We start from the raw sequence: 121,896 nt of genomic DNA on the forward strand, positions 1-121,896 counted from the left end.
ATCGATGGAAATCCTAAAACGATTATCAGTTATTTAAACAATAATTTAAAATACGATGCTAAAACTACAGATATTCAGTTGAATAAATCAAATGTGCTTGAAGTATTAAATTTGGTGTACACCGCTTTCAAATGTGAGTATGCATCTATCGTTAGAGATTTACTCAACTTTTTTTTTGAATACATATCATTATGCGAAACATATTTTGAAAAGGACTCCAATGGACAATTCAGAAATACAAGTTCAACAAACGCAGTCGATTGTTCACATAAGAAAATAATTACTGAATTTATTAAATTTAAAAAAAATATCGGGGAAATGATTTTCAATCTATTTAGTTTTATAGAGTTGTCTCAACATCTCAAATTAAGTGAACAAACGTTTTTAAAGTCATTGATATCCATTAATTTGTTTTTATGTCACCACCAACATTCAACAAATGAGTCTATGGAATTTTTACTCTCTACAATTAGTATGAACGATACGTATCAAAACGATTATCTGACAGACCGTATTATTATATTAAGAAAAATAATTGTTCAGATAAAAGACTTGGTCGACCTCTTTTGGTGTAAAAATTGCTTTGTTGGCTATGATTATTTCAACGATTCGAAAAATAATACTAGCAATATACCGACCACAATACAATATAACGAACTCTCTTTAAAAATGAATCGGTATAACGACGTTGGTTTTCAAAACGACTTATATTATGATATTGAAATGTATGATCCAAAGTATTTGTTAGTCAAAAATCTATTTGAAATAGATGAAGATTTCTTTAAAAACTATTTAAAGAATTATTACGATGACACGTATAATAGCTATGATATCAATGTTATATTTAAATATCAAGATAAACTCCTAAATAAATCAGTTAACTCATTTTTATCTAAAAGCGAATTTATAACATCACAACAAGTTAAACTTACTATACCAGAAACATTTCTGTCAGATTCTTATAGGATAATGGTCGAAAAAAAAAATTCAGTGTTTTCAGACTCGGGTGAAATGGATTTATCTGAAAAAAAAGGTCCACTGACAACGGTTAGTAAATCTTTTTTTTCAACTTTATCTCATTTAGACAAACTTGATATATCTAAAAAAATATTGAAACTAATACATAGTAATATGTCAGTTGATACATTAGAGCCTCAAGAGGAGAAAAGTATGCTTTCGATGACAGAGTTTGTCATAGACTTTGTAAGCTCCGCTCATTTTAAATCATTCCTTCAGACTATCGAACTATTCAAACAAGAAACGAATACAAACGATGATTATAAATTACTGATGTTGGATGCACAAACAAAGTTAGAAAAACAGATAGATGGTGATCGAGGGATGGACTCGAAGTTGTGTAAGGAAACGGCTGTTTTGCGTAAAATCCTGGTTTCCATCAGTTTGCTAGTAAACGTCGTGGAGAAAAATGACGTGTGCATCAAAGACGGCGATAGCACCGCCAAAGAACAATGTTTCCAGGATTATTTGAGATTGCATTTGAACAATGTATTCCAGTATATCAGTAAATTAATTGAAAGCACGACCAATATGATGTTACACCGGAAGTTGTGGCCAATATTATTTCATTTGGAAAACATGGGGTGGATTTACCACGGCGTGAATGACGACGAAGCTTACACACAATACGTTACGATCCATCAATATTTATTGATGACTTTGAGCTCTATAGAGTGCTTCGAATTGAGCAATTGCAAATCACCGAAATACGAGTACAACCAAACAATCTATAACGAATTGGTGACTGATTTTGAATATATTCCCAATGAACCTGCCACTCTGCAAAATGTTGTCATAAGGTTGAGGACAAAAATAGCTTTTAGTATATTCAAATATGATGGTGTCAACTACAATTCTATCAATTATATCCATAATAGAATGTTCAACAATACTCGTATGTTCAGTGACATTCCAGGGATATATTCGAAAAATTATCAGTTTTATTGGTATGGGCACAAAAAAAATATTTATAATATAATACAGGCTGTCACGCAAAACGTGATCGATTATCATGACATTTCCAGATATCGATTGATTTTAATACAATGGCTCATATCTACAGTCTACATAAGTATGGCATCTTCTTTGAAAATATGCCGCTCACTAGACGAAAAAATAATTAATGAAATAACACCACTGTTATCAGATATAAGTAAAATACTCAAGGCTCCAGAAGCTGTAAAAAAAGATTTTAAAGAGACCTATATTAGATATTTAAATGTTTTGAAAATAAATGAAACAGCCGATGTTGAAGTGAATGAGTTCAAAAATATTATCCAAAAAAAGTTCGAGTTATTTGATTTTGATGCTATAGACACTGAATCAACAGAAAAAGATATTTGTGACAAATTACCAAATAACTTTAAAATTACAAACGCGATTTTTAGGAGGATTAATTTATTATAACTCTGATAGTGTTATAATAAGTTGTAATTTGTATTATTATTTTATAAAAATTCAACAATTTGAATATTTTTTATACCTATCATATTGTATATATTTTTACAATTTACTGTTTAATACTATTACATCAATTCGTTAATGGCTTTTTTCTATTCTTACTGTATTTTTTTCAGAACTGCATCAAGTTTGTTTTAAGAAATAAAAATATTATGTTATTATTCAATGCTTTTTTTAAAATATAATGATGTTTTAATTATTAACTATTAACTGTTTTTTTTTACTAAATTAATGGTTATGAAATAGAAACAAAATCAATATAAGTCCGTAGTCTGTAACTATAGTTATTATTTTAAGTCTATAAGTTCACTTTTTATTTTTGAAAAGTTTATGGGTAAATTTATAGTTGACACTTGATTTTGCATTTATTATTTACTCATTAAAGCGATATCAGACACAATAATTATTGCAGATGACATAATATTTAAAATTTGATTTTGTGTTAAAAGAACACAACATAACCTCAATATGCTCATGGTATTTCAAAACTTTAATTCAACTCCCCCCCCCCCACACCAGCGTTGTGCAAAGATAACTAAATATTTATCTAGATACAGATAAAATATTGTTAATTGCTAAATCATCTAGATAAATATAAAAGATATCACTTTATTGATCTAGTTAAAAAAAAAATAACAGTTTTAATTTTAATAACATGAACTACATTTCTATAATGAGTAATAACTACAATTATTTAACCTTTTTTTAATTGATCTTATTTTTAAGCTCAGAAACTATGGCCATGAATCCTTGTGTAAGGTATTAGAGTATACCATCTGGTTTTATATAATCTGTGATATTATGAAGAATATTGATAGTAATTTATTACTGAATAATGGAATATGTATTATTTGTAAATTATTTTCAAAATTTTAAAATTAATATATTCATACTTGCAGTTGGTCAGTGGTCAGAACATATCAGATATTATATATTAGTACTTAGTATTTAGTATTTTTCATTTAGGTATAAAACATTCTTTAGTATTTTACTATAGTCTATAAATTCTAAAAATTGGGCGGTGATCATACTCGGTGAATCACACTCTACAATATTATTATATGACTTTTATGAAAATTGTTTTTGAAAAAAACCACTTACGAAAACGTGCTCCGACACCTGCTGAGTATGTATACAGTGTTATGTAATATTTTATACCTAGTATTATACCTAGTACCTATATAAATAATATATATTTACACCACGGACACTCCCTCTCCACGATGACGATCGCAATAGGTAAACTGCTCGAAAACGTTTAACAATACAATTATTATTAAATCGGCCTGTCATCGCTATAATAATAATATTATTAAACGCATAGAGTACCTATAAAATGACCGCTAAAAACATAATACGATCGTGTCGCGGTTCGGAGCCTCTTTGTAATCCGAGAACGCAATCGTAACACGACGATCGTCGAACAATAATAATTATTATTATTATGTTATTTATAATAATATGCTTTCCTAGTACCTACCTACTGTATAAATGTATAATATTACAAACCCGCAAACATAATTTTGGGTTAGTACAATAAAATAATATGATACTTCGACAGCGCCTAAATAAAAGGTAGGTATGAGAAAAAAATCATCTCATAGGGTTCCTCCACAATCGTTTTTCTACATACACCGCGGTAGCAGTAAATAACCTATGAGCGGATCGAATTCGGGACGTTTTTTTTACTACGCGTTTCTATAATATATTATATGTATAGGTGGTAGCTCCTTTTATTTTAATTGTGCACACGATTATAATATGATACCATTTATTACACCACAATCGTGTATACCACCGGGATATCGTCAAATAACTGAAGGGTGACACAGAAATATCAAAGAGCTAAATATCTACTAAATTTATTTCGTATCATTCGTAAAAGGTATTTTACTTATATTATTAAAACTATTGTATAACTATGCTTAAGGGCCATAATTTTTGTAAGGCCATATAACAGGTGGATCATACCCCCGGATATTCATACCCACCGGGTGTATGATTTTCCCAGGTTATTAGTACCCGCGGTAAACATTTTCTAGAATATTAAATATTAATTACTATTAAAGGGGTACTAAAATCCTATGAAAATTTAATCCCCGGTAATAAATTCCTAGTAAATTCTTACTCCCATAAGGCCATAACAATACTTCTCAGAATTTTTATGCTGGAGGGTACGAAAATCCTAGGAAAATGTTGACAGTAATAATATTTAGATCAATGGTTTTAACGTTTTTTGAGTCTGATTGGAGCGATGAATGTATTGATTAATGATTTTACAATGTGTGTTTTTATATTTATTTATTTATTTTTTTGTCCGTCATCGCATTTTCTTGCAGTAAAAGTGCTTCAATTTTCTTCAAGAGCAAATTTTCTGGTATTAAAATGAATCTAGTTGGTGCATTCGGGAGGTTAAAATTTGAAATTCCCAATAATTTTCAAAAGCAACAGGAAAAACAAACAAAAAATTAAGAAAAAGCGGGGATTTTTACTCAAAACCAGTTTTCGAAAACATCGATTTTGGTTTTTAGTGTAACTCTAATGACTGTAGTATACATGATATTTTCACTGAACATTGGTGTTAACATTTTCTATACACCATACAATTTAAAAAATATTTTGACATCAACTATTGCGTTCAACTATTTATAGGCATATGACATTTTCGATTATTATTGGTTTTTTTTAAAACTAATGTCGATAAAAAATGTTTTCATAAGTCAAAAAGCTTGTAAATTTAATACAAGGTTCCCCATAAGTTGTTATTTATGCAAATTAAAAAAAAAATTTGAGCGTAAATACACAATAATTTTTATGAGCGTTTAAGCTTAATTTTTTTCAAAATTCGTAAAAATCAGGAAAATTAGCCAATTATATTTAGTTAGAAATTCATAAGAAATTTTCTTTTTATATCTAAGATTTAAAAATGTAATACCTACAAGATTCCTAATAAGTTTGTCTACCTTTATCAAAATAAAATTTTTACCCGAAATTGAAATTATATTTTTATGAGCGTTTGAAGTTGAAATTTTTACAACATTGGATGTTCACTCGATTTCTCTTGTAGTGATTTTCTATTTTGTTGTAATACAAAAAAAAATGTCTTCAGATACTAAAAATTTTCACCATTTGTTTATTTTATTAATTCGTATACTTGATAAATTTTTCAAAATATTTTGACTCGTTTTAAGCTGTTGACGTACATTTTCAATTTTCATTTTTTTTCATTTTTTTTTTCTATAAATGTCAATAAAATTTTATTGGTTGAGTCAAAAAGCATGAAAATGTAATACAAGACCTTGATCAATTGTTACAAAAACAGTTGAAAAATATTAAAAATACATAGGCATGATTTTTTTTATAAGCATTTAAAGTAAAAATGTTGACAATATTTATCAAATAAAAATTGAAAATGATTTTTTAGTAAAAATGTATAAAATGTTCAATAACAGGGGTCGGAATTTTCGATTAAACAAGTCATCAATAAATCTACTTAATCATCCGAAATCATACGAAATACGAATTCTTTACCCCGAAGAGCACTAAGCAAATAGCTGACCTGTAGTAAGCGGGTGCAGGGATAGCGTGTAGGTAGGTATATAAATCATAATATTATTATTATTATTCAATTATTTTTATAGGTACGCTGCAGCTGCTTGCAGCTGAATGGGATACTTTGTAGTATGGTGTTATTATAATATGAGAAAGGTGAGTCGGGATGGTTTTTGACGGTTCGGTTGGACGTAACTCGACATATTATTTGCAGACATTATTGACATTTTTACAATGCACATAATGGTGTTATAAGTACAGGTATGTGCTTGAATACCTTCACTTCGGGTATAACAATACGTACATTATCGCGGAAAGGTACATACCAGTGTTTCCCAACCGTTTTACCAACACGGACCATTTCGACAATATTTTATAGGTCGCGAACCACCATCAATTGAAAACTAGAAATGAAAACTAGGAAGACTATTTTTTTTGCGTATTAACAATAATTGTTTTAAGAAATTATTTAGAAAAAATGGCTTTGGTTAAAATTAAGCCACCTTTTTTATTTAATTTGGCCACTGGCTAATTGTTATGGACGGGAATCCATGGAAACGATATGTATTTACCTTTAGACCGTGCAATGTAGCAGAAGTACCGGAATTAGGAGTTTCATAATTATATTTTACAATATATTTTATTATTTCAAAAATTGTATGTAAATAACAATACGTGCATCCAACACACGGGTGTCCCTAAATTGCCTATCCAAAACGCCGTAAAACATTTTTTACATAAGCACTGAGACAAGGAGTATGAAAATCGATACATTGAAATTTTAATTTAATAATTTTAGAAAAAGTTGTTAAAATGTATAAATGTATTTTATGAAGCCCAAATAACAGCTTCTTAACATATTTTTAATATAATGCTTAGGTTTATGTAGTACGTGTCGTATACTGGCATCATATAACATTATAATTAATGATTTTCAATTGGTATGGAACAATTAGTTGTATAATCCAACTCCCCCCCCCCCCCAAAAAAAAAAACAAGAATAAATATACAATACTGTGCTGTGTAAGTAGATGTATCTCGGTTTTATAGTGCACTTCAGTTCACAGGAAAATTGATGTCGGTGTACCTCGCTTTGTTTACTAGTTCGACCGATAACCGCATCAGCTTGTGTCAGATTTTATGTAGTAATTGGTATATTTTTGAGGGTAGTTCAAAATACTCTTTAAAACTTTTCTAATATCTCTAAAAACAATCTCTGAAATTTTAATTAAAATCGGACGAATAGTTTTTGAGCATATAAGCCATAGATTTTACTAAAAGATCCTTCCGCGTGTGAAAATGTTGAAGCCAATTGGATAAGTAGTTACTGAGATTATAGAGATAAGAGAGTACTAACAAGGTACGCACAATCATTATTAAATATATTTAAAAAATAAAAAGAATAAGATAAACAACTATGATACACGATCATTTAGTACAATAATGGCCTACGGAGGGTGAGATTTTTACATTTTTGTCTCTCAGCGGGCCTTCACTTTTAAGCATCGTTTCGCTTCGAGGGCAAACGAATAATTTACTTAAAAACGGAAAAAATATTTACATTTTTTTACTCAAACAAATCGAATACAAATCGTAATGATATCCGAAAGCAGTATACACGCTGTACGAGTCTTCATTGCCCAATCGGATATTAATCGCGTCCGTTGCGACGACGACACAATTCAATTATTGTATGGTCGTGTGGCAATATTAAACCAAAGATTACGATAATGCACGTTGCGACTGTGCACGAAAACCGTTATAGGCATAGGTGCAGTGTATTGTAGTTGTGCGGTGCTGAATTAATGCACAACAACGATGTGTGGAAACATGTTTCGGATAATATTATAATATATCATATCCTATTATATTGCATGTCGTTGTGTTATTATTTTAATAGAATGTTATTCAACTCTGGTACAGTAACAATAATAATAGTAACAATATCATTGCAAATTGTAATTCGTAATATTATTATAATATCTTTATTGCTATTATTGCGCTATAATGAATAACGATTACTATAGTATAATCGACACTGTGCTCAGATCGTTGTCGACGATTGTATTATTATTGTATTACACGCACGTGTGTCAATAATAGTAATAACAAAAATATCATGGTCCATTGATCTGAATAAATTAATAATAATAATAAATAATAATAATAATTATTTCACACCAAATTACAAATTTTAGATAGATAATACGAGTACAGGCGACGATAAGATAAAATAAATTAAGCTTTGGTTTTCTTTTTAAAAGCAAATATTGTGCTAAACAGAGAGAGTCCGTTAAAATAAAATCATTTTTAAAATTTAAGAAAATGTAAATGAGAATAAACTTGTGCACGAGTAACAACAAATAGAAATAATAATAATTTTAGGAAAATTATTAGCACCTAATAAGGGCTGCGGGGAAAAACGATATAAGTCAATATTCCTAAAATTTTCAGTATTGCAATTTTAAAGTTTCAGAACTCAAAAGCTCAAGAAATAAAGAACGAAATATTTCAAAAAAATGTATTGTAGTTATACAACTAAATTTACATATAACGAATAAAAAAAATATTAAATTTACTTTTTAAATTTTAGAAAAAAAAAAAATTTAAAAAAAATATTGACATTTATCTTTTCTTCCTGTTATGCATCTTCATTTTCGTCGATTGGTATATTATCTGCATACTCTACATCTACGTCATCTCTATCTGTTCCATGTGACTTGAGTGCAGCATAGAATTGTTGTGCATCCGAGTTGGTTAAAAATTGCCTTAGGTGTAATAGGTCATTAAGTTTTGCTTTTTTTTTATTGGTAGGGACCATCATATAAAGGACGAAGAGTAGTATTTATTTTATTTTTTCGATTCCTTTTATTAGTGGCGCGAGTGATGACAGCTGATAAGTAAGGCAAATGATATGTGGACTTATGGTTTATAAATCGATGTTTACTTTCCTCAATAAGTAGCACTCGAATGGGTCTCGTTGGAATCGGGTTTTTCGTTGGGTATAAATCTGAGAAATAATTTGTCCACGTCTTGAACTCGACTTAAATGGCACAGTCAATAACGTCAAAACATGTTGATTTTTGACGGCTCTGTAGAAAGATATTCCTCCAGTCATCAAGTAGTTCGGTATATAAGATTATTATTATTTTTTGACTTTTATCGTTCTTCCCCGCAACCCTTCGGGTATTTAAAACATAATAGTTTTACTTGGTGGATACAGTTACATCTTACATATACAAGCAGTACAATACAGCTGAATTATTGACATGCATACTATGATAATATTAAGAGTATGTCCTCGCACTATTTATTTTCTCTCTTTGACCCAAGTGAAAATTTGCGTTCAGCTGAACCAATCGCATGTTGTTAGGTTTATTATAACAGTTAAATTATTACAATATTTAAACTTATCTGTGATAATTATATGAGCATTTTAAAACTATAATATTTTACATAAGTTACATAACGTGATTAAAAATTGAAATAAAGTAAACAACCAACACAAACACAGATAATTGTTATTAACTTTGAGTTTGGTAATAGGACATTTCAGTCGAATATTGAAATTAACAAAACGAGACTGATTCTGTTGAAGGTATAGACTAGCTATGTTAAATGTGGATAAAACGAATAGAGCGCTGACATCCATAAGCAACTATTAATTTACCGAACCTAACTCCTTTTGCTTCAACCTCCAACAAACATGAATGCTTTAACCAAAACATGTACCTATTATTATTTAAAGTACCAAATAATAAGTACAAAATTAAAAACATAACAAATAAAAAGCTATAATAATACATTAATTTATTAAAATTTAAATAAATACCTACTTTTACGGATATTTTAGAACGAAAAGCAAAAATATCTATATAACTAAACGTTGAATGATTAACGAGAATAAAAATTATATTTTTTTAAGGTCAAAATCAAAATCTTAAAATGTTAAAAATTAATTTTATACGTCTTTTGGCAACAAAAAAAAAACCGTCAGCAGACGATGTTACTTTTCATTTCATCTGTTGCCAATTGCGCATTGTCACCATTGCAATGACACAGTTCGTCACGCGACGCCTAACAGTGTCCCTTTGTGAATGTCATTTTAATGTATACATTAGTGTTTAGCTTTATATTTCTGACGGCTACGTCTGGTCGAGTGTACTCGAGAGGAAAAAATTCGAAACGAAACAAACAATGTCAAACGATTTGAGTAACACGTCAAGTACTCGACCGAGACACTAAATAATAATAATATACGTGTAATATTATTTAACCATGAATAAATACAACCAGCAGCATTTAGTATATATATGAATATGACTACATAATGTGATAACCGTGTACACATGTCTGCGACTCTGAGAGGTATTGGGCTGTGTTTTGATAGTAAGTTAGCATAAAGAATGGTTAAGTATAGGCTTGGAATTGATTAATACTTTATTGTAAACCATTGACTTAAAGAAAAGCAAAAAATAAAAATATTTGACAACTATCAATCACATAATATAATCTCTATATATAAAGGAAAGTTACTTTAGCAATAATCAACGCATAGCCGAACCTATTTGAGTTATCAAATTGAAATATTGAGTATGTAATCCATAATATATAATCCATAATAATGAATATTAATCATATTCTAATGTCGAGTTTCACTGAGGAAGGATTTTTCAAAATTTTGATTTGGGAGGGTTGAAAATTTGAAATCGGTAATAATTAATATTTTACGTACATATATTGTACATCTATATATATATATATTAGTACATTTCCTAACAATATGGCTGTCAGCTGAGTGCCACCAATAGCCGCTCATCGGCATGTACACTGCTCACTAACATTATTGCCATTTGGTACATAAGTATAGGATATAGACAATATACCATACAGCGATCAAGATACGCGTATACCTCAATAGTTATCTTAATTGATCAGGGTATCACCGATAATTTGCTAAACTTCCAACAAAACAATATATTGAAATCTTATTGTATATTATGTTATATGCACAATAGATTTTTTTTCGAATTTTTTTTGAAATTATTTTTTTTTTATTCAAATTTTTTTTAAATTTTTTAAATTTTTTTAAAATTATTTTTTTTTTTCAAAATTTTTCGTTGCGTTGTGTCGACAACAATATTATAATTATTCGTCCATTTTATTTTGTTCGCTTCATGTGACCTGTGTGCCGTGTATTATAACTTGTATTATAGTTATTAATATAAGCTTATACAAATATGGATTCAACTGATTTAAGTTCAAAATGGGACCATTTAAAAAAATATTTTAAAGAAACCTCAGATCAGTGTTTCCCAACCTTTTTACCACCACGGACCACTTTAACAATATTTTGTAGGTCGCGGACCACCATCAATTGAAAACTAGAAATGAAAACTAGGAAGACCTTTTTTTTTGCTCATTAACAAGAATACACGAAATTTATTGAAATTTTTTTATTATTTTACTGTACTATTATATATAATTATTAAACTTTACTAATAATTTACTTAGTGTGATTTTTGTGGCTGCATTTCTTTGACCAGTTTTTCAATAATAAAATATTTTTCGCTGTTTAAAAAAAAAAAATAATTTTTAATAGAAAACTAAGAAAGGTACAGCGGACCACCTATGACTGACCCACGGACCACCTTTTGAGAAACACTGCCTTAGATAGTGCTAATGGCAACAGGCAACAGTAATAAAAACATTACATTTCAAATTTCAATGCCTGCTATGTATTAGTAAAGTAAAAATGATCTCTACCTTGACAAATTCTAATTCAAATTTAAGAAGCCATATCAAAGTGAGTAGATTTATAATTATTATTTAGTTAATAATTTTATAGAGAACCTACTAAAAAGTAAAGTACGTATAGTATACTTAATAGATAAAAATAATAATAATTTATTTTTTAACAATTGTAGCATATTCATCCTAGTCAATTGTCAGAGTTTAATATGAGTGGGAAAAAAGGCCTAATATTGATAATAACCAAACAAACAAACAGTTAAAACTAGATGAAAGGGGAAAAATATCAAAAAAATTAAGTCAAACAGAATTTTACAGAGCTAATATCGAACTAATTGTGACCACAGTATCGCCCTTTTCCTTAACCTATATGGTACACAGTATACACAAAATAATGTTCTATCTTATCTTAAAAATTAAATTTGTATGATACATGTGTAGATTTTACAGTAGTAAAATATAGTCAAACAAATAAACAGAAAATTAAAAAGTTAAGGTTCATTTCAAAATCAATAATACATCATTGATTAGTTCTCTTAATACAATAAATGTATTTGAACAAAACTGGGCATTAACGAATAAAAAAGTTAAAGTTAAGTGACACGAGTTAATTTTATTAAAAGTAATTTTAACATAACGAGTTAAATTTTTGCAATTATATGCAGTTAAATTGTAATTAATTTTTATTGTAGTACCTATTGCTTTATTTGCATAATACTTTGATTTGTTCATATTGTGTTTTGTAAGTTCGTAGTCCAATACAATGCGTTAAAAATAATGTTCCCATGGTCGTGTTTTGTTGATTATCGTAAAAAAATTACTAAAAAGAATTATGGCTCCAAAAGTCTGTCATATATAAGGTTATTATTATATATTATTATTCTTTCAACTTCATATTGCTTTATTACATAATACATTTATTTTATATTATAGTTTTATACTATACCTAGTAAGAAGTCTGATTCCCCTACAAATACAACTTCAAATAAATTCCCATTGACAAAGTCACTATCTCACCCAAACACATTAATTTCAAATCTCTGTACAACAACACAGAATATTACCAGACAACCCAGTTTGATGTTTAAAATATAGACATTGGTGTTTTGTTTCTTAAGTAATCAACTAATCAGAAATTTCCTTAATATAAATTAAAAGTATTTGTTACATTTGTACATTAACTTCCAACGAAATTCGATATTTTACGTCGCCGTGGATTGTAAATATCCACTACAGAAAAAGTGATTTAGAAATGAATTAGTCATCATTTGTAATTTAACTTGTTCAAGATGTTCATCTAATTTTTCCGAGTTACACTTTAATGAGTTAAACAAATAACTTAACTATCCCAGCCTTGTATTTTATAATATTATAATATAATAATAAAATGCTCATTTCAAAATAACAAAAATTATTTTAAGAAACTGTATTATAACACTAGTCTAAATCATCACGATCAAGAGTTGTTGTGAGAATACATATTGTACACACAGCTTACTGCCAGTGTTGAAATATTAATGTGTAGGAAAATTAGACAATTGAACACTGAACACATGATATTATGTGTGCATAATAATGACTAAACATTACCCGTTACTAGCACAATATTAATTATAAGTTTCATCGTTAATTTATTAACACCCAGGTCATTATTAGATAATATAGATATTAGTATAGACATTAGACATTAATGGGTAACTTTCGTATCAATCGAATACTATATCGTATTTTCTTGTATTTTTAAATTAAAAATCCGTTATTATATTCATATCATTATACTTAATAAACGATCTCATTTATTGCATTTTTAAATTTTCTTATGATTAGAGTTTGAGATATTAAACTATTATATCATATGCATGCCAAACCAATGACACCTGCAGTGGATGGACCAGAGGGTCGCCAATGGCCAACTCTTAACCGCCCTTGGCGCCACCACTGTATATAATATACATATATTTATTTATAATATTACAACTACCGTTTCGGGGCCACCAAATCGATGTTCATTATTTATTAGGATAACGCGTTATTGCTATACAGGCAATTTGAATTGTTTGTCCGCTTGTTTTATATTCTGAACGGATCGAGGAAGCGATCGGTCTTACAATGACGGCGTTAGTGTGTGTCAATACATTTCATGGTAGCTATAGACCGTGTTCCGAATGTTTAATTACATAACATTAGGTTGGTCTGCACTCCTCTGCAGCACACGTAAATCAGATTAGTAAATCACCATACAATATTAAGAGTTGCATTTTAGTCCACTCGCGGTAGTCAAAACTCAGAAGTAGGTACCTATGTATTCGCATTCCGCGGTTGAGTGAAAATCGGTGAAACATACCGCGGCGTTTATCGTAAAAATACAATAATTATTTAATGAATCCGCCTTGTTATCAGCTTGTAATTGATAAAGGGAGCGTGTATTTAAAATCACTGCTGTACATTGCTACTTATTAGTTCATCGATAAATTAATACCCAGTTACGTTAATTCAGGTAGGTAGGTATAACTTTGGCGGTCGTCAGATGATCCGTTAAACATAAGACTCTTTATATTAATTTGAAAACTATTTTTTGAAAACATTTTTTACACATAGTTATTAATTTTAAGTCTTTAAAAAACAAAATTTTTCTAGAATATAATAAATATTTTTACTATTTTTTATCGTTATCGTTTTTAAATTTGTTCACTTTTTTTATAACAACGAGCATTTTTAATTTCTTTATATAAAACTGAATATTTTTTTTATTTTTTCAATGTATACAAATTTAATTTTGGATGAGTAATTTGAAGATTATATGAGTAGGTTATAAGTTATGACTCTATAAGTATTTCAAGTATAGTGGAGTGTCCACTATTCCACTCATCTAAACTTTAAACATTTAGGTATTTCTTATCAAATACTAGTCCTAACTTTTCATCGATTGAAATGTTAATATAATGTTCTATTTTAGTATTTTTAATTTAAAAATGTATGCTGTCATTCAAAATGTAAGAAAACATTAAAAAATATCATTTTTTTTTGCAATGATTTATGTGACATATTATGTGAAAGAAATATTGAAAAATAGGTTAATATCTTCTAAAAAAATGGGTTTCCTAAATTAAATGGATCACCCTAGTGTACTAGACGATACAAATATGTAGATAATGGGTATTTAAATGTTTTTCAGCAAAAAAATTTTCAATGACTATATTATAATAGGTGAGTTTTTATCAACAGCAGCATTTTCTAACAAAACTTTTATAATATTTTTTATCATATGTATATAATATTTTATGTATATTATTATTAAGATATTATTCGACGGTTGTATTAAAAAAAATTTGAAACAATTTTTGGTTCGTTTTAAACCAGAAAAAATCGTGTCATGGGTAATATTAAATTGAATACGATGTGAAAGGTATAATTAAAAAAATAAATATATATTTTCTTGAAATGTCATTACTGCATTTAGGAGGGGGTAATTTTTTTAATTTTCTTTACTCTAATCCTCATAGTTCCATTTACTTATTATAGTTATTTCCAGGGCGGTGCATTAAATACATTGGTATGTTTTTTTGCTCTGGCTTATTTATAATTCAAACGCGAAATCATATTTTGCATATTTTAGCATATTTCATGGGTTAAGGCATATAATTGCGTGTTTTTATGATTTCATCGTATTAATGTTTATTTTTATTTTTTCGGTCTATCTGGTCTGAAATCTAAATTGATCTAATCAACCAGTATCTCACAAAACCGATAGTAAAATCAAAATCATGATTAATCTACCTACAAATCCGTTATCCGTCTAACCATTGTTAATCTTTTAAAATTTAGATAAATAGATCGATACTTACAATACAATGCCCAACTTTGCTTAGATGACAGCACTCGATGACCTACGATCGTACATGCAAAATCAATGTCAGGTAACTGCAGCACAATATCATTTATGTCACGTTGTAGGTAATTTTAATAAGGTATTAAAAAGCAGTAAAAAAAATTATTATTTTTAATACGTGTTGTACGTTATTGACGCAGAACGTCTGCGATTGATCAATGACGATTGTCATCCATATTCGCAATAATTATTTGTGTGGACGGCGTGCGGATTATTATAATAATTGATAAATAATACTTCCGGAACCGTATACGACATGATATTATTATGTATTATATTAGCAGACGTCTGGTTCGTTATTTTGGGAAAGGAGAGGATGAGATCTCAATATATCAAAAGTAACATATCACATAACCACTGCCAAATGTCAAATAAAATAAGAATTTAGAACTGAAAGTTAAATTTACAAAGATTTATACAATTTATCATTTAAAGTTCCCAAGTCGATCCTGGATTTTATGTCTAAAATTTGAAATATATTTAACCGTACCGAACAAAGATAACAAACTGAGTCCTCGAATGTAATCATCATACTTAATAGGTAGTGTAATACAATAAAATTTGTATTATATGTATATTGATATTATTATTATTGCATCTTATACATCCAACAATATTTTACTAGGTCTGTCATTGGACAAAAGTTTGATTGATCCAGTAATTTAAGAGGAGAAAGCATCAATACATTGCACCGAACTGTGAGATAGAATTGCTACGTTTCCTCGGCCAAATAAATAAAAATACGTCGGTGTCAATTGTCCTTTAAGTAAAAAATACAAAAGTCCTATCAGTGGATAATGCGGATATCATTATGTGTAGGGTCAAAACTTCTTATATTAATGACATTAATATCTATAATATTCTGTTCACTAACCGATTGTAGTATAGGGGTACAGAGAGGACGTCAAACTCAGCGGAAGTGATTCGCAAAAAGTTCCGGTAACGTCGTCGATACCACGAGAAAAAAGAGGTAAGTACAGGAAGAAAGGCCAGGTTAATAATTAGTATTACGTATTTCACAAAAAAATATTATATGTAAGTGCTTCTACTCGGACATTACACTATTACAGAGTTTGATTGAAGATTTATATCGCATGGGTGTAAAATTTAAATATTTAATTGACACGACTCAAAAATTAGAGGATTCTCTATTCTTTCTTAAATTATTTTAATGGACAAAATTAGTAGGCAGTTTAAGTTATATAAACTGTTATATTATTATGAGTTTGTTTTTATGTTATACAACTCATCTTATAATCGTAATTATTTATGTATTTTTCTAATATTATATACAAACAAGCAGTCACGTCATTAACTCACAACTTAAAACGTCGAAGTGTTATTTTTGATCGACTTTCATCTGCATAAAAACAAAGTCTATTATAAAATAAATAATTATTATTTTTTTAGTTGCACAAGTATATAATATTTATCAGGTACAAATGTGCAATATATACAGGCATTTATGCAGTCGCAAATAGTGCCATAATAGGTTAAAATCTATGTAGGTAAATTACTTAATTACCTACCACATATTATAACATAGACCATAATAATTCGTTTACATAGAAGTTACAACTTCCGAGTTTTAAATAGATAAGGTACATATTAAAGCATAATATTATGAGTTATATATTAGTTATTGATTTAAAATAATTTGAATTTACTTGTGTGACTTAATAGCTTAAAAATTGTGTGTATACTATATAGTACTTTCTTTTCATCGTAATATGTGCATCGAGTATACGATACATGAATAAAAATATAATATTATGTACCTACCAATTTATAATTTATATAGGTACATATTTTACATATTATTAACATTCATTTTTAGTTAACATAATGAATTTATTTTTATGACTAAAATAATTATAGCATTAAGTAGCAATATATTTGGTCTACGATATTGATCATAATTTCGATTCACCTTACTGTGAGAAAAAAAATTAAAATTACCATAACTGAAAATTATACACACGAAATACCACACGATATAATATATTTATTTAATATAATAATGTGTGACATACCTATATTTAACAATTGTATAGGTACATCTATACCTAATGTTTATTATAATGGCACAAACTACAAAACACCTATTCAGTAATAATGATAGTTATGATTAATAACAACAATAATAATAATACTAGTAATAATATAATATAATATAATAAATTATGATTTGATCTTAAATGCACGCCACGCTCTGGATATACGTACGTGCTGTATACTTTATAATAACTTTATATTATATCGTTCAATGTCACTTTCCACTTTAACGAATACATATTTTTACTAGAATCTAGTTAGTATTACTATACTATATATTATGTGTACTATTCGTCAATATATTCGTGAATCGTGAATTCTTTTCACTAAATACATTCCCCACGTGTCTGTCGAGGTTGATATATTATTGTGCACTGCAGTATTTTATTCACATAGTAATTATTATAATACGCCAATACGTAAATATTAAGCACACACAATAATATATACTTATATTATATTATATATTATGTGTATTACACATTAATGGTGGAGTGTATACGTACCAATGTCATTCCTTTCACGATTTTATTTTTTTCATATCTTTTTCGAACAGTTTAATTTCAACTCGGCCAAACAATACTCCATATATAGTCACCGAAATAATAATTGGTCCTAATAAGAATCAATTCATACATTTCCACAATCTCATAGAACTAATAATTCCCAAACCGTGTACCTATATGTCTGTATAAACAGATATTCACTAATTGTTAATCGACTTCAACAAATAGTTAGTCGAACTTGACTCAGTGAAAAATAATATATAATTAATGGTATTATCGGATATAGGTATACTAAAACTCAAGAGTCGATATTCTTATGTTTTAAAATTAAAAAAAAAAACAATGACAATGAAGATGAACTACTGAGAGATCGGAATCGATGCAAAACAATTGAAGTTATATTCCAAAATGCGTATGAACTTGTAATTCTTATGATATAATACTATGGACTCAGATAACGAATGAAATTAATATTCTTTCAAGCGTTTCGCTAATTACACACTTTCGGAAGAAAAAAAATAATAAAATGCGGATCACGGCGTTCGAACATCGTGATATAATTTCATCTATCCGGTGATATCACTGTCAGATAGATAAACCTGCAGCTCAAAATATATTTCACTGAAAATAAAAATGATAAGAATCGAATTTGCCTTAAATAAACGGTCTGCGAGTGCAGAGAGAAACCGTAAACTAATTCGATTCACTACGAGACTAGATGAAAACTTCAACAGCGACAGTGACATTATATAGTATTAAACTGTACCATTTCCGGTTATATAACAACAAAACAATAAAATAATTAAACAATTATCTCAATAAATATAGTGAGTATGGGCTCCTAGTAGTATATGTAGGCAGAACAAAATGTATTTTATATTAAATTTATTATTATTGATACCTCCCCGAATCCTCCATATCCAAATTATACTCACAAAAACAAACATGAAATATCAACGATATCGGACACATCACTCAGGCTTTTTTTTATGTTTTAATTTTAAATCAAGTTAAACGCACAATAAAATTTTTAATTGTTTTTAAATTTTAAAATGCTCATTTATTGAGCCATTATGAGAAAAATACTTTTAAACACTTACCTTTGCTATGTTATTTTGACGTAATTATTTTAAATTCATAGAATATGCCAAAACATTGTCGGGTCGATAAGTGTATTAATAAAGCATCGTATCTTAAAATACATCATTGTGCGGTAAAAACAGTCCCAAAGAGAAAAGATATTGTTGATACATATATATACATACATGTGGGGAGCAATTTATTATGTTGATCTAACCTTTAGTCTAAATTCAAAATCAATAAGAACAAATTTTGAAATCTTAAGCTCGATTTGGTGGCCAATGCTTGTGGGGAAATCATAAAATAACAGTTTTGCAAATCAGAGCAGATTTTATTCTCATCTATAATACAACTCCGATAAGCTTTTAATTTTTATCAATAAAACTAAACATTCAATGTTTTTTCTCTAAGTCTTGTTTCACATGTGAGTCACTCACTTTGAGGACTATTGGCTTTAACTATTAAATAACAATTACGGCAACAACACTTATGTGAAATATTCTTTGCAGAGAGATGAGAAATGCTTAAATGAACATATAAAAATTATTAGTAAATTTTTTTCTGAGAAATTCCCTTCATCTATATAAATTACGTCCGACGATCAGGTAATAATGAAATATAATATTAAATATATAGTATTGAACTAATGTCACATTGAACATATTATGATAATAGAAAAAAAATTGGAAACATTATTAGAACGATGTTTCTTACGTTGTACTCACTATTAGTAATTAGTATCGTATATTATATTATTATATGTGCACCTATAACGGGCTATGTTTCATACTGCCGCAATACTATTGTTTCATAGACGTATTTAAAATTGCGCCTAAAAAACAACAACAACAACAATGAAAATAGAATATAATTACGAGAAACCGTAAAACAACAATATAGCACCAAACAGTATATTATGGCCATCATCATGCAACTCGGAACAATCAAACTGAAACACAAAACGTATAATTATAAACAAAAATTGACGATAAACACCATTGTGGTCGATAATAATTTTTTTTTAACCGTGTTACGTATTGCCAGCAACTATATAATACTCGCTGTGTGTACGCGGAATAATGATATACACATTGCAGATTTCCATACGTAAAACAGAACACCAAGTGGGGATAAGGGAAAACGACAGTTTTTTTTGTTGCGAACAACCATTTTGCCGGGAAGAGGAACGATTGTAGCGTAGGCCGTGGGTAACTCATTACAATTTATTATTTATTTACCTATTATTTATGCAGCCATGTTTTGCCATATTTTTTATAAGATTATAATTATTATAACCTTTATGACTATGACTTTGAACATTTTTATCACACATTTTATTCATTTGTATACCATTTATCATAACTTATTTAACAATACATAATACTAATTATTTTTTTTCTTCACACTTAAATATTCAGTTTAAAGAAATTCGAACATGCTGAATTGTTCCATAGCCAATCATATGATTTGACAACGTTCCGCTCAAATGAATTATCAATAGTATTGATTTTTTTGTTTAAACGGTGAGTTCTTTGTACATTTTAAATGATCTCAATCGTTCGATGAATAGCGTTTTCAATCGTTCGCATTATAAATAATTCGTTTCTGCGTTTCCCCTTTGAACCATAAACACGCTGTACGATAGCGTTCTATAGTCTGCAAATTGCTACTTCCGGTTGTCAATCACCATCACGTCTAAGGATTGTATACAATATGATGATAGTGGTAGTACTATTCACTACAAAACTAGTGTAATATTTTTGGTCTTTTGAACGTCGAGTGCAAGCGTCAAAGTCTTGCGATGAGATCTTAATAATTTTCTTTAAATATAAATTTCAGTTAGTATACGCGTGACGAACAGCGATTAAGCCATTCGACATTAAAATTGTCAGCTCTAATGAGTACACCGTTTGAAGATTTATTTCAAAAAATCCGTTGAACTGTTAATACTTTTGACTGGCCACAGAATTCTCGTTCTGTCTTGATAATCTCATAACTTGTAATAGCTACAAGGACATATTATACCACCTATCAATCAATAATAACACGTTTACTAAATATTCTGAGTATAAGTATTTATCGTGTTATATTAACGTCGTATAATATGGTCTTTACCTGTACTGAAAGTATGTGTGAAATTTGCGGTAAACGTATTATAATATTTAATTGAGAAAACATTACTGAAATTCGTCACATCACACATATGTAATGCAATGGTAACTGTAACTTATAAGTGAAAAAACACGTGTTCCCGGGTCGACTGATGTTAATACGGTAGAAAATTACCAGTTCTGTACAAAATTATTTCTTTGAACGCAAAATAAACACTTAGTATTATAATATAGTTGTGTTATCATTAATTGTCAATAATTTTACACGTTAATATACGTCGTTCATATGTGCACTTATAATACGATACCTATGAGATATGATATTGATTTTATTAAATTACAATTTTTAACGATATTCTCAGTGTTAATTTTTTTTTAATTACATGGAGTTTTTTTAACTGATTGAATTTATACGGACATATAGTGCTTATATAAGTGTGCAATTATTATGTATTCAAATCTGTAGAGTGTAGTGGAAAATATAAATGATCGGTTTCACACCAATTTATATATATTATTTTTAAGGTTTAGTTACCTATGATTAGTATGTTGAATTCTTTACGCCTATACCAACATACGTATGTTTGATTAAAATGTAATTGTTAGATAAAAAAAGAGTAGGTAACCTCTTCTCTTTATATGATTGAACATCACACTTGGATACTAAAAACATAATGCACAATTTTAAATTTTAAATTAAGACGTACTAAAATTAATTAAAAATATTATTATATACATATAAGAGGCTATACCAATAACGTTTTGTGTTCGATCAATAATGCATATTAATTAAACGCATCTTACAGCCAATATCGGTGAGTGTGAGTGTGTGCGCGTGTGGAAGATAATAAATCTAATTTATGAAACAAATAATGATAATTAAAGATCACAAAAAATATGACATACGCATAATATATTAAAAACTTTTCCATTAAACCATGTTATTATTGCACACACACCGATAGCCACCCAACGAACTTTTTTTTTGTCAATGTATAAAAATTTAAACCCGCATAATATTATCTTAAGTATATCAGCGCCTTTTTTTGGTGTGCAGATATTTTTACATACATATTATAGTTGCACTTATGGGGAAGTACTAAGTAGTGTCTCGTGTGCGATACGATAGTAATATTAGTATAATAATTTATAACGGTGTCGAGGATAGAAAACGTGTTTATCGTGAGGACGCGTATCCGTGAACTCTTCGGCAGCGTTTGTCCATACTTTGATCCCGAGATAAAAATGTAAATAATAATATTGTCGAATAAAATCGGAAGGACAAGTTATAGGACACGGAGAGTACGACCAATGATGGTCGTAATATAACAGCGGTACCCATGTATATCACATAGACACAAGCTAGACATTTATATTTTGTAGCCGTTGTGGGTCATGATCGATTTTTTAGAATAATTATAATATTATTGTATAGGTAATATAGCATAATTTACACTTTATGCTAGGTAATTAGTAGATAATTTATACGAGTTTACTACTTGCAGGTTCGTTCGAAATCTAGCGACCATCAACGAAAGTCCGATATTTACAACACGTCTACACATCGTCCAGTACGTCCTATATTCGGAATCGAAATCCATATAAACATCTGCCTACACAGTGGATACGCTGAAAATGATATAACAATAGCTTCAGTGCAGGAATATTATCGTATATAAATTACATATTATAAAAATTCGTGAAACGAAATCACAATAATATTAAATATATTCTTAATATGAAAAGTAAAATAACTTTGCCTTGTGCAATGGTGTCTCAAATTTTCAAAACTAAAACTACCCCGATTTGGTCTTAAGTAAGTATTGATACTGTTGAAAATTCGTAAATATATTTTGTCAAATAATTGTTGGAACATAATAGCCGAGTATAATCCAAGATCATTAAGGTTGGCTGTCAAACAGAAACAGATAAGATAAATTATAAGTCAAGTTATTTATACTTAACTGATACTTTCAAGTTTCATGCTATATACTTATACATACTTAACAATTTTCACGAGCACTATTATCTAACTACAAATTTATAATACTGCTAAACCACTAATTTTCATTATGTGGGAAATTGACAACATTTACGAAATGTTTAAAAAAAAAACAGAAATTTTACAAATAATGTACAAATATGTAATGTCTATGTGACAATATATAACTTGCAAAATAATGGCATGAATTTATGAAAAATTGTAGTTGGTGTTCGGATGGTCCAACTTTGCATGAATGTGAAATTCGTAGTAGTCATTTATATATGGTGATATTTATATCATTACTCATCCGGATTATTATGAAAATATATGTTTTCTGTATTTCTAACTAATAATAAGCCACATAATCGTATTGAAATTGTTAAAAAAAAATCAAAATAATGTCTACCGAAGTCAAATGTATATAAATTCGTAAGACGCCCGAGGTCGATATAAAATCATTGAAAATAAATCGCGGAAAAATTCATCCTGAAGTAATAGTACCTATATACAATATTATGGTGTTCATGTAACGCGTCGTGACAGTCAGTGCGCCGTTCCCCTGCATAATATTATTATGAATACAATATAAAGGCAGACGGTAAAAATACTGCAATATTCGTATTAATATATACTACGGTTTCCGTTGTTGAGAATAATAAAATGTGATTTTTTTTTTTTATCACACCGTGTAGAACCACCAAATCTTGTACCGGAATCGCGTCGCCTTTCTATACATATGACGTCCAACTATTACGATATTATGCATCGACTATAATATGTACGTATTACCTGTATAGGTATATATTACTCCACTCGAGAGGCGATTGTTTTGCGCCGACTACCGTTTCTAATAAAATTATGTATACATAAATGCGTATAATCGACCGGTGCTGCAGTGATTGCGTCACCCAGCATATTTTTTAATTTGCTTTAATTCGCGCGCATACGAATATATTGATTGTTTACACGGTTTATAATAAATAGGTATATAATAACTATCATAATTATTAATTATCATTTGTAGACGTAAAAAGAAGCACGAGTTACAGTCCGCAGTTGTACTGCTGTACAGTGTTACAACACTGCAATAAAATGTAATTTGAAATGTGTTACCATACCGTCCACAATATATATGTTATGCATCAAAGTGTCTGTGTAGCTATCTGCTGCAGACATGGAAATATAAATAGAACCGAAACTGAAATCGGAAACGATATTTTTGACGTACAGGTGTTTTTGGGGTATCCTGATTCTTTTTAGCTTCAGTGGCTTTTAAAAAACAAAACTATTTGTTATTTCGATTACGCCTTCTCATTAGTTATAATATAACTGATCAACAGTTATAAATTATAATACGAACATTTTATTTATAAGGCCGCCAGAGCTGGTGCTTTTTTAGTACAATAACATATCTTACAGGAATAACACGATACACGAGTACAACATAATATATAATACAGGGTCGTGAAAATCCCAGCTGTTATAATAAAAAAATAAGCAATTTTTTCTAAGCTCTTAAAGGACGTATACTAGAATCATGATGGAAACAAATATAAACATTCCAATCAGCTACTGTTGAGTCGCTTTCATAATATTCTTCCTACAAGTGACAACGGTTTACTAATGTAATGAGCCACAACTTCATTCAGCAAACATCAACATTTTTACCAGCTCATATAAAAATATAAAAAGGTAAATACTGTTACTATCAACACCCCCAAAAGTGACACCCTGACACAAAGCCAGAAACAATATTGTTATTGTGATATTTCATATAACATCAACATTTTATACATAAGACTATAGATATCTGGTATGTGTTTTAGTACTGAAGTCGACGATGAATTCGGTCGAATACAATACAGTATAATATAATATCAATTAACTCGGTGCATTTATCTATTATATGTATATTAATTTAGCCGAAACAGAATAATATTAATAGTCTTAAATAATCACAGTTTTAACGAAATTGTCGATAACGTAGTCTTGAAAACTCTGCTGTTTTTGTTTTTTCGTTAACAGTGAAACATGTTTCCAATTTTGTTTTTTTTTTGTTTGCACAGTTTTAGGTTTAACGATGTCACGCACATAGTTTTTATACGATGTACGGTATAAGTGCAAGTAGTCAAATAGATCTGCATAATATAACAATTAACAATGCCTATATAACATTATGGTATACGCAACATAGATATACGTAATAATCTTGTAAATAATTATTTAAAAATGTAAACGAATGTAAGTTTCGTACCGTTTTCAAACTCACGGTTATAACAGTCCAGTAGACAAGGAGTCGAAAATCTAATTGGTTTATGAAAAATGATAATAAAAATTAATAACAATAATAAGTAGGTAACAACAACATAATATTATAATAATTATTGTTATTACTATGTACAAACGACTAACTCTATAAAGAGACGATGTCATCGGCCTTGGCCGGTTCCTTCGGGCGTCCATATTGCGCGCATCCCGATAAATATTATGTTGGTATATAGCCGTATAGGTATTAAATAATTGTTTTTAAATTTTGTAAACCGTGGTTTGGGACATCTTATTCGCCATTATTCGTATTAAACTTTTTTATCAACCGCGTTGGTCGTTTTGATTTTGTCCGCACGCATTTATTGTGTATAATTTTGAAATTATTTAACATATCACAGTACTATTATAGTAATATTAAACACGGCGCTTAAATAAATTATTCTCGATCCGTCTCTGAATTCAACATTTGTTACCTTCTGCTCTCTGTACATTCAAACGAAATGATAAATTTTTTATTTTATAACAAGTCGTTTTTACGGCACCCGATGTTATAATACATGTACGACTTTCGAACATTTTATTATATACGTCATATTATGTATGGTACCGTAACTCTTTGTTTATTGCTGTAGAAACGGAAATCAACAAATAAGCACAATAAAATGTGTATAATTTCGTGTCCATCGGCACTATTGTTTCAAATTTATAAGTAATTCGCAATATAAAATAATTATTATGATTTTGCCGGTATTAACATGAGATGTTTTATAAAAAAATATTGTCTAATTACCGATGTATATTTGTAATTTAAGTTTTAAACCAATAGTGCCGATGGACACAAAATTAAACACATTTTGTATACCTACGTGTTTTACATATTAATAAATAATACATAGTTTTTTTATGTAAATTAGCAATAAATAATTATTAGAAAATATAGTTGAACTTTCAAACAAAATGTTTTATTTTTATTGACTTTACAGTTTAAATAGGATTTCAACTAAATGTCTAGGCGAATAGTGAAATCATATAGAAATTGAATTCTTTGACCATATGCTTAAGACATATATACCATATAATAAGAACAACATTTTTGTTTGAGTTTGTATTCATGAGAAATTTTGAAAAGTTATTATATTATCTATTAAGGATGTACTTACTTATAGTTTAGGTTAAAGGGGTTTAATAGCCACATGCATTTTGCTCCTCCCAATAAGTATAGAAGTGTTAGGTTGATTACAAACCTAACCACCCAACGAAGATATAACACAGGTAAACGCAATACACATACATATATATTATATATGAATTCCGAGAACCCTAGAGGCTCGTGTCTAATAAGATTTACAGTGAAATTATAAATCGGAGTGCTTTTCCCCACATTTCCTATCTATTATTGTGGCAGCCCTATACAGTAGGTACCTACTATGGTAGCTACACACAATTATCTGACAATTCTGTTGAACATTAACTGATGATAAACATTAAACGGGATGATTAGGCGTATAAGAAGCTCACCCAGTGGGGTGTCCCAGTAAGTATCCTTAGATCTCAGTACAAACATTTTAATATCCCAGAAACAACGAGTTTAAATTTTATTTTCAATATTTTGAAAATATTATTTTCTTTACAATTTGCTGTAAAATGGGAGTATTTCATTTGAAAAACAAAAGTTTGTATCACCATTCACCACAGAATATATTGCGGATATGGTACAAAAATCTAAGTGTTTAAATTTATGGTTTTGAGTATACCGGAAAATTCCAAAAATCAGAATTTAAATAGACGAATAATTGCAGGAAAAATGGACAAAAAGGAGCGGGCGTGATTAGGAAATCAACCTGTATCTATATGTACTCACATAATAATATAATTACAATAATACATCAATAATCCATTAAATGATAATATGATACATAGTTTTACAAACTAATAACAACAATGGTGATTATGAATGCATATTATAAATATTATTACAAAACTCTGAATCGTACCTAAAATATTTTAACGGCTAGTGTTGGAATAGCCCCCCTCTTAAACTCTCCACCTATGTAAGTCTTACAGCACACAACTGCAGGTGGCAGCGTATAGGTACCAATAAATATTATTGTGCGATATTCGCATGTAACAACAACGGCATTGTATATAATACATTAATACACAGTACGTGCTATAGTAAGTAGGTATACCTATATAGATAATATATATAATACGTATATCGTTATTGTGACACTGCGTCGTGTGGAGGGAACGACCGGGCGCCGCCGGGAGAAAGGGAGAGAGGATCCTCGACCGACCTGGTCCGTCCGTTGTCTTCTAGTACTTCCAGACCAGCAGCCGTCCAGTTCGGAGTCACCGCATCCACTACGAGCTCGCAGGTAAATACAAAATCAAAAATAAACCAACTATGACGAGAAATATCTCTTACGCGCCTCTCCGTTTTACCATTTTCGTTCTTGCGCGATCGCCGAAAAATTGTAACATAACTACTATATTTCGACGGTATTAATAACATCAATGCGATCGCGATAAATTTAGGTTCACTGACCGTCGTCAAGTATACAGGCACATGGTATATAGAGTTCTGTGTTATTTTAATACCGTCCTTCGGATTTGAGATTGGACTGTGCGAATAAAATTTAGGTCGTTCGACGTGGGCGCAAGATAGGACGAAGTAAAAAAAAAAATTATATTATTATTATATATATATATATATATTATTATGTATATGGATGGTGTGAGTTTGAAAACGAGGTGGAGGCCGCCGTCTATCGCCGTCGTGTGTCTGTGTTATGAATTGAACGTTGCCGACTTACAAAGGTAAAAGTGTGTGTGGAGAAAGAAAAACGCGCCCCGAAGGTCGTTTACGTTCGTGGATAACACTATAACAATTTTCGAGATGTACCGCGTGCAAAAGTATTTTTAGTTTTTACACAAACCACAATAATCTTTCAGAAGATTTCTAAGGAAAAGGCTTTCACGTGTCAATTCATACATAATATTATGTACATAGGGTCGACATATATAAGTTATAAGCGCAAGTCATCACAACGAGTACAGAGGCTAAAACGAAAAAGTTACCGTCGTTGAGGGGAATTTTGAGGTGCGACTTATACGGTTGCACAATATACTACATCATTATGTGTGTATAGGTATAATTGTATAAAGTCATAGAGTTTGTTTTTATGGCATTGTTAGATATTAATTATCGTCTCGGTTCATATAAAACGTGAGGCTAGAGAGATGAAAATAATATTATGTATTACGTGAAATTATGTCCTTTATTCGAACTTTTATAAGAGTGTGTGTATCGCATATGATATACATTACGATGTCATTAGTTACGAATCCCGAACTTAATTATTTATAAAAACATTTTTGTGACAATAGCGCAACTTTTTGTTTTGGACATCGGTACAGAATAATTTATTATTATACCTATATGTGACCCTCCCGACTTCCTGACACGCTTAGCAGGTGTACTGAGTTTTATCAGTTCTTCTAAGCAATTCGTATTCAAATATTTGTATTCTTTGTAGTTTTTAAGTGGACAAAACGCGAGTTTGGTAATTTCGTAGGTCACCGAGGTTTTGTTTCATAATATATAATACCTACAGTATCGTGTGCGCGTTCATATTATTTACAAGCCTAAATTAAACAGGTCGAGCGATTAGAATTATTAAAGTCAGGAAAAAATAATCATCATAATATTATTTTAACAACACGAATTGTGCGGGATTATGTAACAGCTACAGGTATAACGATGCTATTTCGGATGGGGAGGGGAAGGGGGAGATTGATCTCACGGTCTAGTCCGGCGGCTCTAGAAAACTGACGAAATGATTAGGTTTATCAACGTTAGATGTCGACAGTGGCATGGGAGGAGTTATAACTTATAATAGAGTACATTACATTAAACTTTTTTCACGTGGAAACTGCCTTGAGATCCCACACTCACAAGTCTCATAGAAAGTGACTAAACTGTGCGCCGTGTGCATCATATATCTAAATAATATATTAAATAATATATATAATACATAGCGAAAATAAGTATGAGGTACAGTAAGATCTCTAAGTACCGAACACTCTCGGTCGCTAATATTTTTCAAAGGGTTCAGTTTGTAGAAAGTTTGTAATTTGTTTCCAACCAAATGCCTATACTATTCGGAGATATAAATAGGGTTTCACTATACATGTTAAATTATAATATCCTTCTTAATATACTGATACACTATCATAAGATAATATTTATTACATACGAACCTACTTGTACACGGTATTATATGCAAATAATATACATCGAACGCTCAGAGTTGTATTATTATCGGAAGGAAAGTGGCTTTCGTTCGGTTTTTGTGGTTGTTGCTGTCGCTGTTGTCATTATTTCTGAACGCGCAGGTAATGGCGGAGTTTTCGACACGGTGGCGTTAAACAAACCGCAAGCACAACAGTGTATATGATATACCAAAATAATATCATCGGAGATAACAAGTGATGGAGGTAAAAAGATGTTGTGAAACTTCGGGTGACATATTGTGTTTGACGACCGAGCGGGATGTCCGCGATTCGATGTGATTGATTGGCGAGAACCGTTGATTTCGTGCGCTTATCTCGGGTGTTGGGATGCGACGGAAAAAATTGCGAAAATCTGATTGGGAAATTACGCAGACAGGCTGCGGTAATTATTGTCATTGGCTCTCATTAAATACGCATATTCATCCATCGGGATGAGCTCGAGAAATTCGATTAACTTACAAACCGTGTGCTATAAATTATATAGATACGATTGGTATCGATTATCGTTAGAGTAGTGGTTTTTGAACGATTCGAAAAACGACAAACAGATATAATATTATTGTTATGACACAGAAACGCCGAATCGATCGTTACCGCACACACGAATTTGTGGATCTAGGACATAACATCCTCGGACGAAAATCCTCCATTTTTGTTCACGGGGGCATATAGGCAGACAAGATCTCCCCTGAGTAGGACAAAACCTCCCTTACTTGTGCTTTGGTACAAGCGGCTTACGACATGTTGAAACGTTTCTCGGGACAACGAAATCGATCGTTTCCATGTTGCAGCGCCCTTATTAGTCTTCCTGGTACTTCCCCGTCCGACTGTTGGCGAATCGGCTGAAATGTTTACGAATATCGATACAATCATTTCACCCTGCCAGCAGGCTGTAGTGACGACGATGGCGACAATCGCTGGTCATTGACGATCGTACAATCTATTACAACACCGGACCGCTTTTTTACTCTCCACTATTACTATTATTATCGTTATTATCGCATAGACAATATTATTGCGTCACACGACGACGAATTACGCGCGTGTCCGTTTTCGGCGTTCCGACGCGTCCGGTGCCGCCGCCGCCGCCCACCGGTATACGGCCCGGAACAACCGGTTTACGTGTGCGGTTATGCAATCTTTCCAGAGTTCACCGTCGCTTTCGTTTCGACGTATTTTTTACCGCCCATAAATCGAATGTGTAATAAAACCACGTAGGTAGGTAGGTACGCATGCGTATTTGCTTTTCCTGCACTCGTCCCCAACGCGAATGTGCCGGTGGAAAAAAAAAACATTTCTGGACGTGATCCGGTGAAAGATTGTACTCCGCGTACAATAATTTATTATTATTATTACATTAGGTACTTTCCGATTGTTCGTCTACCGTCGACTATCCCGATTTGTGCATCGGAAAATCCAATACATACGCGATATAATTATAAAGTAATATGTACGATATATATCATATATGTTTGGTAAAGTTTGTTGGTAGTCGGATACTATTTTTGAAAGCAAATCGGTTAGTTGGAGTGAAGATTTACTAACCTCCGTAAAAGTCTTTGAAATGGCTAAATATGAATAAAAAACACTTGTTTGGAATTAAAATATGTAGTCTCCTACATTCTTACGTCTCCCCCTCCCAAACACCATATGAGATCACAAATCTAAAATTTACTTCGTATAGAAAAACAGTTGGCTACGCGTCACACCTGTAATACGCATAATACATATTATAGACTTCTAAGTTCGGGAGATGTGGAGATGGAGTCCAGTCATTTTTCGACAGCGAATTAAGGTATGGGGACAGAGCCACTCTTACATAATAATAAACGTTATTAAATATTTTTCGTGTTGGTGTAAGTCAAACATATTATTGGTAGGTATTTTTAAATTTGTATAGCAAAAACAAAGTTAACCATGTACCTACCTACCTATTTATACACAGTTACCCAAAGAAATGTGAGTGGGCTCTGGGGGCTCCAGTCCCACCAAGCCCCCCATGTTTTTCCAAAACTCAATACTTGTACCTATTTGTCGTATTATATTGTTATGTACATATATGGAGCGTTTCCGGTTTTTTTCTTTTCATTCGCTTTGGGCGCACCGACAAGAACGTTTTATCGGTATGTACCTACATAATATTATTATTGTTACATTATTGTCGTCTCGGGTCTGGTGAAAGTACGCTGACGGTGATGTAACGATTATATTTTTTCAACTACAATAATGGTACCCGCTGTGTGACACGTAACCCGCAACGACCGCCATCCGAAGTCTTGGAGGAGGTTTTCCGTTTCGCGCTTTCCAATATACGGTTGGAGATTTTCCGCCGTCGATTGTCGACGATCGCCTCTTTTGTCAATCACGCCGTCCCGGAAACGAACGACTCGACCTCGCCACGATACAACACGGAACAGTGTAAATAATGTTAAAATATAAGACACGTCAAGAATACTCATTAGCTAGTTAACTGCACCTAGTTGGTTAATTTTCTGACTAACTGAAAAATCAACTAGTTTGAATGACTTAATTTTTTTTTCAGTCGATTTAAAAAAGTTGTGTTAAACTAACTTAACTTAACTTAGTTTAGTTTTTTCATCCATCTTCGGGTAAACGTAAACGCAGCATAATAGTTTAATACTTGTTACCTACTTTATTGCATTATATCGAGGGCTATGGCATTATTGTCGGCCGAAAGACTAAATTATTGAAAACGACCGTGAAATATACTATTGTGACCCGTGGACTACAAATTTACGTTTAAATGATATCATAATATTGTTGGACGAAAAGGACGATTGCACAGCTAATCGCGACCGCGGTTTATTGTAGAGCGACAATAAACACAGGAAGGCGACGAAGGTCTCACATCTCGAATTCTGTGACAGGTCGTCAGACGGGCAACGAATGCGCAATGTCACGTTCGTTAACGAAACAAATTGAGTAGGTACCTTTTTATGTGTAGTATGCCATTGTAGACCATAGTCTACGAGGGTGCGTATAGTAAATATTATGTTATACGAAATGGATCTTTAAATTGTCGGTATAGAAGACGAGAGTTACCTAATGGAGAGAAAAAAAATCGCCTATATTATGGGGTTCAGAGTAAAATACAGAAAACATACAACAGTCAAATCAAAATGTCTTCCAAATCGTCCGGGTTATTGGATGTACCTTCTAGATTTTCAATTGCACGATCCTAATCGGAATATTTTGATGAAAACGCCGATATAGTCAGGCGCATGGTTATAGAAATTTTGGTTTTTTTTATACAAACGACAGACACGCTGTCACACACACACACACACACACACACCTCGCGTATTATACATAACATAATATTATTAGCACCGTTCCATGCTGACATACACACGTATTGCTGTGTATAAAATATAATACATATTATACGTGTTCGGAATTCACCCATATATTTTGTTCTACGATGTATCGTTAATGAAAGTTGACTTTTTTTTCAAAAGAGATCGGTTACGACCGACTCTTAATAACCGTTATATATTACGATTTATATCCGCGAAATAACACGTCACCTATATATATAATATGTGTATATTATGCACACGACGACGTTGTCGGAGATAATATTATTATTACCGCAGCCGTTGATCGCGTTTTTACCGTCGTCGTAAACGAATAAAACGATTACGCGGTCACCGGTGCAGCTGTGGTCGAAACCGGTAGTGCGTGTTGCGCAACCGCGATGGGTTAATCCTTCCGGACCAGGAAGCGAATCGCGGCGTCGACTGTCTACAGATATACGCATGCGTTGAATTCTGTGCATAATGGTGTGTAGACGGGTATGCGCTGCACACTCGCACATTATAATATACACGAGCATATATGTCTATTATATTATAGCGACTCGGACCAGAGCCAACGCGACGTACTGGACGTACGTTAAAATGATATGATTACGTCCGTCGTGTTTTGAATTCGGTTTGGCACAACGTCTCGTCATCGCGCGCCCGTAGCGAGAAGTCTTGTGCGCAAAACTCTTTTACAGCTCAACAGCCAAGTATGAATACACCGAAAAGTCCGTTGGGGTGCGCGATTTGCGATGGACCTGCGTCTATTAGTGATGCGTGCGAGTGTGTTTTCGAAGCGAAAAAAAAAAAAGTTCGATGATTTGGGTGTATAATATTATTGTGACCGGCAACACACGTCGTTTGAAAATCCTATTCGGTAGTTATGGAGCGGTATGATACTGGGTGGTCTGGTGACAGAGTGTTATAATATTCTATTTGAATGCTACAAAAATCGTCACCAGTAGACCCGCTTGAACGAGTAATAACCATTTCCATATAATATTATGTAATATAATATATGGTAGCTGCTACTACCAGCTATATTTTTCTCGTATAATATTATGCGTTGCGGAGTTTACATAATTTATTGTAATTCGCGTTTACTCAGTCCTCGGTGGAATAATATACGAGTACTCTATAACAGTAGATATATAAGTTGTATAGTTGCTAGTTAGCGAACATATGTTTTAGGTGGGAACTTGAAATTCTAATTATTAGAATACAAATGGGCCACGAATTACACTACATTATAGGTACATACCTACGTATTACACATTACACCGCTCCGTAAACATAATAAATTGAGCGTTTTCAATAGGTACAATTATTTCCGTTTGCATTGAGATCGGTGTTTAGAATATTATTTCAAGCAATACAATTTCAAATAGTTTAGTTGTAATGTCAATAAATACTTTTCTAAATGCATTTTGTACATTTTCTTCTATTCATTTTGTTCTAATATTTTAATATTTCAATAATTAATGAGTTTTTTTTGTAATTGCTGATATTTTTAATTCATTTTAGGTCTATAATAATAGACACCTATCAGGACGAGCGCCGCGGCCATTTCCGATAAGTACAGTCTTTCGGACGCAGGATAAACCCACAAACATATCGCGATGGGTGTGGGCTACGATAGCGACGATAACACCGTAGAAGAGTGTCCCCTGGCTGACGGCCTGCGACTGGTGGCCAAACAGGAATTGAGGGAGGATGACATCATCAGGACACACTCACTGAGAGCAATGCGAAACTGGATCAGGAAACACCCGGACATCGTCAACTGCCGCACAGGTAACAATGGCAACTGAACACAGCGTGAGGGGAAAATTAATATTTTTGGGGGCCGCTTAAGGAATAATTTATGCAAATTTTGGGGAGCTATGTGTTCGTCAAAAAATATAGATAAAATCATAAAACTAAATAAAAATGAAAACCTCGATTGATTCACTATCAACAATCATAATTTAAAAATAAATTTCCCTTGACATTGTTTTAATTAGAATTTCAGCAAACGCAACCAGAGGTATTAGTTTATACATAATAAGTTATTAATTATTGTATAAAGATATTATTAGTAGCAATGTATAAAGGGTATTTGAAAAAACACCTTAATGGATTGCCGTTATTAATTGCTTTGTTTTTGTCGTATTCCAGACGCACCATTCCTGTTGAGATTTTTAAGAACTAAGAAATTCAGCGTTCCCATGGCTCAAGACATGCTGGAACGGTACCTAGTCATCAGACAATTGTACCCACAGTGGTTCTCCAAACTGGACGTCGACGATCCGGTCATATCCGACATACTGGACAGCGGGTGAGTGACCCAAAGATCTTATAAATATTACTTTACTTAGGACACAATAAATAACTTTAATTTGAAATTTAAAAAAGACATGGTAAAATAATTAATACATTTTTCTAAAGACATGAATTATTTGTGTATCTAATTGTTTTTGAAAATTAAAAATTATAACAAAAAAAAAGAAATTGAACTTAAAGATATCATACAGGAACAACTTCAATGCAATAAGGATGTAATGCATTGACATAAATTAAACGCATATCATGTTTTATTATCGACAGATACCTAGTTCCGTTGCCAGGCCGAGATGAATTCGGTAGGTGCGTAATGTTCTCGTGCGCCGGACGTTTCGACCCGTACAAGTACACATCAGCGGACATGGCCCGTGTGCATGCTCTAATCGGCGAGAGCCTTATGGACGACCCCGAAAATCAGATCAAAGGTCGGTACATAAAATATGAGCATTATATATCCGCGAGGATGCCACCGCCGGCCTTTTGTAATAATTAATAATAAGCTATTAATACAAATAATTTTCTCTTACAGGGTACAGTTATGTCAACGACGAGTCCGGATTGCTGATGGGACACATGACGCTGTGGTCGTTCTCCGACTTAAAACGCATCATACGGTGTTTGCAAGTACGGAGTTTTTTTATTTTTTACATTGCCCAATAAAAGCGGTGAATAAGACTTACCTGACTCGTCTAACTCGTATCTCTTTTTTTTGTTCATGCAGAGTTCGACGCCGATGAGACACAAGTCCACGTACTTCATAAACGTTCCAAATTTCGCGGACAAGTTTTTCACGGCCACAGTTTCGTTTTTAAACTCCAAGCTCAAGAGCCGAGTTAAGGTACACCTACCTTTGTTTATTACGAATATGCCTATGCGTATATTCGATATTAATTGAAATCTGCAATCGATAGAATTATTAATAAGGGCAGTTAACACGGGGTGGATGGATGGATGAGGGGTTCAACCCCATCCTTTGCAATATGAAAAATGTATAAACTATATATTATGTATTTACAAAATAACGCGAAACCAAGAAAAATATAACTACCTTTCGTTATAAATTATTATAGGTATATTGAGTATATAGAAAACTAAAATGTAGTTAGAAAAATTAAAAAAATATGTATATTATTGTCCATGTTTCTTTTGTAATAAACTCAATGTAACCACCATGTTACTTTCCCCCAACCCACAGTATTAAGTTCCTGTTGGCGGGACTTTTATTAATCGTGCGTTTGTTGCGTTATTTTCAGTTCTTCAGCGGTCAAAAAGACATACAGAAGTTCATCGATCCCAAATACCTACCGAAGGAGTACGGCGGTGAAATACCTTTGGCGACGATGATAGGTGTGTAACGTTTTCCACAAACGAATCTACATAAAGACGATAGAAGAGTTTTAGATTTTTATTATCTCGATTTAATATATTTTACTCGGCATTTTAATTTATAATGTGTCTGTTAAATCCATTCAGATCACAGTTCGATTAAAAGTACAATAATGATAGTACTATATACTGTATAATTGTACGTCGATAACTTTCATGCAATCACTGATGCGTTTTGTAATTTTTTTATCACAGTCGAGCTGAAAAAGAAACTCCGCGCCAAACGTGAAATGTTAATGGCTCTTGACGACATGAAAATCAACGTCAACGGAAAAGGAAAAATAATTAGCGAATTCGACGATATGCAAAAAGAACTAACCGGATCATTCAGAAAATTGGAGGTCGATTGATGCGTATTTTTATTAATTTTAATTTTGTATTGTTACCATAATATTATTATTGTATATCCATTACCACCCTTCGTGAAGATTTTATTTGTTTTATAATGTTTAGTATTATTTTTTTCTCTTAATAAAGAACCATTATAGGTATCAACAAATTTCATAAAATTTTATTGTCTTAATTTTGCTGTTAAATTACACATGTTGTCACTAGTAGTAATAAAAAAAAATGTACATAAACAAAAATATATAGTAATTTAAATATTATAATACACTTAACAAAAATATTATGTTTTAAAGTATGATATATAATCGATATCACAAGTTCAAACGATTAACGCGTTTTGGTCATGGTGTAAACAAAAATAATGCTTATGTTTTTTTTTATTATTATTATACACTTACACCATGGTATTGGTCAGTCGCTACTAGTAAAACAAAAACTAGAAGTAAAACAAAGACGATGTTAAACACTGGCAAACATGAAAATATTATACAAAAAAAAAAATATAATAATAATAATAATAATAATAATAATAATATAAACTTATCAAAACAATACTTTTAACTCTCGTATCATTTTAGGGGATTCAAAGTTGAATAAATTAAAACACGCACCAGATAGGTTCTTCCATCAGGGGGGTGGGAGGGGGGAAGAAATTATATTGCGTTCGTAAAATAATATTGTATTTTTAGTCGTCGGTCTCTTCAACTAACATCTGGGTATCTTTTCCCGTGTCTGTTGTGGCCGGTTCTAATTCTCTATGTCTCCTCTGTATTTGTGGCGACGCTTTCTGTATAATACTGGACGGTGCTAGTATGGCTGAAGCAGGCTCTTGTACTAGACCCTTGGTCTTGGTAACATCCAGAGGCACCTCGTATATACCACTACCGGCGTCAGATTCCATGTTGCCGAGAGCATCGTACATCGGGTTGCTGAAGTCACGGTTTTTGCCACTTATGTCTGTCATATTGTACTCCACGTCCAATGGCTCCTGTTAACACATAACAGCAACGTTAAAATCGAAAGACAATTTTACCTCATCTCTGTTTTATTATTTACCCCTCCTCCTGGACCGTTGTTGAATGCGTTGGGACCGAACTCGACATTCGTCCCTTGTCTGAATGACACGCTCTGAGAGTTGGTCAAGCTACCAAGTACTGCTCCTTTACCACTGTAACGAACAAATTAACATAAATAATTGTTTATGGAAATTATTCATAAAAATAATACATACAATGGTCTCTTGCGAATGAAAATAAAAATCGCACCAGCGACTAATAGTAACAATAGCCCAGTCAATGGAATGATAAGCATGGAACTGAAAATACCCTGTCGCCTGATCCGTTTAGAAGTGATGTCACATACGCGACCGCTAAAGTCAGGTTGACACAAGCAATTGAGTTCGCCATCCGGTGAATCTTCTGTGCAAACACCACCGTTTTGACAGCGACAAATTCGCGGTGCTGGTTTCGGCGGTTCTTCGGCTGTAATTGATAAAGCATAAGTTTATTTTTCAATCTACCGTGTATTTCACATTCGTGTAAATATATAAGTTTATAACATATAAAATTATAATTACCGGCGTCGCAAATTTTTTCGCTGACACCTTGCTGTACATGAGTATGGTCTGGGCATGCGCAATATACACCCGCGGGTACTAATAAACAAAGATGAGAACATCCGGCCGATTGACACATATTCGGCATTGTATAATTATATCTTTGCCGATGGTAAACTATAGCAAATTAATAATTTTATAGAGTAATTTGTTTAAAGAAAAAATCATGATTTTTGAGAGTAACTAACCTTTGACACCAGTCGGATTCACCAAGTCCTTAGCAATGGTGACTGGAACACCACGACCGAACTTATCTTGCTTAATTAATTCACCGGTTTCCCTAGATAACCAGTAGAGTTGATTTTCGAACAGATCCAGCGATATAGGGTGATGCAGATGTTCTGTACACAAAACGATAAATATAATAAATAACTAAGAAATTCCTTAACGAGTTACGAGTTTACGACAATATCGACAGTCGACAACTCACCTCCACGTATAACTACAACTCTGTTCGTTTGGTCGTATTTAATTGACTCGATGACATTGAGCTTGGTATCCACCCAATACAAAGAATGGTCCATAGCTGTATCGACGGTCAATCCTGTGGGGTAGTGCAGTCTAGTCGTTACTAATGACATTTTTCTAGATCCATCCATCCAAGACGTTTCAATTTTTGGGGTTTCACCAACGTCCGCCCAGAACATTTTACCCATATCGGGATCCAAAACCAGAGAGGAAGGAGTGTCCAATTCTAAAGAAGGCAAACAGGTGTTTAATAACACAATGCAACCAAATTTTATTTACATAGCTTTATTTGTTGATATATATATATATATACATACCACTGCTAACAACCGATCTTCTGTATCTTCCGTCTTGTTTGGCGACCATTATTCGACCTGCTGGCTTATCCTCTTTCGATAGGTCGACTTCAGCCCAATAGAGATTGTCACCCATCCAGTCTATGGCGACTGCCACAGGCTTAAACGGTCCTTTGATATCCAGATCTTGTGGGTATCCCACTTTGACTTGTCCGCTCTTGGCGTCCACCATGTATGAACGTTTTATCGACTGGTCGTACGAATCAGCCCAATAAAGTATTTCGGATTTCGGATCAAAATCAATAGCTCGTATACGTTTTTCGTTGCTGAGGATCGACAAGTGTTTTCTCTCATTTGATTCGTATCCACGTAATTCAGGACCATTGGTATATACTATGGTCAACTTTGGATCAACAGCCTTACATACACCGCTAAATAAATCGCTCAACACAAAACCCTCGCGACATGAACAAATAAACGAGCCGTTTATATTAGTACAGTCTTGGGAACAATGGTGAAGTCCCAACTTACATTCGTCCAAATCTACAACATATTTGAGAAATTTGTATAACATTTATATATTTAAAGATTTTTTACGATACATTATTGTCATTTGACCTTACCTTCGCATTGTTTGCTGTTCTCTCCGATCTGGTACCCAGCATAACAAGCACAGCTGAATCCTTTTCCTGAAGTCACGTTCAAACAGTAGTGTTCACAACCACCTTTTGTGGATTCTAAGCACGTACCAGAATAGTCTGAAACAACAAAACGCCAAAGGTGTCACAAAACCAGGTAAAACAATCTTATTGCATGTATTGACTTACGGCATCCTTTTTCGTCGGACAGATCTTCGCAGTCGTACTGGAGATTGCATAGTTTTGACTTGTTGACACATTCGCGATTAGCACACGTGAATTCTGTGTAATGATCACACTGTCTGATATTGTGCATCATACCACAAACGCTCAGGTCGTTTTCGTCAGAACCGTCTCCACAATTGTCCACGCCGTCACAACGCTGGTACATAGGGATGCAGTGTTTGTTGTCGCAAGAGAAACGGTTGTCAAGTGTACAACTCATGTTGGCTGTAATAAATAGTTAACATTACAATCGATAAGTACTTATGAACTAATTATATTTTGTTATTATAAAGTCAAACACCACTCACAGCAGAGTTCAGATGCTTCGTCAGAGCCATCGCCGCAGTCGTCTTCGCCATCACAGATTTCGGAGTTGAAAACGCACAGCTTGGTGGTCTTGCACTCAAACTTAGACTTAGGACAGTACCGGCCTTCGGGGTACCTGGGAGGGCAACCAATTTCATCACTGAAGTCCCGACAGTCTCTATCACCGTCGCACCGGAAGTACGACGCTATGCAATGGCCACTCTTGCACTGGAACGTGCCATTCTTGCACTGGAACCCACCGCAGTTGAGTTCATCCGAGTTATCACCGCAATCGTCATCGTGGTCACACCTCCACTGGCCTGGTATGCATTTGCCGTTGGAACACTGGAACTCAGACTCCGAACACTGGCGGTACAGTCCTTTGCACAGGTCTTCCGACTCGTCCGAGTTGTCACCACAGTCGTTCTCGAAGTCACACAACCACCTCTTAGGTATGCACCTGTTGTTCTTGCACTGATAGTCCGTGGCTGCTTGGCACTTCGGACAGTTCTCCGGCAGCTCATCCGAACCGTCGCGGCAATCATCCTTACCGTCGCAGAACAACCATTTTGGTATGCAGCGGTAATTGGTCTTTCCCGGACACCTCTGCCATCCAGTCGTGCAGTTCCGTTGTCGACACATGTAGGCCGGTTCATCAGAGTCATCGCCACAATCGTTGTCGAAATCACAAACCCACAACTTCGGTATACACCGACCATTCTTACACGAGAATTCTGACTTCGGGTCACACTGTCTATTATCTACAACGTACGAAATTCAAAATTAAAATTCGAAGATCATTTAATATTGTGCTGCACATGTGTCATTGAAATTGTTTGATACAATACTTAAATTGATAAGTATTTGTCAACTCCGAGAAGTTTTGCAACTATAAAATGATTTAATGAGTTGAACAGATTTTATTGAAGGCAATCTTAGTATTTTTTGCATAGCTCAAAATCCTTTTTTAAATTTATTTTAGTGGCAACCTAAACATTTAGATTTGTTACAACCAGAAGCAAAATACTTTTTTATGCATCATCATTATTATATGTTACATCAAAAAAAAATTTTATATTAAAACATTTTAAGTTAAACATTCAAAGTTAAGGTATAAAGAGTAAAATATGGCAAAAGATATGCGGAAGAAGTTGTGGTCCACTACTCCAAATATTTAAACTTTAAAATTTAAGTGATTTTAAATTAAAACAGTTTGTTCAAAATTGTATATTAATAGGTTTAAGTTTTTAGAAAAATTTTCTATTTCCATTTTGAAATTAAAAACCAAAGAAATCACAAAGATAAAGAAAATGGGAAAACAAATTACGAAGTGTGAAAAGTAATATGCAACTTGATATTTTCTAAACTGTATGGAAATTCTATATAAATCATAGATATGTTTTTAATTATGTTATAGTAACAACTTTCAAACAATTTTATTCATAAAGGCGAGTTCTAATTTAACTATTACTCATCTAACGTAAAAAAATCGAACAAGTAAAATTTAATCATATGGTTAAAAAATGTACGAACGAGCTTAAATAGATAATATAATTATATTATGCATCAGTTTCTACTTTTTAGGAGCCACCTATTTACTGTAACTCGAAACAGGTGAGAAAATTATATTATACTTCAGTTGCTAGGTACTGTAAGGCAAATTTAGTCAGAAAAACACCTTACCCAAGATTCATAACGATTCTTTAAAGAAAAATTTTACCCAGCCTAAAAACATATTTATGTAAATATTAGATTTTTCACGATAACGTAGTACTTATTTAAAATTTAAGATTTATAAATGCATCAAACTATATTTTTAACACAGACATTTAGTTGTAAAACGCCAATGGTACAAAATATATTGTAAAAATCTGTATGATTGAATTAACTTTCAAAAGCACTTACGGCACATCGCAGGGTCTTCGTCACTACCGTCTTTACAGTCCGGCTCGCCATCGCACTTCCACGAATCCAATATGCATCTTCCGTTTGAACGGCATTTGAACTCGATGCTCGGGCACGGTAATTCGCAGTTTTTCTCGTCAGAACCGTCCCCGCAGTCGTCGACGCCATCACAAATCGTGGCTGACGGCGTACAGTTCCGGTTGGCGCACTGGAAAGCTCCACCTCTGCAATATCTCGTGGGGCACTGGCTTTGGATCTCGTCCGTTCCGTCGGCGCAGTCTCTCTCACCGTCGCACCTGAAACGTGATTTATATAAATATTAGTTTTGATTTTCAGCACAAACACTGTATAAACGAGGAAAACCTCTCTCTGTTCAAACGTACTTCCAAAACCACGGGATACACTTTTGGTCGTTCTCCTTACATTCGTGCTGGCCCACAGTGCAGTTGGATATGCATGTCTTGTTGTCGTGTGGATTCAGGTAAAACTGGTTAGGACAAGCGCACGTGAACGCCACCGGACTCTTGGCATCTAGATAACCGTCGGGAGACGTATCAACTCCGGGAACGGGTCGCAAGAGGCACAAATGTGAACAACCACCGTTGTCGCCGCCACACGGATTGGCAAACGGAATTTGCCTCAAATTGTGATAGACGTGTAAATCGTATGGCCGATGTGTGGTATTCCTGAGTACTCGGTAATTGTGCCCTGGAAAAACGAGTTTTCAATATTATGTTAGTTACGATATCAAATACATTGACTCCACTAATGTTGTTAAGAATACTTTGAAAATATACGCAATGATCAAATACAATCTAGACAGGCCAAGTAAAATGTACCTAATACTAAAATATTGTTAAGAAATATTTGAAGTAATTTTCAGAGTTAATTATAGGCTTTAAGTATCTTTTAATAGATACACTAAAACAGGATGAGCATAGGTTATTAGTATATTTCCCACCTGTAAACTTATTCGACTTGACGATCGCTTTCAAGTTCCAATCTGTCCAGAACAACTCGTCGTCGAACAATGTGAGTGCAAATACGTGTGGCACGCGTTCACCTGAGAGTACAATGTGTTTGTGTCTGCCTTCCAGATCAGCTGAAGCTATGTAGTCTAAATGAGCGTCAGCCCAATAAATGCGCTCTGTGAAGTAATCGATGGTTAAGGCGTTCGGCCAAGCGATGTCGTTTTCGTGTGTCAATATTTGAGTAAAATTGCTCCCATCCATGCCGATTTTTCCAATATAAGCCTGCAAATACAATGCGAATATTTAAAATATTTATAAGTTCATCCAACAAATGCTTGACCAGAAAAACTATACGCATTGATTCATTCCTTCCCATTATACAAAATATAAATTTACAACTGTTTTAAACATATAATAAATAATAAATGTACAAAATATTTTGTTTTTTAAAAATTCAAAGTCTTGTGTTAAAAATAAATATTATATAAGAACTTTATTATGAAATTATGAAAATCGTTAAGGAAATTAGCAAAAGCAGTTTAACGAAAAACCCAGTGTAATATTTAAATATACTGAATATCATGTGAAGAAAAACGTAATGTTTATAGCGTACCTGAAGATGCCAACTTGTGAAGTACAAGTAACCGGTTCCTGGGTGCACAGCTATTGCTCTTGGGTCTTGAATGCCGGCCTTGAGCGTTCTTCTGTTGGTGCCGTTCAGCTCGGCCACCTCTAGATGTTTGCTGTGTCGGTCCAACCAGTACAGCTTCCTACCGACCCAGTCCACGGCGATACCTTCCAGACCATGACTGTCATGCCTGATGATTTTCTCGCGTTCCGTGCTCCCCACTTTAGTCCGGTAAATGGTTTTCGCGCTCACGTCGCAGAAGTACAATTTTTCTTCCGCATAATCGAAATCCAACGCAACCACGTTCAGTAAGTCCTGATGGTTAAGCGAGTACTCGGACGCGTCCAGCGACATGTTCCGCACGTAATATTTGTTGGTGAATATCAGCCAAGGTTTGTTCCTGTCACGTCGCTTACATGTCCGTTCGTCGGACGTCCGGTCGTAATAGGTTTCGTCGCATTTACAGTAAAATGATCCTGGAGTGTTTAGACAATACTGTGAACATGCTCCAGGCACTTCCACACACTCGTTAATATCATCACACGCTTTACCATCTTCCATGAGTCTAAAGAAAAACAAACACATCATACACTGAAAATCTGTTTGTATGCGTCAGTTATGAAGCATTACTAAGGAAAAATAGCAAGCAAAAGATAAGTATTTCGGTCAGTTAGCTGTGTATGCTTCATAACAGTCTTAAATTTAACTATAAAAAAAGAAATAATCCGAATGTGTGGCCCGGGTTTTTGTACTTATTTAGTTGTGTGCCGATTAATATTTACCATTTTAGGCTGCTTATAATATTATACAATCGTTAACTATTTATTAATGAGTTAAAAATTAAAAAATTCAAATTTATATTAAAAAAAACAATGACAACAATTTAAATGATAATGGCAAAATAATATTTTTAACATACGATGCTACAGTCTGTGTTAAATAGGGGAAGAAAAATGAAGTTAATATGTCATAAATCATAGTATATATTATTCATTTTTATATTTTGAAATAATATGTAGGTACACTCCCTTAATAAAAAAAGGTGGGCTTTGCGAGTACACGTAGATGAAGTGAAAATTCTTTATAGGGGTTACAAAAAGAGAAACCGTCACAACACACACATTTGTATGGTTTGTTTTGTATATAAAAAAAGATACAAAAAGATGGTTTGCCCGACCGGAGTGTAACAGTCACATTTTTTTTTATTCATTCTGTAAAGAGTTTCACTTTGAACGGCCGCAATTCGTTTGTACGATCAAAAAATATGGGCCACAATAAAAATTATGTGCCCTAAAAATGGTGGACAGGAATTATAGGCAACTAGTAGATGTTCATCGGAAATGGGTACATGGATAAAAATGGTAAAGTATGGTAAATTAGACTGACTTGTATCCCTCATTGCATTCGCATGTGAACCCGGTAGGGGTGTCGACACACCGATGGGCGCACTGGTTGAGCTCGACCTTAGCGCACTCGTCCACATTGCAGTGGGCCGGCTCATCACTGTCGTCCGCGCAGTCTGACACCTTGTTGCATACCAACGTGGCGTTGATACACTGCCCGCTGGTACATCGGAAGTGGTCAGCGCCACACGCAGCCGCCGTTCCGTTCCGGCCACCCGCCGGACATCCGTATTCGTCCGAGTTGTCGCCGCAGTCGTCCTCACCATCACACCGATACGTGTTCCGGATACACTTGAAGTTTTGGCAAGAGAACTCGCGAGGTGAGCAAGTCTTGTACTGCGCATGGCAGTCCTTGCCTTCGTCCGTGCCGTCGCCGCAGTCGTTGTCGTGGTCGCACACCCAGCCACGGTTGATGCACCGCCCGTTGCCGCAAGTGAATTGATCCGCGCTGCAGTTTGCTACCGTAGTGCAGTTGAGCACCGCTGCGTTCTCGTCCGCCCCGTCAACGCAGTCAGGATCGCCGTCGCACAGCCACTTTTTCGGTATGCACTGTGCCCTGTTCCACGCCTTGTTCGCCAGACACGTGAACTCGGTCGACTCATCACATTTACGGTTATCTGCGAGGAAACAAAACAAAAGAGTTAATAACGTGTGGAGACTTCATCTCTCTCTCTCAAACACTATAAGTGCGTTTACCAAAAACCACAGTTTTCGACAATATAATTTTATTCAGTAGGTACGAGACGAAGTTTTTAGATTTTTGTCATTTTTAAGTATACTTTTAAAGAACAGTCAAGTTGAACATATTTTGATTTTTCAAGACTTTTAATGAGTTGAGGACTATCCAGTGACGATTGAACATTTTTAATTATTTTTTGTAAACATTTGATAGTAAAAAACACTACAAAACATCGACCAAACAATATTGCACAATTGATCGCTAAACCAATGGAAATGAGAACCTGCGATTATTTTGAAACACTTAAAGTAGTTTTAACCTATATGGAGGATAGGAGCTATGACCTAACACCGAATAACTCGAAGGGATCTAACTAGGTTGCGCGATATTGTACATCAAAGCCGTACATAGGAATTATCTGTTCATATATAAATATCCGTCATGTAAGGGCAACCAAAAACCACAAAATTAAACAAACAAAAATCCGTTACCTTTAAAAAAGAATTTATGTAATAAAATAAATGTATATGTTTCAATAAAAAGCAACTATAATATTTCTTAATTGTATTCTTGGATTTGAACTCATAATATTCTTTAATTTTATTATTATAATTAATGGTGGTAGTAACATCACTTTCAATATTTGGTACTGTATGGCATTTATACTAATGTGACAATATTAGACCATATTATTATAAGTTTGATTAAATATATGTTTATGCATATATAATCAACAGCTATGGTAGGTAACAAACTACAAATAAAATATTTAGAGTAGGAAACAAGTCAATGTTGTTCTGAGAAATTTACAACAATGAAAATTTAAAAAATTTGCCACCCAGGTCGAAAACCACCTGCCCCGCCATCATCCTAAATACAGACCATTGCTATATACTATGAGTCTATGAATATGCCATAAGTAAACTCACTGCACTGGTGTCTTATGTCCTCGTCGGAATTGTCCAAACAATCATTATCGCCATCGCAGATGTAAATCCTCGGTATGCAATTGCCGTTGTCACACGTGAATAAATCGCCGAAACACGTACGGCCCTCCGACTTACAGTACTCTGGTGGTTCATCCGACCCGTCTCCGCAGTCGTCGTCGCCGTCGCAATACCACGTGGCCGGTATGCACCTGTGGTTGGGACACCGGAAGCTGTTCGTTGGGCAGGTCCTCTGAGAGCAATGCACAGAGTCCTCGTCACTGTTATCGCCACAGTCGTTGTCACCATCGCACAGCCAGTACGGTTCCACACATATGTTCGTCTTCTCGCACTTCAGATGGTTGGCCGGGCACGTTATGTTCTTTGGGCACCGGTCGTGGGTTTCATCCGAAGTCGCGTTGTCCTTGCAGTCATTCACGCCATTGCACACCTGAAAATTGAAAACAATTTTACATTTCCATCTATGCGTGGTTCAAAAATGTTCAATTAAAAGAAACTATAATATAGTGATATACAAAAATCTACAGCTCTAGCTCGATTTTATCGATTTATCGTTGCTATATATAAAGTAAAAGTCATATAAAAGTTTCAAAAATCAATAAGACTAAAAACAACAAACCAAGAATATAAGGAAATACAGACAAATATCTTACGGTCGTAAAATGTGTAAATAATATATACATTTAGAACTACAATTAGTGCCTACATAGAATGTTTGATCAACAGTCTCATCAACCAAATTAAACATAGATACTCTATCATGATATTGCACGACATAAAAAGTGTTGTAATTTATTTTCAAGATTACTTATGTTAATGTAACTTTTAATTAATATATCAACCTATTTAATTACCGAGGAATGGGCAAGTAATGTTCATTTTCATTTTATTAGAAAAAATAAAATGTATAAATAAACATGATATTAACATCCAGTATTAATTTAAATAATATATTTTACTTACTTGTGACATGGCAATACATCTGAAGTTTGCACAAGTAAATTCTCCGTCCGCACATGGTGGATAAACACACCCAACTTCGTCAGATCCATCTTTACAGTCATTTTCATGGTCACATTTCCAAGTTTTAAATATACACCGACCATTGGCACATCGGAACTCGTTAGTACTACATGAATGGTATGCTATAAGAATACAAACAGGTGGTTTTATTAAAACTCCGATTTGTTTTCCAACTAAATCACCTCATGACAGGCACGCCCGGAGGGGGGGGGCAGGTGGTGGCAAATGCACCACCTGAGAATTTTAATAATTTGGATTTTTCAAATAAATAATAAAATATAAAAATTCCTTCTCTGTAAATTTTTAATTTATGCCCATGAATATTCCCAATATAGTAAATATTAAATACTTATTAGCTATTCAGGCATCTGACTATTCTGAGATACCACCGTCTGCCGCATTTTAGTACTGTGTACAGTCACATCTAACCACGCGTCTATTATTAATACATTTATTTTGGTCATTAATAATATTATTATGAATTTCGTTATCTGACATCTATTCTGTGGTACACTATTATTTATATATATATATATGCGTGTATGTGTGTGTTATACATCTAAAATTCTATCTAATTTTTATATTTTATAAGAAGTAATAAATAAAATGAGTTATGTTTTAAATATATTTTGTTATACACATTATTGATGATAAATAATATATGTCATGTAATAAGTGTTAGGGGGTGTGAGGGGCAAAGCCCCCCACATCTTATATTGATATTAAAAATATTTTGCACCTAGTGAGCTACATCTCTGAGGGCGTGCCTGCCTCATGACTAGTGTAATACAGTAACTAAGTCATAGCTATAGATTCGCCATTAATAATACTATTAAATAACATTTAAAACACTGCTAGAATTTTAGAAAATCATGTCTATAATTATATACACTTTAACACTTACCGCAGTATTTAACGTCTTCGTCACTATTATCGCCGCAATCGTCGTCGCCGTCGCAAGACCACATCCGTGATATACATTTGCCGTTACGGCAATGGAACTTGTTACTCTCACAAGTGATGTTCTTGTTTACGCACATACGTCCTTCATTTACAAGTTTCGAATTATCATCACACTTGCATTCAGCTGTAGAATTGGGTCCAGGATGACAGCTCTGGGTGCATCCACCGTTGCTAATCGAGCAAGGATTTACCGAACACTTTTGTCTATCTTTTGAGTAAATAGCTATATCCCTGGGCGAATCATCTAGCCTTTTGATTATCTCTATCATGTTGGCACCGGTGTGCTTTTCTGCTCTATATACACCTCTCAGCTGAAGATCTGTCCAGTATATATAATTCCCGTGGACAGTCAAAGCAAACGGATAGATAGTAGCGGTTATCAATACTTCACGATTACCGCCATCTAGAGTAGATCTTTCTATTTTTTCCCTCACGGCATCTGACCAGTACAACATTTGATCATCGAAATCAATCGTCAAACCACTGGGCTGTGACAAGTCTTTGTCGATAATAGCTTTCTTCAGAGAACCTGCCATTGTAGTTCTAAAGATCTTTCCAGCAGTACCGAAACGTCCCCAATCGGTGAAATATAAAGTTCTAATATATAAAAAAATGCATTTTAGTAAATAAAAACGAAATATTTGATAATTATAAACTTTTCTACTAACCCATTGCATGGGTCGACCACGATTGCTCTGGGCCTTTCAACTCTAGCAATCATTACTACTTCTGAGCCGTCTATATTCATGGCATAAATTGAATTGTTTGATGAGTCTGTCCAGTATATCTTTTTCTGAGTCCAATCGTATGAAATTCCTTCTGGATTTATTCGACGCCCCAATATCATCTTTATTTGACTGTTACTGGGCGAATTACTAGATACAGAAGATATCTGAGACATTGGTCGTATTTGAGTGAAGAATAACTTGTTGTCTGCATAATCGAAGTCCAGACCAACCACATTCGATAGATTGCCCTGGATAAATAACGGTTATAAATAGTCAATTTAAATTATAACTGTAACTGTGAACCAACTGAAATACGTACTACTGGTTTGAATGGCAGTGTGGTCGACAAAGGGTCCAAACTTGCCGATCGAATTTCAGTCCTTGTGGCAAACACTAAGTATTCGGATACAGTGTCACATTTAGTGCCCGTGCCAGCTGCTATAACTCCAGTGGCACAGTCGCAGCGGAACAAGAACTTATTTATCGAGTAAGAGGGTGGAAACGAAAAACACAATTGATCGCACCCCCCATTACCGAATCGTGAACAAGAGTTGGACTCATCCGGAGGTTGGGTGTTCACGTCAAATATAGCAATATCACGCAATCTAGGGAGTCCAGTTCTAATCGGAGTGGGCATGGAATTGTTTCCTGGCAGTTTTGAAGCCTTAAATATAGTCTTCAAATTTCTATCGACCCAATACATATCACTCAAATGTATAGCGATTCCCATCGGATTTGGAATATTTCGACGCACAACCTGGAAAAATAATTTTGAAAATAATATTGATACTGTAAATAACATGTTTAATGAGCATGACTAGGGTATGAAAAAGGTTTTCGAGACTCACTTGTCTTTCACCTCCACTAGACGATACTTTCTGAATTAAATCTAATCTGGCATCCACCCAGTATACGTCGTGAGTGACCATATCGACAGTTAAATCTCTAGGCTGACTTATTCCTGTTGTCACGATAGGCATCCAATTAGATCCATCCAAATACGCTTTGCCGATTTTCGGATATTGACCATAATCGATCCAATACAACAATCGTTTAATCGGATTTACCGCCAGCTCTTTCGGAGCGTCTGTTGTCGTCTTAACGAGCACTTTACGCATGGAACCGTCCAGCCAGCACACCTCGACATAATTTTCGTGTGGGAACACATTAGTGAAATACATGTTTCCAGCAATCCAATCGATCGTCAAGCCCCGTATACCGTTGGAACCAATGCCGTCTTTGATTATATGCTGAAGTTCAGTACCATTTGGCCGTATTCTGTATATACCGTTCCATATACCTCGGTTGAACTCCACCCAGTATATCCAGTTTTGAGAAACGTGAACGTCCACGTGTAAGATATGATGTCCTATAAAATATTTTTGTTCAAGTCAATTTAAACAAGTCTATGAGGAAACCCAACATGAAAAATAAGTTGTTTTAGTATTAAAGTACGTTAAATTTTAAGATGTATGGTACTGACGTCACTTTTCAATTTACATTATTTAATGAGTTATGACCAGATGAAAAAGAACTGTGTAACGTAGATGGAGGGAAACCATAAACACATGATGTACGTAACTCCTAAAGTTAGATTTTCAATTTTTTATTTATAATCTGATATTTATTTTTGTGCTGAAAACGAACGTTCAGCCAGAATTTTTTCAGCAAGTTTAAAAAATAAAATATACAACGGCAATTTTTGAGATAATATAATTTCGGGATTGCATTAGTCATGTCGTAGACTAACTAAAGTAGAGAACGAATACACAAAAGTACTTAAGTGTAAGCACGATTAAACACTAAATATTAACTAACTACTATATTAAAATATTATTACTGCCTCAAAATTAGAACAAAAATACTCATCAGATGATAAATGTAAGATACAATTTTAAGGTAGATAAATAGACCATTGTATGAAGGCATGAAGCGAACAACTTTTGGTTAAGACATGATGCTGTGTCTGGTCAATTAAATAATACATTTATTTCCATTGTACTGAAATGTACTAAAAAAGTTTTTTTTTTCATCTGATTTTTAATAAAACACCTTTTACAATAATCTAGCACAAACATTTTTTTAAAGAAGTTTTGTTCTCTCTATCCAACATTTTACTAATTTTGATAATAAGTAGTTAATTTAATCCTTTACATAAGAGTTTTTTTGATATTTTAACTTTTTAAATGCAGGTGACATAATATAACTCGTATCAGAAACAGAATATGATACTCAATTGGTAGCAGTGGCGGCCAGGCCAGATTGCCAACAGGGCCCTCCCTTTCTAAAAATGACCAAAAATATGTTCAAGTCCCCACGTCTTCCTAATTTTACCTAAATAGAAAGACTCATTTTTATTCAGCCAATCAAATAAAGTATGCCCGGGCCACCACTGCTTGGGGTATGATGGGATATGATGGTACACATTATATGAAATGGAGGATCGCATCACACTAAAATAGAAGATTAAATTAAAAGACAAAAACAGCCAGTATGATCAATACATTTATACGCATCTCATTTGAAAAAAAATGCATGTATAGACATTACACTAAATTAATGAAGCTTACTGAGGATCACAGAGATATGGATGGAAAATTAATTTAAACATTGGACACCAATTCAATTACAGTTGGTCAAAAAAAAAATTCTATAACCAATTTAAGTTTAGCACAATAAATTAGTAAGTTTTTTCAATAATTTAAACTCCAAATAAAGCTTTTGTAGGGCATTAGTTTGACATTTTCTTAAACAGTTTTGTTATAAACAATGTCTATTTAATTTTTTTTTAAATTGGCTAAAAAGCATTACTGATAACAGCCGTTTAGAAATGAGTAAAAAGAGAGACAACTAATATTAAAATGGTACCTGTATTTAAACATTTCACGTTATATCACATTTTATTTACCTGGTCCTGATATTGGAACAATAGCATCAAGCGTGTCAGTAAGACCATATCCTCTGACTAAATCTACTTGAGAAACAACCGCAAAAGAAGAATGCGGTGTACACTTTATATCCAATTCCTTCTTGTATCCCACAGAACAAGCACAAACTCTGTTACTATTTTCACTCGGAATACAAAACTGTTGACATCCTCCATTTTTTGTCACAGCACATGGATGATTTACATCTAAAAAAATGAATTTGTAAGATTGTTTTATGTTATTTAGATATAAATATAATATAGAAACTCACTGGTTTTTTTCGAAAACACTGTCAATGATTTAAGATCTGGGTCATTATCTAAAATTTTTTCCATGTTAGAACCATCTTCGGCATTGACTCTTACAAGGTGATCATATCTAGAGTCAATGAAATATAGAAACCGATCGTAGATTCCCATTGATTTTGGAAAAGCAATACTATTATAGTCGCTCATTAAAGTTCGGTGATTCATACCACTTACACTCATGACTTTTATCTGGAGAAATAATATTAAATTATTTAATAAGAAACTTAACTTTTGTGAGTATAAAATACTAGTAAAGTATGTTAATATAATTTACATTGCTAGGATATTGTGTACTATAATAAATATTTTTCTGTTCAAGATCAATTGCGATTGCTTCAGGTGTATGACCGTCGTTAATTAACACTTGAGGATTGGATCCATCCATGTTGATTTTTCCTATCTTAGGAGGTACACCAAAGCCTCCTTGATCGGCCCAATAAAGTTTTCTGTAATAGTATAAAAAGTCTTGTTTTAATTATTGAGTACATAAATGTAGAAAACATTTGATAACTCACCCTTCATTAGGATCCAATACGATGCCGGTTGGTGTTGCCACAGATATGTCCTTTCCGTTGTTTGATAATAATACCATTCTGTACTTATTAATACCATCTACTTTAACTACTTCTAAGCTGGAAGATTCTCTATTTCCAATATACAAGTTTCGACCATTCCAATCAAAAGCGATGACATATGGGGCACCCACAAAACCAGTGAGTTCTCCTAACAATGATGATTTGTTTCCTCCGTGATATGGAGACATCATTAAAGTACACTAAATAGTCACGAAAATATTAACAAAAAATAATTATATTAGAAAAATAATAACTCTACTTACATTGACACTGTTGACACTTTCGTCTTCTTCATTCACTTTTAATCCTTCAACCCAAAATAAAGATTTAGTTTCAGTATCGTAATCAACTTGTGTACCTCCTTCGATACCAACAATTGGAACAATATGTCCAGTTGTCTTATCTCCGGGTGTCAAACTGACGTCGATTATCTGGTAACCTCGCATGACCAATAAAAATGGAGATTCATCTAGGAGAAAAATTATTATTAGAACATTTAAAAAAATACATTTTTCATATTGTCCATTACTTTCAATGCATTGGCCACCATCTACTCTGTATCCTGGTTTACATTTACAAGTATAACCATTGGGTGTTGAAGGTGACAACAAACAGAGTTGTTCACATGTAGCATTTTCACATGGATTTGGTGTAATTGGTTGTAAGGACGGATGATGTACATGAATACTTAGTGGTTGTGAAATTAAATGGGAAACAACAGTTTGATTTTTTCCTTTAAATTTATGAGCAGATAATACCTGTGAGTAAAATAAAAAATATATAGACAACAAACATTGTGATTATCTGATTAATAATAAATGTTACCCTATTCAACTGTCTATCAGTCCAGTAAAGTGTATCTTCGAATAGAGTAAGTGAATGAGGATGTAGTAGATAATGACTTCCAGCGATAACTTGTTGACGACCAGTTCCATTATAGTAACAGAAGTCTATGAAGTCAAGTTTGGAATCGGCAAAATATACTCGTTGATTAACAATGTCTAGTGTTAAACCATTAGGCCAATAGATCTTTGAACTAATAATTACGGAACGGTTTGTGCCATCCATACCAACACGCTCAATTCTTGGATTTTCTCCCCAATCTGTCCAAAATAGCCATCGAGCTCTAAAAAATATTCAGTGTTTTTTTTTATAATAATTTTATCTCGCTGACGCAAATAAAGTTTAAGTAACTTACCCCGGACTTGGATCTAACATCATTCCTCTTGGTTGAGTAATATTTTCTTTTAGCAAAATAATACGATTAGTTCCATTTTCATTTGCCACTTCAACAGTATTTAATCGAGAATCTAGCCAATAAATATGTCCTCCAATCCAATCATAGGCTAAACCTTCAACTAAATCTAATCCAGAAGTAATTATCTAAATAAAATATCAACAAATTGTATTAATATTATTAAATTATATTATAAATAAAAGATATATTTTTTTTTGCCTAAGAAAATTAAAAAGATAAAGGTGAGGTGGACTCTGAAAGCCTTTAACAAGCCTTATAATATAAATATATAATATGATATTTAAAACATGTGATGATTAAATGTGAATAATATTATGTTGCAACATTGTTGCTACATATATTAGTTGATAATTATGTAATCCTAGTGAATTAGCCCCAACGTATAAATCTTTGAAAGATCCTTTTTTTCTCTGAAGTATATGCAAAGAATAGATTGAGAGACTTAATATTACAAATAATATTCTAGAAGCATATAAATTGAGGTCTAGTGAAAAATAAATTTTTATGGATTTGATATAATTACATCCATAATTTATTATGATAGGTAGTATAATAATTTAATATAAGTATGACTATCAGCAAGCTAATCAATAAAATTAATATTTCAGTACATAATTTTTTTGCATACTTTTAAAAAATTAACTATGAATTATAATTTTTTCTATATAAAACAAAATGGTAAATTTTTTATTTGTCAGCTATTTTAAACTTTTAACACCCTTATGCTGGTACTGTTCATTACAAAAACTAAAAAAAATTGGTATAATATTTATTCGTATTTTTAATGATAATTATTCCTTAAAACAGGTAGTGGCTGAAGTTTGCTGCATAGAATAATGTGATCACTATTAAAATTAAATAGTGCCTGAAATTATCTGTTTTTCAGAAATAATAATTTTGGAGCCACACTGTCCCTGGTAATATTATGATTTATATTTTAATATATACTAACATCTTTAGGCTCGCTGCTCTTGTCCAGTCTGGATATCTTTTTCAGTTTCATATCTGACCAGAATATAGTTCCTGTATGCATGTTTGATGCCGTCGCTACAACATTTTCCACAATGATGGGAACTCGTTCTAGGCCTTGTTCCTTGAGATCAGCAACCAATATAGAATGACGATTAGATATTATTAAAAACGCTGCACTGTGATCTAAAAAAAAATAAAATAAAAATCATCATTAGCAAAATGTACAAAACCAAAATATTCAATAATTATTTCAAACAAAGTTTCATCTTACTTAAAGCTTTGCACGTGTGTTTATCAGATTCTAAAACATAACCAGGAGCACAAGAACAGAAATAACTTCCTTTAGTATTTATGCAATGTTGTGAGCAAAGACCCGGTGGATCACACTCATTGAGATCCATGCATTCATATGTAGTGTTTAAGACTTCACCATGAGGACATGTGCACAGTGGTCCCTATAATTTTGTGTTATTTTAATATAAACTAGAAATCAGTACAACATTTTATTAGACATTCAATCTAAACTAACTTACTACTGGTGTTTGTTTACATCCGTTCGAGCAATAACTGCCCTCTTTGTCGCATTCAGGAAGATCACAATTTGGTCCTTCATCAGCACCATTTGGACAATGAGGTATTCCGTCACAAACGTTTGTTATGTTAACACAGCGGTTTGTTGCATTGGGACATTGCCATTCACCTGACATACATCTACAAAAATAATATACTTCATAGCAAAGACTTTACTTCACACTGAATAAAAAATTGCAAATATACTAACTTGAATGGAGGTGCTCCACAAGCGAGCCTATAGTCTTCATCGGAACCATCACCGCAATCGTCTCTGCCATCACAGATATATGCCTTGAAAATACATTGTGAATTGTTACATTTGAAATAGTTTGACTGGCAAGAAACTTGTCCACAGGTTTTCGGTTCATCTGAATCGTCATCGCAGTCAGCGGTACCGTCACAGTACCACGTTTTCGGTATACAAATACCAGACTTTTCACAGCGAAATTGTTTTTCTGTGTCACATTGGTTAGGGGCCAATGTAGCTAAAATAAATAAAAAAAATGAATTAGTATTTATATCATTTGTTGTTGTTTTTATTTCAATAGGTATAGAACGTTTACATAATAATTTATCACATATCTATTAATATTTATATAATCAGTCAAGACCTTTGGACAGCTCCAAAATGTATTTAAATGAAAAAAAATTGAAACAGAAATAATTTATCTGCTTATAATTTGGAAAAAGTATTTTTAAAAGAGCTCTGTCGCTACCCGTGATATACTTTCTAGACATGTTTTCAACTAAATAGTAAACGACATTCGCACTTACGACAACCGAGCTCGTCACTGCCGTCGTTACAGTCCAATATTCCATCGCACTTGTACGTCTCTTGTATGCACTGCCTGAGGTCGGCGCATTTGAACTGTGTCGATGAACATGTGATCGGCGGGCAACCTTCTTCGTCTTGGTTGTCGAAACAGTCGTTGTCACCGTCACACACCCACGTCTGCGGTATACAGTGGCCGGACCGAGGACAGGTGAACTGAAAACAAACGACGATTTTCCATCAATTATCACTGTTATTAAAAATCGTCAACGTTCGCGACCAATCCGGTCGGCACTTAACCTACTTGGAAATAGGCGCAAGTCTTTTCTGCGCAAAAGTCGCCTTCGTCTGAACCGTCGCCACAGTCGTTTTCGGAGTCACATTTCCACGTGGCCGGTACGCAGCGGCCATTTTCGCACAAGAATTGAGTCGAAGAGCACGTGACGTTCGTGCACCCAGTTTCGTCGCTGTAATCTCCGCAGTCGTTTTCACCGTCACATCGGAACGTGCCCGGTACGCAACGGCCAGAACCACACTGCCATTCGCCCGGGGCGCAGGTAGGTTCTGAAAATGGATAATAACAGATGAGATTTAAACTTTGTAAATCACACACATAATCTTCTTAAAAGCCCGATTTTTTATAGATACGTATCGGTATTAGCTACACTCAAATATTTTGCATGAAATCTTATATAATATAATACAATATAATATATATATTAATAGTAATACATACATTATAATACATTTGAATGACACTATATAAAAAACTGCCAACTAGCTTAGTAGCTTCTGTAAATTGTTGGATTTTATTTTCAACAACCATGTTGGAAATTTGATTAAGTTCAGAAACTAACATGTATACTAACTTCATTAGTTTGTATATAAATGTAATTTTACATTAACTAGTCGAAAAAAAATAACACCAACTTGCCCTTGCTTTGTTGGTGGTTACGCGGTGCGCATTAAACGAGTTCACCAAAATGAGTCACTTGGCCATGCATGCGCGGGGGGAAATATTAAACTATTTTCTTTGAAATAAACTTACTGGTACAGTTTTGTTCCTCGTCGGAGTTGTCAAGACAATCGTCGTCGCCATCGCACACCCAAGCTTTGGGTATGCACCGCATGTTGTTGCACGTAAAGTCCCACGTATTCGGGCAAGCCGTTACCGGTGGTTCTGCGTTCGGATCGGCCACACATGTCTTGCCGTCGGAGTCGACCTTCTCGCCATACGGACACCCGCACTGAGCTTGAAGTGACGACGTAGACGACTTGTTGGAAGGCACCGCGAAACACAGCTTCTGACAACCACCGTAATCGGACGTGACCGAGCACGGGTGAGAGTAGTCCACCAGCTGTTCGTGTTCGCTGTAAATCTTTACTCCGTACAGCCGGTTGTTCTGAGGCTCCCGGACTTCGATGTTGGAAACGACGCCGGTCAGCTTGTGTATCTTGATTATGGCGTCCAGGCGCCAATCGGTGATGTACATCCAATCTATATGCAGGAATACCATAATGCCGATTAAGCACACTACACAAATTCCGGATTGGGGGGGGGTCTATAAAATACTCTTTACGTGATCAACGCACTATTTAAAAAAGTAGATTGACTTTTTTTGGAATTTTAGTTAGTTAGTTAATACATAACTTTAAACTCAACAAGTTCATTAGGTAGGTATATGTTAATAAGTAATAACTAACTTCAGGGTTCTATTACTAAACGATCTTGTGTTTACTTAACTAAACAGTTAATTATTTTCATTAACTGACCCACCTTCCTTTTATATAGATGACTGGTATATATATTATAATTTAAAGATTTCATATTAAAAATAGTTATTATACAATTAAAATCAAGGAAAAAATTTTATCGGCACTGGGAAATCGGAACGTCATTGGGGAGAGGGTTTGGGGAATTATTTAAAATTATTAAATACGGCCCTGCCGAAACAAAATAAATCGCCTGCAATCATACCGTAATGTGTGACTATCGAGAACGGATGTCGTATCAACGTCGAGTTGATAGTTCTCACGTCTGTCCCATCCAAATTGGCGTGCTGGACGTGATCCAGTAGTGCGTCGCACCAGTACAGTCGATCTGTAGCGAAATCCACAGCCAAACCATTCGGCCATCCCAGCGTGATATTGCGGAAAACGATCAGATTCGAACCATCCGTGAACGCTCGGCTAATGTTGGCCGGTCGGTCCCATTCAGAAAAGAATATGTACCTAAAATCCGCAATATTATATTATACGCAGTCTTTAAATATGCTTTAACAAAATTCTGATTAGAAACACAGCGCATCGTTACTTAAGGCTTTAAGATGATACATTTTAGATTTTAAATACGATTTACCACACTACAGTAATTATATTATATAATTCAAATTCATAATGAAAGTATACAACAGTACATAACCTTACAAAAATAAATAATTTTAACATTCACCATAAATCTTAATTTTTCGAATTTAAAATAATTATTTTCGGGAAAATGGTATCCTATTGAATAAAAAATAAAAACAGTTTACTACTATGTTTGTACAAACTAAATCCATCTTATATCAAACTTTACGTTAGTAATTATTTAGATCAGTATTAAAAGTAAAACGTAATTTTCACTGGACCCAAATTATGAAACATTGTAGTAAATATAAAGGTACCCTCAAAATCTTTATACCTACAGGAATATCAGACTAACGTAGTCGTTAACTATTATGTTGTCTTCTTATATAAAACACTTACCCCTTATTAGGGTGGACAACAATTGCTCTGGGTCTTTTCATGTTCTTCAATAACACTCTTTTGTTGGTTACGTTGCGAGTGCTTAACACGTTCAACGTACCTTTTCTACTATCGATATAGTACAAATTCTTGGCCACCCAATCGACGGCAAGACCTTCCACACCCTCGTTCTGTGATGCTAATACAATTTCTCTACCTGCAAATATTTCATGGTCATTCACTGATATTCAATGGTCTCTTCACAAATACGTATTTATTACATAACGACAACGAAGAGAGAGAAAAATGTGTGTAAACGCTTACCCGTCCCGTTTCTGTGTATCCTATAGATAACATCCTGAAGAACGTCCGAATAATAAATGTAATTGTCACGAGCATCGAAATCTAGACCCACGAACCTGGCTCTCCTCGACGACACCGGCAGTATGGCGTCAGTAAACCCTTGCGAAACTCTGTTCAAGACTTTACCTTTTATGAACCTTTGTTGTGAGTATAACAAAAACTCGTCGACCACTAAAATAAAAACGAAAAACATCAAGTACACGTTAATATTCACAACAAACAGACTGACAAATGTTTTAAATACTCACAAACGCAATTGTGCATGTCTTGCGCAAGTTGATATCCCATATTACAGGCGCACCTATGCGCTAACAAACTGTCGCTGCCTCTAGTCACAATACACATGTGCTGACAACCGGCGTTGTTTTTGCTGCAAGGTGACGATACTGTGAACAGAAAATACCAACAGTAAATATTATATTTTATACTATTACAGTTAGCACTCGACTGGTGGAGAGAGACTGAGTACATCAACTAAATGCTCTTATATTTTTGGTCAGCTCTAAATTTTTTTTCTTATTAGGACACATAAGAGTGATATAAGACACTACCTTTATTTGGGATTATCTACAAAATTACAGTAAATATATTTTTTTTTATGAAAAAAACAATAATTTGCAAGATGTTTTTAGCTATTGATATCTGACGAGTGATAAGTATGTAATAATTACATTTAATATGTAGACTGTGGGTATTATAATAAGTAATAATTAATAAGTAACCACAAGCGATAAAATACGAGAGATCTAAGAACATTTGTCCCAAAAAACAATAGAAGGCAATGAAATAAATGAAAAACAATTTAATTGGAGCTTAAATAAAGATAAATAAAAAAATTAAGGTGTTATAAAAAGTGTAGCCTCACGCTTATATTAGGTATAATAATTAGCTAGGGACTCAAACTGTCTGTGTCATCAGAGTACCCCCACTATTTCTGTTGCAAGTCAAGCACCGGCTATAAAACAACCGCGTATTTTATTGCAAGCACTGGAAAATTACTTTGGAAACCTGATACCTATCTTACCCCAGCTGTCTATTGCGTACATATATTTGTAATTACCACGGTAATTGCTCTTACCTTCTCTCTGGACCAGCGAATGGACGATTTTCACCGATTTCGGGTCTTTGATGTCACGGTTCTTGTACACAGACGAAACGCTGGTCGGGTCGTATTTGTTTACGCTCATTATGCCCTGCTTAGTGCCATCTGACCAGTATACGCGGTTCTCGAACACCGCCAGTCGAGACGGCGACGGCACCTGAGGCCCCCTGAGTATGAGGTGTCTGTCATTTCCATCGTAGTCGACCGTCTCGACGTAGTCCAGCAGCGAGTCGCACCAGTAAAGCCGTTTGTCAAGAATGTCAGCCGACACGCCGGACGCTTTGTACACGGCGTCGGTGACTATGGCCTTAGTGTCGCTGCCGTCCATGTTGGCACGGATCAGCTGGTTGCCGTCCGCTATGAACATGTACCCTTGTGTGGGGTCAAGCGCGATGTCCGACGGGTTGGTTAGGTTGCTGCTCAGCACGATCGCGTGCCACCGGCCGTTCAGCTCGAACACGTCCACCTTCTGACCCACTCCGTCCACCACGTACAACTTGTTGCCGACCCAGTCCACCGCCACCGATATTGGCTCCCACATGCCGGGCAACGTGATCTCAGGTGGCATGGCGTTGCCGTCCCGAACGAACTTGTCCGCGTCTAGCAGCCTCGCCGACTTGACCTTCTTCAGCTTCACGTCGGACCAGTACAGGGTGTTGAACGCGTAATGGTAGTCCATGCCGCTGGCTGACGTCGCGTTGGCCACTACCACCTGGTTCTGGTACTTGGAATCCATTTTCATGATATTTTTGTCCTGGGCGAAGTACACTTGGAAAGGTTGCGTCCGGTTGTTGGCCACGCACTTCTTCCGATCCATCAGCACGTACCCTGGATAACAGCTACACGTGTACGATCCTTCAGAGTTCTTGCACATCTGTTCGCAGAATCCCCATTCGGAGCACTCATCACGATCTGAAAGTATAGGTATAACGAACATATTATTACACGCACGTTAACGACAGTCACGTCATAATATGAGTTAAACATGAATCAATAGTCGTTCATCACTGTTTTTCGACAAAAAATCATCGATTGCGAACAAAGTTACTATAATTTTTTTTAGGAAATTGTTTAGTTAGGTAATATAATTATATAGGTAATATTTCGATAACCTAAATTACCTAGCCTAACGGGTGGTTAGTAGAGGCACGTCGAGGTGTTAAAAATTCGATAGGGACCAGAAAATATTTTATTCGGATTATTGGTTGAAACAAATTTATCTATATAGACTAAAGAATAATGAAATTTGAAATTAAAATATCGCAAAAATACATTTTTTTATAAGACGTTATTTTGTGCAAGTGACATCCAACTATAAAGAAGTTTTGCTGTTCACAGACAAACGTAATTAGATTTTATCGTTGTCATCGCAATCGTCAGTGTAATAAATTATAGTGACTTGTAAGTTTCACTTTATGACCTGACTAGGTGTATACTAACCTATACACGTTTTCGAATCGTTTGCGATTTTTCTTCCTTCCGGACAATAACATGAGCCACCGGTGGGTGATGCCTGACACTTGTACTCGCAGCCCAGAGATGGACAACTGAGCGTTGCTGTGAACAAGACACGTAATTATAATATAGAATGAGAGTGAAAAACGATTTATTTATTTATTTTAACACTTACAGCACGCTGCCTCTTCGTCGGCGTTATCATCGCAGTCCTTATGCCCGTCACACAGTTGCGACTTGTTTATGCACTTGGGCCGTTTGTTCGGTCCACCCTGGGGACACAAGTATTTTCCGGGGCAAGCCAGCGCGGTGCAATTCAACTCGTCAGTGCCGTCGTGACAGTCAGCGTACCCATCGCACTGGTAGTTGAGCGGGATGCAGAGCCCGTTGCCGCACCGGAACTGGCCGACGTGGCAAGCCGCGAAATCTTTTGGAAAAACAAACATTTAATCGACATCGATAGAAGAAACGTAAAAAATATCCACCACCTCCATGTGTCGATGTATATAATATTAAATACTCACTGCAGTTTTCTTCGTCGCTGTTGTCACCGCAATTGTTTTGATGGTCACATTTCAGTTTCGGGTCGATGCACTTTTGCCCATTTAGACATCGAAATTTGTCTAGTGGACACGACATATTCATGGCCGACCCGCAGTTCTCCTCGTCCTTGTGGTTGCGGCAGTCGAAATAACCGTCGCACCGCTTAGGCTTGGGCAGACATGGACCGCTGCCCGGACCGTTCACCTCGCAGCGGAAGTCTTCAGTCTGGCATTTTCGGTACGCTAAGCAATAAATTACACGTAATGTACATCATAACAATATATAATAATGTGCTTTTAGAAATAAATCACGACGGCCCGGGATCGATGCGAGTGCGAAGTAAAAAAGAAATCACGAGCCGTGATTGACAGGACAGCAGCACGGGGAGATCGAAACACTTCGCGATACACGACAGATAAGCGAGTTTCGACACACGAGGTAAAATAAAAACGACGACCATTGATGGCCGGTGGTCTCGTCCCGTTTCCGCAAATTGTTTTCGTACGGCAGACGTGATGAAACGATTAAGACCCGTGTGATGATTCTCGTTTTTTTTTTTTGTGAAAATGAGTATAATATTATAGCTGTGTTTATTATATATGCACGCTGCACGCATTAATCGACTTTTAGATTAGAATCATTGAAAATTCTCTGCAAACTCGTTATTTACCACTATAGGTCGTTTAATATAGACCCTCCCCTCTTTGCAGCCACCATACATTCGCAGTCAAAATCGCGTTTTTTATGGTGGAAAAAACCTCATTGCCGAGGATCGTTGAGTTTTTTCAATACAACGATGTTATTACACCGACCGTACTACGTGAATGACGATAACATTACATGTGTATATATACCTAGGTACCTACTTAAACACTATAATTATCGAACAGACTAATTTGTAAACGAATCGTAAGCGGCGAATGCTCTTGCGAGGCACTACATCGTTAAATTATTTTTTTCACCCGACAGACCACCATTATAGAACTGTAACACGTGGCGTATACACAGGCACTCGAATAATATTTGAAGATGAAGTACCTGCGAGAGGAAGCGAAAATAATAATACTAATTCGCCTGCGTACCTCGTTGGATTTTTCTAAAATCACAATTATTAGTTCTAACCGTTGACGGTCTCATTCGGAGATGGACATGTTTAAGCGTGTGAGCCCTGCTATAGTCATTGGCGCAATTAGAGGAGGCTTGAGGGGGGCGCTTAATCCCTCCCGGTTTTTAAATTTAAAATATTAATCATCAGGACTAGTGCTGTTGATACAATTCCAGCCCCCCTCCCCCAGGAAAATTGTAGCTAGTTGCGCTATGACCATAATGCAGTCACTGCGTACAATGCGGACGAATCGATGCATTATATAATGTGCACATAAATGTACGTATTGTACAAACGACGACCAATAGCAACATATTACGATCGTGGACTCGATATTTGTATTAAATACTACTATTCAAATCATTGGTAGGTATAATTTAGTTAGGCACAGTAAAAGTTTGGGTTAAGTAGTATACTCACTGCAATCGGCCTCGTCAGAGCCGTCCACACAGTCAACGGTAACATCGCACCGATAATGAGGAGGGTAACAGTACGTCTTGTTCCAATGGTACTGACGGCATGGCAACAGCGTGGGTTCGCACTCGGGCGGAGCTAATGGAAAATCAAACAGGATACGAAATTATTATTTGTTTTTTTCTCCGTCACTGACCAGTCTGTTTAATACACAGCGTGTCAAAAACGACGCACCGCGCGGGGTCAGTGCGCCTATATTATATGTAATATAATTATACAGTATACATTATGTGTCACCAACATTAACCACGAAACTAAAACAACTCTACCTTAGCATAAAATCACCATTAAATAAGCTATTTACTGGGCGAGAGGGTTACCTAAGTAGAAGAATGTAAGTCCAAATGAGAACCAACCAATACCTAACCATATGAAAGTTTAAACCGTCCAATTTTTTTAATCTTTTGTTATTTCTTGTTAAATTATAGGTAGTTCAGAATATAAAAGTCATACAATTAAATAATAATAACCAAAAGCCATTAACTAATTGAAAATTAAATACAATGATTAGATTTGCAATAATAAATTATAGACAACAATTGTATGCTACAATTTTTTTTCTGAGCCAAGATTATATTAATTTTGAACTTCTCAAATTATTAAAGTAGTATCTTTATAAAAATTTTTTTTTCGATTTGGTTTGTTCATGTATCGCTCATTCTTCATAACAAATTCATGAGCAAAGACGGCACAATAAAAATTGTACAGGTTGAGCGTTAAAAGTTTTAATAAAAATATGTTATTTGTTTATCTTATAATCCCATTTTGTTTTTTAATGACATTTAACTCGTATATTTTGTATAGGCAATTTAAAAAGCAATTACACAATAATAATCTTAAGCTATTTTTGTTATACGGTTCTGAAATCCATACACATCATACATTTCATACCCACCAAGCTAGTGATAATGGCAAACTTAGCGGTAGACACAAAAAGATACCCCCCTCCCCTCGAGGCATGTGAATTGTAAATTAGCTTTCTTGATCGCTTTTGGTCAAAAAATTTACTCTTAGATCTCACACCTCTCACATATCGAGTTCTATTTTTAAGTTACACGAGACTAAAACCTTTTAAAATATAAAATCAAAAGTCCACCAATAAGACTGCATTAGTGGTTAAGAGTATTTACACGGGTGGAGATAGAAAAAAATCTAATCTTAAAAATCGTGAACCGCACTCTACTGAGTCATTATTACTATTACAACTATTATTATTGTCACTCACGGCAACTCTGGAACTCGTCCTCTCCCCGGTCGCAGTCTTTTTGCATGTTGCACAGCAAATCGGAAGTTATGCACTTGCCGTCCGAGCATCGAAACATGCCCGGGCCGCATGTTGTCATCGCCGGAGTGCCAGTCGTCGTTTCGGCGGCCACTGTAACACAAAAACGGGAACAAAACGATTAACACACACGGTCGTAAAATTTAAACACCCGAAAACAAAAGCTGGTCGCCGTCCGACACGGGCATGCACACTTTGGGCACTCCTGCGCCGAGTCCACAATAAACGACACACGGCGATATAACATCTAATATAGGTGTATAAATTATATTGTACAAGAGTGCATTGTGTTTCGAGCACACCTCTCAGACGGACGGACGCCAGAAACGTATACATATATAGGTATTATTATAATATGTGTACCTAATACTGGCTATACGGTAATATACATATTTTACAGGTAAGTAATAAAATATATCACTGGTTCGTCTACTTATATATATATTACTATAATACTATATATTATTATTATGTATGTACGACACGTAGGTAATACCTCGCACCGTCGATGTCAGTAGTCGACGTCGTCCACAGATAATAATTATAATAGTAATAATAGCAATAATAATCGAACCAGACGCGTCCGTCTCACTTACGCCCACACGCGAGAGGAACCCATATATATATAAGAGTGTGTATTTTTTTTACATAAATATTATACAGTTTATACATTAAGGACACGATTATTTTAATATGTATGATATGTATTCCGTAGACTATAGAGGAATATGCGTTGATGTAGGCAGTAGAACTGTATACAAAATATAAGCGTGACATTTACTTTTAGTAGACCCATTGGTGGTGACGTTCTCGGGAGTAGATACATAAAGTTTATGACAAACATTCGTAATAGACAACATGGTCTATAGACTTACGGTCGGACACGATCGAATTTTTGGCGATGACTATTTATAAGGGATTTCAGATAGTTTCAGAAGTTTATAACTTGAAAATATAAACATTGAAAAATATAATTATGTTTGACTATGAATTTTGGGTGGTGCTAAAAACTAGCGAGTGTTAACCAACCATAACTTAACTCAACAGTCGTATGTACAAAAACTTAAGATTTAACAAATGAAATGGTTTGAAACCTATTTATAATATTAAAAATAAATCACTTTTACATCACATGGGTTCTTGTATTTATGACGATTATCATCTAATATTAATAATAGCAAGAGCAACAGTTATAATAGTATGAAAAAATAAAAGACATCGATAGATATTCGTATACACGAAACATAAAATTATGTTATCGTATCGTTTATTAGAATTATGTACCTAGTTATAACTATTATAATTAAACGGTTTTTAGATATGTATAATATAATGTCGTAGATAAAATTAATATTGAATGTTAAATAAAATGATATGTTCAAAAGCTATAATATTAAGTTATAATAGTATTGTTCTGTATAAAGTACAAGAATTTGATTTCGTCGCCTGATCAGGATGACAATTAAATTAAGTTTCTGGTTGGTTAAAAAAGACCGGGGACTGATCTCACAATACATAATTTATTGATTATTGATGTATGATGTACCTTAAACCAAAGACTGCTCATTCCTCTGTATACATACATATATTAACGACATCCTATATTTTATGATGTGTACAAATAATAATTATAAAGGTACATAGGTCACACATAATAAGGTAGGTTAAACATGGTATAACAAATTATTTTACTGTGAACCTGGTAGGAATATCTCAGAAAATGCAACTAATTTTTAATTTAATATTCTGTATGCACAGTGCACACATTTGCAATGTGCGATTTTCGTGGGTTTATGAACCAATGAATCGACTGGATCGCGGCAGCGGCAGGGGACACCCGACACGGTCACAATAAACGTATTTATATACATTAGACGTGTACCTATATTATGTATATTGTATGAACTATATATACACATACATAAATATTATTTGTATATGGGACGAAGTCACCGCCACCGTCATGAGTGCGGTGCGTGTGCTAGTATTGTTTGAAGGGGGAAAAATACGATTATTTTTTTACTGTAATTGGACATCAATAAAAAAATTTTGTTTCATGAGTGTTTATTATATTTTAATTATTTGTACTGTGTTATTGTTATATTGGCCCGCATTTTACGGGCACCCGCGAAATCAGGTCGTTTGCGAATTAACCCACACTACTGAAATATTATTGAGGATCGAGCGAGCGAAAAGTTCGATTATATAAATTGTGTATAAATAATATGACGTCATTCCACTCGTCATGGCGTTATAAAAAATATGAACACAGATACTAATATTATACTTGACTTAGGAATATTTTTGTTCCACTACAATTTTATGGGTAAATTCATCATAATAGGTTTTTTATTTTTATGTATGAGTATATCAAAATTCTACTTTAATTTTCTTTTACTATTTCTTTGATAGAATAAAATATATAAAATAACAGTTGATATTAAAAAAATAAAAATATTATTGGGACTATTTATAAGTGATGATAGCCCACCACACGTTAAATGAGGAGGGCATCAATATTCAATATGTGAAAATCAGAATTTATAAATGTTCAATATAGTGGCTGAGAAAATACAAGTTGTGCAAGTGTATATTATATGATATACTTTTTGAAAACACTACAAGCGTATCAATCATTCCGTCGCGATCGTATTTAATACCTATAAATACAAATAACTAATATATATCATTATACGTGTCATAGATATGTAATTATTATGAGCATATTATACTATATATATAAGAATATACGTATCTCTCTGCCGTGGTATTGTTATAACTTATAAGTTATAATCTTGTATAATATGGTAGGTATCGAAGCGACAACTGCGATATTATACACTTCTCAAATTACTCTTTTTTCTTATCCGAATCCGACACCCTGTCGTAAAAAAAAACTATATAAAGTTTCCTAGCTCCCCCTACACCATACATTGTGGCGTTGAAAATTGAACACACATAATATGTATAAAGTTTACCTTATGTATATATATTGTATATTTATTATACAGCCTGTTAGTGGAAGTTATAATATATAATATGCATAAATACGTAATATATAAAATAATAAAATTCTTTAAATATTCATGTGTATTACAAATACATATATTTTTATTACTTATCCTATAGGAACAATCAAATAACGTTTTCACGATGTCGCAGTGCGTGTAATAATATAGTACCTACTACCTATATCTACCATTTTCTTGCCACGCGGCCGTTGTGAAGTCGTCTACGAAGACTTTCTCCTACATAATTTATTTTATTTAATAACATGTATACTCTATTATCTATTTAGGAACAATACAATATAATGGATCGAGAACTCAATTTTTTGGAGGGGAGAGGGCAAAGGCTTGTTCAAAACTTGATAAAATGTTCTAAAGATTTATCGCTATAGAAAAACTTCTATTTTGCTCACCTTATAATACCTGCATGGTTGCACCCTTTATAAATACAACAACGTTTAGCTCTTTTCAAAATTATTTCGTTACACTTTTAAGGTAAGCACTATTGACATTGTTTCTAAAAACAAAAATTAATTATAAAGAGCTTTAACGCAAATATAATGTTATCTCTGTGCCACCCATCCCACTCATCAGACACCACTGACATGCGTAAATTATACACGGCCTATGTATACAATTTAATGCTGCCTTTGACACGAACATGCTTACGTTAACCCAATATAATATACACCATACATCATAATATATCGTAAGCACTCGCGTGTACGGGCAAACATAATATTATAAATTATATTAATTAACACAAACAAATGCATGTGTCGTGACTGCGATCTACACTATCCTCGGTGATGAGATTAACATCATTCGATGAGAGATCATTGAAATAGGTTTACGAGAGGGAGGTCTCAACTAGCCAACAGGCTACAGCTTTCTACCTGTATACTGCACGCCACTCGCTAAGTTCAGGACAGTATTGTCAGTTCTAACAACCTAACTTTTTGCTAGCTCAATAAAATATATAGAATAGTCACAAAGTTTAACACCAAATCAACCTGCAGACAAATAACCAACATTATAGGTTACCATTGAATACAAATTTTGGGGGTTATCATGAACCGTGCTTGTACTCAACTTTAACGAATAAAATAATATATACTAAGTATGACTAAAATAATTATTATCGTACCTAGGTAATATGCGGTCTGTAAATATATAGTATATAAGTTCATAATAATAGCACTCGTTTATTCATTGGATGTGGTCAGAGAAAATTATTTAACACAATTTGCACGTTTTGTTCCAAATAAATTATAATTTATAAGCATAATTATCTATGGTATTTGTAGTATTTAAAAAGCTGATTTTTTACAATAGAAAATAAGAACTTTACTAGGTTAAAATATATTATAAACTTGCCTAACATTATAATATAAGTATAATATATAATACGATATAGAATTTAAAGTTGAATTACAATATCTATACATTTCAAATACAATATGGCATGTATATTCACAACATAAAATAATATCTATGCGTATATATTGTATTTACTGCATGTGATTAGATTTTTTTCAAATGTGTCGACGTATTTTTCGAAGTTTAGAAATAACAGTATAAAATATCAACTTAATATTATTTACCCCGTTGGAATACGAAATATATAATTTAACATAACTACATATTATTATTTATTAAGTTACAGTGCAAAATTGTCCATGTCATGCTGTCGTCGTGCGAAATAAAATCCCTAAAGAATATGGTGATTAAAAAATAAAATATTATTATCTTACATACATCAACAACAACAGCATTATGTTCTACATATCATCCATCATATTATACTCACTGTAACTAATTATTTTATTTATCTCTAGCACCTATACACTGGCAACATTAAAGCTAATATATAATAGTATTCGAGTATAATGATGTTGAATTATTATTTTAATCTTTATCAAAAAAAAAATATATAATATGTAATATAATTATACTAGTCCTAATTTATTATACGCGGCCTTGTCATGCTAAAGGGTACCGTAAAATGTATTTCTATCTAGAATGGACTAGATGTACCTATAAATAATATTGTCAACCCTGATCACCTTGTACTGTATAAAATTTATATTCGACGGTCAATTTATATATAGAATTTTATTTATTAAAATATATGAAAAATAACGAACTCGCGGTTTGCATTACCGTAAAAAATATCGACGAATAGTTATATAAGCGTACGTATAACTATATTGACAATATATTGGTGTTATTTTCAATTTTACAAATTTTTTTTTAACTTATGTTGGGCAATTTTTTTTTAAAATTATTATTCATCTAATAATTGGCCTTGCGTTAAAAATGTGTCGACCTTGTACACAAAATGATACAACGGCAGATCAGCAGCGCGTAAAACTATATTTTTTCCGACTTGCGTATTGGAAATTATTATTTACATTAATTATTATACCTAATGATCACGGGATGCACACATGACATCGTTTAAACGTTCCACAGGCATGATATCAAGTTATCTACTTGCGTGACATACAAATTATACAGAATTCAAGAAGCTATAATAATACTATATACAGCTATATAAAAAAAATTAATATTGGGTTATTTGATAGTACTTAAAATTAACACTTACACAATATGATAATGTTGATATTTAATCTGATTAATGCATTAACCATATGCGATATTCCAATAAATGCATAATTATTACGTACGTACGTCCGATGAAGAAAAAAACCATAAAAGAAGAAGCATTAGAAATATAACTCAAGCGTAGTTTAAACCTCATGCTGATCGTTTTTCAAATTATTCTCATAAAAAATACTACCAATTGTTGAAATAACAATATACACTTATAAACTAAAAATATAAATATAAGTTTATCACAATATTTTTATGAGGAAAAAAATTAATAGGTTCCTATAAATAATAAAAATCAATAATGACTGAATTGAATATTCATGCGAAGAACGATGACAGATTGGTACATCATACCCCATTATATTGTAACTTTTTTCATAAATAAATTATGATTTTAAATCATAAAAAACACTGAATACAATACAAGTTTAAAATAATAAAACATTGCCAAAGTGATGATAACAGATTAATTTCCAACCGACCAAGCACGATTTGATCGGTAGTGTAATAACATAACAATAAAGATAAACAGAAATTTGATGATATAATGTTCCGTAACTCTATACATATAGGTACCTACGTCATGTCGTTTAGCAATTTAAAATGTTTGAGTGTGCAGTTGTCTTTTTTATTTTTGCGGTAAAATTACACAACAATATATAACCACATTTTGCGGGGTTTTGAATTTCTTACAGAACATTAAAAAAATTCTAATGATTCACCGTTACTGTACAGTACTTACAGTTATTATACGGTTACGATTAGGTATCCAAATTAAAAATTTTAAGCTGGTGTTTCAGCAGTTGACTAACATAACACAAGTACGAGTATAATATGGGTAATATGATCGACGAATCGTGCACCAAGACGGCCAAAAACCTCTCGCGCACAAACAATGAGTCTTATAAACAATATGATAAGATTAATCAATCACCAAATACAATAGTGTCCGTATCTTTCGGCATCTTGCATATCTTAAAAATAAAATTAAAAAATCCTTCTCCTTCTCCTTCTCTCTTTCTACTCATCCTCCTCGTCCGTCCATAGCACCCCTTCGTGCGTGCTCTCTGTCGGAAATACCTATCAAAATGATTCTTATAATATTTGCATACTCACACACACTCACACATAAACACACATGCAGTACATACAACACGTATAATCGTGACGAGCGGCGAAGGTTGAAGGTACTTTTTCCGCGCGGCCGTCGCGGTTTTACAATAATATAAAACGAAAAAGAAAAAAAGAACATTCACCTCTCTTCGGTGTCATCCGAAGTGAAAGCAAATTTACCACAACAATGTAACGATTCGTAATTTTTTCCAGTACACGTATCCATGCTGCTATATATATATACATAAATAGACATACATGTATATACATACGTGTAAGTGTAATAACGATATAGGTTAACTTGAGAAATTGCACGTGTAATGCAATAATAGTGGAAAAACGCAAAAAAATGTCCAAAAAAATTCGATTATAATGGTTTTCACAGACGCTGTTTTCGTCTTCGCAAAAGAGAAAACCTGATAGGTATTTAATGTATAATATACTATACACAGCAGTAGAAAAAACAAATCCATAACGCTAATATATATATATATATATATATATATATATATATATATAATATATACCTATGTATATAAATAATATAATATAATAATCACCTATACTCGTCGAATATGAGACCATAATAATTGGCGTTATTTTTTTCGTCTTCTTTTCTAACGACCTGAATAGTGGATTTTCCGAACGTGACGTCATTTTCAAACTGGTATTATTATTGGTATATTTTTTTGTTTTTAACAGGCCTCCACATTACACATTACTCAACAATCAACAAGCAAATTTCGCATGTATATTTTCTATTTCATGATTAAACACGATATTATTAAATATCGTTTTATAACATAAATTATACCTACATAAATGTTAAAACGTCAATATAAAACATTTATTATTATTACAGTAAAATACGAAACGTTTCGAAATATCAATGTCACCGATTTCATGCAAGCGCTAGAGAATGTATTAACCGAACATTATAGGCCATTAGGCTCGAATCATTAGGCATCCGACTAGTGGAGTGACTAATGCACATAAAAATATAATGTAAAGCAAGTACATTATCAAAACATTTGACGGCAATGATAGAATTTCTAGAAAATCTTGAGATTAGTATAATATATAAGTACACTGTATTATAATGCACTATACCACTTCTGGTGAAACATCTCGAACCGCAGAAACATAAGGTGTGCAGAACACCTAAAACGATGAGATATTTATCATTTCGTTCAATTTTTTTCGTATGGTAAAAATGTAATTATAGAACATCAAAACACACTTTTTCGAATTAATTCTATACGACTACTTATTGTTTTATAACTACGCGGATATTATAATAATCCGCGAAGAAGTTATACATTAGCGATGAGCGTATGAGCCCTTCATATGACACTTAGCATATAGCATAGTAGTGAGCTTATAAATGAACTCATTGAAATCTAGGCGCAATTGTATTGATATATTTTTTTAAATCAACTTTTAAATAGCTACACTGACAGCCCGAATTTATTGTAAAGAATATATTGTAGTCAATTTCCGTTGTTTCTTTACCGTACTCTGTGTTAAAATTGTTGTTCTTATTAGCCCCCAGAATCGAAAAAATGAATGTAAAATATCTCACTCGTAAATAATAGCTATAAGAATGGATAGGTCACCAAAATTATTTATAACGCGAGTATGAAGATTTTTATACTTTGAAGTTTCGGGGGTCTTATCAATTCTGTAACAAATAAAATGAATGATAAACACCTTATTGTTGGTTTGAGAGCACTATATAACAGCAACCTGCGACCAGGACCCACGACCTTTTACTTTATTCATATTAAAATGGCCTATCCATTTCTTGTCGATCACAATGATTATTATGTCACATAGCTGCTTAGCTGGCATATTCCAATGACGTATTATGTGAACTACCGATTAGATGGGTCATGCAGGTAGAGTCCTCTTATCCACGCCAATATATTGTCATCGGATAAATAATAATAACAACAACAATAACTGCAGTGCAGTATAATGGTATAATATGGTCAATACAAATCTAATCTACGTATCATATCGGAATGTGGAAGGTTTGCTGGTTTGCAATATTGTCGAGTTGTCGACGAACGAACGAAAAACAGTTTTACAGAGTGCATTAACGTCGTTGAAGGGCCACCAAACACGGTAATTGCAGGAAACGCAGCTCACACACACGCGAACTCGCGGCGCGCGTTCCATCGACAATAGTGCGCCCGCGCGGATATCGAAGGACGGCGGCGCCGCCACACATAAAAAGTACGGTTAATGTTATCGTTATATTCGTATTAATACATCACTCGCGAGTAAAAAAAATGGACCTACAAAAATAATCGAAAATATTTATGTATAAAATAATGCAAAATATTTTTAAAAAGTTATCGACGTATAAAAAAAACTATTAAAGACCCATCGGGTTGTCCCGAAGTATCAACCATCAACCGATTCCCAACTTCATTATGACATATATTTTTAGTCAATTTTTCTGTACTTTTGGTTTCTTTTCTCGTAGATATACACAACACACACACATGACCTGCATCCAGCCCGAGAGCGGCCAGGAGTTCGTTCACCCGGCTCCCCGGGTCACACCCATCTGCGCGGAGCCGACCTCTAACTGGTTTCGTACCCGGCAGGGAGAACAAACGCTACGGGAAGGGGGGACTATGACTTCGGGTACACGACGCTGCGCCGCCGCCGAGTCGTGTACGCACACGCTCACACAAGCCTAGAAGCACGTATAGGTATACAATAATATCTTTATACGTGTGTTTATCGTTAAAACGCCATTAACGCGGTCGAGAGCGGGTGGTATATAGGTACATTTAGGTGCCGCGAACCCAGTCGGTTGCATTTGATATCACCGGCCAGTGCGAGCGGTGAGAATTTTTCAAAAAACAACAAAACCATTAAATGATAAACTATTATAAGTTCGATTGTTTCCGCGAACGCACGAATCTCAATCACGAAGTCGACACACGTCATATGATTACGATATCATATAATGTAGAGGTTTCGGAGATAAGGCAGCGCATTGCTGTAAACGCAACGATATAGATACGACTCGTATTTAAAATAATAATATTACCTACTGCGTTATATATAATATGTAAGAATGTAAGATACGGGGAGTGTGTGATGACGTAGATGGTTTCTGTTTTCCATGCCGCTTCCTTAATGTTGTATAAACCGAAAATCCAATGCATATAACGGTAAAAAAACTCGCCTCGAAAGGGCGCAACAGTAAATTCGGTTGCCTCGGTCTCTCGGCATACGCGTGAAGTGTAAACTGACAAATGACAACCGAAATTGAACCTGAGGTATAATATAAGTTATAGTGCCCTTGTCGCAAATAATCAGCGAACTTTATCCATGTTATTTTGTAATAATCTTTTTTTAGAAATTTTGATACGGAATGATCCGTATCAAATAAGGTGCTAATTGGAATAAAAAAACCCAAGAAAAAAATCCCAAAACAAAAATGAAAATAATAATACAAGTGTAAAAGTAAATTAAATTGTATTCAATATTTGTAACATTAAATATAACTTGGTTTTTAAATTTAAAGATACTTGCGTGGGTATTAATTTTTAATAATTGTTGAACCACAATACAATATTTTAATATGAAATATTCATAAACATAGATATTCATAAGTAAAGATATCATAAATAACTTACTTATATGCTTGTGGACTTATAGTATTATTATTACATGTAGTATTGAGTTTTTAAGGACATTAGTTTAAAAATGCTGTGTAGGTAATATTGTATTCCTGGGATTTTTATTCCATAATTCATCAAAGTTATCAAGAGCAATTTCCACTATAACCATGCATGGTAAAAGATGACCCATGTCCCATTGACTCTAAACCAATTATCTCTACAAACTGGTAAACTTAGTTTGTAATTAATGCGTGTTTGCAGCTGCAGTTAAGCTTCAGTTCAACGAAATCGGTTATCAACAACACACCGGTGACTTAAACGCCAGCGGCCAGAGACAATATTATATAGTGATATAATATATAATATATTAATATTATATTATTATACACTCGTGAGAATCATCGACAAACGGCGATGTTTGTTGAAACTTACAGCAGTGATCTACAGCATAGATTCTATATACGCACCAATCGCACTTAGTATATACCTATTATAGATATACGTATATCGAGAAGTCGTGTCGAATTTCACGGTTTTCGTACTCTGTTTAAAACATATATAGCTGATATTATTTTATAAAGATAAATGACTTAAAAATCAAATCTCTCTTGCACAAAACCCGTCCATTTAAATACATACATTTTCTGGTCATGTGTACATTATAACGTTTACTCATGTAAATTGCACATGGGTTTTGCGGTCCACCTGTTTCAGTGTGCGTACCATAATATATGGCAAGACACATACTTAAAACCACAAACAAAATAATACATGCCTATGTACAATACGCGATCCCGAGTCATTATTATTATATCTTATATAATTATAATATTACACGTGATGCCGCCGATTGTGTGTCGCCCATTTACGCTTTAAGATGGAAAAAACATAGGTACATAAATATATTTTATAAAGTAGGTACCTATATATAATATCTATAAACCGACTACTATTATTTACAGCGCTTTCCCCCTAATGATCAATAATGGTGTGACGCAATCGAAGCGCCTCGATTATTATTGATTTTCGAACGAGCGTGTTATTAGGTCGCACTCCTGGTCAGCGAAAATCAAAAAGCGAGGGATATTAATAATCGTTCGTGATACGGTGAGTTTTTTTTACTCCCATTCTCTCGCATTTGTCGAGAACTCGAGGAAAACGCCGTGTATGTGTGTGAATGTATGTGAACCGCACACAGTAGTTGCAGCCTTAAATAACAGAAGGTTTCTAATTTTGAATCATATATAATAGGCCCGCAAGAGACCGAGTGTGCGTTGAAAGTCGCGAAAAAAATAACGACTGCGATGAATAACGTTTTCGTACAACGTACACAAAAATATTGCTATAGTCATTTTATGAGTGTACGCGCACGATCGTATTTATAATCCCACTGAAGCAGTTTTTCACAAACGGTACGGTACTTTGATATGCAATGCACAAGTCCGTCACGCGAGACCAAGTCTATTCCAAGCTAACATATATACATATATTATATTTTCCGAGCAAAAACACCGGAAGAGTGTGCCTATATATACGATAATAATTGTTGCATTCGAGCGATTATTTGTTCAAAAACGTTTTCGGGACACGATCGCTGCACCGACGACGAGAGACGACGACGGCGTGTTACGACCGCCAGACACATATCATATTATTATATTATTTATTTACACGTACTATTGTCGTTAAGTTTGTTTAAATTACTGTTGAGTAATAATATGCAATATACTACGAACACAAACCGCGCTGCAAGTATCGAAATTAAGTATAAAGTCTAAGTATTTATTATATACGCAACGTAATATGCGTATAATAGTTATTCCACAACTATAATATTATAACTATTCGTGTTTCTTTATACGAGTATATGCACTTAAACTGTACGTCTGCGCGGCATGCATTGAATGCACCGGTCGTGCAGGGCGCACAGGCGATTTTCTTCTTTACACGAAATCATAGTAAAAGTTATTATATCGAAACGAATCGACTGGCGTTGCGCCTAAGGAGCTTAATAATAATAATAGTATCACGTTGCCGAGTTAAATGAAAAGGTGCGGAAGAACTGCTGAGCTTATAATACAATATACTAAATTATAATGTAGGATCTGCATCTATTCGGGCGTGTGTATACGTATGTGCCTGCCTACGTTATAGTTACGATTTGGTACGCAATCGCACATTTACGTTCTTCAATTGGCTATCATAGACGCATAATAGACACGGCATTATGAATTCCGCATGTTTCGTAATTATGTTCATGTAGCGTGAGCGCTCCTCCTATATTATATACACGACAGTGATATTATCGCGAGCATATATAGGTCAAACTAGACATTTTGATTATAGATTGGTCCAACAATATAATATACACGCGCCTCCCTAGTTCCATTGAAAAAAATGTACATGCTGGACGGACAACGATCGCTCCAACAGTAAAACATAAAATACAAATATTTGAATTTAATATCACCGAAGCTTTCAATTCTTGGTCATTTGATCTAAGTTTTGTTACGAGTATACAATGTACGCAGAACGATTCTGAAACAAATTGATCAAAAATAATAACTCAACATGTGCAAAGTTGTAAAATTTATATTTGAAAAAACATCACTCGTAATATAATAAAAATTGTTACACTGCATCTAATGAAAATATTTCCACCCCCAAAAATGTTGCACCTAGGGCAATTATACCTTTCAAACTCCCCTAAATGAGGCTCTTATAGATGACAGTTATACCAACATCCGCTCTTGACGACTGTGACCAGTTGCAACGACACAGACACAATGCTTTGAACTTCGATATAAATTTGGTGCGGACGCTACGCGCTTCGATCGCTTGTCAAGGACTCGCGTTCTATGTAAACAAACTGTAGCTGTCGCCACAGGACGTCTGCAGCTGCACGCATGACGCACGACCTCGTCGCCTATGTACAATATAAAATCTCAACGGGTACCTATACGTACCTGGTCATATATCGTTAATATTTTAATAATATAATACCTTATATAATATCATATAAATAGTCTATTCGCCGACATTATTGTTACACTTATTATTGTTATTGTTGTACGACGGTAACAAATTAAATCTCGCATGATTCTAGTCGACCCTATAACATATTGAGGGTTTTTAGAGACTAGCCGGTCTGGCAAAGTCTCACTGGGGCGTGAGAACGTTGAAGTGAAACTTAAAGCTTCATAATAAAGTGTTGCACTGATACTCATCTAATATGACATTTCATATGGACTCAACCTGGACGGAAATTCAACGGGAAGACGGCACTGCAGACTACGCAGTTATTGTTGCAACTGCTATACGGTGGCAACTTTATCGCGCACTCGCTAATATAATGTATAAGATGCATTTATAAGCTTATAAATTATTATTATAATGACGAGGTCATATTCCTGCACGGATGCACCGTCGTTGTGTGACGACGTACACGACGTGTGTTCAACAATGTGAATAATTGCCCTGCGAGATTAGTCGTCCGGCGACAGGTATATAGGTACGGTAGGTAGTAGGTATGTACGTGAAAACGTCCGAAATTCGCATTGTCATCGTAGGCCGACGACGCCATTACATGGCGAGAGGCGAGAAATAATAATAAGAAGATGTAGGAAAAAAGAAAACATCCATGTGACTATAAAAAAAAAAATCGTTAATACTTCAAGAGCGCGTGCGCGAATGTGTGCTTTGCACACTCGGTAATTGCAGCTATATATACGGTGTATAATATTATTATAATATTATATTGTGTACGTCGTACGTGGATCGATATCGGACGTCCTTGGTCCATCGTTATTGACGCAAGTGCGACGCAGAATAAATCGTCCTGCCGCCAGAGCGGCAGCACAGGCACTGTCCGCTACCGTCTTGGAGACCTCAAGCAAAACTATGTAATATCATATAGGTACCTGTCATAGTCATCGTTCACCATAGATTTCACAAAAATTGGTGAAATATGTGATTATGTTGTTATGCAAATAAATATTTATTGCATATAAACCTAAGCTATATACATATTATACAGAATGTCATACCACACTCGCCGTGTTTGTTCAACATTTTTTAGGTACTACGCATTATTCAATAATATGTATGGAATTAATAAGTTTTCAGTGTTGACATAAATTATAACCATATACAAGTTGACTATCTCGGGAATTTACAGAACACGAAAACCAATACATTTAGTTTATTTTTATTTTATGCTAAGTCCCCAAGGAAGTAAATAATGTAACGATTGGTTTTTTCCATGACGCAGTAATAATCATCCAAAATAATATTTCAAAAACATTGTTTTGAAAAAAAGTGTTGACGGGAACAAACACGTTGAAACACGCTGTATATATATGATATATGTACAGAAAGCGCGTCCTGCAGTTATTAAAATAATAATACCATCGTTAATGAGCCACTTTCTTTCATCGATATTGTACATTCCGGTCGTATATTGTATAGACACTATAGACCATCTATATTAGTATATTATTACTATTATATGATCATCGTTGACGTAGTCATTTATTAAATTATTATTTATTACCGAGTCCGATGAATATTAGGTAAAAAGGTACATACCTCCTAACGACCTAACCTACACTACCAACCGGTAGTCGCTCCGGTCAATTACGGTTTATGGTATACAGCCTTCTTTTGTAGTTTTGTGATAGTTAAATTATTATACATATACACACGAGGCATCAGGCCTTTAATGGCGCATTTCATTTTTTTCCGTTTTAACGTAATATTCAATTTGACACCGATACCTGCATTATGATTATTACTTATTTGTCAGATACCTATAAATATTATATATACATGCACTACGAACATTGCCAATACGATGAGAAACAGAATAAATATGTTTTAATTATTCTGCATAAAAATAAAGTGCAAGTAATTTTCATTTGTGTAAATCAAAAATTAATTTTACTTTATTACACACTATTTTACCGTATAATAATCTATGTAGAAATATTATGATTTAAGATATATTATAATATTTGATCATCTTTCATTAAGCTGTTATTGGCGCCTAAGGCTTGTGCTTACGCCTTAACCTGGCCTTGTTGATGCATGTATGTTACTACACTATATAGCAGTCCATGTTAATTTGAAAAATTTGAAAATTAGTGAAAATATATCAAGTTTATACTATTTATATTATTATAACGAACAAAATTTTAAATATAGGAAGCTATTACAATATACATTTTTAATAACAAATTACTCGTTACTAATTGCATATAATAAATCAAAGAAAAAAAAGCATAATACTTAAATATAAATGTATTGTTATGTTTAGATAATTATAACTTAGATAAGCGACAAAATTATATCTTATTTATAACTCACTTAAAAATTAAATACTTTAAAAACCAATAAAACAACACAGTAAATGTTCCAATCTTTAAGTTTGAAAATAGACACAAATTAAGGATATACAGGATACGGAACGAAACCTTCTCAGTTGCTGACAGAACTTACTAGTTTTCAAATTTCACTCATAGCGATTATAAAGGATGGTGGACAGTTTTTGCACTTTTCATGAATTATAAGATGGATATAATATACGTAATATATATTCTTCACGTTTGATATATATGAGTGATTATTGACCAATAGAAAACTGTGAGAGTGCTAGTAGTCATTTTGGAAATTTAGAACATTCCAACTTCAAATTAACACTGATAGCGAGATGTCGTTCCGTATCCTGTGTATTTTAATTCGTGATAAAAAATTAAATTCCAATAATAAATCCCACAACACAAAACTGGAACACTGCTGAATTCAAATTTGCTGTTGTTCATATTGAGTAAGCTAGAAATAACCTATGCAGGTGTGACGCCATTTAGGAATACATTATTTAAATTTTTTTTTAAGTTGTTCAAAATTGATTAAATAGAAAATTAGGATCAAAACTTAAGGAGAATTATTGATTTTTGGACCAAGGTAGGTCATGTAGGATTTTTTTTATTTTTAAAATAAACTATAAGTCGGTATATTGGGATTGTATCCAAATATTCATTTTTTACATGAGCTTGAAATTCAAGACAATAATTTATATTATTCTAATCAATTTGAAATCCTATTTTTCAATAGAATTTTAAACTATTTAACTATTAAAACGACTAAATGATCGAATATATTTTGTACCAGAATTATTAGTGTATGATTGATAAGAGGGGATATATTATAAGGAGGTATAGATAATAGAAAAATGAAAATTGTTTGTATAGATTTTAACAAAATAACTTTTTAAGATTGTTCTTACATATGAATATTTCTATTAATTCAACAATGAACATATACAAAAAAAATGCCTAAACTGTTATCTATTCTCAACTTATTTGAATGTTACAAAATTCGCTGTTGAAGTATGAAACATCATAATAATTCATGACTCCTCAGTGTAATATGCAAAGCTGCAAAATAAGCAATGCGAACATTCCCGTAAGCGTAACTAATAAATTACGAAAATAATCAGAAATTGTATACATTTATATTAGCGATTATCTGGTTGCACATTATTTTTTATAACAATACATTACAACTTACCTAATGGTATTATGAATATTTTTTGACTGTTAAAAAATACTCCTCGAAAGGAACTTGAGTTATATTAATTAATAATTATTATTACATTATCTTTTTCGGTTAATTGACTTAGGGAAATAGCATTTGTTTTATAATAATATATGAATCAGAGAAGAATTAAATATTTATATGTCATCATAAAAATTAATTCACTTCAATATAATTGGAAAAAAACAAAATAATTGACATGAACTATACAAGTTTCGATAGTCAAAGGTTAACCACTCACTACTAATTATTAATGCATCTACTTAAGTAAAATTTATTTTATTTTCATTTCTGTTGCGTGCATCAAAATACCATCATAAAACCTAATAATATAAAAATGCATTTTTTATGTGTTTAATTTAATTATGATAGTAATATGTACAATTATATAAGCTCATATTTTAACGACTATAACTTATAATCAGTAAAATACTAAAATGTGAACGTATAGTGTATAAATAATATTGATCTGAAAAAATATTCACTTTTTACCAAACATAGGTAATATTACTTAAATAAAATTGAATGTTTCTAATTACAGCATTAAAATCCACAAACTGCAGCGGTAGCTGTAATGGAATAGTGGTGATGGCAAAATGAAGCCGGACACGATTTCACCGGAACCCTGTAAAATTGTGATTTAAAAAAAGACGAGCAAGTGTGGGTACCGTTCTACTGTAAATCAGTTGCCGTAGATGGTCACTGTAATAGTTGTGTACAATTTTAATTCAATGATATAAAATCACTGTAGGTATACGAACAACGATTCTCGGAGTCACCTTCTATGACAAAGTATATTATATTCTATGATATTATTGGCATTTATTGCTGTTAAATTAAGCCGAAAACATATTGCACTTTAAAATTTCATTGTGTATAAAATATAATAATATTTGTACTTTAAAAGTTTCAAGTAACCAATAAAAATATTTTTAAAGAACATCAAAATAACTAAATTTGTTATTGTTTGTTTAAACATCTAATTTCGCATACATTTGAACCTAAAATATCTATAATAAAAAACTGTATTTTGTATTTATATATTTTTTAGATTTTTGGTTACATATTACATATGAACTACTTATGAGAAACCTTGATTTAAATTTTCATCCATTACCTATGAAAATTGAACATTTTATACATTTTCAACGACAAAATAATTTGCAAATTTACACAAATTTGATGAATTTTGTTATGATTTGAACTATCAATACTTATAAAAAAATCATGCCTATACATCTTTAATATTCTTGAACTGCCGTTACTACAACTTATGGGGAACTTTGTATTACATTTTCAAACATTTTGACTGAGCGAAGAGTTTTTTAACGATAGAAAAAAAGATTTAAAAAATTTTAATTTAAAATGTTTATAAATAGCTAAAATAAAATAAGGAACATATTTTGAAAATACATCCATTTATAGAAAATACTATTTTATAAATTTAAACGTTTGGTAAAAATTTTAAGTATCTACGGTAGTATGGTTAATCGTTTTTTAATTAAGTACCTACAACAATTGAGGAATTCGTTGATAACAAAAAAAGATTGAGGAAGAAATAATCGTTATGAACATTATAAATAATTGGTATACGAGTATATGTAATTTGTATTTTTGCATATATTTTATTATTTTATATTATAATGAGAATTTATGTTCTCAAAAAGTATGATTTTTTTTAAGGTCACGAAAAAATAAATGTTTAAATTGTAATATTGTATAGTCACGTTTATAAAACATTGAGATCCACTGCACTAGAAGGTACCAGCTAATGAATACGAATAAGTAGGCTCGTTCCAAAGACGTTAATATAATGTATAACACGACATTGATTTGTGGTCCTTCGCAGCTTGGTAAGACGGACATGCAAAACGATTATAATCAAAACGACAAGAAGTGATAAATTTCGTCGATCGTTTGCTTTTTGCGATATCTATAACATGTCGTCGTTTGACAAGTTGCAATTTAAATATTTCTATAGATGACTATAATATCCAATTTCAAACGACTCCATATTAAATGGATCATACCCGCGCAGCAACGTTCCGGTGGTTCGACCACCCGTTTCAAGTTTAAAGCTTTCCGGGTGCTAATAATGCACATGTTCATAGATTACGAATACATTTAAACAAATCACGTTACGATAATTGTGGTAGTGAATACGTTAGTATTATATTTTATACAATCTTATTTTGATATACAACGTGCTTTTAAACCATAATTATGGTTTCTATACGACACACACCATGAGTTTCGTAATTTCGGAGGAGCGTCTCGATCGGACATGACGATCAGCGAATTTTTTAGTTTTCGGTTAAGACGACGACGGCTCGTAACCGTGGTCAGCGCAATAAAAAGACGCGCTTGGGCTTTCATAAACGTTACATTGACGAGATATTATATTATTATTGTAGGTACAATACGTTATTACGAGTAAAAATCGAAATCGATCAAATCTCAGAAATATCAGAGAAAAACCCAAAATTGTTCAAGGAAACCTAGTTGTGACCAACATAATTTAGGCAAAACCATAAAAACTATATAGAATATTTCACAAATCATAATAAATATTTACAATGTTTTTTTCATATTACATAAACATAACGATAAAATAAATATTATACTATAGTCATGGTATAGTGTCCTAATGCAATGTTAATTCCAACAATTTTTTAAAAAAATCATAAAGAAATTCACAAACAAATCATTATTATTGAATAAATTGATAATATAAAATAGTAGAGAACGTTATCTACATTTTATAATAAAAATATATTTTTGAAGTATTTATTATTTATATTTTATAATACTGTGAAATATTCAAATGTAACCTATATGGTTTTGCACAAATAATGTTGGACACAACTAGGTTTACCCCTGGACATAGGTCGAAATATGACGTTGTGCCCAAGTACCGAGGGCAGTTTTTCAGAGGTTCAGCCAATTTCGAATTATGCTAGTACCACATGGTGTTGCCTACATAAATGATTCAATCGTAATTATTTTTATTTTATTTAAGGACCCCGAATGGTTCCAATAGCCGCAACACAGTAGGCGTTCACAACGGCCGTGTTTGTTGAGCGCGCATTTGCAGTGGCGAAATGTTTCCAAACGGAGGTTTGATCATTGGAGTAAAATATAATAGCTGAAATTAAGAAAAATAATTTAATAATATTATTATTTAAACGGCGGCCATACGACGTGACACAGCCGTTCAAACGAAGTGTATTTTTTTCCAGCCACCGGAGGGAGTCAACGATTATTATTATACAAACGCACACGTTATTATTATTGTAAGACCTGGGGGCAAGCGCACACGAGCGATGACCACCAAATTGGCCGGAAGAATTAGTTTAGACACTTCTTTTTATAGAGTTAAGTGATACGCACACACCACCGGTCCAGCGGTTGTTAACATTTATAGGTCGGCGTGTTATTAATATGATTATTATTGTTACGAAGAAAAGGCTGTGTCATATTGTGGATGTTATAATATTATGTTATAAACGCGCGCGGAAAGGGCTACCGAAAATAATAATTGACGTGCCACGGAACCATCATAATCTAGCCGCTCGCGCTCGGATGAAAATGCCGGACAAAAATACGAGAGCGCCACAAAAGTATGAAAGGCGTTTTCGTTTCGCTTAAAGTTGTTACTTGTTACATTTAAAACACATTCTTCCGGGCGAAATTGCGGTTCCTATCCGCCACGGCTACCGCAAATTATACGTCAGACTGACCCAACATTGCGCAATCAAAATAATGCATATTGTATTAAAGTCTATAGATCACGTGGATTTTTTTTTCTTACATTGCAGTTATTATTTATTGTATATATTATTACTATATAGGTGAGCAATTAATGGAACAACGAGTTGACTATTACTATAAAAATAACCTTTACTAACGGAAACGGGCAGTTATTATATATTTTATATAATACTCTAACACAATATTAGTACACTGCGAAATCGGTTCATTCCGAAGTCTTCGAATAAATCCGTACTTATATAATATAATTAGAAGCAAAATTACAGTACAAATGATTTAGAACGTGCGTGTTACAATGCTACGGACCAATGTCTATATTATATTATTCCAAGCTGCATACCTACGCAAAACGCAATAATCGTATTATAGAGTGTTAAAAAATGCCACAACCGTGATTTAAAACAGTTTGCGTTGAAAATTGTCACTACGAGGCACGTGGCCAACGTCTTGTCAATACACACACACGCATGTATATATATTAACAGGCTTAAAAGAATTTACCGATCAGAAACTTGGCGACGATATGTTATAGATTTGTCAAGATTCGCATTTACAGTACGACATAATTAATTCGATTATTGTCGGGTTATCTGATTTTTCTCGTTTCTGCTAGCTTTTCTCCAAGTCGCGATGGGGAAAATTCTTTGAATGTCTCCTCTTTGGCGACGAGCCACGGCAGAATCGCTACGGCGATCAATTGTCAATCGAAGGGATATCATTATTCATTACCAACATCACTTATTCGCAGAAATAGCGTGTGTGCATCCATACAATATATGCAATAACAATTGTAGTACAACACAATATTAAAAAACATACCCTACTTACACCTAATACTCAGCGTATCCTATATAATATATAGTGGCATAATATATAATTATAATAAATCGATGGTTCCGAGATGCTGTGATGATTTATGTGGTCCAGACGCCGCTAACAAAAATCGACGTGATATGTTATACAGGGTGATCCACCAAGCTTGCTTACTTCAACCCCCCTTTTTTCCAATTAATAATACAGTTATTCAAATTATGTTTATTTTTAATATTCAAAACTTACTTAAAGACCACAATATTTTTTAATACTTATATTTTTTTAACCATTTGAGGAATTTCTTGCGAAGATATGAATTTCAGTTTTTCAAAAAAAGAAGCTTCTTTTTTTAGTTTTGAATAATATTTTGTTTTGAAAATGTTGATCTATCATAATAGGTATAATATTTAATTAAGTATTTACTAAAGGTACTCAGATCATTTTTACAAATAGTTAAATATTAATATACCTACTTACTAATATTATAATTACAACAATTTGCGTATCTTTAAACCCATTTATAATGAACTATATTGTCCTTATACATAATATTTAATAACTCGGAAACTACCCATTCAAATTTCAATTTAGTCATAAACATTTCCAACAAAAAAACATCTCCAAAATAACTAACGATATAATAGGGTGATTTTCAATAGAAAGTTTGTATCCCACAAGACACTCCTTTAACGGTTTTAATAACATAACAATTTTAAGAATTTGAAAATATGCTAGATAGGTATTTTATAATTTAAAATACATCAAAATTAGAAAAATCATAATTTAAATAAAATATACATTGTTAAAGTAAAAACGGAGGGGTGAACAATAAATACAATTGGCGAATCACTCTGTATACGTGAATTAATATTATTTTTTTTTCATTTCTTGCTTGTACGTTTTTTTGTATCGCATTTATGTGTATAAATAAATTGCTTACGCGCATTCTTTTCAGTCAAAGGCAATCTCATCGTCAATGAGAAGGGTCCGAGTAAGGTGGTGTGTGTGTGTGTGTTGTCTACGTCATCGTCTACACGCTCACACTCACACAGGTGTATTTTATATAATAATAATAATCGTACAAAGGAGCCGTCGACTTGCGTCTATTATGTACGTACGCACAATGTACATAATATACGCACCGAGTACGATGTACGAAAGTATGCGATGCGTGTACCCCGCGGTTTCGACCTTGACGAGGCGATCGCACACCATCCGAAAAGGGTTCACCAACCCGAATAATTATACAGACTTTTTATAGCGTAATTAATTGGAAACACGGTTCCCCGGAGGGGAATTCAATTTCAGTATAATACAATAATAATAATATGTAGTTCAATTAAAAAGGGACGAAAATTCGATGCTTCGCGACGATATGATTATACCATCATACACCTGTATAATACGTCTTGTACATTTATACAACCTGCAGCTCATAACTCACTTACACCGTCACTGTCGCCGCCGAACATCGTTCTATATGTATAATTAACACCATTGTATTAGTTAAAGTTACTTTCTCGTTTGTCCAACTCCTCATCGCGTACTTACGAAATATTATACCTATGCCTACCATACAACATCCACTTTTATTCACTGTAGTCATTACGCCGAGCAAGCAGAATCAATATCGATTATTATAATTTATAACACATTTTTGGTGTTCATAAGCAGAAACGTTTTTTGATAAAATATTATTACTCAAACATGATAAAATAATGACTTTCGAAATTTTTCAGTTAACCCTTTTTTTCCACATAATTATTTTCTCCTCAAAACGTAATAAGTGGTATTTTAACACGAATGTGAAAAATTAACGACTCCACCGTTCTTCGTCCAATTACTGTTGAAATTCACACTGCATCGAGTAAACTAACTCTCATCGAATAGATCAAATAATATACCAAGTGCCTACCCGAAAAATTTTACTTGAAAAAAAAAATCCTCTCACTTTTTTAGTAATGTAGTATTAAAAAGGTGCACCTGCGTGTGAAACACTTGATTCTAATCTTGATTTTAATGTTAAATTTGAAATCAAACTGGTATGATAATATTTAAGATTACCTTATTATACTTTGTAATTTCCGTATAGGTATCTAAAACAAAAGTCACTATAGGATTGTTAAACAACAACAAATATTGTATTTTAGTAATGTTGTTCTGAAAACATTTTCTTCTATAAACATTTAATATGTTTTCAAATCGTTCTGGGCATATTGCACACATGAAATCCTTTAAGGAAACTTAATTCATTTTGCACATTTAGCCAATACATCATACATGTGATTATTATATGGATATACTTAAATGTTATTATAAACAGTTATTTCTCGAGTTTTTCAATATTTCCTCTTGCAGAATAAAAATTAACTAACAACATTCAAGATTCAACTAATTGTGATGTTTTAAAAATGGTTCTAAATTAATATATTTAATCTAACAATTATTATTATATTTTTATTTCTTTTTGTAATACCATTTCTAATTTATTTATTTTGTAACCTATTCCATTTAATAGCTTTTGGAAAATGTGTATGATTATTGATTAATGATAACACTATTAACACATACAAACCAAAGAGTACAGAGCAAAATCGTACCTACATGTACAACAAATACCTTGAGTATTTGTTTATCTGAATGATTTCTTGTAAATTATTCATCGAATATTATAGTCATTGCCGTTTTTTGCAGTATTAACTATTAACAATTACCTATCGTTGAAAGGAGGTCACCGTTAAAAAAAATAGACAAGAAAAACAACGCAAAAGCATGCACAAAAGATTATAGATACGAGTATATCGTATATGAATATAATAAAATATGAGATGTACCGTAATCTGTTTGCACGGAAAATAATAACTTAATAGGATTTTATGTAATGTATATACAGGGTGGGTGCAACAGAAAAATGCAAATTAAATAGCTTGTGTTTTAATCAATATTTTTTTAATTTTAAATTTTCATAATTTATAGATAACGGTAGGTAATTATTACGTATATAGTACAATCATCTATTAATTAAATGAAAAAAATCTTAAATATTGATTAGAATTTAGAACACAAGCTATTTTATTTGCCACATATTTCTGTTACACCCACTACATAAAATACATGTATGTAGGTATGTATAAAAAGAAGCAGGACGAATAGTTAAAATGATGACACATCGCACAATCAATCACATATTATACTATGACCAAACAAAATTGAATCTCATAATACTTGTGATTATCATTTTGTACTGTGCTCGTAAAAAAATTATTATTAGTTTGTATGCTAAAATCTCGGCTAAAATAGTAGTATTCTAGAGACTAGAGTTATACAATAAATACAATTTATTTGCTGTCATAAGTCTCTTATGATTAGGGTTCGGGACTTGTTGCTTTTGCATATTGTTTAATAATGACTGCAAAATAGTCTCAGTAAGATATAAATTTATTTAAAGTCATGACGGATTGATGAACAAAAATTTTAATTGCATATTCTCGCATATTTCACAGTTTTCCCAACAAAACGCATATTTGACAAATTTTGGTAATTTAATTGTTATTCATAGCATATATACGCAGTTTTCGCTTTATTTTAAGTAAATTTATTTTGTAGGTTATATTTTTTTACTTTCATGCGTCGGTCAATATACCGAATCATAGAACGAGTCAGGACAGGGCAACCACGAAAATATTTAATTGTTCTTGCGTATAATATCGGTTATCGACTTATCGTTTATGGTGTTAATGATGTCAAAAAAATACCAATAAAAAAAATTGAGTAAATTAAAATGAACAAATCAAATTTTTAATTTGCCATTAAAAAATTATCCAGTTACATATTTTCGAGCATATTTCGATTATTTTAAATGCATATGTGCATGCATATTTTCTATAATTTGTGTGCAATAAGTCCCGAACCCTACTTATGATTTTCGAGAAAAAAGATAAAACTGATCAAGCTATTCTTCACTTATTATAAAATAGGAAAATAATGATTAAGTAAATACTTTCTATGTTGCAAATAAAAACTATAAAGCAAAATACACTGATGTGGCACAACTAGGATTTTTTTATGCTGTATATAGACTATATAGAGTACTTATACAAACTGTTTTAAAAAGAAAAACTGTAAAATATACTCAAACGACCATTTTCAAACATACCATCAGATTAATTTTAACACTATAAATTATTATAATATGATGTTACTTTGGTGCATTGAATTACCTTCGTTAGAATATGCCGAACTACCAGGATAGAAAATAAATTTGTAATTTCTATAGAAATTTGATATTTTTTAAATAATAAAAGTTATAGAAAATAATAATTTTTAATTGATCATTTTTTTATAATCATTTTTTTAAAGCTAAAATACCACACTCGCATTTTTACTACGTCTTATAAAAGCAAAACAGCAAATTTACATCAGCAGTTCACGTTTAGTTTCATTAGTTGTAATATTCCGTAGTAGACTATAAATAAGTCAAAGTTTTAATATTATAACATATTATACTATTATTCTTTTTTTACCAAAATATAAGTCCATTTTGCATAATATAAATAATAAAAACAAATTAATGGGTATAATAATGCGTATTTAGTTTTACAAATTTATAAATTGACAAAAAAATAAATTACAATATAATGATGATAACAACTATCATAGCAATAATAATAAAATTGATTTGTTATCAAATTTAAAGGTAACAGCATTATCTTTATTTTTCAACAATTTCAACATTAAAGTGATTTATAACCTTGAAAAATATTTAGATAAATTATATACATTATTTTTTTACTATATTTATTGTAATTTAATAATTTTGCTTATTTTATATAAACCCGTATAAAACAATTGGTTTTTACTAATACTTCATCTGTCTTTATCTGTATGTTTATAATAAATTTATAAATATTTAGCTTTATTTGGAATAATTAGTCAACTTATATAGTGAAAGTATCAGCATAATATTTGTCTACTTGTTTGTCTGATTAAGCATTATATTAATAAAGTGCAATATAATATAAAAAAAATGTATATAAGTTACTTAATTCACATATTCAATTGTATTAAATTACCCACTACAATTTTGATATAAAAATATTATTTAATAACACAAATAATTATTCAATTTATAATAAACAATGAAAAACTAAAATACTTGAGAGTAAAAATATCCAAGGATACCGAAAATTACTATTGGAAACAAGGTAATGATTATATTAATAATATATTGTCTAAATTTAGAGCTATTGTAATAATTAGATACTATAGTTATTTACACCCTGGTGAAAATCATAAGAAAATAAAAATTAGTAATAAAAAATGTTGCATTTTAATATTTTTCATTTAAAAACCAGATTATTTTCTACTTGATAAAGGAACATATAGATACTCAATGGTATAAATACCTATAATGTAGTTTAGATTAATTTATTTCACTACTTCTATCGTATAATATCACTAAATATTTAAGTATAATCGCATGTCGTATAAGAATAATTTCTGAGTCTTTCATACAAATCGTCACAGTTTTAAACCATGTGTTTAAGAAAACAGAGCCAACAAAGCGAACTGTTTTAATATATTTTTAGATCATAATTCAAAACCGACATATACCGTATGCATTTGTTTAAAAGAAGGTTGAATACTCTTGAGAACACAACATTTTCGGTAAAAATATATAATCGTAAAAAAATATGCAACAATATCAGGTGCATATTGTATAATAATTTATAGATAGTATTGGTGGAGACCAATACTATCCATAAATTATGTTAACACATTGTTTTTTTTGTACTTGTATACACCTAATAATACCTGCATACTACTGTGTTATTAATACGTACTAATGTACAATATGTATACTATTTATAATTGTATTTATCGTTAAGCTTTGGTGATCTCTTCATGGCCAGTAACTGGGTCACCCCTTCCCCGACGACCCACGCTCGTTGTGGACAAGTCCGATTTTCACGGTCGCCACTGACACACATCGAACGTTCAAACCGACCGACCGACCGGATATCCGATTGTACAACGGTTTCGAAAATAAAATAGTAAAAACGCTATTTTTCTACCCTAATAACAATAGTGAAAAAAAATTGAATAGGTATAAATTTTAAATAGTTTTTCGTCACAACAACTACCGCTCAAATAAAAATATAATAATGAAAAAACCTAAATGCAATCCGCATTGTAATTTTGAACATTAACTTTTTTTTAATCTCCTAAAAATACATGTTTACACGGACATTTTTATTTTTTCAAGCACATTTCAGACGTCACCACAGTATATAATGACATTATTTTATATATTATAATAATAATAATAATTTAGTCCGCGTGACACACTTGTAGACTTCTCTTCTTGTATACTTCATATACCGAGTGGTAAAATTGAATTGTTTTGTAAACCCGACGCCACTGTAAGTGTGTCATCGGTCGATTATTATCACATACAGTGTCGCGTCTATGGCATAGGAAATAAATAAATGTCCGAGTGTCGTTTTTCAATAACATCAATACTCAGGTTAACATCACTATACGTCTATACATTGTATGTAACAAACAGTTTGTGATATACAGAAACGAAAAATCGACGAGTAATCGCACTTAGTGTATTGCAGAGGTGTGTAAAGCTAAACTCATGTAGGTACTGATGTACCTACCTATAGTAATACAATATACATGTTTTTTTCTAAACACGAGAGGTACGTACTACTATTGAGTACATACGAACGGGCAACAGCAAACAATTTCAAAACGTTCTCATTTTTCAACGGACAATTCTAAAAGCTTTTAAATACGTTATTTACAAAACGAATTATATACCTATTACCTACACCATTCTATATTAAATACCAAAATAAACCTACAGGTCTGAAATTTAAAAAAATATGAACCGATTAAGTATTATAAATTAAATTTTGGTCCCAACAAACAAACTTTAGGTATTCGAACATCGGTGTAAGAATGTAAGAATGTTTGAAGCAAATTCATCAATTTCTAACCGACGCTATTTCTTCCGAGGGTCATCTCAACTATAATTCTCGAATTCATTGACAATTTATAGGTTAGGTTTAATTAGGTACCTAAAATGTATTTTATTTTGGTTTTGTTTAGTATTATTTTAACTATTTAGAATTCTAATTTTATTGATTTGTCCAAATCTACTGTCTGTATATTGAGTTATTTGTACTCTTCAATTGTATCAATCTACAATTTATATTGTTGAATTTTTATATTGAACACAAAAATAGTAAGAATTACAGGTATCCTAATGACAAATAATAACATAGTACAGGTAGTAGGAAAGTACTATGAATTCTTGTATCGATTTTAATTGGTATTGCATGTAAATTGTAATCAATAGACATTAAATTAGTCGAGACAATATATTATAATAACTCGACTATTTACAATAGCTAAGCATATATCATTTAACGTGTGCATTAAAGTCACATACCTATTTTACACATTATATAGATTATAATAGAGTATTAATAATTAATGGTATGTACTGGTATTCATTTTCCTTCTCCCTTCACTCTTTTTCGCCGGTCATATTTTCGTTGACCATGACTGCATTGAGTCATTTATGCATTCTCAAGAAGTAATGTGATACTTATAGGAGATGACCACAATTCGTATCTGTAAAATGAAAATTTAAAACGTCGACGGACGAAAATCTTTCACCGTATCGTGGTTAAATTTTAAAAACGGCAGAAAAATCAAAAAAAAAAATTTTTTGTTGTAAACATCGAGTTATAAATCGGCGAGGGAAACAAGATCACCTTGAAATATACAAATCGTTAATATATACGTATATGAACTATAGGTAAAACAGTTTATTTTTATTTTTTACCCATTTTAGTAAGTAGTTACATAATATTTATGGTCTATGGACCTACTATACCGAATAATAAACCAATGTCAGAGAGAGAATATACAAAAAGGCACATCGAGTACCTACCCAATTAATAACCAATATATTCGAGTTCATCTCGTACATTGTTACAAAAAGGAGTGAGTCAATTATAATGGTGTAAATATATGTTTACCCAAAATCCTTAAATATAACCGGAAACAATGAAACAATGTGTGATGAATATATATATTTTTTCTATATTTATTTCGTTATTCGATTGTCTATGCGGATCACGTGATGTATAATAACATAATAGGAAGTATATCACCACTAGACTTTTTAGTGGTAGCATATTGATATCCATTGTTGTCGTAAATCGACAGTGGGGGTACTGACGAAGAAAATAAATGTACTATTTTAATCGTTGTGCAGTTTTCGCATATTATACAAGCTGTGTGGGAGGGATGGGATGGGGTGGGATCGATCGATCAACAAAACGTTAAGTCTGTCGCTAAGAAACCAACACATCAACAAACGCTATTGTCTAATACTGAACAAGATCTATGTTATAAAAAAACAACTATACGGTATAAGCGGAGGTCTTAATATTATTTTATTCGTGCAAAATTCGGTGGTTTATTCTGATAATAATATATAGGCGCTATATGCACGTGCATACCGCAAATGCCACAGCGTATGTATAATAATACTTGCAAACGCACGCTCGCATTATTCGTCGCTAAAAATGTCGTAATATACCACGTTTTGTCTCAAATTATTATCCACAGTCACAAACAAGCGTTCGATTCGTATAATTATAATACCTACCTATACCGGCGTTAGGTTTTAATTATTACAAAAAAATGATAATATTATAAGCAACGTTGTGCAATCCGATTCATACATAGCTTTATAATTTATAACTATATAACGGCATGCAAGAAACGCTATATAATATATTACATGTATTTATGATGCGGTTTCATTATCCATAATATTACCTATCTATAAATCGCATGTGTTCCCCAATAGTGAATAGAAGTCGCGTATCTACGCGTATATGATAAACGTATAACCACAGATCTCACGATCGACTGTTCATACATATTTTCCGTTTGTTCCACACACATTATATCAGAATGGCTACGGTACCTACCACGCGTTATAGTCGCACGAACTGTAAAAAAAAAATGTATTCCTCGATTTCCTACCAATAAAACGACTAACTCATATCGGTGAAATGTATTTTAATGGTCATGCAAAAGTACAAAAAAACGGAATCGTTTCTCGCAATATTCCCCGCCGAACATTAACGGACGTTTATACAACGTCATAATATAAGTAGTATTCGGTAAAATTAACTATATAGTATAAAGATAACACCCATTGTTACTACTTACTACTTATAGTAGAAGCATATATTTTTTACGTATACCGTCAATAGTCAAAACTATGACAAGAATATCGTGTATGTATAAAACGTTTTTTTTAAATAGTTATACCTATTATACGGTTATAGTCGTTTGAAACTGACTTCGCGGTTGTTTAGAAATATTGTTTTATTCAAATATATTATAATATTATGGATAACACAATCGTACGTGATGCATAATAAACAATTTGTTTTTCGTTCGAACATCGCAGATTTTACCTTTGAAAAAATTATCACTATTCACCGATTGAAGTCAATCGCCGAATGAATTGCTAGAACCTATACCAGAAAAACTGTCCTCTATACTGTAGCAGAGTTTGCCACGCCACGCCGAGACGGCCGCTCCCGTCCCAGGTAACCGACGCCCTTCTTTGCTTAAGACTTTGCTACATTATTACAACAAGAACCTTCTTAAAGGAAGCGTATACGTAAAAACAACAGTCCGTAAACCTCAGAGACTTAATACCAGTTTGTATACGAACGTGTGTGTATGTGTGTGTGTGTCAGCAGAGTACAAGGTGGTGTCTACGAAGATTTAACGTACAAATTACATAAGAAAATGTCAAATCCTCGGGATACAATACGTACAATAAACGTAATATTATGGTAATATATATTTTGTTGTTTATGACCTGTTCGAACACCCCTACACAACCCTGCTCGGTGTGCCTTGTGTTATTGTCGTTAGCACGTGAAATAATACATTTGATACTGTGGAAGAAAAAAACCAAACGAAATCAACGCCGGGGCGTCACAATGGAAAAAAAAACATAAATAGCCGGTTTACCTTGCCCTTTCCAAGACGTCAAATCTGATGGTTAAGTGGAAAAAAAATGTCATGGTATTCGCGCCGTAAGTGCAATAGGTTTTTTCGAATACGCAATACGTGTGCACGCGCATGCGCAATAAGACTCGCGGGGAAAAGCACGTCGGATATGTGCTGATGTGGTGGCGTTATTATATTTGCTAGCGAAAAACCGGTTGTCCCGGGAACCCGTTCCGAGAAAGAAATCCAATTGCATAGTCCATCGCGGCTGATTAGAGGTACTCGTTATCAGCACCATGTTTATTTTTCACCAAACAACTGTATTACAGCGGGTTTTTTGGTAGTATGACAACTTTATTATTATTGAAACGGTCATCATGTCAGAGGCTTATCACTTAAAAGAAATAAAAAATAAAGAATATATATAAAGGTATAATTATCGACATATTATTGTACTAGTTATGTGCTTTCTAAATCCTAATCTATAACTTATCAATTGTTATTATAACATTAGTCGAGGGTTAAATTAAATAAAGATCCTGTGTTTATCCTGTTGTTTTCATATAATCGTTTTAATCATATCAATTTGGAAATCACAAAAACTTGAAAAAATATTTTATGATCAGTGAAAATTATTTAGCATAGTTAAATGATACTCAAAAAAACGTATTGTATTTAAGTAGTCAATTACGGCATTAAGTTAAATTTAATATTTTATAACGGTATACAGAATAGTGTATACGTGTTATTCTAATTCATCGTTGTTGTAACGCATTACGGAGACGGACAACTATTATGTTCAGAATAGGTAGTTGGTACCTGTTTGCTCAGAATTAGGATGTAAAACTATACTAAGTGGAATAAGCAGAAACTATGAATTAAATTTTTAAAAACTACAGTTTTCCTCGTAAAATTATTGTGTATTGTTGATTTGTTTTCTTTCATTCCTTGCTCATTGCACCTAAGCTCGTATAATATTGACGGCCAATAGGTACTCGAGTAACGGTAGTGACCGGTTTTTTAATCGTCATTTAAATTCGCACTGTTCTTGAGTAGGAAAGACCCAAAGAACCATATATTAATTACCTATCATTGTGTACATCGCACACTCGTAAACAGCATGAGAAGTGATGAAGTCTCTTTACGGGGGCGATCCAAGACATGGTTAGCATTATTCAGGATGAGTGGAGGGGAGCAGGCGTTGTCGCCGTCTTCATTCGCTACGGCACTCTTCACCGTGTGACCTTCCCTCCTAGTCATCACAGGTAAAATAGTAAAATATACATTATACACAGATGAAAACAGATGATTTCAGACAACCACGGTACCGCGTGCACTGGAATAGAGGATCGTATCCATATTATAAAAATATACATATGAGGAAAATATAGATTGAATTTTTAAGTTTTCATCCGGTTTAGCAGTAGCGATGACAACAAAGCAGAGAATTCCGAACGGTCACGTTTCTAACCACAATTCAAGTCTAACCTATAGTGCACAATACGCCAATTACCCGCAATCACGGAGGTTAAAAATTTACAATCGTCTGACATGTATTATTTAATAAAACAATCTCAGTTTTATAATAACGTGAAAACTGATAATAGTTATACAAATGCAGGAAACCGCGGCGTATGTAAAACTTTTCACCGTCGTCTATATGTTCGATTCAAAATCAATTTCAAACGAAACTTGATATTCAAAAAACAGTCCACTAGTTTGCGAGTCGATTTCTAGTCAACGGTCGAACCGTAAAATAGTAATGAAAGGAAAAAATATAGAAAAATACAGACAAAACATGAACAATTAAAACGAAATTCATTATTTAATTTTCGTTCTATTGTGAAAAAACGTTGAATGCTATAATAACGAGTAAAACGTAAATAACTAAATTAGGTATTTGCACAATACTATTAAGTAGAAAACCTGCGATACCGGTGTAATAACATAATAGTCAGCAAATAATATAGTCCCAACATACCAGCTACTTAAAAGATAATAACACAATATTATTTGCACGTGAGAAAGTATATTCGGTAAAAATGGTTGTTTTTAGTTGTTGAAACTTCTAAAAACCAACTTTTTTATCTATAGTTCACCTCTTTCAAATCCCTTCGTCAGTGATTTTTATGATTACATATGATTTGTGTGATTTTCTAAAAAAAACTTTGATTAGTGTTATCTACAAAAGCTAGTAGGAAAAAACCGCGAAATGTTTAATCCTTTAATATTATTTACCCTTTATTATTGTTTTAGTATAAATAGTGACATGCCAACAACCCGCAACTTTCAAATCAAATACGATAATTCGTCACTTAGTGTGAAATAGCCTCTTGTGAGGAAAATGAAATTTTGTCGGGAGAAACAATTTACTATTTTATAGTATGACTAAACATAGCTATAAATAACGTATATCTCAATACCTACGCATCCATACACAAATGTATATTGAACTTTAAACAAGATCTTTTTGATGAGTTATTTAACTTTTATAGTGACTTATTTTACACTTGGTTGCTTTGAGCATTTTATTTTTTATAACATTACAATTAATAACTACTATCTGTATAACTAGTAATACATAATAATAAATTGTGATTATAAGTTGTCGAGTGATTTTTTCAACTTATAAATATAGAAATACTTATTACTTATTATATTCCATATTCATCAAACTCATCGCCTAACAAACATACTGAATATTCTTTGGTCGTATCATTGTATTTCTAAATTCATTACGTTGGTTCGTGATGTTGTTGTGACATATAAATGCCGACGATAAATTGAATAGAAGACTATTATATTATGTGTAATAAATCATTACAGAAAACCTAAACAAACTTACTAGTATAGACATATACATATATATAGACATATTATTATATTACCTATACATTAGGTAATCTATAATAAGAGATAATCATCAGTGAACTTCGAAGTTCAACCGGTGAGTTTCCCGTATCGACGAATAACGTGTTTATAGAGGCAGGTATACCTATCAATTATCGCGACGCAACGGTGCAATTTTTTTCTCATATTAATATTATTATAATACACAAACCGTACACCTGCACAACCAGCACTGACGACCGACGTGCACACATACATAATAATTTACAACCGGACGACCTACCGCGGGGAGGGCTTATAGGAGTGGGCGCAGGGGACTTATTCAAACTATTCTTTTTCAGGCGAACATCGGTAAACTCTAACCTCGGCCGTAGGTTTGTCCCTCCCAAAGACAGAACAATGAAGCCGGTTTAAAAAGTTAACATCAGTTGAATACATATCAATATGTTTACGTGGCCTGATAAAATGTTTAAAGATCATCACAGGATGGTATTGAGTGCGACATTTTTTATCCTGCTACTTAATATCAATATCCAATTTCTGTTTCGTATTTCTACTATAAAAATCCTGCGACTGAAACAGTGAAACGTGACCCATATAATATATTAATGTGGTATAACAACGAAAAAATGAATCAGTAAATCCAGTATTTCGGTGGATCGCATACAACGTCACAGTGCCGCCGGCGGGATTTCCGTTAGGTACACACACACAATACAAGGATAATATCACAGTCGTAACGCGTTACATTGTTGTCGGGACGTATTCAAATCGTCGGCCGGCCGGCAACCGTGTAGTAAACGATCCACGGAGTAGCGGGCGGTAGCGGCACCGAAGTTACGATGATGATGATAATAATAATAAATAATAATAAAAAATAAAAAAAACCCGTCTCCTCATAATAATATTATAATATATAACACTATAGTATTATACTGCAGTATAAGAGAGACCCCGCGGGCGGTTGATTGATGTAATTGTATCAGAATCAACAGATCCCTACGCGGCGTTCGACGACAAACTCGCGCGCGTTTATTATCCACGCCAGACATACAAAATATACCCATTACAACGATCACGTACCTACGCGACAACACGATCCGTTTATTGGTTTCCTAGTCCTATTTCGTTTTCCACTATCGGTATTCACCTGGCCGGTAACCGTTTCAACGTGTACACCCATAACGCCTTTCATTAATTTTATATTATGTGACAACACAATACGCCTTACACTCGATAATAATAAATCATGCTTTAGAAAAAGTTCTAGAACTCACCCGCGTCTCGACCATATCCCGCAGCCGCCAGCAAGAGTACCGCCGCGGTGGCGGCCAAGACGTGCGCCGAGCGCAACGTCACCGCCGCCGCCACCGTGCCCGGCGTTCGTCGGGTCACCATCGCCCCGCGCGCGAGTTCAAAGTGGTGCGGGCGCGATCGGTTCAGAACATCACAACGGGCCGCACGTTCCCGGGAAAGCCCGCGTCGGCGGCGGGGTAAAGGGCGAGCGGTCGCGCACAGTCACACGCGCGCAGACCGAAAAATTATTTGCGGCTTAAGTCGGAGAAAACGGACCGAAATCGAACGACAATCGCGGAGACGGTGTATAATTATTATGATTCCGAATTATGATCGAGGGGACACTGCAGCACACTATACTTATATGGGGGTGTATAATACGTCTAAAACGATTTTCGTATTATTATTATTATTATCACGACGCACAATAAACAAATCGGACGACGTAGCGTAGAACACACGTCGTGATCACGCGCGCGCGTACAAGTCACTACTAAAAACTACCGGTCGGCGGTCACGTCGCGCGGCACTACCTACTTGTTGACTGCGTTTGCCGCCTCTGGAATGAGACGGCCGCCGCTCTCTCCCCCGTATGCGCACGCACGCACGCACGCACACGACGCGGTACCGAATTGCACGCACGCACTGCGGCCGAGGCGCGCAACGACGGACGGACGGACGGACGGACGACTACTTTGGACGTCTTTGGACGGCGACGCGATGACGTCCCGGTCGGATCGTTTATTATCATCTCCAGTGTACGTGTTTGCGTAGGTAAGTTTTTTTTTTAATACTATCCAACACGGTCAGGCAACTGGTTCGTCTTCGGGTGGGTAAGGGGCGGCGGGTGACTGTGTGTTTCGTTTTCCTCCAGCCCCGCGCCAAAGCGGTGCAAACGATGGCGGCGACGGCGGCGCCGGGTACGCATTGTACACGGCCGCGGTCCGTCCAGCCACCCGCCGGGCGCCAACGCGGCGACGTCGCAGGTAAAAATATAATATAATAATTCATAAGGGCGGCGATGAGGTGGTGTGTACATGTTAGGTACTTGGATATATATAAATACCTCGTCTGGGTTCAACGTTTTTCGAGTGCCAAACGACGCCGTCGTTTATTGTAAGCGCGAAAAGATTTTTCGCAAGCAATGGTTATTATTTATTACTATATTTTTCCGGTGGAATGGTGGCAGAAGTCCCGAGCGATATTTGATACTATCAAATATTGAATTCTGTGAAACGACCGAAATCAAATAAGATGGACTAAACGGCCGTGTGCCAATAATTAGTGATAATCGAGCATCGAAAGTGTCAATACAAAATATATAATATATGCATCGTTTCGTCGTATCACTTATATTATATAAGGTATACGTAATAGTATATTATTGCACCTATTATGCAGTGGTTCTTAACCTTTTTCGAAGGACGAAACACTTAACTTTTTATAAGATTTTTACAGAACACAGCCTTAAAATAAAACAATATTTATATATTTCAATATATAGGAATATAAAAGAAAAATTGGGTAAAACAGTAGTGGATATCCATACTCTTTTTATCTGTTCCAAGTTACAATTAAAAATTAAATAATTTTTCAAGGAAATTAACAAAAAGAAAATCTCATCTGAACCTTAAGTTAGTTTGAGTTGCCTATCCCTGATTATAGACCTATAAATACCTTTTAATCGTACCTATTAATATATGAGAAAAACAAATATTCTTCTATATATAAAATAAAATACTCAAGTTATATTTTATACATGCAACCGATGGTATGCTACCAAAAAGTCCTAGGAAAAAAAGTCAGAGTAAAAAAGTCTGTGGTTAAAAGGTCCGAGGCTTAACAATTCTGTGGTGAAAAAGTCCGGGACATATAATTAGGTAAAAAAAAAAATATGATGTGATGCCAAATCAAACTTCCTATTAGTATCAATATTAATTGTAACTAAATGATTTAACTGACGACATTAATAAATTATCTTGTAGGTACCATTACCAATACGGACAAAATATTCGCAAATTATATCGGTTAAATATATTATTTATTGAATACCTATACCTACAATATATAATATTATGTCATTTTACAGGTCTCTAAATGTTTTAATTTATATTTTATTATATAGGTACCGGATAACCTGTGCAGAGGTGTGATAATCGTAATGGTGCGATGTAGAGGTCTAACAAATTTGGCACCGATTGCTCGGTATTGGTGAAATACCCGTCCCGGCGACTTCGAACCATAATTCTTAATAGAGTTTGAATGACATTAGTTAGTTTATGCTCCCTGCAGGTTGGGATATATTACACTAACTGATTAACTAATAAAAAAATATTTAAAGTGTTTATTCGTGGACAGCTACAATTATTATATTTTATTATCGTCTACCATCATAACAATAATCATATTAAAAAACGCAGTTCTCTACCTTACACTGCTACATCTGTAATCTGTATCAGCATCATATCAATTCAATTTAACTATATCTATGTCTAGTATTCTAGTATATTATATGGGCGTTGGAGAGGTCTGACAAATTTGGAGCCATTGGAGCCACTAGAATCCCCATAAATCAAGAAGAATGGTACATGTTCGTCGACTGTTTGCACTGTAAGCAAATGTATACTGCAGTGGTGTAGACAAAATTTAAATAATATTTATCTTAAGGCAATTTAGAGACATTATTTTCTAATTAATTTAATTGTAGTCAGTAAATATTCCCGAATCTTTTACGAGATCTATTTATAAATATATCATGCAGAAATTACTTCACATTTTTTCACAAATTAATAATAAACCATTTGTCTACGTTGTCTACGTGTCAATTTTCCATTTAAGAGTATAAGACTTCCAAATACGACTCATTTAAAAAAAAACTTTAATGCAACATTTTTAGTAAAAAAGACGCGAATAAAAATCTCCATATAAATCCCAATTATACATCTTGATGAAAAAGTGATATTTTATCAATATTTATTTATTTTTCATTCTTTGGAGTTCTTTACAGTTTTGAAGTTCGATAGTTACCTTCCCCCAACCTCCAGATCATCCATCTTTTGCTTTAATTTTGTGTTATAAGGATTACAAAATATGTTTATGATATACTATACCTTTTGGAAAAAATTGTAATTGATAAAGTGTATATCAAAAATTATTTATATTTACCTCCAAAATATGTTTTTAAAATATTCAAAAAACAACATAGTAGTATAAACATTTATATACATTCTTATATATGACTATAGTCAACGTAAATGTAGAATGACGCAGAGATAGCAGTAAAATTGTATTTTTTTTATAGGTACGTGTGTATGAATTATTATTGTTTTTTAAATAATAAAATGTGTTACAAGAATAAATTCAGAAACTTAAAATCGTATATTATTTATACAGTATTATTAACTAGGTATTCAAAATATTTATTGTTATATTGTAGATATAATGTTAAGAATATAAGCTGCACATTATATCTACACAAATAAATAAACAATAAACATTAAACGTATTACAGAAAACAAAGAAAAATAATAAAATATAGTATTATTTACTGAAAAATGATTTCGTCTGGGGATATTATACTCGAAACTGAAAACACAATAACTCGAATAACTACTCATAATTAAATTACTATAATAGAAAAATATATGCACAAGCAATATTTGAGAACTATGTGAGAACTGAGAAGATTCCATACTATGACAAAAAATGACTATTTATAAATTGTTAAACCATGCATTTCTTCAAATTCATTATTATATAGATATGCATGTTTTTATCATGCAATTAATAATGCTTTAGTCCATTGTGCAGGTTATCATGATTAATGACCTATCCATTGCTATTTCTTAACAATCGCCAAAACAAATTTAATAAGTTAAGACCTATGATACATTTTATCAACTTCAAATATAAATTCTAAGGGGCTTATCCTAATATTTATGTATTTAATAGTATAATAGATACTTTTAAGAATTAACTGAAAAATCTTTTAATTTATTGATTTAAGTTAAGTTTGTACTTTGTAGTTGTACTCATTGACGATAGTTAAATACCGAGGAAGATAATATTAATATATTATAACAAAATGTTAATAATTAAATAAATATTCAGAATGTAAATCAACATTATTATTTATTAGTATTAGCGTATAGTATGACATTATACGCATTATAATTTATAAACAAAAAGTTTGATAGTCCTATTATAAACATATAATACAGATAGATATATAGATGTCACCGGCAATATGAATAATTCAGGTATTTTGAAAAATGCCTAGGCATTATGTATACTGCCGACCCATTTTAGGTAATGTAAATAAAACATATGATTTTCAATATTATTTTATGTATAACCTATAGGTATTTTATGGAATACCTAGGCGTTATGTAAATTACCAATTTTTCCTAGTGATTTTTGGCATTTATATAATTCCTAGGTATTTTGTAAAATACCCCGCGATTCTCCAAATTGCCGGTAACATAGACATACGATAATACTTCTTACTATTTTAATTTAATGCGGATAATGTCAGTTCCTATAATATAGGAAGGTACCTACTATAGCACCTTTTTCTAATGAGGATAAATTAACATTAAAACATTTAAAACATATGTAAGAGAAATCGAAAAACCATCGTAACAATTATTCGTTTTTTTAGGACCTAACCGATATAACGGCTTTTGACCATAATGCAAATAAGATAGAAATCGTATGGAAATTATAACGACCAAAAAACGTCAAATATTTTGGTTCCGTACATAATCCGATTCTAAATTTACTTAAAATATGTCTACGAAATTATATATAGTAAAATATATTGTATGATTCATATAAAATTTAAAATACAACGAATCATACCCGTTTGTTAAACCATATTTTATACACTCTGAAAATAAAGATGAAAATTAAACTTTAATATGCATTGTTGACTAAAAATTGAATCATTATTATAATAATGAATACGATGTTTACTTTCATACATCATTACATAACTTTATATTTTATTATTGTAATTGTGTATACTTTTCATTACGATATAAATTTTGTAAAAATGTTACAATCATTGTAATATCATATTTTTATGTAAATTTTACAAATTTTACTTTTTTGCAATGAAAAATTAAGTTGAATCAGATGGTTTATAATAATTTAATATACGTATCTACAAGCTACAACGATATCATAGGTGATAAAAACAAGGGTTTTAAAAAATAACTTTCCAAGGTCATTATAATGTTATATGCACTTTCTACAGTACTTCAAATTATCTTTACAAATATTTAATTTATAACTTTGAGAATATTATATTTGTTTGTGTTGTACTACATGTATATGTAATATGTATATATGTATTATTATTTTGTGTTATAACAATTTCAAAAAGTGTTTATTCATTTTATCATGATAATATCATTTTTATCTTCGAAATATAAATTTATTATATAGATGTCTGTATCTAATCATGACCATATTTGTTGGACAGTGAAACGTCTCATTGATGTTATTTTTAATCGAGTATTAAAATTTACTTATTTGCTAATTATTATATCGCCAATGATTAACCAGGACACAAAGTACATCACAAATATCAAATAGATATATTAAACACAAATAATAAAATGTCGTAGAAGGTATTAAGGTAATTTGTTTTATATGTATTATGAATTACAATAATATACGCATATCATATATTATATAGGTAGGTAATATTGATTACTGATACATGGACCCTTTTGATATTTCTATCAAATAATATCTTGTGCAAAAACATATTATTATTATCCATAAGAATTACGTAAAATAGTTAAAAAGTTAAAAGACTATTTGTGTTTAGAATTTGGAACTTTCATATAAAATTGAAGTTTTTATTAATTCTGCAACCTCTTTAAGTAAGTATAACATTAAATATAATATTATTTTCATTTGTCAAGTAAAGTGATTTTTAAATACTACATCAAGTTGTACAAGCACAAACTAGAAATTAATTTATCTCAAAATATTTATATTTTACAAACAATTATCATAACTTCATAATTTTTGTTTTTCATTTAATGACTAACAATTGTAATTTAATCGCTGCAGAAGTAAACAAAAACAATTTATTTTTATTTTATTTTATTTTTGTTGAGTTTTTGAATATCAATTTGACTCCTCTACGAATTAGTTTTACAATTGTTTAAAAACAAAGTTCAAAATATAACAGAATTACAAAGCCACCATTTGTAATGAATGAGAAGTTATCCAGATTGGAAAACTGGAATTAAAACTGTTTCGTATTTTATTTGTTTGGCAGTTATATGTATTAATTTTACTGATATTCTGAGTAATATTCCAGTTAGTACTTCAGAACTTGGTAGGTATGTTTTATATTATTGTAAAACCATGGATAGTATCAGAAATAGTACTTTTATTGTTTCGTATATTATTACTGTACTATATTTTAATCTATAACAGTAGACAGTAGCTCTCATTTGTATCTCAAAGCAAAAAGATCATAGCCAACAGGGATGGTTATAAACTCCGCCAGTTGTATTTTCTTACCTGCAATGGGTACATGAAAACTCCACCAGTGTTAAATGTAAAACTTTATAATATACCTAACCAAATGAGCTAAAAAATTCAAAACGAAAAAAATTCGTTAAGGATCCTACAATATTGTTCATTCAAAATAACACCAAAATCATCATTGTAGAATTAATTTAAATTTAAGGCTGGCGAATGTCATTTGGTCCTCAAAAATACGCCCTATAGAAATAATCATCCTGTCTTGTAAAATCATCCAAATTTAATACATTTCTGTAAACTAATAGAGGGTAATTTTTAACAATCCGCATTAAAATTCGTTTTTCAATTTGGAATCATAACCTTTACATGTCTTTAAAGATAAGTATAAGCCAATTTAAAAGTTATTTACAAATTATTTTATACAATTATTTGAAATAAAATAAAAAAACGGAGCTCAATGAGTTCTGTAGGAATTAAAAATAGATAAAAAAAATAGTTATCAAAATCAATTGTATAAGGGCTTAGAATTATTCAAAAGAAGTCATTTTTTAATATAATACACCATGTATCCCCCCCCCTAAATAGGCGTAGGACAGTAGATTAGTAGAAAAATGTTACTAACAAGAAATAGTAAATAAATACACATAATAATGTACTTACGCATTTTATGACAATCAAAAAAAAAAATAAAGGTTATATTATTATAGCCTGTATAGGTTACTTAAAGGTGGTACGTGATGGTACGTGAAAATGTTCAAAATTCTTTGATGGTAGTGAGGCACTTAGACATACAAAATACAAATATCGATTATCGATAACCTTAGCTAATCTATAAAGTCTATCTATCTATAGTTTAGGTATAGGTACTGTAAGGCGATAATCGGTATACGCATAAACCGTTTAAAATATGTCTTATAATATTGAGCGATAAACTGAGGTGACTTGTGAACCAAAAAACGTTTCACTGACTACTGTGCAATGCATACTACCATCATAAACTAGTAATAACACATTCAAATTTAACCTATGGCAACAAGTTTACAACTGGCCGTTACAAACAGACTTTGGGATTGGGCATACCGCCGATTGCGGTTAGCCAAATGACAAATACCGAGATATGCAGCAGCAACTGGTGGCCGGTGGGTTTAAAATATACACTATGCATTCTAAATTATAATAATGTAATGTAATAGGCAATGGTTAAAATTGCACACGGTGAAACGTGTATTCTGAGAATTGATGTTTTCATTATACTGCAAAAATAAATTAGTAAAACAGATTAAATCACAGAGGTGTTCCCCAGCCGTCACCTGTTAATAATAGAACAGGTCGACAGGAAGAAAAAAGAACGTAATAATAATCAGACGTAAAATTAATTAATATCATATAGACATAATATAGTCACATAGATAAGGCACCCGTGAGTTGTGATGAAAATATTATTAAATTTTCATGTTCATATTATATATTATAAAATAATAGCCCTTTGTTATGTGTAAAATTAAATTATTTTAGTATCTAATGGCAATCCTGTGTATTATGTATAATCTAAACAGACGAATAATTTGTAAAATATTTGATTAAAGCAATTAAAAAATTTAAACACAAATTGATAAATCTATTTAAACCCAAAATTTATTTTTAGAACTTACAATAGATGTATTGTAAAATGCTTATAGAATGTCAGATGAAATATTTTCTGTGGTTTTTGGTGTATGGCGTGTATCGTAACATAATATTATTCGGACAAAAACGATTCTGAAATTCTGTTTTACCCACTATTTTTCAGATTAAATAAGGTTTGGGCAAAATAGTTTTCTGCTAAAACACCGATCTGATGAAATATTTTCGGATATTTCACGAACCCCAGCCGTTAATTTTTAGTTTTCACTTCCAATGCCTCTTTTTTCTCACAAGATAATAACCCATACACCAATAATATAATATGTTTAGGTATAAATATGTAGCGAATATTGTTTGTAAATGATGCGAAATAATTGGAAGTTTGGAATATTTTTTTATAACAACAGACAACAGCTATAAATATTTTCATAAACTATTTTGTGTGGTACTTTAACACTCATACGGTTTATAGAAAAGTATGATACATCATTTCTTGTTTTTAATTTTAGAATTTACTCCGTTCGTCATCAAATAAATTATCTTTGAAACTTTTTACAGTACGATATTAACTGTTCCAAAATCTTCATTTTGTACGATGTAATATGAAAATGAAATTGTATCATGAAAAAAAAAACCTTTAGGTACATTCCTTTCATAATTAAAAATAACGTAATTTTAATGTGACTACTTTTATGAATACCGTTCATATGTCGTTACTCGTTAAGATACTATGTATATGATTTACCATTCATGGTTGAAAATTACTTGAAATTCACTAAAAAAAACTATAAGCCAATACAAAGACTTATTTCAAAGTTATAGAATACATTCTATAATAAATTAATATGGATATTTTATAGTACTGTAGTTATTAATTCTTAATAAATAAATAATGAATAAACAAAACGAAGTAAGACAAATACTATTTACGACTGCAATGCTGGTATTTTTTAGCCCACGATATGACTTTCGAGGCTTCAGAGGAGGAGGGCAACCTTGGGCCCGAGGGCTTACCTATAATAAAGAAGTATAACTTGATAAATATATTAATCATAAACATGATATTTTACCTCCATGAAGTGGATATTTTAGATATTTTTGCTGAAACCAAAAATAGACGTTTTAGAGTACTTATATGTAATGTGAAATGTGTTTTTTTATGTTTTCAACTATAGGCTCCTTTTTTCCTCCTCCTAAGCTTCGTCTGATATAATTGGTACTTCTTCTGCAGTCACTGTTTACAAAAATGATTTGATATTTGTTATAACTATAATAGTGTTCAGCGATAAACCTTAGACGCTATAGGTTGTGTATTGTTATGTTGAAAATGAAATGTGAGGAATTCGATCTCACTAAACATCTATTACGATGATTGTCTAGTTTCTAGATCCACACGATAAACCACGGCTCTCAGAAACGTTATTGTTAAATATAGTTTCCTTCTGTAGTTAATGATTCGCATTCAAAGTTACTGACGTGATGACAAATGACAATTATCGCATTCTAAAGTATAATAAGTGTATTCCGCTATAGTTGCTATCGTCTGTGCACTGCGGGGTAGTCTTGACCAAACTTAAAACTTTTCAGATAATACATTCAGCTACTATCGTTTAATTTGTAAGTTTGCAACACAAAACATCGCTATACGGTATTTAAAAGCGATTGTTATATTATGCTTCATACCATGTTTTCCATAAACAGAGTGTAGGTACTAGGTAATAGGTATATGCATATTATGTTACTTTTATATTAACTGCAATAATACGTGGAAATACTATATATAGAGTGAATGGGCGATTAACCACGAATGATCAACCCAATTTTTTTGTTATAACGTACTTCTTCAAATATTTGGATTTTTGGTATTTTTAAGATGATACTCGTATTTATTTTCAAATTCTTGAGTTATTTTTGTACTATACTCATTATTTGCAGTGGCGTGTACTCATGTTGTAGTACAAATTTATAATTTTAAAATGAAAACTCCCCTTTACACTGTAAATTATTTAGGGGATTACTTTTATGAAAATTATTATGTACTTAATACAATATTCGAAAGAGTAGTTTATCTGTTATTAAAATGTTTAAACTAAAATAATGGTCCTTTAAAATTATTTTACAAAAATATAAAATCTATGGAATATTGGATCTAGTATTTAGTAATTAGTATACTTGGACCATTTTTACAAGCTATAAAATAATGTTGATGGTTTGATATAAATTATTACAATATTCAAATCACTATAGCCCCTATCTTCCTAACTTATTATTATAGACAAATTATCCTCAATACACAAAGTTAAATATCTCAAAAACTAAAATCGTCGAATTATTTTTGTTTTTGATATCTCAAAAATTCAGAAAATTATCGATTAAATAATTTATAGTAGAAAAGGAGTTCCCGTTTGAAAAACAGAAGTTTTTAATTTTAATCTTCGCAGGATAAAAACTAAGTAAATAATACAAAAACATCTCAATAATTTGAAAAATGGTCTAAATGGATATTTAAGAATTCCAAAAATTATAATTTGAATAAATTCATTATTAAATGATAAAGAATTGGAGTGAGCATGAATGGTAAATCACCCTGTTTATTTATCATAAGTCTTATCCAAGTCTTGAACAAGGGATCAGCCTAGTGCCTATAAATTATATTTAATTTTGTTAGCAAATTTTATCGTTCGATCGGAACTTGCTAGGCGTTCTTTTATAAAACTCACACAGCATAATAAATTATATTAATTTCATTACTTATAATAAATTGAATTAAGTACTTAAGGGTATACATCGCGTATTAGTAAAACTATGGTCAATATCAAATAAAATGTTACATAAAAAAGATTAACAGAAAAATGGAATAATCCAATGTCTCTAAAATTAAGAGACGAAGTTGTAGTAGGTACATCGCCTCGGGATAGGTCATACACACTACACACATGCCCATCTTACGAGAAAATGGCCACCAAGAACATGCCGAACATGCGGCTAACCAACTTCAATCAAACACATTATCACAGAATGCAGAGACACACAAGTGGCCCCACAAAAATTCAACATACCGAGCATATTCACGACGCATTGGGCACCAACGAAGATTCCATTAAAAAAATGTTATTATTTATGAAAGATATTAAATGGTACAATTTAGTTAAAGTAATTTAAGCATGTTTAATACTATAGCCAATGCATATTGGACCATGGCCCTGTTATCGACGCTTCAACTTAAACTTTAAAAAAAAATGTATCTATAATATAATATAGTATGTAATAATAATACTCTGGAGAAAAATGATTGAAGTTTGACAAAACAAAAAAAAACACTAATAACTTTCAAATACCTTCGACGGGGATATCTTAAAAAAACATTGAAAAAAATAATAAACATCGGTGCCCGTGTATATAACATAATAATAATGCGACTTTGCTGTTTTTCATTGTTTGCAAGTGTTTCCGCTGCAGATTTTTACTAGCACATTGGACGTATTTTTTCTCACCTGTTTCCCATCGTAGGTAGTTATTACACATATATAGATACTACATAACATACATACATTTATATAAAAATGTAATTCAAGATGATTCATTTAACGATAGATGCACTAACTTTCTTGGACGAATTTTACGATTTTGAAAATATAATATTAATACGTGATTATACAAATAGTATTTATAAACTATAACACTACTTTTTAATACATTTTTCAGGGCGGTATTATTTTTTTATTGCAATTTAAGTGTAAAGATCAAGGAGTCACATGATAAGAGAGAGAAACGGAACTAAAACAATACAAACACCATCGATGCGTTATATGCCGAGCCGGTACAGTGTAAGGTTTTACAATTGAACTTGTCACGGGGATGACGAGCCAGATAATTGCTTGTTTATTGTGACTGCGATGTGGAATCGCCAACTCCGTCGGACCGTACTCGTACCACATCAACGCCCCTATAACCGCCCCGCTAAGCATCGCAGATGCATAAAGGCGAACATGCCTATTATAATATAACGCGCTGGAACTTTAGTCCTCATACTATTTACATCGTCCAGCGAGATGATAAATTATAATATGATATATTTTATATGCCCATATTATACACACATAATATATTTACATGCAAGTAGGTGGGTACAACAATAGTTAAAAGCCAAATAGTGTGATGGGTGATGGACGAGAACCTCTTGTGGGGAGGAGAGGTCGTAGAATTAGATAACAAATAGCTATAATTCTATAATTTATGGTATCAAAATAAGGGTATAGCACTGGACCGCAGCAAATTGCAATATATTATAGTAATTACGATGACATGTTTAAGTGTTTTAACTGTAGGACATTATGACAATAAGAAGGTGCCAAGAGCGAAATCCATTCGGTCACTGCATAATAGTATAATATAAATAACTGAGCGGTACACCTATAGATGCAGATTATATACATTGAATCGGTGCTGCAGGATCGTCAGAATTTGCGGTTCTTCGATCATGTCACAATGCAATAATAAAAATAATAATAATAATAATAATACCTATAATATCATCCACTGGCGGTACCATAGGTATATTACGAGTAAAAAAATACGCAAAATAACACGACGTCGCGCGTTGTACGCACAGTATATAGCTGTGGGGCCCGCCGGCAGACTATTTCGCCGCCACTGACGATGGTGCACAGTCACGGCGGGATAAAAGCATAACGGGACATCGAACCCACACCCACGGCGGCCACGGCCATTGCCGACGACGAAACCCACAACACACAATATATTGTATTTCATATACATAATAAATTATACAGTGTGTTTTCTTTTAAAGGTAACACGAAATATTTCTGTCCAGAGCGACATCTACTTTAAACGGAGTTTTCGGGAAGAGATAAGGAATACGGTAATTTACATTTTTTGACCATTTTCAAATGTTTAGCCCTTTCATTGGGTGCATTCGCAACAGAAATTGCAATTTTTTTAATGGTTACGTGTAAACCGATCTTAAAATACTCTTGAAATACCATCTTTGGATAGACCAAATTGTTTTAAGTAGTAGACGGTTTAACCATAGCTCTGAGACCAATGTTAACTCAATTACGACGAATCAAAGAGAAGTTAAAACTACGCGAATTCCCATGAAAATTTGAAAAACCGTAGAGTGATCGCTGAAAATGTCAATAGTTTAGTCATCTAAATTGGCTTCTTTTATCAGCTAATTCATGTTAACCGTACAATCCTCAAATACACTATTATCGTTAAAAAATCGTTTACAGGTCGTGCATTTTAATAAAAGGAAATTTAAATAAAAAATATCTTAAGTAAATTGAATCGCCCGGTATATGATATATATATTATGCAAATGCAATACCTAGGTCCCCGTTGTTGGCCTACACTCTACGCGAGCGCACTCGCACCGCTTCCACCGTTTTTTCCGGCGCGATTACGAGTTTTTTATATTATGTCGTATAATTGAGGTGAAATAGTAGCAATATAGTACGCGATTAAAACATATATTGTGTTACGGTGTGTTGCACTTGAGATACGAATCATCGTCACCGCCCATACACACGAGTATATTATATAAAAATATTATATATTTTTTGTATGCCAGACAGATATATCCTATATGTATTTATTATTTAAGTCCACTACATAATGCAAAAACTTTAGTTTTATGCATAAGGTATAGTACAACATATCTCCTAAACAGCTGATTATTTTCCAACTAGACACTCACGATATCAGTTTAAAAAAAAATATCTCTAACCGATGTTTTCAAATTATCTACATAGAGTTTTTAAATTCAAAATAAATATTATGTGTACTATGGCGATATTACTATACTATATGGGACACTATTATGTTCGTGTTACAACTACACAATTATTGGCCAATCGCCAATGGGAATCGGAAACGAAGTATGAATGACTCTTCGTCGTTTTTTATACCTATATAGAATTGTTTCAAATGTATTTAACGAATTTATAAGTAGGGCAAATGCAAATTAATATAAATCAGTTATAAACACTTGATACGTATAATACATATTATATTATAGTCACTCACACAGCTATACATACCTATAGTTACTCTCTTCTATTTAAGGTCATAAATTATACACATTTTTATTCCAATAATTCTGTTTTTTTTTTATTATTGTTTACTTGCATATTATATATATATTGTTTCTAATGTCTAGTCTAACGTGATATTTCAGAAACAGACCAATCCATGATATAGTTAATATTTTTGAAAAACTTGGTTTGATTCCTACGCAGATTTCTTTCAGCCAAATAAAACATTCAAAACCGTACATATTATTAAAATTTATCACATTGATAATGACGTGTAAAAGTAATTTTTATTGTGTGTTGCGAAGTTCAATTATTTGTCGATAAATCGTGCTAATTATCGTGCTATTAGATAACTTCTGAATAAATTAAAACATTGCATTATAATATGTGTAATGCATATTATATTATTATATATTAAAATTTATAATAATAATTTAATCGTTATAGAGACTACCTACACTCGCTACGTAACGCGTAATTCAATTGTAAAAACGCGATATCAAATTCTCACGATTATTCGTTAAATAAAAAACACCTCTACCTAACAATAATAAACAAGAGAATGATTTTCTTGCATTACACAAAATACTGATATGGTAGGTAATTATAAAAAGTACATGTCTGTTAACGTAACGAATAATACTTGTACAATCGTTATTTTATTCGAACACGTTTTCCATTTTTTTTCGGCACCGATAGTTTTAGGATTTAGGAATAAAGTGTCACGTTTTCTAAATGATGGTACCTATAACGAGTTATATATAACGTATTATTATTAACCAATAGCTATCTTAAAAGCGCACACAGGAAATAATTAATAATACACACGACGGTCGTAAGTTTATATACATAATATAAATATATAATAATAGTATAATTGACTATTATAACGTACCTACTACGTATATAACATACAACCGTGATTTTTTTTTGAGAATAAATTCTAGTATAAAAAAAACATATCGAAAACGATCTTTGCTGACTGGAGTGTATAATATAGAGAAGAAATAACACATCACAACACCATAATATTATATACATAAGTGGTGCTTAGGCGGCTAGGCGGTTTTTAAGAGAACCGAAAATTAGTAACGCCGAACGACTCGGTTTCGAGTAAGTGTAATATTATATACATACATACAGACGAAAAATTAGACCAAATCATTGTAAAGCGAAAAACCAAAACACGATTCCCACGCAAATACACGTAGGAAAATAATATATTATATACTTAATATATATTCGAGTCATGTCGTAGGCCACTGTCGACTAGACCTTAAGGCTTATGATTTTAATCGTAGGTACTCAATCCGAAGCATATAAAGTCTGCCACAAATAACTACCTATTTTTTAGTGTCAACTCCACCATGAAAAAATTCGGGTAAAATTGGGTTCATAAACTTCACCAAGACATCAAATTAGGTAACAATAATACTTACGTAAAATTGTAATTAAATACTATAATAAAAAAAAAATTTAATTTTTTCTATAATAATAAATATTAATTGTCCACAAATTAAATATTACATAATAAATTAAGCATACTATCACGATAATAATTTAAAATTATATGTTCATCAAAATATATAGGTACCTACTTTATTATATTATTCTGTTAAACTGTTTTCAGATACTACGGAGATAAATTATTTTTAAATAGCAATAATATAAATGAAACGATTCGACGCATTCAACTGATAGCAATTTTAGCAATTTTGACGTATAGTTACGTCATCGCAAGTCGCAACGGTCGTCAACATAATATTTAACGTGGAAATAAGTATTACGCTGGTGGATTTTCCATATGTTAAGCCAATTACAGGTAAGAAAATAAAACTGGCGGACTTCGTACATTAGACATTTTCATTATCTTTTTACAACTGATATTTTGGCGGAGTTTACAATCCCCTTCACTAGATTCACGCTGATCAAATACTTACAAATTAAGGTCTTAAACCTTTCGGACGATTTTCATAGACGAATTAATGCCTAAACATTTTGGACAATATGGTTATGCGAAAGTTATCATCATTTTACAAATCCATTATTATTGAAAGCCTTTTCTTTAAATAATTAACTTGTATTCAACACAATACAAAACATAACAGATTTATTTAAGAACTAATAAACGATAGGTAATCGAACAATGTGTACTGTTAGTTTGATCGTAATTTCTAACTTATTATGGAAGGTAGGTTTTTTTACAAAAAATGTAATACCTATGCATTACAATTTAAAAATTACCCAAATAGTGCTATACTAGTGATTCAATTACGAATAAATGAAAAATATTCATCTAATAATTGTGTTCTCTGACGTAGACTTTTTCCTATTTTGATTGTAGAATATACAATATGCACATCGTAAGATATATTAGACGTTCGCGTAGACGCCACTCTAGAAGCGTTTGGCTTTCAACGGCTTTATAATGTATGCACATTATAAATAAGAGCTCTAACCTGACACTTTGACTCGTATCGAGAACCCTCTTCCTCTATCATTTTGGTCAAACTAAATCACACCAAGTATACAAATGCACATATATATAAATATTAGTATATTACACACAGTTTACACCCCTATAGGCCCTCCTCCCACTACAATCAATGAGCATTTTTATATTGAATGATGGTCCACTCACGCCCATCAACCATCAGCTGACCTATATAGTGGGGGGGGGGGGTAATAAAAAAGATGGGGTTCTAGAATTTAACATTGTGAATCTGCTATGCGTGAGAATTGTCGTCTTATATATAGTATCCTCGTGTTATAAGCATTAGTCGGAATATTATGATTATGCGGGGCATAGACTTTTACTCGACCCCGCACAGCGCCGATTTACGTAATATTATTTTTTTACACGGTACCTAGGTATATATACCTATTATCGTCATAGATCCGCGCACTGATGGGTGCGTTGTGCGTACACGTATATAATATATATAGCCGACATGAGTGGCATCACGTGGTATACCGCTAGCATCACGACCGTCTGTTAAATTAATATATACAAGATACAACTATTACCTAATAGACCTACCTAAATAAGCGCAATCGTTTGATATTAATATATTACTTTGATCTCGCTTGTCCTCTTCTCATTTGATCGGCGCAATATACTTCGTTTCTCAATTCCACTATGTTAATAATTAGTGTTGAGAGTTATTTAGATAGATACCTATTATTAATCATATTTTATCTTATCTTAAACAAAACAAAAAAAATTATTGCCTGATGAATATTATTCTAATGATAAATAATTTATAATTGTATTATCTCTACTAGTTTATCTAAAATCTAAATAAATACATGTTAAATATGTTTTTTTTGCGAAAAATAGAATGTGAAAGTTGAGAACCATACTGGTCTCACTATACTCTTTGAGCTACACACAAAGTATGAAGTAATAATAATTTTTTACGTGTTAACGTAATGTTTATCTCTACGACTTCTACCGTTCATTTTCGTAAATTTTCCAACCTCTTTCACTTTTGATTTTTATAATACGATCATATATTATATAGAATAATATTATAGAACGAAATAAATCAACACATTTTCTACTCCGATAAACTGTACTCGCGACTGTGGCAATCAATGGTATTTACATGTTGAATTAAAAAGACATAATATTAATAATATAATATAGAACATTATTTATCATATCGTCATTCGTGACTTTGTTGTTAAAGGATCGTCTCCGTGCCTGCACCATCGGATAAACACACGACAGTTCCGTTTTAGTTCCGTTTAAAAATTGAAAACCATCACAAGAGATGTCTCGTTCTTTGTTCGTCTCGGCACCCGTCATAGTCACGTCCGATTCATCGATTAAACACGGAGCAGTTCCGGATATTGAAAGAGATAATTTTTAAGTGGCATAATGTACAACAATAGGTAAATTTTTAACTTTAAAATAGTAATAAAACGTTTTAAATACATTTAATATGGATAATTGGGCGTTTTAAAACGATTTGGGTGAGCTCATTTGACAAATCGTATGGTGTCCCTCTAAGCCGTTGCGCAATACATTGTTTCCGAATTACCTATTATTATTATCATTATTAATATTATGATTGAGTACCCATATATTATACACTATTCTACCTTTGCAACTAGGTGCCTACTATTACTACTACTGCTACAACTAGGTGATATACTGATGTTACTATAATTACTACAACTATAGGTACTATTACTATTATTACTACTACTACTACTACTACTACTACTACTACTACTACAACTACTACTACTACTACTTTTTTTTTTTTTTTATCTTGGTATCGTCGAACCGGGGGAGAACTGCCTATGCTTTGCACTACTACTACTACTACTACTACTACTACTACTACTACTATTACTATTATTACTACTACTACTATATACGCTTCGTAATGGAATAAGAGAAGTTGCATGTATGGCGTACGTATAAAGGAGAGAGAGGGGACGTCTGACTGGGTCAACATCGTGTGCCCGTCCAGGGTGAAAGGTGAACAACCTCACACGCCATCGCGTCACGAGCCACTGTGCTACTCTCTCGGACGACTTATATTTTGTTTCGATTTTTTCAAATTTTTTTTTCATATTTCACTCGTATCGTCGTATAGTCCCACGAAGACCGCCACACGATAGACCATCGATTCAATGTATATCCGTCAATGTGTGCACTATAATAGTGTTACGGCCGCGGTCTTTCCATTTTCTAGCCGATGCGCTTTTTCGATTTTTTTATTCCAATCGAAAAAAATGATTTCCGAAAATCGATTCCGAGAACCGGCATTACTAGGCCGCGCCGCGCTGACATTCAAACCCGTTCAACGAGGAATAGCGGTGAGGAAGGGGGGAGCGGACGGTATACCGTTTTTGATTTCTAGGTCAGCATAACGACCAGCTGACGGTCCAATTTAATAATAGTATATACTGTACTCATGTATAGACCATTGGTTGGTATACACTAGGCAGATACGACACAAAGACTGCGGTGTGCGCGTGTGTGTTTATATGGCCGTCACTTTTACTGCCGATTATCAGCACTCTACTTTACGTTTAGTCTATCATATTTTTGGGGTGGACGCTGTGTGGTCTTTGACCTCTGGTGGAACTTTGTGTCGAATTTGATGATAGTCAAAAGGAACTTGTGAAAACCTATATCAGTTTAAGTTGTTTCACGGTCTTCGAGACTAAATATTGAACATATCACACCGTAATGATGACACTGATTTACAATATTTAATATATATATTATATACCTTCACTTTATTCGGATAAACCATACCATACGTCCATACCACACCATACCTTCCATCCATGTAAGTATCCTACATTATAGTTTGAATGACGGGCCCCGAAAATTTAATAAA

General features: G+C 32.8%; 2 protein-coding genes across 2 annotated transcripts; one reads left to right on the forward strand and one right to left on the reverse strand.

Annotated features, from left to right (window-relative positions):
- Positions 1-27,940: 27,940 nt before the first annotated feature.
- LOC111039409 (clavesin-1-like) lies at positions 27,941-37,850 on the forward strand. The gene is made up of 8 exons (XM_022322928.1): positions 27,941-28,052; positions 34,818-35,087; positions 35,451-35,610; positions 35,880-36,040; positions 36,145-36,239; positions 36,337-36,453; positions 36,869-36,962; positions 37,197-37,850. The coding sequence occupies exons 2-8, from the start codon at positions 34,913-34,915 to the stop codon at positions 37,349-37,351; spliced, it is 957 nt and encodes a 318-aa protein (XP_022178620.1). The 5' UTR covers positions 27,941-28,052; positions 34,818-34,912; the 3' UTR covers positions 37,352-37,850.
- LOC111039408 (low-density lipoprotein receptor-related protein 2) lies at positions 37,684-102,910 on the reverse strand. Its single transcript, XM_022322927.1, has 47 exons — positions 102,329-102,910; positions 66,524-66,673; positions 65,245-65,376; positions 63,701-63,961; positions 63,352-63,603; positions 63,162-63,278; positions 61,698-62,633; positions 60,868-61,005; positions 60,581-60,790; positions 60,278-60,473; positions 59,508-59,761; positions 58,578-59,027; positions 57,834-58,093; positions 57,532-57,745; positions 56,966-57,242; positions 56,718-56,895; positions 56,456-56,639; positions 56,165-56,367; positions 55,153-55,337; positions 54,780-55,080; positions 54,484-54,712; positions 54,218-54,423; positions 53,895-54,154; positions 53,654-53,825; positions 53,343-53,568; positions 53,053-53,277; positions 50,993-51,513; positions 50,464-50,901; positions 50,085-50,392; positions 49,358-50,013; positions 48,394-48,575; positions 47,413-47,860; positions 45,788-46,421; positions 44,387-44,966; positions 43,764-44,055; positions 43,186-43,510; positions 42,803-43,098; positions 40,900-41,658; positions 40,556-40,816; positions 40,352-40,486; positions 39,750-40,271; positions 39,395-39,658; positions 39,153-39,305; positions 38,926-39,081; positions 38,581-38,830; positions 38,406-38,517; positions 37,684-38,337 (listed from the first exon to the last, which is right to left on the reverse strand). Exons 1-47 carry the CDS (start codon positions 102,447-102,449, stop codon positions 38,035-38,037), a joined length of 13,932 nt encoding a protein of 4,643 aa, XP_022178619.1. The 5' UTR covers positions 102,450-102,910; the 3' UTR covers positions 37,684-38,034.
- Positions 102,911-121,896: the final 18,986 nt, after the last annotated feature.

The sequence above is a fragment of the Myzus persicae genome, unplaced genomic scaffold, assembly GCF_001856785.1.
Source record: "Myzus persicae strain clone G006 unplaced genomic scaffold, MPER_G0061.0, whole genome shotgun sequence".
NCBI classification, from domain to species: domain Eukaryota; kingdom Metazoa; phylum Arthropoda; class Insecta; order Hemiptera; family Aphididae; genus Myzus; species Myzus persicae.

Coding starts and splice junctions, on each gene's coding strand:
- LOC111039408 (XM_022322927.1), bottom strand. CDS start 102,449: ATGGTGACCCGACGAACGCCGGGCACGGTGGCGGCGGCGGTGACGTTG. Junction 41,659..42,802: donor CGAAGACCCTGCGATGTGCC/GTAAGTGCTTTT, acceptor CGTACGTTGTAG/ATAATAGACAGTGTGACCCG. Junction 38,518..38,580: donor TTCATTCGCAAGAGACCATT/GTATGTATTATT, acceptor TGTTCGTTACAG/TGGTAAAGGAGCAGTACTTG.
- LOC111039409 (XM_022322928.1), top strand. CDS start 34,913: ATGGGTGTGGGCTACGATAGCGACGATAACACCGTAGAAGAGTGTCCC. Junction 36,240..36,336: donor GCATCATACGGTGTTTGCAA/GTACGGAGTTTT, acceptor TTGTTCATGCAG/AGTTCGACGCCGATGAGACA. Junction 36,963..37,196: donor ACCTTTGGCGACGATGATAG/GTGTGTAACGTT, acceptor TTTTTATCACAG/TCGAGCTGAAAAAGAAACTC.